This window comes from Piliocolobus tephrosceles, chromosome 8 (assembly GCF_002776525.5).
Source record: "Piliocolobus tephrosceles isolate RC106 chromosome 8, ASM277652v3, whole genome shotgun sequence".
NCBI lineage: Eukaryota > Metazoa > Chordata > Mammalia > Primates > Cercopithecidae > Piliocolobus > Piliocolobus tephrosceles.
Window position 1 is genome coordinate 119,502,688 of NC_045441.1, and position 115,544 is coordinate 119,618,231.

The 115,544-nt window shown below is 44.7% G+C and overlaps 3 protein-coding genes and 1 non-coding gene across 10 annotated transcripts; 3 read left to right on the forward strand and 1 right to left on the reverse strand.

Moving 5' to 3' along the window:
- Window positions 1-1,094: 1,094 nt before the first annotated feature.
- LOC111539871 lies at window positions 1,095-1,198 on the forward strand. Its single transcript, XR_002730821.1, has one exon. It is a non-coding gene; the product is annotated as a small nucleolar RNA U13 (small nucleolar RNA).
- Window positions 1,199-1,470: 272 nt separating this feature from the next.
- Window positions 1,471-25,909, forward strand: CPA5 (carboxypeptidase A5). Of its 3 annotated transcripts, XM_023207813.2 has the most exons (13): window positions 1,471-1,876; window positions 2,511-2,568; window positions 3,062-3,269; window positions 4,435-4,516; window positions 7,020-7,154; window positions 16,777-16,875; window positions 18,327-18,428; window positions 19,622-19,723; window positions 20,067-20,177; window positions 20,600-20,690; window positions 24,549-24,748; window positions 25,082-25,166; window positions 25,584-25,909. In XM_023207813.2, the coding sequence occupies exons 3-13, from the start codon at window positions 3,154-3,156 to the stop codon at window positions 25,769-25,771; spliced, it is 1,311 nt and encodes a 436-aa protein (XP_023063581.1). In that variant the 5' UTR covers window positions 1,471-1,876; window positions 2,511-2,568; window positions 3,062-3,153; the 3' UTR covers window positions 25,772-25,909. The 3 variants fall into 3 exon arrangements, with proteins under 3 accessions (XP_023063581.1, XP_023063582.1, XP_023063584.1); XM_023207814.2 differs by lacking the exon at window positions 2,511-2,568 and having other exon boundaries at window positions 1,490-1,876; XM_023207816.2 differs by lacking the exons at window positions 2,511-2,568; window positions 25,082-25,166 and having other exon boundaries at window positions 1,490-1,876; window positions 25,584-25,908.
- Window positions 25,910-38,073: 12,164 nt separating this feature from the next.
- CPA1 (carboxypeptidase A1) lies at window positions 38,074-45,718 on the forward strand. Its single transcript, XM_023207856.2, has 10 exons — window positions 38,074-38,159; window positions 38,669-38,750; window positions 39,210-39,443; window positions 39,700-39,801; window positions 40,980-41,081; window positions 41,273-41,383; window positions 42,121-42,211; window positions 42,730-42,929; window positions 43,432-43,516; window positions 45,434-45,718. The coding sequence occupies exons 1-10, from the start codon at window positions 38,095-38,097 to the stop codon at window positions 45,619-45,621; spliced, it is 1,260 nt and encodes a 419-aa protein (XP_023063624.1). The 5' UTR covers window positions 38,074-38,094; the 3' UTR covers window positions 45,622-45,718.
- An 8,594-nt stretch (window positions 45,719-54,312) lies between these two features.
- CEP41 (centrosomal protein 41) lies at window positions 54,313-102,890 on the reverse strand. Of its 5 annotated transcripts, none has more exons than XM_023207851.1 (12): window positions 102,614-102,737; window positions 85,867-85,930; window positions 84,578-84,691; window positions 74,889-74,936; window positions 70,059-70,120; window positions 68,989-69,058; window positions 62,636-62,780; window positions 60,681-60,832; window positions 59,916-59,983; window positions 58,436-58,550; window positions 57,770-57,985; window positions 54,313-56,810 (listed from the first exon to the last, which is right to left on the reverse strand). In XM_023207851.1, the coding sequence occupies exons 4-12, from the start codon at window positions 74,926-74,928 to the stop codon at window positions 56,662-56,664; spliced, it is 1,017 nt and encodes a 338-aa protein (XP_023063619.1). In that variant the 5' UTR covers window positions 74,929-74,936; window positions 84,578-84,691; window positions 85,867-85,930; window positions 102,614-102,737; the 3' UTR covers window positions 54,313-56,661. The 5 variants fall into 5 exon arrangements, with proteins under 5 accessions (XP_023063619.1, XP_023063620.1, XP_023063618.1 ...); XM_023207852.2 differs by having other exon boundaries at window positions 84,561-84,691; window positions 102,614-102,704; XM_023207850.2 differs by lacking the exon at window positions 84,578-84,691 and having other exon boundaries at window positions 102,614-102,822.
- Window positions 102,891-115,544: the final 12,654 nt, after the last annotated feature.

Consider the following 115,544-nt stretch of genomic DNA (forward strand, 5'->3'; position numbering starts at 1 on the left):
TCCCTTCCTCCCTCCCTGCCTCCCTGCCTTCCTTCCTTCTTTCTTTCTTCTCTTTCTTTTCTTTTTTCTTTTTTTTTTTGAGATAGGTTTTTGTTATGTCACCCAGGCTGGAGTATGGTTCACTGCAGCCTCAAAGTCCTGGGCTCAATCGATCTTGCTTGCTTCCCGAGTAGCTAGGACTACAGATGCATGCCTCACCATGCCCAGCTAATTTTATTTTATTTTTGCAGAGATAGGGTCTCCCTGACTTGCCCAGGCTGGTCTTGGACTCCTGGACTCAAGTGAACTCCTGGGTTCCTCCTACCTTGGCCTCCCAAAGGACTAGGATTACAGGGTGAGCTGCTACACCTGGCCAAGAATTTTCAAATAAGTAAAAACAGAAACCTTCACTAAAGGAAGGTTTGAAAAGATAGATTTGAAGCAGAGGGAAGATGATTTTAGATGCATGGTACATGCATCCAGTAGGAAAATCAAGAACACCAGCATTCTGAGAAGTTCTCTGAGGCAAAGCTTGCTTACCTCTTTGGTGTCTGTCTGGCTTTTCCTCCTTTTGGGGAATCTGTAGATTCTTTTATTTGTGCCAACCCAGCGATGGCTTTAAAAAAGTTGTTACTCAAAATATTTTATCCTGCATTTGAGTTCTTTCAGTTGGGCAGGATTGCTTAGGTATCTAACCTACCCACCTGCAGGAAATAAAAATCCTCCAATAAAATTTCTAATTTAGGGAAACTCTCCTTCAGTCTATATGGAGCCCATGTTACCCGTCCTCATGGTACAATGTGCCTTTCCCTTGTAGCACAAACACCAGCTACAGTTTTACACTTAATCTGGAGTGAGATGGGCTCCAATCACCAATTATCTGCATGCTATTTAAATTAATTGTCTACTTACCCCTTTAGATATGTAAGGGCCAGATATGTGTTGCTTTCTATTTTGCTTCCAGATTTTAGCAAGTGTCTGGAAAATAGTAGGTATTCAGTGGACATTTACTGAGTAAATGATTAGACGAGTAATTAATTATGAGTGAAAAGCCAACCTGAGGTATTAGGTCAAGCATAGCTATGTGTCTCTGCTTCAAATCCAGCCATAAGCTGATAATTGCAGTTCATAAGCATGATAATTGGGTGCTCACGCATGCGTGTGTGAGATGTATCACCCTCAAACCTTACTACGATGTCAGCACATTACCCGTCCAACATGAACTTAGAGGAAGCAAAATCAAAAACAAATCCAGCCATTGGAGATGGTGCTTTCAGTGTTGGCGAATTCCCAGAGAACTCTGCTGTCCAATGTGGTAGCCATTAGCCACATGTGGCTATTTAAATTTTATTTAAATTAATTAGAGTTAAATACAACTCCAAAATCAGTATTCAATCACACTAGCCACATTTCAAGTAGGCTATCCTACTGGGGGTTGTGGACATAGAACATTTCCATTATCACAGAAAGTTCTATTGGAAGCTGTGTCGTAGAATTCTCAAATATTCCTAACTGCTTCTCTCTCTCTCTCTCTTGCTCTTATTCTTTCTCTCTCACTCTCTCTCTCTTTTTCCACCCTTAAGCCAAGTACAAGGATAGTTGTCTCATTATTGGCTTAAAATGATGTTTTTGAACAAGAAGACGCTGGGTACTTTTGGTGACTAGCACTATCTCTGTTTATTTCCTTTTAACCTCCTGAGCTATTGTTTAGCAATACACCCTTTTATCTCCATTGCTACTGAAGCTGAATGTTACTTGGGTGGAAAGCATAACTGCTTTCTTTTCTACATCCTTAAACCCTTTGCTGATGTTACTGTTTGAGAGTCCCCAAAGCCAGGGTTCTGGGAGAGTCTGGCATGTCTGAACAGCTGAACTACAGAATAATGGAGTAGGGCAGGTTGATGGGGGAGCAGGGCGTTCTGTCGATAAAAGAGCTGCCTTCTCTGGACACATGGCCAGTTAATTGGCCATTCTGAGATGCTATGGATGGGGAGAGGGGGCTTCTGAGAATCGCCGGTGACAGTTAAGTGGCCTATTGTTGACGTCCTCTGCTGAAACGACTTGGTTGGATTCAGCCTCTGCCTTACCCCCACCCCCTGTGGATTTTCTGTTAGATTCATCATTTGCCATTCAGGCATCATCTTTCACTTTCTCCTTCCAAGATGACTGCTTTGTGTACTGGCCCCTGCTTTACTCCTGCTATTCCCAGACTATAAAGGGAACTGTGTGGGGCTTCAGCAGGACTGAGAAATTGACTCTGCTGTCTGTTGAGAACTATAATAATGACTGCGGTGACCTTCATGTCTAGCAGAAAACCCACTATCTGTGCTAGCACAATGATGACCACCTGAAGACAGAGAAAAGGGAATCTTGATTGAATTCCTTCTCATACAATATATAGTTATTTCCTTTGTTCTCCTCTCCATTCTCTTCTCTTCCCCTTCTCCCCATTGCCACTGGAGGACTGATCTCAAATGTGGCTGTGACTAAAAGTTAATGCCTTTGAAATAATAATACATTGCATTTTGCAGGCTTTACCAAGCCAGTTCACTCAAGTTGCCTCATCTATACCCCTCCAAACCCTGTGAGGTAGGGAGGGGAGATATGATTTACCCCATTTGATGGATGAGTAAACTGAGATTTAGAGATTAGGGCAGCTGCCCCAGATATTTTAAACGGGAAGTGAGCACCCAGTCTCTGTCTCCAAGCCCAGTGGTCTTTCAATGGCGTCCACACCCTTATGTGTAAGGAGGATATGGCCCAGGGAAAGCATGAGTGGGCTAGGGAGAGAAGAAGAGCAAAAGAGAGGATGCTATAGAGGAGGGAGGAAAGGAGGGTGTCCCAGGGCTGCTGGCTACTCTGGTCTTTCTCCAGAGCTGGAGGCTTTGATGCTCACAAGGGGCTGCCCTGGCAAACCTCCTGAGAGAAAAGAAAAGCTAAGGGCCTGTCTTCCTCCTTCTCTCTTCCCTCTCCCTTTCCCAGGATGTGCTGGGTTGGGGCAGGGCAGCCCTAGCTCTCCCAAGGCCTGGCATGTGGGAGCCACATGCTGGGTGCCCCAGACAGCCCAATGCTCATTCTCAAGGTGGACCTTCCAGCCTCTAGGTGCTGTGCTGTCCTGAAGTCCGGTCCATGGTGCCCAAGGAAAGCCCCTGAAGCTCACCAGGAGGAAGACGCATGCAGGGCACTCCCAGAGGAGGGACGCGCCCTGGGCCATCCCCCATGGACGGGCGGACACTCCTGGTCTTCAGCTTTATCCTGGCAGCAGCTTTGGGCCAAATGAATTTCACAGGGTGAGTGGCTGCTCCACAGCGGGAGGGAGGACTGGTTGGGAGGAGGGGACTGGATGTCCCAGCAGGAGGTGGCTGCCCCACTGGTGCCTGATCAAGGCGGAGAGTCAGGATGTGGGTTCCTGCCCTGAACCCACTTCCAGCTTCGCAGCCTCCCACTCTCATGCTCCGGGGCTGGCTCGTTGGTGGTCCTCCCCAAATCCAGAGTTCTTAATCCAGAGTCCAGGAGGAAGCCCCTGGGGCTCCAAGAACCCCCTGAAACCACATGCAACAGTTTTCCTATACAACAGGGCTTCTTCAGGGAGGAAGCATGCATAGCTTTCCTCTGATTCTCAAAGAAGTTGTAGCCCCCACAAGACTATGTACCTCTACCAAAAATGGATGTGGGTGTCGTCCTCCTTTGAATGACAGGAAGTTCTAGTATTACACACCAGGCCCTCTGTGGATGTACTTTGAGCCTCCCCAAGGTCCGCAGGTGGATGCCCCACCACGCTCCACAGTAGAGAAGGGGAGACACAGCAAGCGTAGAGAGGGAGTTCCTCACCCACGGTCTCAGAGCCAGCCTGTGAGGGCAGCAACCCCATCCCAGGCATCACACCCCAGAGCCCACACCACAGGCCTCTTGGTTACGCCACCTCCCACCCACCTCCATCGGGAAGGGAAGGAGCTCAGCTTCCTCCATGTCGGGTGGGGTGAGGTTATCTGATCTCACCTTCCGGCCATTGAGACAGACCATGGCCTTGGAGCCCCCACACGAAGAGCCCTTGGGGTCACCACTGGTCCCCCCAGCCCCTGTGTCTACTCCTTTCTCCCCTTCATTCCTTTCGTTTGACACACTGCCCCTGTCCCCATTCCTTTCCCTTCCTTCTTCCCCTGGCTTGACCTTCAGTCCAGCAGTAGCACTGACAGGCTTTATTTAGCCCCTGAGGTGGTCTGTCATTGGGGCTGGAGAGCTCACTGGCTCTAGGCTGAAGGACCATGTGCTTCTCAGAGCTGCCTGCAAGTCTTGGCTGCTCAGGGCTCCTTCAGCCTCCACTCGTGCGGTGCCTCCCGGCCTTCCCGCTCTGCCTTCAGCAGGGCCTCTGCTCCATTCTGCCCCTTCCAAGTGACACAGCCTTCCAGGGATCCTTCTCTGCAGCTTCCTCCACCCCTCCCTGTGTTTTTCTAGGGACCAGGTTCTTCGAGTCCTGGCCGAAGATGAGAAGCAGCTTTCACTTCTCAGGGATCTGGAGGGCCTGAAGCCCCAGAAGGTGAGGACTCCTCAGGCTTGAGGACACCCCCCACTCCCTCCGCGGTGGCTCACACCTTCAGCTCCTTGTCCTGCCCCCCTTTACCCCAAACCTGCCCTCCTGAGGTCCCTGCAAAGAGCACAGACCTGTGGGAAATCACATGTGGCTCCTCTTCAGGAAAACTCAGGAACACTTGCCCAGAAATTTGGGCTGCCTTTTTAGGCCGTGTCTCCTCTAGCTACCCACTCTCTCCTGGATAGGGAGCTGCTACACAACCCGTCAGGGCACTGATCTCCAAACGGCAGGAATTTCCTAAAGCCACACGGATGGCGGGGGGGAACACAGTGTCTCTGGGTGGGATGCCACGTCGCGTGGAGATTGGACACGTTGGCCTCCCAAGTGAAATAGCTTAGCTTGGCAAACCTGTATCTTATCTGAGTTTGTCCCTGTCAGCCTGAGCATCTTTTCTGAGAACACTTGTCCTCTGCAGGTTTTCACAATGGAAAACATTTCTGTTGACTTTGACTGTTACATAGAAGGGTTTTGTTAGGGCGCCACTGGAACCACCAGATATTTCTGGATGTGGTCAAAGCCCTTGCTCCTACTTGTCTGAGTGTCCCGTCGACTGGCACTCATGATGTTTTATGATCATTCTCTCCATTTTACTAATTGAAAAATAGGTGTCGCAAAAGGCTGATCTAGGGACCCAGATCCGGCCTCTCCTACTTCTGTGGAGATGGGAGCAATGACGCTTCCCTTTCCTGACCAGGGTTCTTGTCCGTGTTCGTGTCCCAAATGATGGGCGGCCTCATCTTGAGGACTCTTTAGGACTCTTTAGGTTCTCTGGATCCAGGCGAAATTGCAATGAGTGTAAGTCAGGTGTGGAGGTGACAGGGCTTGAAATTAGGGAAAGAACCTCAGTGCCTTGGGGATTTTGTTTGTCGCAGTCTTTCCGCTCAGCCTTAGGGTTTCATTATGGAACTGGGGCCCTTTTAAGTGTATGGCAGTCCCTCCTGATTGACAGTCAACCTAAAACATTACATGGAAAATTTCAGAAAGAAAAAACTCGTAAGTTTTAACTTGCAAACTGTTCTGAGTAGTGTGATGAAGTCTCGCACCTGCACGCTGTCCAGGCTCCTCTCCGTGAGTCACTTAGTGACCATTTCGGTCATCAGACCGATTGTCGCTGTGTCACAGTGTTTCTGTTCGTCTAACCCTTATTCGACTTAGTAAAGGCCCCAAAGTGTAAGGGTAGTGATGCTGGCATTTGTTCTAATTGCTCTATTTTATTATTAGTTACTGTTTTTAATCTCTAACTGTGCCTAATTTATAAGTTAGGGCCAGGTGCGGTGGCTCATGCCGGCAATCCCAGCACTTTGGGAGGCCAAGGTGGGCAGATCTTCTGAGGTCAGGAGTTCGAAACCAGCCTGGCCGACATGGCGAAACCCCCGTCTCTACTAAAAATAGAAAAATTAGCCAGGTGTGGTGGCACGCACCTATAGTCCCAGCTACTCAGGAGGCTGAGGTAGGAGAATGGCTTGAACCTGGGAGGCAGGCCGGGTGCGGTGGCTCAAGCCTGTAATCCCAGCACTTTGGGAGGCCGAGACGGGCGGATCACGAGGTCAGGAGCTCGAGACCATCCTGGCTAACACGGTGAAACCCCGTCTCTACTAAAAAATACAAAAAACTAGCCGGGCGAGGTGGCGGGCGCCTGTAGTCCCAGCTACTTGGGAGGCTGAGGCAGGAGAATGGCGTGAACCTGGGAGGCGGAGCTTGCAGTGAGCTGAGGCCCGGCCACTGCACTCCAGCCCGGGCGACAGAGCGAGACTCCGTCTAAAAAAAAAAAAAAAAAAGAACCTGGGAGGCAAAGGTTGCAGTGAGCTGAAATCATGCCATTGCACTCCAGCCTGGGCGAAACTACATCTCAAAAAAAAAAAAAAAAAAAAAAAAAAAAAAAATATATATATATATATATATATATATATATATGTAAGTTAAACTTTATTATAGGTCTGTCAAAAACATAGAGTGAATAAAATCTAGTATTTAATAGCACAACAGGGTGACTATAGTCAATAATAATTTAATTGTATATTTTAAAATAACTAAAAGAGTGTACTTGGAGTACTTGGATTGTCTGTAACACAAAGAATACATGCTTGAGTGACAGATACCTCATTTGCCCTGATGTGATCATTACATATTGTATACCTGTATCAAAATATCCCATATACCCCAGAAATATATACACCTAATATGTACCCACAAAAATTAAAAATTACAAAAAACCTGTATCCCAAGTCTGTATGTATAGGAAAGAGCATAGTCTATATAGGATTCAGTACTATCTGCTGTTTCAGGCATCCGCTGGGAGGTCTTGGGACATCACACCCCCGTCCCCATCTCCTACGTAGAAAAAAGGTCTCTACTGGCTGAGAGATTCTTTGGCTCTCTGGGGTCACCTACAGGATTGTGTGGAAGGACATGTAGTAATGCAGCTGTCTCTCTTTCCTTGGTGAACAAGGTGGACTTCTGGCGTGGCCCAGCCAGGCCCAGCCTCCCCGTGGATATGAGAGTTCCTTTCTCTCAACTGAAAGACATCAAAGCTTATCTGGAGTCCCATGGCCTTGCTTACAGCATCATGATAAAGGACATCCAGGTGAGGCCCTGCCCCAGCAAGGGCTCTGCCTTCTGCCTTCCTTTCTGGTTGGGGCCCAATATGGAGGAGATGTTCTCGGGGCTAAAAGTGGACATGTGGTTTCTGGGTCTCCATCGGTGTGTTTGTGAACATGCTGTGGAAGGCAGTGAGCCACACGCTTCTCAGAATCTGAAGCTAGGACAGAGTTCATGGGGGAAGCACTCACAGTGTGGGAGTGGAGAGGACGCCTGTGATGAGTCCTCCTGGGGAGGGATTTGCAGCAATAAACAGCAAAGGCACCGGGTGAAGGGAGACAGGAGGATGTAGCTGGGGTCTTCCCAGGGGCACTGTGGGAAGGTGCCTCTGGATAACTTCTTCCTTTGCTTATCTGACCACTCCCTCCTGTTCCCGCTGTGTCTCAGCCATCCAATGCCTGGGGGAACGGCTTTACTCCAGAGGATTGGGAAATGGTGAAAGCAGCAGAGAGATCACTGGTGTGGTTGCCTTCCCCTGACCTCCACCGCATGGCTCTCTGCACAGGGCATCTCCCCCAGGCAGGATTCTCCCAGAGGAACCACTTTGGGAGAGCAGAACCGCTCTTGGGTAGGACAAAGGTAGCCTTCATCCTGGACACTCCAGTCTCCCTGCTGCGTTTCCTGAGTCTTTTCTGAACATCATGAAATTCTGTTTCAATTGTTCTATTTGCCAGGATATCTTAAAGAGCCCCTGAAAGGTGCTGGCAGCACAGCCTCCTTCCTAGAGATCTCTGTGGGTACCACTGATTGGTTAAGCCTCCCTGGCTGCATCTTTCTGCAGCTGCTGCTGCTGGCCGTGTACCTGTGGAAGCGCATCCATAAGATTCATTCCCAACCTTGTTGTACGGTGCTAATCTCCCCTAAGGGCTCCGAGTGTGGGAACACAGAGCCTCCCGGAGCACACACACTTGACACTGTATGTCAGGGGATCAACGCATCAGGCAGCATTCCGTTCCCATGCGAGCGCAGGGCTGGGGCACTGTGGTCCTTTCAAAGACCTTTATCCCTCATCAGGCACATCTGTTTCCCACTCAACATGTGGGGGTGGGATATTTCTCTAATGAAATCCCCCACAAGCAAAAATGGGGAAACTCCCACAGACAAAAGAGGCTACCACATCAAAAGAAATAGAACTGAATTCTCATTTTTAGCCCAGGCCTCTATTTTGAAGTTTCCATTTCCCTGGTTCAGCCCCACCCTGGGAGCTCCACAGCATTTGGCAAACAGACACACAGAGGTCTCTAAAAACTTTCTGTTGATTTCTGCACATCAGGGACTGCCCCAGAGTCCCCTCTGAGCCTCCCCCACTGGCTTTAGCCCGTCCTCTCCCCACATCCGCAGCCCCGAGTCCCTCTAGGGCTTTGCCCTCCCTTTCAGGAAAATGCTCTGACCTCTTAGCCTTGATCCAGCCAGGCAGGATTTTCACCAACTCGCTCTTCCTGCAGGGATCAAGCACTTACTGCCATACTTGAGATCATATTTTGGCTGAGAGGGAGCTGGGGGTGGGGGTGGCTGGTGTGTTGATGTGTTGAGGGATTGATGATGGGGAGGGGTCCAGGAGGAGGGAAGCTGAGATTTGCTAACAGGACTGAAAGGGCTTTGCACCCCTCAGGTTGTTGGCGTCCAGTCTTGTATTTCAGATACAGAGGCACGGGCGTGATTTTCTCCCTGTCCTCTGGATCCCCTCAGCCAAGTACTTGGCAATGTCCCCTGCAGGGTGGGCCCTCGGTCGTTGTCTGCTGAATGACTTGCTCAGTTGGGGAGTTCAGGACAGGAACGACCTTATTCACATGTGGGTCTTTGTTTCTCTGGCCCCCTCCCCTCAGCCAAGGTTCAGCTCCACGCTCTGTATCCATCTTCCTACCCCAGCACCCACCATAGGACTTGCTGCTTCATTAGGGCTTGATACATGTCAGTGGAACTAATGGACATTCATTAGGAGGAGGAAAGGAAAGAGGAGTGGTCGTGTTTGGCGGCTAGGACCAGGCTGGAAAGCCTCGATGCTGGTTTTCACTTTGGCCAGAGGCAGGGGAGATTTTGGAATCTTTCCCTCCCTCTGCCCTGTGATCAGAGGGATGCTTGAGAAACGTGAGGCAGGGCCATTCATTCCACTCACAGACACAGAGAGCCCTACTGTGTGCTGCGCATTGGGCAAGGGCTGGAAACACAGAGATAAAAAACCTGGCCCTGTATCCAGGAGAGCCGGAGGGTCGCAGGGGCCAGGGATGGAGGGGAGTAAGCCGGTGGTTACAATGGAGTGGATGAGGGGCTGATGGAGTGAGGGCGGTTGCTATGGGAGCGCATACAAGAGGCACTGCACGCTGCGCTTCTGAGAAGGCGGTAATTACGGTGCGCTGAAGAGCAGGTAAGGGGGGCTGGCCAGGGGAAGGGGGGCCCCGCCCCGATTGGCGATGAAGCCAGACCCCATCGCAAAGAGTGCCCTCCACCATGTGACGAGGTCAGGATTTTATCCCGAAAACTAGGGAGGAGTCACCGGAGGTGCTTTGACATGATCAGATTTGCATTTCAGAAAAACCACCCTGACAGTGACAGTGTTGAGTTGGGGACAGGGCCAGGGAGAGACTGACAGGCAGGAGGGTGGTGAGGAAATTGCAGTGGGCCAGGCAAGAAATTATCTGATTCCTAGGGAGCTCTATTTGCATTTAATTTTTCTTCACCTCCTCGTTCTTTTCAGCCCTTTGGTTTTTTTTTTTCCCCCTAGGATGAGTCACCATGGAAAAGCTTCACTTGAGCAATCAGCTCTGTGGCTTTTAATGGCTTTTTTTCTGATTACAAAATTAATAAATATTCATGTTAGATAATTTGGAAAATAGTGGAAAGCACAAGGAGAAAACAAAAATCACCCATGCTCTGACCATCCAGAGCAGAATACAATTGGGTGTAAATATTGCTTTGCCAATTTCCCTCACCCTAGTGGATCACTCTCATCACTATGCAATTAGAGTTATTTCTCCCATTTACAAAAACCCTCTCTTGATCCCTTCCCTCTCCCCTCCAGCCATCACCCCATTTTTATGCTTCCCCATAGAGTGAAACTCCTGAAAATACTGACTCTCCCTGTCATCTCCATCCCTTTCCGCCAGCAGGCCGCCTGTCCCTCACTTCACCAAAGCTTCCCTCGACAAAGTCACACACAACTTCCAAATCCAACCCAGTGGCCAACTCTCAATGTTCCTCTTCCAACAGCACAACTGGTGGCTCTCTCCTTCCTGGAGTCTGTCTCTTCTCCTGGCATCCAGGACTTCTGTGTTCTGTCTCCAGCCAGCACCTCCTCTCCTGGATCCAACCGCCTACTCAGTGTTTCCACCTGGGGGTCCAATGGGCATCTCCAACTTTCCAGGTCCAGACCAAGTTCCCCTGGCCCTTCATCAGTGCCTCCACAGCCCTCTCTATCTCAGGAAATGGCAACACCATCCTTCCAGCCACTCAGACCAGAAGCTGGGAGACATTCTTGACCCCTTCCTCAAACCCCCATCAATAACAGATTTATCGCTGTCTTCAGGATGGATCTTAGCACATCCCCACCACCCCCTAGGGCCCATGCGCCATCTCGTCGCTCACCTGGGTTCTTCCATTCGCTTTCTAACTGCTCTCCCCACTTCCCCACCTTGACTCCTTATTACCTAGTCTCTAAACAGCAGCCAGAAGGGCCCTTTAAAACTATTGCAAATTCAAGCATGTTGTTCCTCTGCTTAAAATCCAACTAATTTGGAGTAAAAGCCAAAGCCCTTGCAATGGTCATAAGGCTTTCTTTTCGTTTTATTTTATTTATTTATTTTGAGACAAGATCTCGCTCTGTCATCCAGGCTGAAGTGCAGTGGCACAATCATGGCTCACTGTAGCCTCGAACTCCCAGGCTCACTCCATCCTCTTGCCTCAGGCTCCTAAGTAGCTGGGACTATAGGACCACATCACCACACCCAGCTCATTTTTCTATTTTTTGTAGAGATGGGGTCTGACTATGTTGCCCAAGCTGGTCTTGAACTCCTGGGCTCAGGCAACCTGCCAACTTCGACCTCCCAAAGTGCAGAAATTACAGGTGTGAGCCACCACACCAGACTGCTCATCTTGTTTTAAACTGTATCCTTCTTCTTCCCCAGTTCCCCAACTTCCTCTTTCCTTCCCATTTCACTCTTCTTGACATTTACCATTTTCTCATTGCCTATATAATCTAATTCTTTACTTCTTTAAATTATTATCTTGCTAGCTGAAGAGTACAGTTTTTATTTGTTTGTTTTGTTTTTGAGACAGAGTCTCACTCCATCACCCAGGCTGGAGTACAGTGGCATGATCTCGGCTCATGCCTCCGCCTCCCAGGCTCAAGCAACTCTCATGCCTCAGCTTTCTGAGTAGCTTGGCTTACAGGCACACACCACCACATCTGGCTAATTTTTGTATTATTATTATTATTATTATTATTATTTAAGTAGAGACAGGGTTTCACCATGTTGGCCAGGCTGTTCCCAAACTCCTGGCCTCAAGTGATCCACCTGCCTCAATCTCCCAAAGTGCTGGGACTACAGGCATGAACCACCAGAGTTTTTTTTTTTTTTTTTAGATGGGGTCTTGCTATGTTGCCCAGGGTAGAGTTCAGTGGCTGTTCACAGGGACAGTCATAGCTCACTGCAGCCTTGAATGCCTGGGCTCAAGAGATCCTCCTGCCTCAGCCTCCTGAATGGCTGGGACTGCAGGTGTGCACCACCATGCCTGGCTTGAACAGCAGAGTTTTAAAGGTGGAAATGCTGTTGGCTGGTCTGAGGGTGAGTGGCAGCTCCAGAGAGGAGAAGAAGACAACAGGGAAGATTGCAGGAGAAGCCAGGGAAGACAGGAGTAGTGATGGGCAAGACCCTGGGAGAGGCAGAGCCTGGCTGCATCATGGGGGTAGGGACAGAAGTGGACCCAGGCCCCTCTGTTGGGCCACATGAAAGGCAGGTGCTGACGGACTCACCCAGATGACCATTAATGGGGGCTTTCTGCCCTCCAAGTCCTACAGAAGCTATCCTACCTCTGCAGAACCCAGACTTCCTGGTCATGCCTTGTAATGCTCCCTCACAGAGCCCTGGAGTCATCCCAAAGTTATTATCATCCTCCTTATCATTATCACCCTCCTCCTCCTCATCATAGCTAACATTCACCAGCAGTTACTACATGCCTGGCAAAAGTCTAAGCATTTAGCATGTATTAGCCCTTCTAATCCTCATGAGAACATTGATGTGTGTGTGTGCGTGTGTGTGTGTGTGTATGTGTGTGTGTGTGTCTGTGTGTGAGATGGAGTCTTGCTCTGTCGCCCAGGCTGGGGTGCAGTGACTCAACCGCCGCTCACTGCAACCTCCGCCTCCTGGGTTCAAGCAATTCTCCTGCCTCAGTCTCCTGAGTAGCTGGAATTACAGGTGCCCACCACCACACCCGGCTAATTTTTGTATTTTTAGTAGAAGGAGGGTTTCGCCATGTTGGCCAAGCCGGTCTTGAACTCCTGGCCTCAAGTGATCCACCTGCTTCAGCCTCCCAAAGTGCTGGGATTACAAGTGTCAGCCACTGCACCTGGCCCTCATGAGAACATTTTAAAGTATATGCTAAAGTATGTGATAACACGACCTCCATTTCACAAAGGGGAAACTGAGGCACAGAGAAGTTAGTAATTTGATGGAGTTGGTGGCAGGACCGGGGTTTAACCTAGCTCCTGCACCCTCAGACTCCACTCTCAAGCCACCAGTCCCCTCAGCGGTCATCATTGTTGTCCATGTGGTGTTTTAACTTTGCCTTTTAGACAGGGAAGCCTTGTGGTTTGGCCTTGACCTCTGAGGGAGTCCATTCTGAAAACATCAGATCGGCAGCCTCCCCCCACGTCCAGTGCCACAGGACTGGATTTGCTACTGGCCACGTAGCTGCTGCTGCAGATGTTAGGCCTGGAAGAGAAGGCCAGGAACTGGGGAGGAGAGGCAGCGGCTGCTGTCCCAGAGCCCCCAGCCCACTCTATTTTCAGGAGCTGTGTCCATTTTGCATCTGTGGCTGGGGTTGGGCTGTGAGAGATCCTGCTCTCACAGGAACTGGGGCCCCACTGCCTCCTCCCCTGCCCAACCCGGGAGGGCTGTCCTTCCCTTAGGGCCCCCATCCTTCCTGACTCATCGTAAATTAATTCACACCGAGGTATTGCTTTCCCTGTCAGGTTATGGCTTCCAGGGAGGCAGATGGCTTTTACTTCTGAGTTGGTTGGTTTCTTTGTTTTGTTATTTTTTCCTGAGAAGTCTGACAGGGCTGTCATTAGGCATTCCTCAGCCTGTGGCCAGACCGCATTCTTCGGTCACCCATCCCCTTCCCTCAGTCCCAGGAATGGAGCAAACGCTGGTGCATTTTCCAGGCCAAGGCAGATTCCTGTTCCTGGAAGTGGGGCCAGCTGTGAGGCCTGAGAATTTCCAGTTTGAAAGAGGGTGTCACCTCCATTCACAAGGCTCTGAGGGTGTCTGGAAAGTTATTTGCAGTTTGGTGCTAACTTCCCATTTGCCTCCAAGCTCTTATGTGGAACAAAGGACAGTCTCCTGGGTCCTGTCTTCCTGTGGGTGTCCCAGGCTGTGTGGGGAGAAGTGGGTCCTCTAGTCCTTTTTTCCCGATTTCTCCTCCCTGTCCTCCACTTTCACCCCCACTTCAGGCTTCCACCAGATCCTTGGAAACCCTTTGCCTTGTCCTCAAGGCTGGCAGGCTGTTCTCTTCCTTGCAGCTGCTCGTCACAGCTGATGGCACCAGGCACACATTGGTCATGGTAGGCTGTTGTGATTTGGGTCGGCTTCCTGAGAAGACAAATTCCTTTTGTTAGAGCTTCCCAGAAGTGTTTGCGAAGGGCCAGAGACGCCCCGGGCTCCTCCGGCCATGTCTAACTTACCCAGCAATCCCGGCTTTGCCCCTGGCCAGCCAGTGCAGCTGGAAAATATCACAACAGTAATTGCCTTGCATGGAGTCGGTGCTCAAAAGTAAAGTGAGCCCCAAACATCAATTTCCAGTCCCATTTTGAAATCTATGAACCTGAGTGTTGTGAGCAAGCCGACTAGGCCTCGGGGATGAGTGAGTCATCAGGCATTGCCTCATCTGTGGCAGGTGGGGTGGTGAGGCTGCTCTTCCTGACGGGGTGGAAGACGCCACAGTAGCCATTAGGGCTCTTGGTTTTGCTATTACTTATTCATTGAAAAGTTCTGGGCTGAGGCGGGCGCATCACCTGAGGTTGGGAGTTCGAGACCAGCCCGATCAACATGGAGAAACCCCGTTTCTTTTTTTTTTTTTTTTTTTTTTGAGACGGAGTCTCGCTCTGTCGCCCAGGCTGGAGTGCAGTGGCCGGATCTCAGCTCACTACAAGCTCCGCCTCCCGGGTTTACGCCATTCTCCTGCCTCAGCCTCCCGAGTAGCTGGGACTACAGGCGCCCGCCACCTCGCCCGGCTAGTTTTTTGTATTTTTTAGTAGAGACGGGGTTTCACCGTGTTAGCCAGGATGGTCTCGATCTCCTGACCTCGTGATCCGCCCGTCTCGGCCTCCCAAAGTGCTGGGATTACAGGCTTGAGCCACCGCGCCCGGCTGAGAAACCCCGTTTCTACTAAAAATATAAAAAATTAGCCAGGCGTGGTGGTGCATGCCTGTAATCCCAGCTACTGGGGAGGCAGAGGCAGAAGAATCGCCTGAACCCGGGAGGCAGAGGTTGCGGTGAGCCGAGATCACACCACTGCACTCCAGCATTGTGAACATTTTGGTTTATATTTTTGGCATTTTAGTGTCTTAGGTTCTTGGGTTCTTCTCAGGGGTCCTTGATTTTTCATTATCGTAAAAAACTTTCAAATTGCAAAAATGGAGTTTTTAGCTGTTGTTAACATTTGCATGCTCTTTCTGTCCACACACATATCGACACACACAGACATAAACATATCTGTGTATGTGTGTGTTTTTGTGCATGCGTGTGTGTGTGTGTATGTGTGTGTGTGTGTGTGTGTGTGTGTGTTTAGAAATAGGGTGTTGCTCTGTTGTCCAGGCTGGAGTACAGTGGTACGATCATAACTCACTCTCTATCATAGCTCACTCTAGCCTCCAATTCCCAGGCTCAAGCAGTCCTCCTGCCTCAGCTTAAGTAGCTGGGACTATAGGAATGCGTCCCCAAGCCTGGCTAATTTTTTAATTTTAATTTTTTGTAGAGATGGGGTCTTGCTTTGTTGCCCAGGCTGGTCTCAAACTTCTGGGCTCCAGCAATCCTCCTGCCTTGGACTCCCAAAGTGCTGGGTTTACAGGTGTAAGCCACCATGCCCAACCTGCATATGTGTTATTACTGTTGGCCTTTAGTTTTGATAGTTGGTCTTAAGGAACCCCAGGGTATGGACTAAAATGCCTGGTTCTTGTCTCACCTCTGCCACTTGTTATCTTTGCCTTTACGTCCCTTTACCACTCCAATCTGCTTTAGCTCTAAAACACAAATAGCTCATTTCTGTTCTGTTATCAGGTCATCTAACCAGATCAAGTGAGACCATGAAGATGAAGCTTGGTTAACTGAGGCTCTAGCCCCCAAATAAGTCATCAGCAAGACTTAGTTGTGGCCCAGTGCTGCAAACAAAGGGCAATTTGGGTTAATGAAGATGCTTTCTCAGCATCTTCAGTGGCAGAGGACCTGAGTACCTCCCACACTGGACAGTCTGTGCTGAATCCTGGGGTGCCTTGGCTCCTGGATGCCATTATAAGGGCATGAGCTTGGGTGAAGGACACTAGCTCATCTCATTGTGACCCAAGCAGGGAAAAATGTCTCAAGATTTTTGAGACATTTGAAATGTAGGTGGTCTGAGCAGTGAGTGAGTGGTTAACCCAGCCAGGTATTATACTGCCCTCTGTATGGGCAGCTGGAAGTACCATGTAAGGCTTGAATGCTAACTCCACATTGATACCCAAGGACATTGCTTTTGACTCACCCAGACTTGTGTTTAGGAGGTAAGTGAAAGACCATTGGCACATTAATCATAATTATTTAGACTGACTTTGGTCATGCCTGGCTTTCTGAATGGCTTGCATACCAGTTGTCTAGGCTATTTCCTGGAAGTGGAGTTAATGTTGGGGGTCAGAGGAACCCTCTGCTTCCCCCAATGGGGTCAGTGCACATGGTTTGGCTTGGGTCCTGACTCAACAGAGTGCTTATTAAGTGCAAAAGCAATGTTGGCAGTAGATTGTGAGCACCCTTTTTCCCCCCAAAAACACCTTCAAATCCATTATTACATTTTATCCTATGAGGTGGTAAGGCAGATATTGCTTTCCCAATTTTCAAGCTGAGGAAACTAAGGCCACAGCAAGTTCCACAGCCAGTTAGTGGCAAAGGCAGACCTAGACCCTAGCTCTCTGGACTCCTTGCCCTGTGCTCATTTGGGAAATGGCAGCATGACTGCCAGCTTGCCAGGCAGAATAATTACCCAGCAATCTGGACCTTCCTTCTGTTGTGCAGTTCACACTCATGGTGGCTCATTCTCCTGTGTTGCTGCTGTCTTTATGCACAGCCAGCGGAGGCAGGGCTCAGAAGAGGCATAGGCAGCCCAGCTCTCCCCTTCTTTTCCAATATGTGTTCCCCATCACCCAGGTGCTGCTGAATGAGGAAAGAGAGGCCATGGCGAAATCCCGCCGGCTGGAGCGCAGCACCAGCAGCTTCAGTTACTCCTCATACCATACCCTGGAGGAGGTAGGTCTGGCCGGTCAAGCTCTGGGCTCTCTTGTATCTTTGGTCCCCTTAGGGTTTCCTGACTCATGCAGAAACTAGTGAAGGACTCCAGGGTTATGGGAAACTGTGACTGACACTTGGGGACTGTACAGCAGACATTAGGTCAAGGTCTCTTAGGCAGAGAGTCATATTCAAAGATGTCCAGAAGCCAGAATTCAGATAGAGGGGACAGTAGTTCAATTGTACAGCCCTAGGCAGGTACGGAGCAGAGTAATGGGTCTACTAGGCAGAACACTAAGTCAGGGACCCATTATGGGCCAGAATAGAGCAGATAGAAGCTACCTTCATCTTGACAGAGCAGGAGCGTCGCCATCTTGAACAAACACCACCATTCTAAGTTCCCTTTGATTAAAAAACTGCCTAATTCCAGTGCTTATAGTTAAAAAAAGGACAAAAATCATCCAGAAACCCCTCTCAGGTTGATTTCTCTAAAATAAACCTGTCCTTAACTGTGAAGCCACCTTTTGTGTTTCTTTCCTCTTTCTTTTACTCTTACACATATCCAATCCTCCAGTTAGGGACCTAGGGCTCTCAGCCTCTCCGTGACCAGTCCTGGTGTTCAGTGGTCCCTGCCATGGGTGCTGGAATATATAATATGAGGGGCAGGAAGCCAGGCACATTGGACAGTCATGTTTGTAGAATAAAAGAGAGGTGCCTTCACTTGGAGAAAGTTCATGATCACAGTTGCAGTCAGCCAGGGCAAGCAACTTGTTTATAAAGGAGAATGTACACAGAGGGTGCAGGGATGCCCATTCCAGAAAGGAACTCAAGGCACACTTCTCATATTGTGTGTCAAGGATATGACATTCTTGATATCATCCATCTATTATCATCATCACTTTTCCCACTTCACAAGTCATACAATAGAGAATCCACTTTCTTTCATATATTTGTTAATTTAATTACATGTATTGAAAGAACAAGAGAATGAAATAATACAGTCTGGCACTATTTATCGATGCCAAAGATAAATAAAACAAGAACCCTGCATTCAAGGGGCTTACAGTCTAAAAGGAGCAAGAAGATAAAAACATCACTACAAAGTCTGTGAGATCTATCAAATGGATTGAATGGGCCAAAGAATGGAGGCAAGAGAGAATTTCCAACCAGAGAGAGCCACGTGGGTCAAGCCTGGGGATTTGAGCAGGCTCAGCACACACTATTCTCCCAGGCAAAGGCATAGCTCTGCACAGAGCAAGGAGCCTGGGAATCCAGCAAGATCACAACTCAACTTCCTTTAGCTCTGAGGGAATGCTCTATTTTTGCAATTCTCTATCTGGTTCTTTTAGACCCTCTGAGGAGGTGGGAAACCATTGAAGAGAGTGGGAAAGGGCAGGGAGAACATTCAGAGAGTCCCCGGTGTTCATCCCACTTCCTGCTTAACTGCCAATCTTACACGTCTTTCCTTTTAGATATATAGCTGGATTGACAACTTTGTAACGGAGCATTCCGATATTGTCTCGAAAATTCAGATTGGCAACAGCTTTGAAAACCGCTCCATTCTTGTCCTGAAGGTAAAAGTCACAGCGTCAACCTGTAGACTCTACATTGAGGGCCTCTGGCATAAAATTGAGCTCATGTGGGGCAGTGGCTGGGCGGGAGTTTCGGGGAGAAGGACAATATGTCTACTCCTGTCCCCAGGTGACCCATAAGCTTTGGGGTTGTGGCATTCAGAGATCCACCCTTGTAGGTATGAAGAGGTGACAGTATAGTGACTTAGCCTGTCCTTGGTCAGGAAGTAGGTGGGAGGATGGCTAAGGAGCTGGGGCTGCAGAGTGGCAGTTGTCGCCCTGGACTTGGGGTGTAAGTGTGGGTGAGTTGGCGTTCTATCACCTCAGTTGCTTCATCCGTTCAATGGGAAGAGAGGTACACAGAGGGCCCATTTGCTAATGAGGTCATCTGGCTCAGACAGCCCTGCAGATATGCCTGAGTCTATAGAGAAGCCTCCCAGCCCTTCACAGGAGCCACCGGAACAGAAATCAAGCAAACTCAGCACCCTGCAGTTCCTTAGGTCATGAAGGAAGTAGGAGAGGTGAATGCAGAGCCCATCAGAAAGCAATTCTTAGTTTGAGCCCAAAAGGGCACCCAGGAGTGTAGACCCTGTGGGGCATTTAGCATCAGCTGTCAGGAAGGACAGGTGCTTGCTGCCGCTCTCAACAATGTTCTGGTGGGCTCTTCTGAACAGCCAAGTGGACCCACCTAACTTGGGATTTGACTTAACCTGTCCCTGCTTCCATTTCTCCAGGGGCCGTGGTCTTCTCTTTCTAATGCTGTCTGAAGCCTTGCTACTCAAAGCACGGCCCCTTCATGGCAGCATCAACATCACCTGGGAGCTTATTAGAAATGCCAAACCTCAGACCCTCCCCAGACCTACTAAGTCAGAATCTGCACTGGAATAAGATCCCCAGGAGACTCATGTGCCCATTAGAGTTTGAGAAACCCTGGTCTTAAGATACTTTCAATCCTGGGAAATTCTGTGCTTCTGGATGGATCACTTTGCTCCCCAAGGGCACCACCATATTTTCAAAGGCCCTCACAAATGTGCATTTTTGGGCACATGGACAGGTACCTGCACACACACCCTCTTACCTAGTGCGTAAAGCTGCCCCAGGCAGTGAGGATGCCTCGGGGGCCTCCTTCCAGGTAGCCCAGAGGCAGTAGCTGTCTGAGTTCAAACCTGTGTTTGGGGCCTGATTCTTTTTCTCAGTTCAGCACTGGTGGTTCTCGGCACCCAGCCATCTGGATTGACACTGGAATTCACTCCCGGGAGTGGATCACCCATGCCACCGGCATCTGGACTGCCAATAAGGTCAGCATGGACCTGTAGCCAAGGTGCACCCATGATGAGGGCTGCAACTAGGGGCAGGGACTTACTATTTAAGGGTGCCTCTAGTTGAACAATTACACTCAGGGTGCTGTCTCCCTCCCGCCCTTTGGGGTAGCCACGGTGTACTCTTACCTTTTGCAGCACAGAGCCCACATTGATCCCCTGCCTTCTAGTTGTTTAATATCCAAGCCTTTGGTTCTGCATAAAAGATATACTTAAGGGGTTCCATGCCACCCTTTCCTGCAGCCACTGGCTGTGCAAATGTCCTGCGCCACCTCCCAGGAGACCAGTGGGGCCTCCCATCCCTCTTCACTCTTTCTTGCAGATTGTCAGTGATTATGGCAAAGATGGTGTCCTGACAGATATACTGAAGGCCATGGACATCTTTATAGAGCTCGTCACAAACCCTGATGGGTTTGCTTTTACCCACAGCATGGTGAGGGCACCTGGGAAGGATGGAAGGAGGGGGTCAGCTCTAGGGGGATGGAGAAAAGGTCACTGTACTTTGGGAACCAGCCCCTTCAGAGCCTCTTTGCAGAGTCCTCACCAAGGGCAGGAAGGCTGCTCAGGTACTGCACCTGCAGCTTCTTGCCCTCTGATCTCTTTCTTGCTGCCCAGGGAAGGCCACTATTGGCAGCCTATGCCCAGCCTCTCCCCAGACCCTGACTTCAACTACATAGTATCTGAGCTGCATCCTTGGCCCAGCCCCATGCCAGCTCCATCCTATCCTGGCAATTCCTTCCCTTTGCTCCTCCCTGCCCCACCAGGGTCCCCTACCGCCATAGGCCAGGATATCAGAGGCTCCCATTCCTGGGAATGGGCCCAGTGAATGAGGTTACCTGACCTGGGCTTTCCCAGAACCGCTTATGGCGGAAGAACAAGTCCATCAGACCTGGAATCTTCTGCATTGGTGTGGATCTCAACAGGAATTGGAAGTCGGGCTTTGGAGGTATGGTAACCTGCTGTCCTGGGGCAGGGTTGGAGAAGAGGTGTTGGCCCGTGGCAGGTTCTCCCACTCAGTCAGATTATGTTGACGCAACTTGGGAGGCACAGGACAATGTAGTCAGCTGATATGCATGGGTCACAGCCAGGGACAGGCAAGCACATATCTCAGACTGGCCGTGGGTGTGGGAGAGGTTGTGTGTGTGTGTTGAATGTACACATGTGCCAAACCTTCATGGGAAACATTTAGGGGAGCCCCCAGCTCCTGAAACGAGGACTAACTACATGGGTCAAATCCTAAATACGACAGAGAAAGGCTTAAAGGAGGTACTAAGTAGCCTTGCTTGTTGTTCAAAATCCAGAGTTTACGGTGCTCCCAAAATATCCCTAGCCCTGCCCTGAAGGGAGCACAACACGAAGAAATGCCTCTGAACTCTTTCCCTGAGAGCTAGGACTGAAATCTGCCCTTTGGGGAGGCCAGGGCAATAGTTTCAAGTGTCCAATAGACCCATTTTTTTTTTTTGTTTTCTTTTTTTTGAGACAAGGTCTCACTCTGTCATCCAGGCTGGAGTGCAGTGGTGTGATCATGACTCACTGCAGCTTTGACCTCCTGGGCTCCGGAGATCCTCCCACCTCAGCCTCCCAAGTAGCCAAGACCACAGGTGTGCATCACCACACCCAGCTAATTTTTGTTTTTGGTTTTGTTTTGAGACAGAGTCTTGCTCCGTCACCCAGGTTGAAGTGCGGTGGCGTGATCTCAGCTCACTGCAACATCTGCCTCCTGGGTTCAAGTGATTCTCCTGTCTCAGCCTCCTGAGTAGCTGGGACTACAGGCGCCCACCACCACGCCCGGTTACTTTTTGTAGTTTTAATAGCGACAGAATTTCCCCAAATTGGTCAGGCTGGTCTCAAACGTCTGACCTCAGGTGATCCACCCGCCTCGGCCTCCCAAAGTGCTGGAATTACAGGCATGAGGCACCTCGTCCAGCCAATTTTTGTATTTTTAAAAAATTTTGTAGAGGTGAGGTTTTGCCATGTTCCCTCGGCTGATCTTGAACTCTTGGGCTCAAGGGAATCAGCCGCCTCGGTCTCCCGAAGTATTGGGATGACAGGCGTGAGCCACGGCGCCCGGCCTTGAGCGAATTCTTTTTCATCAAGGCTGGCTTGAGCCTGGTTTTTATTTTTGACCCATTACTTTATGACCCTGGTGCATACCTGCAGAGCTGTCTAATCCCAGTGAGGGGGAGGGGGTAGCTTTCTCCTGAGTTCCTTGGTGTTTTTCCCTGATTATCTCCCTTGCCATGCGAGGGGCACAGGGATTGGGAAATTGAGGCCTCCAGAAAGCTCAGAGACAGGTCCATGGACCCTGGAAATACAGCAATTTGATGGGCAGGACAATGTGATGGGTCCAGTTAAGACAGAGATTCCAGAACAGACACAGCCCTCAGCCCCCAGACGTGGCATCTGCACTTCACCGGAGTCAGGGTTTGGCTCCACAGGGGACGGTGTCATTGCTGTTGATAGTGAGACCTATAGGCTGGTGTTCAAACCAATGAGGTAGAACATTTAAATCTGGATGCCCATTGCTTTAAAAATCTGGCTTCTTGGAGTCTGTTCTCACTGAAAAATAAGGATGGCCCCAAAGCACTGAGAGTGAGGCCCCTAGCCCGGAGTGTGGGGGTTCCAACTGCTTGTGTAAGGGAACCAGACCATGCAAAATTAGGCATTTCCACCTCCAAACGAACAGACGCTTGCCTCAGCGGGGGCGTCCATGAGGCCCCTCAGCACTGACTGGAGTGAGTGCCCATGCACCCCAACATAGGCTGGCTAGTAGAAAGAGAAATTACCTCTTAAAGAAAATAACCGCTCTGGGTCTCGCCACAGGAAAAAAAAATTCCGTATACATGCAATGTACAAAACAATTATGGAAAAAAAGCCCAGAGGGGGCAAAAGGCTCCCATAATCCCACCACTCAAAGATCACTGTTTTTAATAATTTACCATGTCCTTCCAGAGACTTTCCCTTGCTACAAATTACATTTTTAGAGAAGGAAAAATAAATAGCTAATGAATCCATTAGCAGGTACTTGTGAAACAGGCAGACTCAGAGGACCTTGACTGTGAGCGTCAGAGATGCAGGCAGCTAATTCCCATTTGGCCAGGGGAAGATTAGTTTATTCTGCTTAGCTCAAACCAGAACTAATGGCCTGAAGTGTTTCTCCATATTTGGGCAAAGCCACCTGGTCGTTGGCAGGGGAACGGCTTTCTGTGCGTGGGCCGCAAAGGCAGACAAAGCCTTCATCATCCCCCGCTCTGCGCATCTGTTGCTGTTTGTCATTCATCAAGTGGAGCAGGTGCAGGAGCTCCCAGCAGACACAATAAACAAGGCCGCTGTTAGCTGGGCTGATTCCAGCCTGGGGGCTGCCTTTCACCCCCTAGGTCTGCTGGCACCTCCCCTTCTAACCAGGGTCCCCATCCCAGGTGAGGACCACCAAACCGAGAGGGGGTGCGCTCCTTGGGCTTCCCTGGGGCCAGCAAGAGTGTGTGTCTGGGTTGGTGACTCAGGCTGGACGATTTTGTTTATGGTTTTGTTATTGCCTTAATTGAATGGCTGTTTAACAAGTAATCTGTAGCCCAACCCTCCCACCTGTGCCTGGCCTCCTGTGCATTCTTGGGGAGGACCCGTGTGCTGCATTCCTAGAGCATCATCTGAAGTGGTCCATGGGCCAGCCCCCCGCCCCTGGAGTCAAGAGGAATGCTGTGGCCTCCTCAGGAGACTTCAGAAGTTGAGGCAATCCCTGATCTCTGGACGGTGGGAATCTTCCCACCATTCCAGGGAAGAGGAGAGAGAGGAGAAACTGGGATGACTCCTTCCAAGTGTGCCCTTAGCCTACAAAGTCTTGACTAGCTCAGTGCAGCCCAACCCTCCCCTCGGGAATAAGGGAAAAGCAGAGGAGGAGCGGAGGAGGAAGAGAGAGAGGGGGTGAGGGCAAAGAATCGGGGGGAGATGGGAACAAATGGAACTTGGGAAAAGAATAAAAGCCCTGCTCCTCTTTGTTCGCTCCCTCATCTTAAGTCCCCAAGAAGAATTTTCAAAGACTTCTTTGCACCTCTGGCTCCCAGAACAGCCTCAGGCAACTACGCGGAACTATTCTCCCACATTGATTTCCCATGTCCCCAGACCCCAAGTTCATGGCTCACCTGGAGCCGTGGCTGTGGCAAAGCTTGAGCTGACACTGAGTTTGAGCCCTCGACTGACGGCACACCCAGGAAGGATCAGCCTAAAGGTGTTGCTGCTCAGTAGGGGAAGCCAGGGTTGGGGCAGAGACTTACAGTTTCCTCTGGATGCAACTTCTGAGCCAGGCCCACCTTCCTAAAGGGACTACAGGACAAGCCGAGGGGGCTCCCTGCAGGGCTTCAGAACTGCGGGGTATGGTGTGGCTGCAGTCCTCTGACATTAGACTAGAGGATGCAGCAGTAACAAACATCCATCCCAATCTCAGTGGCTTAACACAACAAAAGTTTGTTTTTCATGCACACAAAGTCCAATATGAATAGGTGACTCTCCTTGGCAGCTTTCTTCTAGCAGTGAGAGAGGGATCCAGGAGGCTGTTTCTATCTAGAGTTTTGTTTTTGCTTCCAGCCACACAGACAGAAAAGAACATGGAGAAGTCACACTTGCTCTTAACAATCTCAACCCAGAAGTGCCATGTCATTTCTGTTCACCTTTTCATTGGTCAAAGTATGACCTCAGTCATACTGCAAAGGAGGCTGGGAAATGCAGGGGAACACATGGGTATTTTGTGAGTGCCATCTGTGTCGCACGTGGGGATTCAACTCTTTGGGTGGCTTTATTTTACTTCCAGGAAATGGTTCTAACAGCAACCCCTGCTCAGAGACTTATCACGGGCCCTCCCCTCAGTCGGAGCCAGAAGTGGCTGCCATAGTGAACTTCATCACAGCCCATGGCAACTTCAAGGCTCTGATCTCCATCCACAGCTACTCTCAGATGCTCATGTACCCTTACGGCCGATCGCTGGAGCCCGTTTCAAATCACAGGGAGTTGGTGAGACTGGCTGCTTAGGGCTTGGGGAGAAGAGACCCCTTCTCAGGAAAATCCATATCTGTCATACTCCCAGAGGGCTCAGATTGTTACTCGGAGTGCAAGGGTCTGGACTGATAGACCCCATGGTGCAGGGAAGGGGTAGGGGAGCTTGCTGTTCTCATGTGTGATCACGTTCAAAGCCGGAGATGCTGTGCTCCCTTCTCACAAGGGTCATATCCACCTTCAACTTCCAGGACTCCTAAATCCATGCTTCTCACCAGGTGGTGAGGGTGGGGGAGTGTGTGGGAGCCCTGGGGAGCCCCTGCCTTTCACCCTGCTGATGTCATCTTGCAGTACGATCTTGCCAAGGATGCGGTGGAGGCCTTGTATAAGGTGCACGGGATCGAGTACTTTTTTGGCAGCATCAGCACCACCCTCTGTGAGTGAGCCTCCCCTGGCCCTGCTTCAGACACCACATCCACCTGGGGTTGGCCGCAGGGCAGTGCCATGGATCTAGCTGGGCTGGCCCAAAGCTGCCTCCCAACTGGATAGAAGGGTTAACAGTGGTACCCAGGCAACTGTTTCTTGACAGCTTTTGTGCACAGCTCCCAGTGCCTGGCTTACTGCAAGGTTCCTAAGCCTGGTAGCCTGCAGGAGCTTTCTTTCTGCAGGAGTAGAGAATGGGTTAGGTGCATGGCTGTGATCCCGGTTGAGGCCTGGGCAGGAAGCCCGGTGTGGCCTGGGGTGGGTGGGGGTTTGGCTCCCAGGGCCCACTTTCCACTCAGGATGCCTCTGTACCTTGCAGCCACATCCCCTTCTTCCTTTTGGAGTCACATTTTGGACTTTTTGTTTCTAGACGTGGCCAGTGGGATCACCGTTGACTGGGCCTACGACAGTGGCATCAAGTATGCCTTCAGCTTTGAGCTCCGGGACACTGGGCGCTATGGCTTCCTGCTGCCTGCCACACAAATCATCCCCACGGCCCAGGAGACGTGGATGGCGCTCCGGACCATCATGGAGCACACCCTGAATCACCCTTACTAGCAGCACGACTGAGGGCAGGGCAGGAAGCTCCATCCTTCTCCCCAAGGTCTGCGGCTCCTCCTGAAACCCAAGTTATGCATCCCCATCCCCATGCCCTCATCCTGACCTCTTAGAAAATAAATACAAGTTTGAACAGGCTTCACTGCCTCTCATGTTGGCTACCACCCCTATGGGCTCAGCACTGACAAGGGGACGAGAGAGCTGCTTCTCATTCCCCGGGGGTGGGGCTTAAATGTAGGGGAAGCCTCTTTACTCTCCATGCTACCTTCAGGACAATAAGGGGGTAGAGGCTGTAGCTTTTCTCCTCTTGCAGTGTTTCCAGGGCCTGGAACAGAGAAGGCACACATTGTCCCAGCATATTTACATTTTAAGATGCCCCTGGAGGGCACAATGTTTGCTCTAAAGGAAAGCATTTCTGATGGGGGCATTTCTGCCACCTTGAGGGAAAGGTTGGCCCAGACAGGCCATCTCCGCCTCGGTTGGCTTCACTTCCCATGCAGGGAGGGGGCAGGAACACATTTTGGAAGTTACCACTCACCCCACAACCCAACACGAATGAGTCATTGGTTTATGACCTGCTCCCCCTGAGGTGTCCTCAAAGGCTCCCTTGGTCTTGGGAACACAGGCTCAGAGCTAGTCAGAGCCAGCACATCAAAGCACTGCATATCCAGGAAGAAGAGCTTCTCCTCATCCTCATCATCACCGACACCATCCTGGTTGTCATCCCTGAGCTGTGTTAAGTAGGCACTTCCCCTAAGAGAGTTAAAGGGGCACTCTTGTGAGATACTAAAGAGGCGCCTTCCCCCAGCCCCAGGCTTCCTTGTACCTTTTGCCTCTTCATTCCGCCTGCTGCTTTCTGGGAAATGATGGGACTGGCAGGCTGTACTGGACAGCAGGGATAGCGGGGCTGTTTGCTCTGCCCTCAGGAAGGCAGATAACCCCTAGAAACAGGAAGAGCCAAATGAGGTTGTGTAAATCTGAGGCAGAAACATTAGTCGTGAGAGCAAGACTTGCATTTGCAAGAGCCAGGCTCTGTGTGTGTTTGTGTGTGTGTGCGCGTGTGCGCGTGTGCATGTGTGTGCATGTGTGTACGTTCGTGTGTGTGTGTGTGTGTATGTGAAACTGGATGGCCACAAGCCAACCCCTAGAGGACACAGAGACACAGAAGAAAACAGAGTGAAACAAAAATATTTGTGTAGAAGGCATAAAAGTTATAATCACAGACTCCACTGTATAAAGGTGTAACTTGCTTTATTTATGTCTAGTGTATATTAACTTAGCCTCCCTTTCCATTCAGCCTGTGAAAGGAGATAGTGCTTGAGCCATTTGGTAGAAGAAGGGGATGGGAGATGATCAAAACCCCAAGTAAGGTTCATATCCAATATGGCATCTAAGCAGCAAATGACTAATGGCTGAAGAAGGAGACTAGACAGAGGATTAGAGGCAGCTATAGGGGCCGAGCACTTCTCAGTGGTGCAGCTGTGGAGAGCTCTGAGCAAAGAAACAAGGTTGGCAGGTGAGGAGGCCTAGGACAGAGGCCGGAAGGCCAAGCCGGGGCTGTGCAGCCAGTGGCCATGGTGGCACAGTGGGCACTAGCTGGGCATTGGCTGGGCATGCAGATGCCCAAGGCCAGCTGTGCCACATGGAAGCACTGAGGAAGTGAGGGTAATTAACCCCTGAACAACCCAGATCATCTTCAGGGGAACAACCAGCAGTGGAGGAGGAGAAAATCTTGATTTTGGCTGAAGTTTCCCACAGGAGACTTTTTTTTTTTTTTTTTTTTTTTTTAAAGCTGGGATTGGTCTGAGTGAGCTAGAATTTCCAACCCAAAGTTTTCTGCTGCTAGTGGAAATTCGAGGTCATGGGCTAAGTTAATATAAGCTAGAGGTAAACAAAGCAAGTTATACCTTTGCACAGTGGAGTCTGTGATTATAACTTTTATGTTCTCTACACAAATATTTTTATTTTTCTTTCATCCTCTTGGGGAGGGTATTCCTGGTATTAATATGGTATTAATAAGTTCATTTTTTTAGATAAGGAAAGCAAGGTTTGGAGATGTTTTAAAAGTCATACAAGGCCACGTGGAGAGAAAATTGTTGAGAAAGATTTGAACCTGGGTTTGTCGAACTCTAAAACCACTGTAACCATTTGTCCAAGCGCGGCCAGTGGTCCGTCTGCAGCAGAATCCAAGGAGACTTGTTTAACAGGAAGGGATTTGGTTCCGTCTCCAGACTGAATTAGAATATCTGGGGCTAGACACCCCAAATCTGCATTTTTACCAACTGCTCAAGGAGTTTTGAGGTATCTTCAAGTACCCACTGATCCCTGTTCCCCTGCCTCCCGGGAAGAATATATTCCAGTCTGCCCGGGAGGAGTTGGGCTTTGGGTTTCCCAGCTCTGCCATTGTGCACTGGGGCTGGAGGTGGCTGCCACAGAGGGAGGCCAGTCATTCTCTGGAGTACTTCCTGGGGGCTGCCTTGGCCCTAGCCTAAAGCAGTGTGGTCTGCAGACCACAGGCCTCACATCACCTTGGAGCTTAGTCCCAGCCCTACTAAATCCAAGTCTCTGAGGGGTGGGGCCTAGGAGATTCGAATGCCAAACTGGAGAAGAACTGGCCTGGGGCAGGAGGCCTGGACTCTGATGAGCTTCCCAGTAACAGCCAAAATAAACTCTTTTCTAGCACTTACAATGTGCCAGGCACAGTGCCAAGTGCATTAGGGGATTCAACACGTCGCCTCCTCACAGCTCTCAGAAGCAGGACTATTACTGTCCTTATTTTCAGACAAGGAACTGACTCAGGCTCAGAGAGGATAGTCGCTGAAAGGCACACAGGTCCTGAGTGGCAGGCCTGGGACTGACCTGCAGGCTGGTAGATGATCATCTGCCTTCAGGCCCTGAACCCGACTCAAGGCCAAGGCTCTGCAGGATCAGGGATGAGGAACTTGTTCTCACAGCCAGCTTGGCCAGATCTCTGAGCAGCCATCAAGCTCACAAAAGTTGAGGCTGAAACTGCTGTCCAGACGGAGGTCTTCTTCTTCTTTTTTTTTTTTTTTGAGACGGAGTTTTGCTCTTGCTGCCCAAGGCACGATCTTGGCTCACCGCAACCTCTGCCTGCCGGGTTCAAGTGATTCTCCTGCCTCAGCCTCCTGAGTAGCTGGGATTAAGGCATGTGCCACCATGCTAGGCTAATTTTGTATTTTTAGTAGAGACGGGGTTTCTCCGTGTTGGTCAGCCTGGTTTCGAACCCCCGACCTCAGGTGATCTGTCCCCCTCAGCCTCCCAAAGGCTGGGATTACAGGCGTGAGCCACTGCGCCCAGCCCCAGATGGAGGTCTTCTTAAAAAGCCCAAGGCGCTACCTGGTGGCCCTGTCTACCTCTCCTGCCTTGTGCCAGTTCTTGCCTCCCTGTTCACTAGCTCCAACCTCGCTGGCTCTTCTCAGTTCCCTCAACACCAGTGCTCTTGTCCAGTGGGCCCCACTGGTGGCTTTGTGTGTGCTGCTTTCCTGGAACATTCTTTCCTCCCTCTCTCCTCCTTCAATATCCTTTCCTCACAAATCCTAGGACCACCCACTGGAAGTAGAGCTTCTCCTATTATTCTCTTTTCCAATACTTCATTTATCTCTTTCAGAGCAATGCAGTGATAATAACTAACTAACTGACCTCTTAGTCTGCTGCTGTCTGTCACCCCCCTCGTGTGTGAGCTACATGAGGGCAGGGGCCGTATCTGTGCTGCTCACTGTCTCCGCACCTGTCAGCACTGGGCACACAGAAGATTCTCTATATTTGTTAAAGGACTGTTTCTCCTCAGCCTAGTCAAATTAGGACTAGGTTTCACTTTATGGGGCAGAAGTCCACCTTACTGTGGCTTAACCAGATAGGGGTTTTATTTCTGTCATATAACAAGTAGCCACGTGAGGTGGGCAGTCCAGGGCTGGACAGCGACTCCTGGGTGTACTGGGGACCCAGACCCTTCTGATCTCTTCTGCTTCGCCATTCTGCTCTATTTTGACCTCTACTTTCAAGATGGCTGCTCTACCTCCCTTGTGATGGAATTCCAGGCAGGAAGAGCAAGGGGCCAACAAGTGAGCCAGCAGAGGTGGCGGGTCCAGAGACTTTGCCTTACACTATATTTGTTGAAACTGTGTCATGTGGCCATGCCCAACTCCAAGGGAGGCTGGGAAATTGCTCTCTAGCTGGGCTGCCCCAAAGAAAACTGGAGTTCTGTGGGCAAGGAGGAAGGGAAGAACGGGTATTTGGAAGGAGCCAGCAGAATCTGCAGCAGCTTCTCTGAGGGGCAGGGAGGATCTGAAGAGGCCTCAGAATCTGTTTCCTGCTCTCGTTTATCAAGGACTTAATCCCAAAGCCATAGAATTTTCCAGATGTTTTAGCCCAACCCACTCATTTTTGCAGTTATGAAGACAGGGGCCTCTGGATCACAAGATTTGCACAAGGCCCCATGTGAATTTAACAGCTGGGAGAAGACTAAAGCCAGGGGGCTGCTCTAGTCCCAGCCCCACTGCGGCTTCCTTCCACCACAGATTGAGGGCCCACCCTCCTGGGTCTCCTCAGCCTTCAGCAAGCCCAGAGAGTTGATGGCGGGGGTTTAAGTTTATCAAATAAAAGCTCAAGATGTAGACATGCAAGTTGTAGGGCTGTTACAGAAGAGCCTTCTCCTTTTTATAAACCCTGAACATTCTCCCCCCATTTTCTGAAGTATATAATGCTAAACAGCAGCTCCGTTTTTCAACATACTGCTTGGTGGTGGTTTCTTTTTTTTTTTTTTTCCAACAAACTGCTCTTTTTAGGTATGTTTTTTCATCCTTTACACCAGCAAAATTTATGAGCATTTATTTAAAAGAAAAAAGCATTGGAAAAACTGAAGAGAGAAAGAGCAGTTCTACATATGGAAAGCTATAAAGAACCACAGCAAATGTGCTGCGGTTATTGCTTTCTTAAAAAAACAAACCAGGCAGGCAGTTTGGAATGTGAGGGGCCTGTGTGAGGCCAGGCTGGCCGGGAGGCCGCGGGGGCTGGGCCGGTGGCAGGGATCCAGGGAGTGCAGTGAGGGGCCCTTCACGCCCCATCCTCCTCCATGGCCCCTCTGACCGCTCCAGCGAGAAACAGGGCCAGACAGAAAAAGACTTTACTGAGAACATTTAATTTAATGTAAAAATGCTCCTTTAGGAAAACAAGAAGGCCCAGGCAGCCAGTTAGCACAGGCTGGGAGAGAATGCAGCGAACATGGGGCCTGTCAGAGCTTCCCAGACTGGTGGTGGGGACCACACCAGCATAGAGTCAACAGCAGGCAGAAGGAGGCCTGCGGGGCTCCAGGGCCAGAGGCTAGGACGGACAAGCCAAACCGGATTCGGGAAACGTGTTATCATTTCCAAGGACTGTCCTGAGTACGTGGGGTTGGAGAACCTTGAAGGCCAAACAAGCTGCCTGGATTTGTCCTTCCGGACACCTCCCCGCCCATTATTTATTGCTGTCACTTTGTTGACGTTCCAGAGCCAGGCCTGGCTGCTGCGGCTCCCAGACCCGGTCCCAGGCATGTTGGGACCCGGGCCGGCTGGGCTCTGTGGAATGTTCCCAGGCAACAGGTCCACTTCCTGGGTTGCAGCCGTGGGTCCTGCTGATACCCCTTCTGTAGCTGACTCCTCCTGCCCTGTCCTCCAGCATGGCCCGCCTGCGTGGGACAGGCCTGCCCCACATCTCAAACTTGGGGGGCAAAAAATGTCCTTCTGTGGAGGAGGCCCCTGAAGGAGGACTCCAGCCTGCTTGGTCGACTGAAGTTCTTCTTCCCTGAGCTTCTAGGATGTCCTTAGTGTGAGAATCCATTTCCTCTGGTCGTCCCTTGCCAGCCTCTTGCTCTGGGGCCTGCAGTTCACCTCTCGCTCTCTCCTAACCAGCTCTGCCAAGCTCTGCAGCTCTCCCTCCGCCTTCCTTCCCTGTCAGACCACCTCTCTCAATTCCCCAAAGCATGGCTAAGACCATGGGGTAACTGTTCCCACAACTTTACTTACGATATGGAAGGAACACACAATGTAGAAAATAAAACATGGAACCCGGACGCTGGATGTCTCTGGTGTTGGAGCTGATGGTTCATGTCCCACCACTGGTCACCCCAATAGGCCTTCACTCTCCTTGACCCTCAGCCAGCTCCCACGCTGCTGGGGGGGCCTGTGCCCCCTCCCACATTGCGGACGCCCTCCAGGTGCTCCTGACGCCTATCAGGCTCCCGGAACCCGAGATGCACCCCTGCCCAGTTCCTCTTAGTGGCAGATCTCCATTCTGAGACTGGGGCTCTGTTCTCAAAGTTCCCTAAAGACCCTGGACACTGGAGGGTTTCTCTCTTCAGGGGACCCTTCCATCAGAGAAAAATTCAGCCTCTACTTCCAGAGAAAAAATACTACTAGCCACTTTAAAGTTTGTTTGTTTGTTTTTCATTTTAAAGTTTTGACCGTCCTGCAGCTTCTAAGAAAACACACCAATAGGCTCTGCTGGACACTCAGTTAGAAAAGCAAAATTTAAGGAGGCCACTAACTGGACCGTTTCCTCTCAGCCTCCCACAATGCCCTCAAGCCCTGGTGACCTCCCACTACCAGAGCCTTAGCAGGATGCTAAGCACACTGCCCTGGACATGCATACCCCACTGCAAGCCCCAGGCCCTCCCTGGCTCAATCCTTACCTCCCTGCAAACCTGGCATCTTCTCTCCACCCTTATCAGACCTGCCACCATGGCTTGATTTGTTTTGGGGTAAAAAATTTAAGTGTGTCAGGTACAGTGGCTCATGACTATAATCCCAGCATCTTGGGAGGCTGAGATGGGAGGATTGCTTGAACCCGGGAGTTTGAGACCAGCCTGGGTAACATGGTGAGACCTCATCTCTAAAAAAAAAAAAAAAAAAAACTTAAAAAATTAGCAGGGCATGGTGGTGTGCACCTGTAGTCCCAGCTACCTGGGAGTCTGAGACAGGAGGATCCCTTGAACTTAAGAATTCCAGGCAGCAATGAGCTATGATCACACCACTGCACCCCAGCCTGGGAAACAGGGTAAGATCCCATCTCAAAAAAAGAAAGAAAAAGAAAAAAAGAGAGAATAAGAAAAAAAGAAAACCCAAATATCCTAGCATTGTAAAGTGTCACCACTGGAAGGGACCACGGAGATTATTCTGACCAACTCTCCCATTTAATAGATGAGGAAACCGAGGCCCAGGTACGTGAAGTGACCTGCCCAAAGTCCTATAATGAGTTTGCAGCAAACCACTTAGAAAGTATTCCTGTTTTATTTTACTCTCTTCTGAAGTTAGAGAATGTCTTTGTATCACCTGTGCACTGTTCCCAGTCACATGTAACAGGAAACCAACTTGAAAAAGCTTGAGGAAAAGAAGAAATTAATTCATTGGCCCATCCAGAGAACTGGGGTTGGGGTGGGATGTCTGAATCCACCTGAATCATGTGGCCTCAGAGTGGGCAAGGAGTGATCTCTAGGGGAAAATGGAGGTGCTGTTATTAGAAGGAAGAGGCTACCAGGCAGGGTGATGAGAGTGAGAGGTATGCACTGCAGTCCCTGGGCAGTTTCTCAGACTTCCTTTCCATCCGCACAACTGTGTCATGTCTAACCCTGAGCACACCTGCTGAAGGGAAGCAGCTGAAGTCTCATCTCGCTATTACATCTGGCTCTTCTGACAGTACCCATCATGTTTTCTACAGGGATCTTTCTCCACTGTTCCCTATTGATTCCTAACGTGGACAATGGGGACCCGTTCTCCTTTTGCTTCTTTGACAATCCATTTTCTAGGTTTCAGCTTGGGGGTTTCTGAGCATTGCCTTAGAGCCACTGTCTACCATGTTTGGGGATGTTCTGGCAGCAGGGCTGTCATGGATAGTTGTCCAGTTTGTGCACTGCTTAAAGTCATCCTGCTCAGAGAAAAAGGGACTACACCTGCCCAGACAAGGAGGGGTACTGATATGGGCTGGCTGTGTCCCCACCCAAATCTCTTCTTGAATTCCCATGTGTTGTGGGATAGACCCGGTGGGAGGTAATTGAATTATGGGGGCAGGTCTTTCCCATGCTGTTCTTCTGATAGTGAATAAGTCTCATGAGATCTGATGGTTTTTAAAAAGGGGAGTTTCCCTGCACAAACTCTCTCTCTTTGCCTGCTGCCATCCATGTAAGATGTGATTTGCTCCTCCTTGCCTTCCACCATGATCGTGAGGCTTCCCCAGCCATGTGGAACTGTAAGTCCAATCAAACCTCTTTCTTTTGCAAATTGCCCAGTCTCAGGTATATCTTTATCAGCAGTGTGAACATGGACCAAAAGAGGCACCTTTCTGCATTTTACATAAAGGCTCTGATAGGCTAGAATTGTTCCCCTTTTCTGAAAATACAAACACTTTAAAAGCTTAATAGGTGCATCAGTTAGAATGCTTTTTTCAACAATAGAAACTCCAACTAACAAAAAAGAAAACTACATTCTTTCATATATATAGACCCAAACATATATATAAACATGCATATATATAGTCTGAAGGTGAGGCAACAGACCTGACAGTATCCAGAGAAAGATGCCCTCTTTTTGGGAGTGGGGAAACCTTTTCTAGAAGCTTCTTCACAGGCCTCCTCTCATATCTCATTGGCAAAGCTGGGTCACGTGCCCACCTTTAAACCACTGACTTGCAAAAGTGAATGAGGTTTCTTCAATTGTCTTAGACTAGTCAGAATTTGTCCCTGAGCTGGCAATGGCAGTGTTCCTGGGGGCAGATGCTGATTCACAATCTGGTTTGTTTAGCCAGGAAGAAAAGGTGAGGGACGCTGTGGGCCACAGTCATCGAGGCTGCTGCAGGCCTCCCACTGTTTGCGTTCTGGCACTTGCCCATGACTCATTCTTGAATCTAGATCCCAGCCTGGTGGCTTCTTTCTCATGGCAATAGGTCCTGGTGCTCTATTTACCCAGCCTTCAGCCCGGTGGCCTCCATCTTTGCCCTTGCCTTGCTTGGACCAATGTGAAACCATCACATGGAGTGGGAAGGCAGAACCCTAGCCCTCTGACCTAAGTTACATTCTAGCAAATTGGCCTTTACCAAGAGGTACCTTTTGGACTTCCTGAGGTGGTCGGGAGGGGCCCGGAGCATCAGGCTTAGCTTGCACCTGAGACCCAAATTCCTCTGCCATGATGCTGTCCACTTTCTGCTGGTGCTGGCCCTGATGAACTTGTAGCATCAAATTCATCCTTTCCAGCCTCACAAAAAAATATATGACTCTTGGGCATCCTAAATTGCTGGCTGGAGGTACAAGAGGCTCCCTTGGTGAGTCTGCACCCTTTCCCCCAGGCCGCCCCCTTTTTCAGAGGTGTCATCTTTTCTGGAAGGAATTCACAAAAAGCCCAAGAACCAGCCAACATCCCCCAACATGTGTAATGTGAGCAAAAGAGATTGAAAATTATAGGACAGCTTCATATTTAGGAATATTGTTTTTATAATGCAAACTAAAGAAAGACTCTACAAAACCTTCCTTCCCCATGGGGAGCAGGGTAGAGAAACCCGAGGACCCTGTGGGGCACCAGAAGATGAGGAGTGGGGAAAACATGACTCCCAGCCTGGGGTAACTTAATTATTTTTTTAAATGTTTTAATTTCATTTTTAACTTTTTAGAGAGATGGGATCTCACTCTCTTGCCCAGGCTGGGGCAATCATGGCTAACTGCAGCCTTGGACTTCCAGGCTCAAGAGGTCCTCCCATCCCAGCTTCCTGAGTAGCTGGGACTACAGGCGCCACCATGCCTAGCTAAGGAAGTTTACTGTCTCAACGGAGAGACAAAAATAATATTCTAGGAGCAATGAAGAAGAAATCCATGTGAGTTTGTGTTCAAGCACTAAATAGTGTGATGAACACCTTTCCCCACCTGGCAAAATCCTGTCACTAAGACTGAAGTTAAGCCGGGCATGGTGGCCCAAGCCTGTAATCCCAACACCTTCGGAGGCCCAGGTGGGAGGGTTGTGTGAGCCCAGGAGTTCGAGACCAGCCTGAGCAACACAGCAAGACTCCATCTCTACAATAAACATTTTAAAATTAGCCAAGTGTGGCGGTGCACATGTACAGTCTCAGCGACTCGGGAGGCTGGGGTGGGGGGACCATTTGAGCCCAGGAGGTTGAGCCTACAGTGAGCCATGATGGTGCCACTGCTCTCCAGCCTGGGTGACAGAGCAAGAACTTGTCCTAAAAAAAAAAAAAGCCTAAGTCAAATTATGTCACCTTCGGCCGGGCGCGGTGGCTCAAGCCTGTAATCCCAGCACTTTGGGAGGCCGAGACGGGCGGATCACGAGGTCAGGAGATCGAGACCATCCTGGCTAACACGGTGAAACCCCGTCTCTACTAAAAAATACAAAAAAACTAGCCGGGCGAGGTGGCGGGCGCCTGTAGTCCCGGCTACTCGGGAGGCTGAGGCAGGAGAATGGTGTGAACCCGGGAGGCGGAGCTTGCAGTGAGCTGAGATCCGGCCACTGCACTCCAGCCTGGGCGACACAGCGAGACTCCGCCTCAAAATAAATAAATAAATAAATAAATAAATAAATAAAATTATGTCACCTTCTTGGTAAAGTCTTCCCTGGACTTTGTGCCATAGTGTGTGTCCTTTTAGCCCTCATGGTACTTTCATTACCACATCACAGAAAATGTGCTGTTTAGGTCTCTTGCAGGAAGGAGAGCAGTCCCCAAAAGTCCTTTGCACGTCTAATCCTGTATTGGTGACAGCTTCTTGGAGGACCTGTAGAGGACCAACAAGTTAGTTGGTTACTTCTGTCTTCCCAGCTAGACTGTGAGCTCCCTGAGGTCAGAGAACATCTGTATTGGGTGTTGTGTCCGTGTGGAGCACAGTACTTGGCCCAGAAGATAAGTATTGATTGAATAAATCGACAAAGGGGTGAGCATTTAGAGAAGGAGCAGACAGGTGAGCCAGGAAGCAGCCGGAGGAAGCTCCAGCGAGCACTGCAGCCCTGCCAGGGGCCGGTGGGGCCAGCAAGGCTGTACAGGGGAGAGCAGGAGCCTCCGCACAGGCTCCACATCTGTTAAAAGCGGGTTTAGGGCTTTCTTACCTTCCTAGAGTTAGGCTCGGGAGAGAGTTGTGGGTAAATATAAGGGGGTCACTCTGCCTTGGCATGTGAGGGTTGGCCAGCTAGGGGGTAGGGTAGGGAGGCAGTGGGAGTGGACAGAAACTAGAATGGGCACTATGGCTGTCACCAGTGCCCAAGGTCAGGGTGCTGACAGAGAGCAGAGCCTCGAGATGGTGCCAGGAAAGCCCTGGGGGCCCCGTGGATGAGGGTGGATTTGTGGGAGACGTCTCTGGGGTGAGATCAGCATCCAGAACCCAGTGAATTCCCCTGTGTGGGTTCCGGTTTCTCCTGGATACTGTGCAGTCCCGACAGGGGTCTGGGTGGCTCCCCCCGCCACATTTGCTATTCAGACGACATCTGGTTACTGTTCCTGTCAAGGGCAACCCTGACCTCAGGGCCCTGTAGCGGTGGGGGTGGAGGGAAATGCCGGCAACGGTTGGGCTCCTACCCTCCCTGCTGCTGTCCGGGCTGGACTCCCACAGGACCCTAAGGCCAGCAGGAGGGGGCTGGGAAGTCCCACAGAGGGGCATGTGCCCCGCACAGGGTCAGGGCAGCCTGGGCAAAGCTGGCGTGGTGAGAGGCCAAACAGACGCAAAAGGTTAGTCCACCCTGCTGGTTTCTCCAAGCCATCAGGGTCCGTGGGAGGAGGAGGTGTCAGGCACTCTGCAGGTGTCTGTGCCTCACACAGGTCTAATGGGCGAAAGCCTGGGCCTGCCCGAAGCCGCTGTGGGGACGAGAGGGCAGAGGCCTGGCTTGCTTGATCCCAGGAATGAAAGGCTGGTACTCAGGAGCATGGAACAAGGAGACGCCTAGAATGAGGCCCCAGTGGGAGCGACCACTTGGGAGTCCTGGCTCCTTCTCCACTGCCCAGTGGGCAAACAGAACCGCAGCTTTAGGGTGTGGGCAGGCAGAGTCCTGGCTGGGACTCCAGGGGGCCTCGAGCCCCCGCTGACCCTCAGGCCCCGCTGACCCCAGATGGTCGGGGGTGGAGCTCTGGCTTATCTCTCCAGCTGCGCAGTTCCCTGCCACTTTATCAGGGAGAGTGAGAGGGTGTCAGAGCTCAGAACTCCCACCCCAGCCTCCCCGTGGGACAGGACCCAGGTGCTGGGGGAGAACAGCCCTCGGGAGCAGCCAGGAGTCCTCAGTACTGGGAGGGTTTAAAAGCCGGGGGGCCGACTCGGCCTCAGTCTGACCTTCCCTCCCGGCGGCAGCATGCGGGGGTTGCTGGTGTTGAGTGTCCTGCTGGGGGCTGTCTTTGGCAAGGAGGAATTTGTGGGGTATGGATGTGGAGGGGAGAGGGTGCTCTCTGAGGGTGATGGGGAGGACTCAGCCTCCAACCAGTGGAGGAGACAGACAGACACATGGCAACACAGCCAGAGAGGATGGCCTGGCACCACCTGGGACAGCTGGCAGATGAGGAACCAGGGTTGGGAAGAGGTTGTGTCTCCCAAGACAGTCTCCTGAGCCCTGGAGAAATCTGAGCTCTGAGGAAGAGTTTTCAGGAGAGGAGAAAGGAGGAGGCCTGGCTGGCTTGGAACAGAGAAATAGTTCGAACTGGGATGGAGACAGTAACAGTGTCTAGAAGTTTCTAAAGATGGGGAGAGAAGGGGTGAGGGAGCCCAGGCCTCTCCTTGCTGAGACCCTCAGTGCTTTCCCCTGCCCAGCCCAGGGGACCAGGCCCAGTCCAGGGATTCTGGGCTGCTGCCTCCCTCCTGCACCTGGGGAGTGCTCGTGGCCAGGGCAGGTGCGGTCTTGGGTGCTCACTCCCCACTCCCGCTCTGCCCAGGCATCAGGTGCTCCGAATCTCTGCAGCGGATGAGGCCCAGGTGCAGAAGGTGAAGGAGCTGGAGGACCTGGAGCATCTGCAGGTCAGAAGAGGGGAAAAGGGCTCTTCGAGGCCCCAGGGTATCAGCTGGGGCCACCCCAGGTCCCCACCAGCCTCTGCGGCCAACTGTGCTTGAGCGCTCTCCACCCAACAAGGAGACATGGAATTGACCCTGTTAGGAAGCCACTTCAACCCCACAGCTCCAGAGTCTTGCTGCCCTTGAGCACCTAGGCAATGTGCCGGGCCCCTTTCCGGTTCCTCCCTCTGCCTTACTGTCTCAAAGGCCTCTCACTCTGCTCCTAGGCCATTTCCCTGACTACACTGGACTCTCCAGTCCCCAGGGTTTCCCCGTCTTTCTCTGCCCCTATTATCCCTGTCCCACCCCCAAATATATGAGAACTTCTGGCACCAACAGCTCCTCCCAGGCCAGCCCTGTCCCTGCCTGCTGTCCTGGCTGCTGCCCCCAGCCCGCTGTGACCGTGCCGGCTCTTGTCCTCCCCAGCTGGACTTCTGGAGGGGCCCTGCCCACCCTGGCTCCCCCATCGACGTCCGAGTGCCCTTCCCCAGCATCCAGGCGGTCAAGATCTTTCTGGAGTCCAATGGCATCAGCTATGACACCATGATTGAGGACGTGCAGTCGCTGCTGGACGAGGAGCAGGAGCAGATGTTCGCGTCCCGGTCCGGAGCGCGCTCCACCGACACCTTTAACTACGCCACCTACCACACCCTGGAGGAGGTGAGGGCGCCCCTAGCGGCCGCTCCCCGCAGCAACCAGCTCTTCATCATGGCTGGCAGGAACGGGGCAGGGCCAGGGCCAGGGCCAGGGCCAGCCTGGGTGTCCGCAGCACCTGCTCTGTTTCCGTGTGGCCTGTGTGGTCGTAGCTCCATTGCATTGCAGGGCTCACAGCAGTCTGAGATGGTGAAGCTGCTAAGGGAAGCATCTGGGTGCCCAGAAGCTATGAAGGCCAGTCGTCTCTTCTTTCCCACCTCAGATCTATGACTTCCTGGACCTACTGGTGGCGGAAAACCCACACCTTGTCAGCAAGATCCAGATTGGCAACACCTATGAAGGGCGTCCCATTTACGTGCTGAAGGTAACATCCACATGTGGGCATACACACAGGAGAATGGACCCACACGTGGCATCCGTGATGGGCGTGGGCTGTCATGAAGAAATGACGGTCCCAGGGAACATGCTGTTAGATGGACTCCCCATGCAGACATTTGGAAAGGCCTGAGTCTCCACCCTGGTCTTCGCGTGTGTACCCCTGCCCATACACAAACTCTTAGGTGATCCAGTGTTTCCATCAAGTGTCACATTGTGGAAGGTATTGTGGAGTCTGGGTAGTCCAGATAAAGTGTTTTCTTGAGACAGAGTCTCGCTGTGTCACCAGGCTGGAGTGCAGTGGTGTGATCTCAGCTCACTGCAAGCTCCGCCTCCTGGGTTCATGCGGTTCTCCTGCCTCAGCCTCCAGAGTAGCTGAGGCTACAAGCACACACCACCATGCCCGGATAATTTTTTTTTTTTTTTTTTTTTTTTGGCGACGGAGTCCCGCTCTGGCACCCAGGCTGGAGTACAGTGGCACAGTGGCACGATCTCTGCTCACTACAACCTCCTGGGTTCAAGCGATTCCCCTGCCTCAGCCTCCCAAGTAGCTGGGATTCCAGGTGCCTGCCACCATGTCTGGCTAATTTTTTGTATTTTTAGCAGAGACAGGGTTTCACAGTATTAGCCAGGATGGTCTCGATCTCCTGACCTTGTGATCCGCCTGCCTCAGCCTCCCAAAGTGCTGGGATTACAGGCATGAGCCACTGCCCCTGGCCGATAATTTTTATATTTTTAGTAGAGACAGGGTTTCGCCATGTTGCCCTGGCTGGTCTCAAACTCCTGGGCTCAAGTGATCCACCCGCCTCAGCCTCCCAAAGTGCTGAGATTTCAGCTGTGAGCCACCGCGCCCGACCCAGAGAAACTGTTTTATTTGTGATGTCCCCCAGAGAACTGTCTGAGCAGCAGAACAACGGAAGGGCCAGGGGCCTGGCCAAGTCATATTCACCCCAAGCTTGGGCGGAGGGCAGGAGGCCAGGCTCTGTGGGATCCCTGTCCAGCCCCCAGCCCCACACCCATCTGAGTGATGGCCCCACAAGCAGAGCCTTTACCTGAGATACACAGAGAGCAGGTGGTCTCTGGCCCGGATTGGGGCCTCCTTCAGGGCAGCGAGATGAGGCCCCAGCTGTGAAATTTCCTCTGATCACTCCGCTGCTTCCTCTCCAGTTCAGCACGGGGGGCAGTAAGCGTCCAGCCATCTGGATCGACGCAGGCATCCATTCCCGGGAGTGGGTCACCCAGGCCAGTGGGGTCTGGTTTGCAAAGAAGGTAAGGTCGGGGAGGTGAGAAGGGCTCTCACCTGGTGGGGCATTAGTGTCCAAGGCCCACAGAAGCCTGGGCCTCCCTTTGCCCATCCAGAAGCAGTGACCACAGAGGACCTGGGGGAAGGTATCCATTGCTGTGACTTGGCAGATGCCTGGCCCAGCCTATGCTGCCCCTCTGCCCCTCTAACCCCCCAGATCACTCAAGACTATGGGCAGGATGCAGCTTTCACCGCCATTCTCGACACCCTGGACATCTTCCTGGAGATCGTCACCAACCCTGATGGCTTTGCCTTCACCCACAGCCAGGTACTGGCCTTCTCCTGTCCTTGGGGGAAGCAGGATGGGCCTCTGGCTTCTAAGCCGCACAAGTAGCTCACACCTGATCTCAACCCCCAGAAGTCAAGGGAGGAGCAATCAGACCTGTGCTCTAGCCGAGGGTGTCTCAACTGTGGCATGATTGGCATTTGGGGTGAATGATTCTTTGTCATGGGGGCTGTCCTGTGCATCCAAGATGTTTCTAGCATCCTAACCTTATACCCATTCAATGCCAGTTGGAGCCCCCTCTCCAGTGGTGACAACCAAAATGTCTTCAGCTATTGCAAAATATCTCAGGGGAGGGTCAAGATTGTCCCCAGTGGAGGCTCACTGCCCCAGACCTTACTTCCTGGTCCTACTTCTGTTTTTATGGCAAATAAAACATCCGACTAATGACACAGGGCCACAATCTTGGCGGGGGACAGCTCACGGCTTCTTGGCCACATAGAACCCTCTGGCCAAATGCCATCCTATGGCCTTCCCCGCTCTCCTTCACCCGATGCCCCCTCTGCTGATCTTCCTCCCCGACAACCAGCTGGGAGTGGATCCCATCCCAAGCTGTGCCTGTAACTCAGCTCCCTATCAGAGCACTAGTGTTGAGGGCTTCCGCCTCCAGGGAACCCTCCCCCGAGTCCACTCTGCTCTCTGCAGCCTCTGAACCACCCCCACCCGCACTGTGACGAGCGCCACACGTGCCTCGGGGTGGCTGATCCTGTTTTCTTCCTCAGGATCGCATGTGGCGCAAGACTCGGTCCCTCACAGCAGACTCCCTCTGTGTTGGCGTGGACCCCAACAGGAACTGGGATGCTGGCTTTGGGTGTAAGGCCCAGAGTGTCTTGAGAACAAGGATGGGACGGCCTGGATGGCTCCTCACCACTGCTCTTGCTCCCACCTCTCTCCTGCCCCTGCAGTGAGGGGAGGTTGGGGGGTGGCAGCTCTGCCTCTGAGGGCTCTTGGGGATGGAGGCTGTGCTCTGAGAGTTGGTTGTTACTTGTCTGTAAAAGGCAAGTTCCTTGCAAATGGGCTAACGTCTGAAATCCTATCTAGGGGGCTTCTAGCTTAACCTGAAGTCCTCCCTCCTTGGCCACGTCTCTGTGAGAACTAGTCTCCACTGAGGAGCCCGTCTTCCCTTCCTGGGCGTGTCCATCAGCTCTGCCCAAACCAGGCTGGGAGGGCAGCACCCCCAGGTCATAGAAGGCCTCTGGGCTTTCCTGAATCCAGGGGTGGGAGTGAGCCCTTTTGTACCCACCTCACCCCCAACTCCATGCAAAGAACTGGATTCCAGAAGCCACAGAAACTGGAGGAGCCACACCACCATGCCCTCTGTCCCCCCACAGTGGCCGGAGCCAGCAGCAACCCCTGCTCGCAGACTTACCATGGCAAGTTTGCCAATTCTGAAGTGGAGGTCAAGTCCATCGTGGACTTTGTGAAGGACCATGGGAACATCAAGGCCTTCATCTCCCTCCACAGCTACTCCCAGCTCCTCCTGTATCCCTATGGCTACAAAACAGAACCAGCCCCTGACCAGGATGAGCTGGTAGGCACTGACCTCGGCATGGTCCCTCGTCCCCAAGGTGGCTTCGGACAGGCCTGGGCTTTCCCCAGTTAGACCTGCGTAAGGCACAGATACCTCCAGAGTGCCTGACACCTCTTCCTCCCGCAGACCCTGATGGCTTGGGAAGACCAGCAGGGTGGACTACCATTTTTTTCTGAGAAATCGAGGCACAGAGGTGATGGAGTCACTTCTGTCATGTGACAGAGCAAGGGGCAGGGCTAGACTTCGATCTTAGGCACCACATGTGGAGGTACATGTGACTGAAGGGCAGAGAAGGCCAGCTGGACACACTGAAGGGCCAGAAAACTGTGCTGACAGGCTCCCGGGCTGAGCTTGCAGGCTAAGCAGGCTCTGTGCTCCCTGCGAGAGGCCCACGTCTGCAGGGTGCTTCTCCTAGGCTCCCCTGCCAGCCCCCAGACTACCCTGGCCATGCTGTTCCAGGAACCTGGCCGTGACAGGTGGCCTTGCTTGGTGTTTTGTCCAGGATCAGCTTTCCAAGGCTGCTGTGGAAGTCCTGGCCTCTCTCTACGGAACCAACTTCAAGTATGGCAGCATCATCAAGGCAATTTGTAAGTGGCTATGTGGTCTCTCTTGGTGGGCCGGTGAGGAACATCTGCTGGCTCTTCCTGACCACAGGAGTATCCCTCATGGAAGGAAGTAGCCAAGGGCGCCCAGATCTGCCAACTGCTGGCGAGGGCTGTTCTGAGGGGTGGGCAGTCCTTTTCCGGACATGAACTCTGCTCCCTTTGATACTTTCAGACAAATGTGAATTCTTCTGACAGCTCTTGTCCTCTTATGTTGGGGCCAAGTCTAGTTTTTTGATTGGATGGGGTGGAAAGTCCTGCTGGGATCTGCAGATCACCAGGAAATTCAACTTAAAAAAACACTTCTCGGGGGCAGGGTGCGGTGGCTCACGCCTGTAATCCCAGCACTTTGGGAGGCCGAGGCGGGCGGATCATGAGGTCAGGAGATTGAGGCCATCCTGGCTAACACGGTGAAACCCCGTCTCTATTAAAACTACAAAAAATTAGCCAGGCGTGGTGGCGGGCACCTGTAGTCCCAGCTATTCAGGAGGTTGAGGCACAAGAATTGCTTGAACCCGGGAGGCGGAGGTTGCAGTGAGCTGAGAGCGCACCACTGCACTCCAGCCTGGGCAACAGAGCGAGACTCCATCTCAAAACAAAACAAAACACACCACCACCACCACCAACAAAAAAAACACTTCTCCTCCAGTGCCCCTCAGTTAGAGAATAGGCCTGATTTATTCCTCACTTATTTATTCATGCACTGCCCCTGAGAGGAGCATTACTGAATCAAAATGGAATTAACTCAACAAATGTTAATTGAACACCTACTATGCACCAGGCCCTGTTTCATGCACTTGGGATATAGCCATGAATGAAATAAGCAAAGATCAGGGAACTTTCTAGCCAGGGAGACTGACAATGAACATAAATAAGTAAATGATACAGTATGTGAGGTGACAAATGCTGGGGAGGAAAACGAAAACTAGACCAGGTGAGGTGAATCAGAAACACTGGGGTGGAGGTGGAGCAGGTGGGTTGAAGGGCAGGCCTCTTTGAGAGCGTGACATTTGGGCAAATATTGAAGGAAATGGGTGGAGGATATGGCAGCCAGGAGGCTACCCAGCTAGGAAGAGTCTTCCAGGCAGAGGAACATTCTAGAGCAAAGGCTCTACACTGTGATCTGGCCAGGGATGTTGCTGGAACAACAAGACTGGTGTGCCTGCCTCCAAGTACCTGAAGGTCGAAACTGGGTAGAGGGCTGACGGGGATGAGCTGCGTACACACCTCACACACTTCCTGCCGGAGTGCCTAGGTTTTGGTGGACAAGCAGGTCACAATCTTATCCAAGGTTGACCTCACTTTTGGACTCCAGGCCTTCTTTGGAAACTGATTCAACTCTGAGTCAAGGTTTTGCTTCATTCAACCTTGTCAAGTTAAATTCTGATATGCAGCCTACTGCTCTCTCCCGGGCCAATTCAAAAGTGGCTTCATTACCCGCTGTTAGTTTCCCGGGCAAAGTTTCCTCCTAAAAGAAAGACAAGTGGCTTTTGCTTTGACTCTGGCTCTTTGCACTTTCCCCCTTGCAGACCAGCGCCCCAGGGGAACAAATCCTGGTTACCCAAGCAGGGAACTCGGGTATATATAGGGGTTTCACCGAAGTGGTTGTTGGACAGAGGCTGTTTTCAGAGGGACTTATGCAACTGCAGAGACTTCCTTGCATCCCCCAGTGAATAGGGGAACCATTGCTGGTCTCCTCTTTGGACCTCTTGGCTTAGATTTTTTAGTGGGAGTTTCTTGGAAGTGAGGCTGCTTGGTCAACAGCAGACCTTAGTAGACACTGACTCCACTCAGCATTGCACAAGGCACAGAGCTTTGGACAGTGTTGGATCGTTAACCCAACCCATGTAAATGTTCCCAAAAGTGATTGACCCTTTCTCTCCTGTTTTACTCCTGCCCCAGATCAAGCCAGTGGAAGCAGTATTGACTGGACCTACAGCCAGGGCATCAAGTACTCCTTCACCTTTGAGCTCCGGGACACTGGGAACTACGGCTTCCTACTGCCGGCCTCCCAGATCATCCCCACGGCCCAGGAGACGTGGCTGGCGCTTCTGACCATCATGGAGCACACCCTGAATCACCCCTACTGAGCTGATCCTTTGACACCCTCCTTGTCCTCCTCTCTGGCCCCACCCAGGCAACCAAATAAAGTTTGAGTGTACCAAGAACAGAATCCTGGGGCTTGCATGTGGAATGCATGTGGCATGTCTGCCTCTTCAAGCTGGGGCAAAAGTGATTTAGTTCCTGCAGGCCTCACTGGAAATGTGTGGGTGGTTGGACTAGATGACCCCTACATTCCCCTGCATTCCAACGTCCTGTGAAGTCGTATCCAAGTGGCGTCTGTTTTAATTAGACCACCCTGAGTTCAGCTCACCAGTGGGATGATTTGTTCATACCTTAGTAGCAAGCAGCAGCCACAGCTGCTAACCAAATGCCTGGCACCCCACAGTGGCGTGGAATTCAGTGTGTACAAAGGTCTAGCTAGCTGTGTCCGTTCATCTATAAAAGCAACAACCTGGAAGATGAAATATAATAATCCAGGTGGCCACTGCTGTCCAAAATAGATGTTGCAGTCAAGTAAAACCGATTACTAAAGAGCAAAATATCATCTTCCATTCCTGAATCAAATTGGAAGAAAACAATTGGGTTAAATAAAATCATTAACTGAAGATAAAGAACCAATCCAAAGGCCAATGCCAAGACATTTTAAATTTTTAAATTTTTTTGGTAGAGACGGGGTTTTGCCATGTTGCCCAGGCTGGTCTTGAACTCCAGGGCTCAAGCAATCCTCCTACTTTGGCCTCCCAAAGTCCTGGGATTACAGATGTGAGTCATCGCATTTGGCCAGGGTATTTTATTAACTGTATAAATTAATTATATATTCTGAAGATTTTGCCTTTAGGGATAGAAGTCATCCACTTTTCATTTGCCACATCCTTCCCAGTGTCTTCGGTACGTAGTTCTGCTCCCTCATGTTTCCATCCACCCCACCCCTTCCCATTCGCTTGTTGAGCCCACGGCTCCCAGGATTTAGCTTCCCTTCTTCAGCTTGGTGATCCTGATGCGTGTGATATTACAATTAGCAGCTAGCACAACTACATAGGATATCCCAACTTGTTTCAAAGCAAGAATCTCCCTTTTGGGCAGGCCGCGGTGGCTCACGCCTGTAATCCCAGCACTTTGGGAGGCTGAGGTGGGCAGATCATGAGGTCAGGAGTTCAAGACCAGCCTGGCCAACATGGTGAAACCCTGTTTCTACTAAAAATACAAAAAATTAGCCGGGCATGGTGGGGTATACCTGGAATCCCAGCTACTCAGGAGACTGAGCAGGAGAATCCCTTGAATCCAGGAGGTAGAGGTTGCAGTGAGCTGAGATCGCGCCACTGTACTGAAGCCTGGGTGACAGAGGGAGACTCCATCTCAAAAAGAAAATTTAATTATATTTAAAAATAATAAATGCTTGTGAAATGGAGACATGAAAGTTGTCCATCTCATAAAAAAAAAAAGAAAGAAAGAAAAAAAAAAAGATTCTCCATATTGTTTCTTCCATATGGCTTCAGACGTGAATGTGGAGCAGGGGGTTCTCCCACAGACTGCCGGGAAAGTGAGTGGACTGGGGCTGGGGTGAGGGCGGCAGCTTCTCCCTCTAGCAGCCGGGTCAGGTTTCAAGAAGCACCCAGCTCTGTTGACTTGCATCTTTTCCACATAAAATGGTGGCATGAAGGTAAAAAATGCCTTTTTTTAAAAAAAGGAACATGGATGGAATTTTCATCTCGGACTTTTATTTAATACTGTTTTTGCTATCAACATTCTAAAAATAAAAAGAATGAGGGCTGGGCACAGTGACTCACAACTGTAATCCCAGCATTTTGGGAGGCTGAGGCAGGGAGATTGCTTGATCCCAGGAGTTTGAGACCAGCCTGGGCAACATAGCGAAACCCCCCCATCTCTACAAAAAATAAAAATTTAGCTGGGTGTGGTGGCATGCACCTATAGTCCCAGCCAGTTGGGAAGCTGAAGTGGGAAGAACCCTTGAGCCCAGAAGTTTGCAGTTGCACTGAGCCATGATGGCACCACTGTACTCCAACCTGGACAACAAAGTGAGACCCTGTCTCTAAAAAAAAAAAAGAATGAGGCTCTATGTATTTGTTACATTTTGTAATATTTGTTACATTGTTACATTATATTGTTTACATAAATTTATAAGCATGTAAGTTTACGAGACAAGGTAAAATGGTGTTTCACTCTTTACAGAAAGATGACCGAAAAGATTTGACAACACCTTCTTCAAGTTATCTTTTAGAAAATGCTTCCCTTCAATCTGTTTATCAAGAGATTATAACTCTCTTTTCAAAACCCATTTTAACTGCTTAGTTTGGGTGAGTAGGAAGCTGATCATCGTTTGTTTAATGAAGACTGATAAGAGAAGAAATTTTAAGTTAGCATGAAAATTTATCATTTTATAAAACTGGATCACTAGACTTTGATGATAGAATTGCTTAATTTGAAATAAACTGCCGGGTGCGGTGGCTCACGCCTGTAATCCCAGCACTTTGGGAGGCCGAGGCGGGTGGATCACAAGGTCAGGAGATAGAGACCACGGTGAAACCCCATCTCTACTAAAAATACAAAAAATTAGCCGGGCGCGGTGGCGGGCGCCTGTAGTCTCAGCTACTCAGGAGGCTGAGGCAGGAGAATGGCGTAAACCCGGGAGGCGGAGCTTGCAGTGAGCTGAGATCCGGCCACTGCACTCCAGCCTGGGCGACAGAGCCAGACTCCGTCTCAAAAAAAAAAAAAAAAGAAATAAACTGTGCTTCCTGACAGCAGGAACCACCTTGTTTGGCATTCAACCCCCAATAGTATTAACAGTACCTGACACATAGATGCCCAATAGATACCTGTTGAGTGAATGCTGTCTACTTTTATTAGTGAATTCATAAATGTTATGATCTGTATGTTGTAGGCTTGCTGAAAATACCCTGCACAAGTTATTTTGAATTCCCAGAGTTGAGCAAGTAAGTCTTAAGAAAGCTGAAGTCAAGGAATGAATGTAAATTGCACAAGGGCAAGGATTGCTTTGTTTTGTTCACCATTTAACCCCCACTGCTTGGCCAAGTGCACAGCACATAGTAATAGTATTGATATTAATATCAATAATAATAAATGCTTGGCCAGGTACAGTGGCTCACGCCTGTAATATCAATACTCTGGGAGGCTGAGGTGGGAGGATTGCTTGAGCTCAGGATTTCAAGACAGCCTGGACAACACAGCGAGACCCAGTCTCTATAAAAAAAACAATTTTAGGCTGGGTGTGGTGGCTCATGCCTGTAATCCCAGCACTTTGGGAGGCCGAGGTGGGCAGATCGCTTGAAGTCAGGAATTTGAGATTAGCCTGGCCAGTATGGCGAAACCCCGTCTCTACTAAAAATACAGAAATTAGCCGGGTGGTGGTGCACGCCTGTAATCCCAGCTGCTCGGGAGGCTGAGGCATGAGAATTGCTTGAAACCAGGAGGTGGAGGTTGCAGTGAGCCAAGATTGCTCCACTGCACTCCAGCAGGGGTGACAGAGGGAGACGCTGTCTAAATAAATAAATAAATAAATAAACTGAAATATATTAAAAAATAATAAATGCTTGTTAAATGAAGACATGAAAGGTTTTTTTTTTTTTTTGTACTTTCAAGTGTGGGAAGAGATTTACATTTTGTTTGTAGATACATATTTTTACAAATCTATGGGTGAAAACACTTAAAATTCCTAAGTAAAAACAAAGCTAAAAGAATTTTGGAAAAGACTGCAACTTAAAAATGAAGGTATTGATATGAAAATGTGTTAATACCCTAAAAGACAATTTTGGAAAATACTGCAACTTAAAAATAAAAGTATTGATATGAAAATAAGTATTAATAACTTTAAGGAGTTAAAATCATAAAAGGGGTTTAAAAAAAAAGACTAACATTTCAAAAGAAAAACAGGCAATTCCACTAAGAAGAAACACAAACAAATCAATACATGTATGAAAGATACTGATCTTCTAAGTGATTTCTTGTTAGTTAAGGAGAAATGAAGATATTTTTCTCTCATCAGATTGGCAGAGAATAAAAAGACTGACGACTCCCGCGTTAACATGCAGTGCTGGTGGCGTAGACATTGGCACCACCTTCCCGGAGGGCAAATTTGGCAATATAAATCAAAATAGTAAATGTATTGTGTCTTTGACCCAGAAAACCCACATGGAAGAATTTACTTTACAAAAATATTTGGATGGGTTCAAAAATATGTATGTACAAGATTGGAAAGGTAAAAAATAAAATGAACCTAGATAATTACCAGTCTTGATGCTGATCTGACACATCCACACACTGGAACAACATGAAACCATTAAGGGTTGTGTTGACATGGAAAAATGTTCACAACATACTAAGTGATAGAAACTGGCTATAAGATGGAAACGTTATAAAACAATTGTGGTGATGGTTGCACAATTCTGTAAACTTACTCAACGTCATTGAATTGTACACTTAAAATGGGTGAATTTAATGGTATGTGATTTATACAATACAGTTATTTTAAAAAAGAAGCTGGATACAAAATGTTGAGTCCAGATCCCATCTTGTTTAAAAGACACACACACACACACACACACACACACGCACACACACGCTTTCTCTCTCTCTCTCTTCCTGGAAGGAGATACCCCCAATAATAATTATGACTAACCTGGGTAGTGGTGGTGGTAGTTTTCCTTTTTATGCTTCTCAGCATTTCTTGCAATGAGCTTTTATGATCAGCTTTTATAATGGGCAGGGAGCGAAGGGAGCTATTTCAAACACAGTAGATAACCTGTGTGTAAAGTTACCTAACATCGGTTTATTATCAACATCAAACAGCTAACTGGCCATCTTAGTTTTTGCTCAGATTCTTTTAATTTGTCTAAACTCATTTTTTTCTGCTCTGGTATCATATTTCATCATCTTGCCCAGAACGCTGCTGTTTGTCTTATCTTGAGAAAAATGTACACTCCAAGATACAGCTGGAAGCAGCAGTGTTTCTACCAGAGGAAGAGATTACTCAGCTCATGCAGTTGGGGGCCATTCCCCATCCTACACCTTATTGTAGCTTGATGAAAATTCCCAAAAGCCCTTCCTGCTCACATTCAGTTCTTGTAGCAATCTTGGGAATTGATTATGCTAATGCCTATTCACCAGGGCCTTTGAAAGTCTTTTATTTTCAAATGAACTCATTTTACTTTTTCCTTAGACCATTACATATGGTTCTCTAATGGCCTGTGGGCCCAATATTGATGGTCCATGAGAATCCTTAGGGTAGTCTCTTGAATTAACACTCAGATATGCATGGCTAGCTTTCTGTCTTTGGCCTAAAGTTAAAATGGGAATGTCATTGAATACAATCCAGATATGACCTCACTGGTCCTTCATCCAGTGCAGGGTTATTCATCATCCTGGCAATTGTTTTGCAAGGGCGAGTGGGTCAAGGTGGAGTTGAAGATGCACAGGGACTCTTGCTTTAAGAACTACAGCAACATCATTCTGTGAACACACTAAGACCCAGATGCTACTCAGATGAAGCTGATATGACCAACTGTAACATCCAAATTGGCCAAATCAAGGAGAAGCCCTCAGAAAAGCACAGAGCATGCATCATCAAATCTAAAGAACTATCAAAGGTAATGAATTCTTCCCCAAAGCTTTCAGGATCTGCATTAATTTGGCAACTCTAACACTGAGCATCATCCAACAACCTCAGGGACTGGGATTGCCAAATGTTTATTGCCAAACTAAAAGGAGAAAATTGAAAGTCTTCTGCTTAACCACAGTAGTGGTATCAGCTACATTTTTAGAAGACGGCAGTAGAATAAGGGCTCTGCTGACAAGGACTGGAGCAAGGAGGTTTGCCTCTGCTTTCCCCGGGAACTCAGGCCTATGGCCATCCCCAATTCACGCAACTTATGTTTCAGCGGAAATCAGAAACATCACCACAAAGGAAAGAAAAGGTCAGGCACAAATCATATCAACATGGTTTACTGAATGAATGGCTCGGCCTATCAGGAAAACAACCTTTTTTCTCCTACAATATAATTAGAAGTTTGTAATTCTCATTCCTTAAGTGGTACTTCGTAAGGTGTCCATTAACAGACAAAATAAACCTCGGAAACCCTGGAGCACCTGTCTTCAAGACAGGACACCAGACACAGACAGTGGAAATGTGGAAATACGAATTCCCTGGAGCAGATATTTCAGTTCCTGAATTTCCATCACCTTTTGTGCAGGCAAGCGGAGGAAAGTTTTCAAAAGAATCGTGGGTGACTAGGAGGGAAAGGAAGCCAATAGCCAAGGGAAAGGTTCATTTTCACAGTAAATTAGAGGCATCACCAAGGGAGAAAACGGCTGTGCCCACCCAGAGTGAGAAGCACAGCGCGGAGTGGCTGAAAGAACACTCTCTGGAATCACAGTTCTCAGGCTGGCTCCTGGCTTTTCAACCTCCTAGCTCAGAGACTGAAGGCAAACCTGAATCACTTAATTTCTACTCGAACCTCAGTCTCCTCATCTGAAAATGGGGGTGCCTGACTCATCAGACTGTTGTGGAAATTAAATGAGTCAAAACATATAATAAAGAATCTAGGAGCAAAGTAAGCTCTCCACAAACATTGGCTAGTATTATTACTTTCTGGAAATCTTCAAGATTTGAAACAAAAGAGAAAAATAACCCACTCTTGGATGGGGGTGGTGTATGGCCTGTGCGTGCTGAATTCTGGAGGATACTTTAAGCCTGGCAGAGACAGGGTAATAACACCCCCAACAGCTCTCTAGGTACTTCCTGTAGAGGGAGATCTAAAAACCTCAGGGTTTTGAATGCCTCGTCTACAAAGGCAGGATACACAAGGGGGACAGAAGATAACGAGCTTTCTGGGTCTGCAGAATGACAGACTAGCACTGAGTGGCCCCCACAGTGGGCATCACATCCAGACTTCAATCTTGACAGGTTCATTTATTCATGAACACTTATTAAGGGCCACTGTCATAGGGTTGGTGATTTTCACCCTCTGGGAGCTTATAGTCAAAATAATTGCAACAGGAAGACATATTGATATCCTTTAAAAGATGCAGCCATCCGTCCACAGCATTTGAGAAGTGGCCTCTCTTCCCCTCACATTTTACCAGGTGCCTCAGGACGTTACACAGGTGAGAATTTGCTTCTGCACAGAACAAAGAGGATCAGCAACAGACAGGGGGGCCATCAGGGGATCACAATGTGACAGATACAGTTTCGAAAACACATAAAATCATGCACTGAATCCTGTTCTGCCTGAATTCAAGACCGACAAATTTCCATCATTACATTTTGTATGTTGTAACTGACCTGTGTATCCATTTAAAGATGTCGTAAGTATACTTTCAATAATTATTGTAAGTCTAGGAAAGTATTACTACCCAAATGTATTCTGAACATTTTGGAAGCACAATGTTATTTATTGCTTTTGCATGAAAAAATATTTGTTAGTGAAAAATTAATGGACCAGCATGCAAGTACTCAACATGCTCACATAATTAAACTGGTGAATTATAATTATATACATTTCTGGTGCTTCCTGGGGGGCCGGGGGGGGGGGGGAAGTATCGTGGGAGTTAAATCTTTGAAAGAATTGGGAAGAAAATAAACACACATTAAAGACACTGAGAACGTTTTGGAACTGGGAAAAGAAAGGTTCTTAATGATTATCTTCAGAGTAGAGCAAGAAGGTGGTCATGGATTTAAATCTAGGTGGACAGAAACTAATTATTTGCTCTAAAAAAGTCAGATAACATAAAAGACAGAATCTATAGCCAATAAACAACATGACAGAAACCAAAACCAACACAAGAAAAATTACCTGTGTATTTCTTCCTAGCCTAGGACTCTGATTTCACTTACATTCCACAAGGGAATTAGAGAAAACACGGTCTTTGTTTTGTTCTGTTTTCTTGGTCGAGTAGCCTAAAGTCTTAAGAATTTTTGTATAATTTAAATAGCACCACAGGAAAAATCCCCGAGCAACTAATGAATGTTATTTGTGCTCTTTTCATTCGGATTTATACCAAGCCCAATATGATTGTGCTGGTCCTGGCTAACCACTAAAGGTTTAAAAAAGAAAAAAAAAAAGATAAAATGAATGCAGGCCATTTAAATCATTCTACACTTTTCAAGAGATTGAGCCTGACATTATTACAGCCCAGGGTGTTCCTTTTGTTCTCAAATAAGTAATGTAGCTTTCTCTTTTCTCCCTCACTTTCTGCCTCTCTTTTTCTCTGTGCCCTCCCTTCTTCCTATTTCCTTGCTTCTTTCCTTCTTTTCTCCCTTCCTTAAATACAAACCCCTTTAAAGCATTTAAGGTATGATTTAAACTTTGGCAATCACTGTTGTTCAGGTGGCGCTGTAGCTGTACACGGATGAAGCACCTTCCGTCTCAGGGTTCACAAGCCCCAGACAAGGGCAGCTAGTCAACCCGAGACGCTGGCAGGAAGCCATGATCCAGTTGTTGAAGGTGGCTTCAATCCCAGCCTGAGCAGGAAAAGAAATCCAGGCTTTCTGACTGGAGAGCTGAGGCCCCCTGCCCTAATTGGACTGATTTCCTGAATCATTTATTAAAAAAAAAAAAAAAAAAAAATGCTTTTCTAGGAGATGCAGCAAAAATCACACCAGTCTCCTGTGGCTCCCCAAATCATCTCGACAGAAAAGAAGAGAGAAGTTGGCAGTTTTCAGCGTATTCATAGCAAACGACAAATTAGTAATTATGTACTTTAATCTTCAACATTCATAATTGCACAAAGCATCACTGGTCATTTAAATAATACATGTCAATTAATCTAATGAAGAAACTGGTAAAGTAGAATGTAAAAAGCAATACCTCGAGCACATAAAGAATGTTTGATATTAACATTTAACATGCAAAATGCAGAATTAGAACAGCTCTTTTCAGCATGGTTATTTAAAATCCTTACCAACAGGGCAAAGCAAGCACTATGGAGAAATACACACAAATATATTCAACCCGCCAGACCTCTCAGGTGAGTGCACACCAATTCTAATAGGTCTGGCTGACCTGGCTTTCCACATATACACAGTGGTTTCTAACACTCCAAAGTTGACGATGGGAATGCAGAACCGGAACATTCTGATGTTAATGGGGAGACCATTTACTTTCAAAATAGAATGCGGCAGGGAAGTCTCAACTCCTGACAAGTCACCTTTAAAATGGCATAACCAGAACTTTGTTACAGAGAAAAATATTTTTTCCTTAAAAATGTATATGTGGCAAAAATGGCTGAAAATCTTGTCCATGCTAGGGGAAAGTTGAGTGTGGAAAAATGTGCATTTTTCTATCTACGCTGTAAAGAAAATACAAAGCCAGAGCATTTTGGCATTAGCAAAGCCTGAACTAAGTTCTCAGGCAATAAATTTATGGGGAAACATGACAGACTCCTCATTAAAGCTATGTGTACGTTGGCTGAATTTTATACAAGATTCTTGAATCTTGTGGAAAATTGGGCACGGCTTGACATCTGAACAATGTTCCTGGTTTGTTTGATTTCTAAAGCATTGGAAAATGTTGCACTTTGGAAATCAAGTAGAGAAGAATAAACACACTCTAAAACAGAACTGGGTTGAATCTGAAAGTTATTTTTCCATATGTCTTTATGAGATATTTATTACGTTTATTTCTCATACAAACACAGCCCCCATGCTAGAAATACTGTGGTGCATTTCTTTTTTTTTTTTTTTTGTGGCGAGAAAATAGTACTGTTAAGGCAAATCTTACCCTGTAGCAGTTACCAGCAGGACAGGCAATTTTCAGCTGGCTTTTCAGAAGCTGGTTGCCATGACAAAGAGCACAATTTATTCCTCAGTCCCTTATCACAGCTACGATCACAGACCATAAAAATTAACATGGCTCTTTTCCATCTGATTTCAGAGTTTCTCATCCTTACCTGAGGCCTTTTGTTCCCCCAATTAAATGGAATGAATGTCAGTCATTTAGCAATTCAATTAATGCTGATTCAAAATTCCGGCCAAAACCAGAATCTATAATCACAACTTCCTAATCACAGTTCAGTCATGAGAATGAAAAGTAAGCAGGAAATTGCACTAATTACTCAATTAGACTAATACTGTATTTCTAAGCAAGGGCTTACGAGGCTGTCAGCCCTGAGAAAGGACTTCTGAGTTCTCTTCACCTTGCGTGTCCACAGTTGTCCAACCAAAGCTGGTATTTTCAAGTGGCCATAATTTCTATCCATCTAACACGGATGGACTGAAGTTGGGCAATGGGCATTAAAACTGATATACTGACCACAAGTGAGGGCCGCTTTGGTGGGCTTCAAGGGTGTGGTGGCCAGGGCTTTCCCATGAGAGGCCCTCCTCCCCCGTGTGAAGACACCCACATGCACACCTTTCTGGCTCCAGGAAAATATCTAATAAGGGGGAGCATTCAGTGAGTGTACAGCTACTCTCCTCATCTTCAATTTGAGTGATGCACACAGGCACTGGCTTCCATACTCAAAATAGGGCCTGCAGTATGCTGGGCAGAGAGCTTCTTGCTGAGTGAGTCCACTGGGGTGGGGCCTGCAGGCGGCTGGAACCTAAGGCTCATCTGCACCCCTGGAAACAGCTTCTCACACCAAGACTGCAAAGAGAAGCCTTCATGAAGTCAAGAACAGTGAACGAAAAGGCGGTCAGGAGGGGCACACGGGCAGATGTGACTGAAGTATTTACAAAACAATGAAGAGATACCCAACAAGCTGAACCTTATTTTAAAAAAAAAACAACAAAAAAACTAAAAACTTAGATCCTTTTTTCCTATACAGTTTCACAAGACTTAAATATGCTGTAAACAACAGGGAGGACACTAGAGCCTGTCACGCCTCTGGTTTTTGTGGTCACCTGTCAAAATTCTTCCCAAGGTGGCCTCCCGAGGGGAGAGGAACTGGAGATAGGGAGAGGGAAGAGGGCCTATCCCATACGTATGTCATGGTCTTTCCTTCTGCAGAAGTTTCTGGAAATGACCCAACTTGGGAAATGCTCAGGGGTTCCGAAAAGAGGAACAACATTTATTTGCCTAAGTGAGACAAAGTCTTTACTTCCAGGGTTTGCCTTGCAGGTGGCCACTGCTGAGGGAGCGGGGGTTTGAATGGCTGGCAGGGCCCCCACCAGGCAGATTCTGAGTGCTTCGGGCACCAGGTACCTTGGAGTCTCTTCCGGAGGAGTTAGCTTGGTTCAGTCGGCCTGAAGGGAGCAAGAAAGAAGGAAGATAGCTGCAAGAATGATTCCAGGGACAATCTGCCAAGTACAGTTTTAAGCTAATGAAGTCCTGTGCAGTACCTACTTTAGGCCAATGATGACCTACTCCTCATCCTTGAGATCAGCCTGAAGGTGGGGAGGGGGACAGAAATGAAGGGAAACCCAGATAGGTTTTTTCCCTTCCTCTCCATCATCCCCAACAAACCTAGTCTGTCCTCCACTACTTCCTTCGTAGAGAGGATGCAGCTGAGGAGCGATTAGGGGAAAGAAGAAGATGCAGTATGGTTAAACGAAGGTAGGAAGACAGACCCCGGAGGCTCTCAGAGTGGAGAAGCAAACGCAGCAGAAGGAATCAAAAACTTTCCAAGAAAGAATCTGAATGTCTGATGTTTAACTCCTCAGTTTTGCCTGAGATATACTTTTTGATGAAGTCTCTACATTTTTCCCTGGGCGCAGTGGCTCATGCTTGTAATCCTAGCGCTTTGGAAGGCTGAGGCGGGCGGATCACTTGTGGCCAGGAGTTCGAGACCAGCCTGGCCAACATGGTGAAACCCTGTCTCTACTAAAAATACAAAAAAAAGTTTCCCTGGCGTGGTGGTGGGCACCTGTAATCCCACCTACTCAGGAGGCTGAAGTGGGAGAATTGCTTGAACCAGGGAGACGGAGGTTGCAGCATTCCAGCCTGGGTGAAAGAGCAAGACTCTGTCTCAAAAAAAAAAAAAAAAAAAAAAAAAAAAAGGCTCTACGTTTTGATAAAGTCTCTCTTCAATGCATAATTCTTGCCACTATCTGGGGTCACCTCCACTGCCTCCCCTCCCCAGCACCTGTAACACACTTCCCTAGTATTGTAAGAATCTAAATATAAGAGATGAAGGTTTTCATATGATGAGGTGATATTCAAGGCTGCAAACCAAACATTATCTTTAAAGGTCAAAAGATCTTACTAGGATGATCTGCAGGCCCTTGCTCCTCTTCCAGATAATATTCTATCTTTTTTAAGTCTTCTGGGGTAAATCTCCATTTATTCTCAGCTGGTAGGGGTGGCACTTTGGGGCTGGATCGTTTCCGGGCAGAACCAGGAGGAAGGGCCTGCTGGCAAGACGCTGGCAGGGAACCAGTAATCAGTCCTTCCGGGAATTTCTGAGCTAAGACTTTTAGACCTAGGTTTGGAAAAGCATCAGAAGAAGCTGCATTAATATGGCAAGGCCAAGCCAAAACCTGGAAAGAAGCCCGCATGTCTTCTAATCTCTGGTCATCAAGTTGAGGCCAACACAAGGACATGAAATTTTTCTTAACTATTTCATCATTAAGCAAATTATACCAGAAAATATTTGTTGTTACATGGATTCTGAGAATTCCACAAGAAATCCTTTTGCTCAAGTCTTCCGCATTAGGGCTTTCTGACAGAGCCCTGAAGCAACATCAGGAATTAAAAACATGTGCTGATGAAGCTAAGGGAAGTTTCACATAACTCCTGACTCCTTTCAGCCAGCATGGCTTTTTCTCTTTCCAGAACACTGAATTCTGAGCACCAAGAGAGAAAAGGGGATGCAGGTGGGACTGAAGGATGATCAGCCTTTGAAGTCCCAAGCAGAGTATCACTTGCTCACCTCCGGAAAGCATGAAGAGGTTTTCAAATCCACGCTCGCACATGGTGGTGGCCGCCTGACTGGCCAGCCTTTCATCGTCGTCATACAGAATGATGATCTTGCCATGGGCATTTTTCTAAGAGTCAGATGAGTTAAGGTTCCAAGGCACTGGGTTGATGTCCCAAGACTACGAGAAACCCCCAAGGAATAAAAGGTCAGTCCACCTGTCTGAGTTCCTGGGAACGATGGACAAGCCCATTCTTACCATCACACCAGCAGGGACTGGATGGTTTCCAGTCATGGAAACCACACAAACTGGTATTCGTTTTTTCTGCAAACTGATGTTACCATGGTCTAACAGCACTAGTTACGGACTTTACATCCTTTAGCTCTCTTATCCTTACGACCCTGGAAAGTAAATATTGCAATCCCCATTTTACAGATGAATAAATAGAACAACTTCTATGCCTAATGTGTCCACTGAAGTCTATTTATGATAGTAAAAATGTGGGAGCCATCTAAAAAGTCCAAAATCAAGGAACAGTTTAGTAAATCATAGTAAATCTGAAGATATTACATAGCATCAAAAATATGGTTTACAGAAGGCTTGCATCAGCATGGGGAAATACGTCGGAATATGAACTGAAAAAAAGCAGGATACTAAATTACATATACAGTAAGGTTTCAACTTTGTTAAAAAAAAAAACAAACATGCAAAAGACAGTCTGGAACAAAATATACTAATAGTGTAACAGGAGCCACTGCTCAACTGTGTGATTATAAGAGATTTCAATTTTCCTTTTAATAATTTTTGGTATTTAAATTATTTTCGGCCAGGCATGGTGGCTCACGCCTGTAATCCCAGCACTTTGGGAGGCCAAGGCAGGTGGATCATGAGGTCAGGAGATCGAGACCATCCTGGCTAACATGGTGAAACCCTGTCTCTACTAAAAATACAAAAAAAAAAAATTAGCCAGGCGAGGTGGCGGGTGCCTGTAGTCCCAGCTACTCCGGAGGCTGAGGCAGGAGAATGGCGTGAACACGGGAGGCAGAGCTTGCAGTGAGCCGAGAGCGTGCCACTGCACTCCAGCCTGGGTGACAAAGTGAGACTCTGTCTCAAAAAAAAATAATAATAATTTTCTGCTTGTATAATTTTTATGAATGAAAAAATTAAAATTTTAAAAGAAAAAATTAAAATAGAAAAAAACCCTAAGTTCTGCTATGTAAAGTTTTCTGGGAGGAAAAAACTCTCTTAGGACTAACTCTCAATGGATCCTAACTCTTAACCTAGTGTTTTTTGGCCCAGGGCAAGACAGTTTCAAAGCGTCCGCCTTAAGAGTCAGGATTCTCGGCAATAGCTAGGAATCCAAATTCTAAAATATGCTCAGCCGAGTAACATCAAAGGTCCTTCACAGCATTCTTACCAGGAGCGTGGTGCACGGTAACTTTGATTCTTATAATCCTCATACCACCCAATTCCTTAAAATGCAACAAAGGATACATATTCAAGAATATCATTTGAATAAGGGTTCATTGTTCTAGACAGAGTTGCAATTGGGTAACTGTAAGCTGCAAAGAGAAGAAAAAGTTTAGGAAGTCTGTTGTTCTCTTAATACAACTTGGCCTCAATTCCCAGCTGGTTTAAAATCTAAGAGTTAAATACATCTTCAAAATTCATGAGCTGCTGGGCACGGGGGTGCACACCTGTAATCCCAGCACTTTGGGAGGCCAAGGTGGGTGGACCGCTTGAGTCCAGGAGTTTGAGACCAGCCCGGGCAGCATGGTGAGGCCTCATCTCTATAAAAAATACAAAAACATTAGCTGGGTGTTGTGGCATATGCCCGTAGTCCCAGGTACTCGAGAGGCTGAGGGTGGAGGATCACTTGAGCCCAGGAAGGCAAGGCTGCAGTGAGCCATGATTGTACCACTGCACTGCAGTCTTGGCCACAGAGCAAGATACTGACCAAAAAAAAAAAAAAAAAATCAACGAGCCATAAACCTAAACACTTCTGTGAAAGCAAAGAAAGAGGGCATTATGAACAAAGTATGAAGCTTCATTTCCCTCCTTCTGACTGCCACCTGTGAAAATCAGCAGCCTCTCAGAGTATTTTATGGTGGAGCCAATCCTGTAGGATTCCATAATGGATCCAGCTAACGTACGGTTTGCTTAACTGTCTACCATGAGCTGTGGTTCCAGCCTGCCTAGACTCAAGAGCAGGCCCTCTGTTCTTGAGAGTGAGGCACTTTAAAGCCTTCTCTCTCTTACCTCCAACAATGTGGCACTGCTGGTAAGAATCTCTATCACGCACATCTAGCAGCAGGAAGGGGCAGTCAGGATAAGGTTTGTCTTTGGTATTGGGCTCTGCTTTCTTCACTGGCCCTTTGTCTAGATCCAGTTCCCCAACACCACTGATGACACTGCAAGTGAAAAAGTAGGTCAGCAGAAACTAGTCAGAGGTTGGTGGCTTAAAGGTCAAACATGTTTCTTCAGAATAGTGAGACGAGTGCTCAATCTCTTTTCAAAGGGCGCTTCAAAGGGAAAGAAACATGGACGTGGTGTCTCAGTTCTGCCTCTGAATGCAGGATTCTGTGGACTTCCTCTTCTACTACACTGGACCCCACACAGGAGACCCACATGTCCACACTCACCTTCAGACAATGTGTGTCAGTGCATTACATGGCTGAGGGGTTAGGGACTGAAGGGTGCATGCTGCCTTTAGCCACAAGGGCAGCATCAGAGGGAGAAAGAAGGGAACAGTGAATCCAGTGGGGTGAAAGAGGAAAGAATATGGTTGGTAGGACAGGAAAAAGGAAAGGCATTTCTTTCTAGATATATTAAATAACAATATAATAATCTAGTAATTAAAGTAACAATAATGCTTTATACATTTCATATACGTAGTCAGTGACCTATCTGCTATGGTATTGAATGAATCTTAATACTTCCGTAGCGCTCTGTACTCAACTTCAGTTTTGTAGGTTACAACATTGAGGTTGACGAGGCTTTAGATTTGGTGGCATTCATAGAATGAGACAGAGGAAGAGCTGGGATTAAAATGAGCAAGCTAACCACTACCACTAACAGTTCTGAGTCTACGGTCAATCAATCACCAAAACTGGTCACCGTCTTAATATTATAGGGAAAATGTGGTAAAAACATGAATCAAAGGAATAAGAAGACTAAGTGTTATGAACAAAATGGCAAGCAGTGAAATATCCTTACTGGAATAAGAAGATGGTTACTTTCTTAGGAAATATCAAGACACATATGCTAAATCACAGCTTAGTATGTACCTTAGCTCCCTTCCCATAACAGCAAATCAAATTCTGCGTTTAAATCCAATAAACACTATACCTCTGTGCTATATAGTGCATATTTTGTTGAACCAAAGGAGAAGAACATCTGTTTGATAAGAAACTGCATCCTCAGTGGAAGTCCTGTTGGCCTATCTCTTCTTGAATGCAATTTTAGAGTCCTTTTGCAAAAGTTAACTATCATAATATGAAGCTAAAAGAATAATAATAATGGTGGAATGATGATAGCAATTCTTTCTCTGGTAGAACTAATTTCTCTACAACTATTTTATCCAGTCAAAGGGATGGATATCTGCTGAAAATCAGTACTGTCTTATAATCAACAGTTAATATTAGTGAGAAAGTACTACACGGACTAAAGTCCATGTAATCCATGGAATAAGGAGGCCCATGCCTTAGAAGAAGGAGCAGAAGAATAAAATAAAAAGAAGGAACAGCCACGTTCAGCTTTAGAATCAACACCAAGTACTGCTTTTTCCTTTGCATCTACTCAGTATCAGAGCACTACATGTGGCACTGTCACTTCCGGACCGGGTATTATAAGCTGCAGCAGTCAGAAAAGGGGGGAAAATCATACTCTCTGAATCAAAAGATAGTATTTGTAAAGTAATTCCTCATAACAAACTTACATGTAGGAGGGAGAAGAATGGAACTGAGAAATGAAAATTAAACTCTCCTATTAATATATTCTCCATTAACTCAGTAAGAATGCAGTGAAAAAGATTCAGGAGGTGGCATTTACATAAAGAGAAAGTAGAAGGCTGGGATTAAAATGTGAGACTTTACTCCTGCAAGTTCTGTTTCTAAGGCAAGAAAAAAAAAAAAAACAAACACAGATCCCTGAAATTGGCCTCTAGGTTAATATAAAGGCAAAACACAGTGAAAATATGAATCAGCTTCAAGTACCTCTGAAGGGTTGAGCGGCTGGAGTCCCCTGCTCCCACGTTGTTTATGAGCTGCTCAGGGCTCGGCGACTGCTCACCTGGATTTCCTTTCCCGTTAGTCCTGGCAGTGGTTTCGGCATCAGGGTCTGAAGCTGCAGAATCATTGTCTAATATTTACAAATGAAGAAATAATTAGATTGAGCCTCAGGATTTGTGTTTATTTATTAGACAGTTCCAAAGACATGAAGTCAAGAAAAGGAAATCTTATCATCATTATTAAATTGCTGTGGAAGTGCTAATGTACAAGTTCCCAAAGTGTGGTGGACCCCAGATATCCCCAAGGCCCTTCCAGGGATCTGCAAGGTAAAAGCTATTTTCATAAGATGTTACTTGTCTTTTTTACCGTGTTTATATTTGCACTGATGGTATAAAAGAAATGGTGGATAAAGCTGCTGGCACCTTAGTAAAAATCAGGGCTGTGGCACCAAACTTTTTTAGCAATCATTGTATTATTCACCATCACGCATGCATTCACAGTAAATAAGTATGGCAGTCACACTAAAAGACGGTCCCTGTTAAAGCAGTAACAGTTACTATTCTTATTAAATCTCACCTTGAAGTACACGCTTTTTTTAATGTTCTGTGTGATGAAGTGAGGAGTCCACATACAATTAAGTTTGCTACATGCCAAATTACCAGGGTTATCTCAAGGAAAAGCATTAGTGTGATTGCTGAGTTGCAGGCTGAACCAGTAACTTTTGCTATGCACACCATTTTTGCTTGGAAGAAAAACTGACAGAAAAACTATGGTTAGTTAGACTTGTGTATTTGGCAGACATTTTCTCAGAAGTGAACTAAATAAGCCTGTTATTTCAAGGAACACTACTGATGGCATTGTTGCCAATGATTGTATTTTGAGCAAAACTCAAAGTTTTAGAAACAGTGTTTGCCATCAGGAAGTATGGGGAGCTGCTTCCCCATGCTTACAGACCTTTTTGGTAAGATAGATCGTGAGAATAATATATGTGATTTTTTTGACAGTTGTATAATAAAATGTATTAACCTTTGGGAAGATCTTCGTAACTCGGTGAACCAATATTTTCTAAATGGCCAATGCATGATGTTATACAATCACGCACAGGTAAAAGATTCAAGATATAAGACAGTTACACTGAAAGTGCCTGATTTTAATCTAACAGTATGAAAGGTTCATTGATATGATTTCAGATTCTACATTATAGCTAATCCTTAAGAAACTAGCAGTTGTCAAATTTTATCTGAAAGGGCTATTAAAATACTTCTCCCTTTTCCACCTACAGGTTTGTGTGAGCTGAATTCTCCTCACACACTTTAACCCAAACAGCATATCACAACAGACACCGCAGAACCAGAGAGGAAAATTCGCGATCCTTTCATTAAACCAGACACTAAAGAGATTTACAAAATATGTAAAACAATGACATTCTCAGTAAAATTTTGTTTTGAAAATAATGCTATTTTTCATAAAAACATGTTATTTATGTTTGTAATGGGTTTAGTATTGTTATTTTTAAGTGAAATAATAAATACTGTTTCAGTTCCCAGTTTAAATTTTTAATACAATAAATATTAATAGACATAAAGCACATAAGCCAAAGCTCTTTGGGATCTTCAATAATTTTTAACAGAGTGGAGGAAGAGAACAAAATGTTTGAGAATTTGCTGTTCTAACCAATACAATGAGATTAAAAAATAATAATAATAACAGGCCGGGCGTGGTGGCTCATGCCTATAATCCCAGCACTTTGGGAGGCTGAGGGGGGTGGATCACTTGAGGTCAGGAGTTTGAGACCAGCCTGGCCAACATGGCGAAACCCGGTCTCTACTGAAAATACAAAAATTAGCCAGGTGTGGTGGCAGGCACTGTAATCCCAGCTACACAGGAGGCTGAGGCAGGAGAATCACTTGAACCTGGGAGGCGGAGATTGCACTGAGCTGAGATCGTGCCACTGCACTGCAGCCTGGGCAACAGAGCAGGACTCCATCTCAAAAAAATAAATAAATAAAAATAAAAACAACAAGTCTAATTATTAAAGAGGATATTAATTTTGCATATGATATGATAATATACCTAGAAATTTTAAGAGAATAATACAAGAATAAGTGCAATAAATATGTGGTTAGATAAAAGAAATGCTAAAATATTTGTTCTATACACCAATTAAAAAATGACAGGAAAAAAATCTCATATACAGTAACAACTGCAGTTATCAAACGTACTCTCCAGGAAATGAACCTAAACCAAATGTAAATAACCTATAAAAATGTATAAATCCTTTATAGGACTTATAAAAACGTTACTTAGAGGCCTTAAAGAAGACCTCAATGAAGAGAGTGACACACCCTGCATGTTCCTGATTGGGCAACTAAAACTAAAACACGAGTCCCTCCCAAAGTTAACTTTTGGCCTTAATACTAATCCCAAAGGGATTTTTTTTTAAACTGAAAAGGATTTAAAAAATAAGAAGAGCAAATACACACACACACACACATACACTCAGATCCTTTTTTCCTATTCCGTTTCACAAGACTGAATATATATTCTGGAAGCAATATATACCCATGGGTTTTTGATGTGTTGGTTTTTCATATATATGAGGAAATAGGAAAATATATGTATACACATACATAATTAGGGGCGATTTGGAGACCTGCCTTATCAAATAGTAACGTATGTTAAAAAGGTAAAATGATCAAAATAGTACAGCACTGCAACCAGAACAATGGAATATAATAGAGAACATGGAAAAGAATATAAACAAAAAGTCAATACATCCATATCATAAATCAGTGGGTAAAGGTAGAACTACTGAGGATATGGTGCTGGGAATATTTCTCAACTATCTGGAAAAATCTAATTCAAATAATCATCTCGTGTCATATATCAAAATACATACCAGATGGTTTAAATGCAAACAAACAAGCCAATAGAAGAAAACGTAGGTAAATAATTTACCAACATTGAATTTTATGACTCTAAAGCAATAAAAGAAAACAACAGTATGGGCTAATAGATTTGATCATGTAAAAATGCAACTTCATATATATCAAAAACCAACACAAAGAAAATTAAAAGATGAATAACAAATTAGGAGAAAGATCTGTAATACACATGAATTAAGAGGGTTAATATACTTATTTTATAGATTGAAAAAATTAACTAGCTCTGTAATATAATGTGAAAAGAGTAAAAATGCAAATAAGATCATGTGCACGAGGTAAAAATGCAAACAAGATTAAATTGTTAACATAGAAAGGAAGTCTTCTCCCCACTGAAGACATGCAGGCCCTCCTGCCTCCTTCCCCAAGGAAGTATCAGTGTATTAAACACTTTCACGTATTTATGTCTCATTCCAGAAATAAAACATTTACGTGTGCTTGCATATATTTTACTTCTTCCCCCTTTTACAAATCCAGGAGAATTCTATTCATATTATTTTATACTTTGGGTTTTTGTTTTATTGTTGTTTTATTTTTACTTAATATAGCCTGGAAATTGTTCCAACTAATCAAGATTTTTTCCTCATGCATTGTCAAGTTAGTATTGTTCTCCACTGTATAAAGATATCATAATTATTCAGAACTCTCACAAATCAGTAAGAAAAAGATGAACATCCTATTAGAAAGAAAGGAAAAAGAGCGTATAAACTCCTTAAAAGAAGAAATATGTATTTATGACCAGTAAACACACACATAGAGCATAATCTTACTATCAAATAAATAAAAATCTATTAGATACTATTTTTCATCTATTAAACTGGAGAATATTAACAGAAATGATAATTATTCAGCTTTGGCTGGGACAAGAAAAGACAGGTCTTCTCATTCATTCCTGGTGGGAATGCAAACAGGTAGAACCATGCCGGAGAGAATGTGGCAATCAGCACTGGGTGTCTAAAATGGTTCCACCCTTTGACCCTCTGCAGCAGTTTATCCTCAGGAAATAATCAGAATCATACAAACATTTACATATATACATTGTAGCATTATTTTATAAAGGTAAAAAATCAGAAAAAACTATAATGCCCAACAAGAGAATAATTAAATTATGGTATATCCAAAGGACAGACATTAGATGACAACACAATCTTTATAGTCATGCTTCTGAAGCCTATTTAGCGACATGGGAAAGTATGAATGAAAAAGGGATAATTGAAAACAGCACAATACAAAATTATACAAAGAATATAGATTTAATTGGGGTGAGGGGTTAGAGAGGGGAAAGCGGACCAAAACATACAGAGTGATTATTAGTTATTTAATTTGCTTCTTTATATACTTTTTATGGTTTCCTAACTTACTAGAAACACACTTTTAAGTTAGGAAAAAGCGATAAACATTATAAAAGGAGTTTTTTTTTTTTTTTTAATCCCTTCAAAGATAGCCAATATGTATATGTATACAGATACAATCTGTTCCCCAGGCACTCCTGAGTGAATTATTATCTGTGTAGAGCACTAGAAAAACACTAATATTACTCACACATTATGGTGTCCTACTTTACAAGAGCCTACTTTGCTGCGCAAATTTATCTCAGAAGAGAAAATTGCATGTGCCCATATGTTCTGGTGCTGCGATCTCAACAATGAATTGAAGGACCAAATCTAGGTGCTTATATAACCCAGTTAAAATTGGGAGTACTTCTATGAGGAGACTCAATTATCTCTGTTACAAAGAGCTCTTATTTCTCTGCTTTGTGAGAGGCATCTGTCAAAGATAAATTCCTGTTGTTTTCAGATTCTCTTTATCCTCCCTAACAAAAACCAGCCCGGGGAAATGACAGTTGAGTTGCACAAACCCAGTGTTTAGACTTCCTGAGAAACTTGTCTTGAAATCAGAAGTCAAATTCCTGACCTACATCAACCTTAACAAAACACATTCCTCTTCAATAAACAGCCACACGCTGATTGTTGGGTACTTCAGGATAAAATAAAGACCTTAACTCTGTGTATTCTTTTCATGAGAGTACAACTAGGAAGTTTTATTTTCAACTTGGTATTTAAGAAAGGAGATCTGGAGCCTACCTGTCTTTCTAGCCTTATCTCCTACCCAGTGCCTACTCGTCCCTTAGACCACAGCCAGATTGGATGACTCAATTCCCCAAACATGCCTGGTGTGCTGTCCTCTCCATGCCTTTCGCAGGCTGCTCCTCAGCCTGCAACAGCCTCATCTTTAACTTGTACCTGTTGAGATTCTACCCCACTTCAAGGTCCAGTTCCAGTGCCTTGAGGAAGCCTACCTTGGTCTTCTTCCTTTTTTTTCTTTCTTTGAGATGGAGTCTTGCTCTGTCACCCAGGCTGGAGTGCAGTGGTGTAGTCTCAGCTCACTGCAACCTCCGCCTCCTGGGTTCAAGTGATTCTCCTGCCTCAGCCTCCTGAGTAGCTGGGATTACAGGCGTGCACCACCACGCCCGGCTAATTTTTGTATTTTTTTTTTGGTAGAGACAGGGTTATACCATGTTGGTCAGGCTGGTCTCGAACTCCTGACCTCGTGATCTTCCCCCCTTGGCCTCCCAAAGTGCTGGGATTATGGGCGTGAGGCAAGTATGCCTGGCTGCCTACCTCGGTCTTCTAACTAGAAGTGTCTTTCCTTCCTTGGAACTCTCCCGCAATATCCTGCATCTTTCCTAAAGGCACTTTTCAGTCCCTTAAGGGTACAATGAAGGCAGCAAGAAGACACTGGATGCTACTGGAGACACTTAGATTTGTAACCCAGGTCCCTTCCTTACTAGCTGTATCACTTTGAGGAGGCAGCTTCACCTCTGCAGCTTGGGCCTCTCATCTGTAAAGTGTACCTTCCTTCCAGAGTTTTTAAGAAGGTTAAGTAAGAAAATTCATGTGAATTCACCTTGTAATATACAGCCAACAAACGATGGTTTCCTTCCATTCCTCCATTTCAAAATTCTTCCACCTTAGTAATTCTGTGGTACTGTTATCACTCAGCCCACCTAACACATATACATGTGTGCATGTGCACACATGTGACTGGCAATTTCATGTAAGCAGAGCTGTGCTTTGTTCATCTCTGTAGTCTCATAGCACTTAATGTGTAGGTACACAGAATGCTAAAAATATTCATTGAAAAAAGTAATTAATATTTTAAACACATCTAAACCATTTGAAACTGTAAGTGTTAGAGCCAGAAAACCAGATGGCTTTTTACAATAAGAATGAACAACTAAAGTATCAGGTAGCATTTCCCTGAGAGTAACAATCTAATTACAAATAGACACATCAAAGTCCCAGTCCCTGGGAACAGACAGCAAATGTGTACAGGGTGAGTGTTTCAGTCAAATGGTCCGCCTGTTATTTTCCCCACACCCTCAATTCTCATTACCTTCCAGCCTTTGAATCTCCTCAGCTGTCACTTCCAGTGTTTGATCAGAGAGGGAAGCAACTTGGATGATCTGATAGAAAAAAGAATGAAATGTGTGGATGTTTGTTTGTTTTTAAACAGAGGCAATTTTGTCTTTTACAAAAGACGAGGAAACAACAAACATCAAAGATCTCTTGTTTGAAGAAGCTGTCAGTGTCCTCAACTGAAGACTGAATCTCAGGCCTCCTTCCTTTTGTGTTGGTAATACACTGCAGATGATCATTTCAGAAGAAAAGCACACTTAGAACACTACATAAACTTAGAATGCTAACAGGATAGTTTAGGACAAGAAACACGAACAAGAGTTTAAAACCACATCTGTATATATCGTGATCCAAGCATTATACATTATTTCTTGAAAATGCAATACTGACCTAGCGTAACATAGAATGGGATCAGCAATTCTCCACACAATGAAGAAGTAAATGTAAATGTAATAACAGATACACTGATTACAGTGTCTTCTACTTCTATACAGTATTCATTTTTAAAGCACTTTTCACAACTTAGCTCATAAGACCCAGGATTCAACTTCAGTTCTGCCAGTAGAACTCTTGCTTGGGAGCTGGAGAGATGCCTTCTCCATAATTTTCAAATAAAAGAAGAAAGTGACTTGCCCAAAATAACAAAACAGCTTTGGTAGGATGATTTGGAAAAGATCAGTCCAAGAAAAGGGGAAATCACTTGGTTTCCAGAGAAAAATGCTGAAACAATCCAGGATCCAGAATTACAGATTCTAACTATGAAGTTAAATGTATAAGGAAAAAAAACCCTAAACCACAAGTTTAATGAATCAAAAGTAGGGCAAACATTTACTTTCCAGAATTCTTATCAAAGAAGAGAGAAAAATTTCTCACCATCCTCATGTGAACATACATACCACATACCAATTAATTTTCCCATAGTTGAACGACATACAAAGAACCAGAAACTCCTCGGCAAACATTCCCTAGAGTTGAATTTAGAAATACTCACATAAAGTGACACGAATTAGACAGTCTTTACTCCAGTGGGAAGATCATGAAACTTACCAGCTGGGCAAAAGTTGTAACTTTTAGTCTCTTGAAAAGCTCATCTTTTTTGTATCTATAATCTGAAAAACACGGTAAGACAAATATTTATTTAGATTTATTTTGCTTTTTTAGAGCTATTCTTTCTAGCTGTCAAGTTACGTAGTCTTTCAAGTTATTTATATGCTTTTAAATCTATTATCTCATTTGAGCCTCATGATATCCTCAAAATTAGGTGTGGCAGGTAGTAGTATCATCTGTTCAATTTGTTTCCCTTTGCTTTGTCATTAGGAAGCTTGAAGTTTAATTTACAAACTACCTTTGGTCTAGTGACTACTCCTTGCCTTTATTTTATTAGTCTACCATTTTCCTTTAACTAAGTTGTCTCCACTTTGACCACATTGTACTCCATGCACTTTTGTAAGCCGCCTCAAATCCTTTTCAGAGCAAAGCAGGGAAGACGTGTCTGTGTTTTACAAATGAGGACAGAGACTCAGAGAAGCTGAACAGCTGGTAAGACGTTCATGCCCCACTATTCTGACTCCAGCTTAAAAAGAGAGCAAAAATATTCCTGCCATTACACACTATGCTGGAGCCAAAGGACGACATTTCTACATGTGTGCTTGGCTGGACACACAGTTGTGATTGGTTCTGATCATCTCTCAGCTTCTCTCCAACTTCAATTTGATAAAAATTAACCTATTCAGTTTCAGACATGAAAAAATTCTGCAGTTCTGTTGTACAACAGTGTGAAAATACTTAATGCTACTGACCTGTACACTTAAAAACCATTATGATGTTAGGTGTTCTGTGTTTTTGTTTTTGTGGTTTACCACCATTTTATTTTATGTTATTTTATTTATTTATTTATTTATTTATTTTTATTTCTCTGTCACCCAGGCTGGAGTGCAGTGCCGTGATCTCGGCTCACTGCAACCTCTACCTCTCAGGTTCAAGGAATTCTCCTGCCTCAGCCTCCCCAGTAGCTGGGATTATAGGCGCCTGCCATCATGCCTGGCTAATTTTTGTATTTTTAGTAGAGATGGGGTTTCACCATGTTGGTCAGGCTGGTTCTGAACTCCTGGCCTCAAGTGATCCACCCACCTCAACCGCCCAAAGTCCTGGGATTACAGGCGTGAGCCACAGCACCTGGCCCCACCATTTAAAAAGATAAAATAAAATAAAACCAACTTAGGCCAAGTTTGGTGACTCACACCTGTAATCTCAACAATTTGGAAGGCTGAGGTGGGCGGATTACTTGAGTTCAGCAGTTTGAGACCAACCTGGCCAACATGGCAAAACCCCATCGCTACCAATAATACAAAAATTTGTTGGGTGTGGTGGCGCACACCTGTAATCTCAGCTACTTCGGAGGCTGAGGCATGAGAATCAATTGAACCTGGGAGGTGGAGATTGCAGTGAGCCAAGATTGCACTACCAAATTCCAGCCTGGGCGAGAGTGAAACTGTGTCTCAAAAATAAACAACAAACAAAAAAACAACTTAAAACATCAACATTTATTCAGTGCTGTCTTTACAGTTCTGAGCTGTAACTCAAATATAGGTACTTCCGTACTTGTGTTAATAATTCTTCCCGTCACATTAAACAATTGTTAAAAACGAAGCCAGTGGCCCTTTATGTTATCTGTTCCATAGATGTGTGTTAAAGGTTAGCGTCCTTAAACTGTTTTGAAGGCGACAGTCAAATTCTGAATGGTTTTCAGTGTTGAACTCTGCCCACCCTTATCCTTTCCTCCTCACCTAGGTTTTTATATTGGTACCCGTGACTCCTTAAATGCTGCTTCATTATTTCAGAATTATTCAAGGTTAGCTGGTTAATTGCTATGGCCTTCACAGCATAAATGTCTCATAAACCAAGACTCCTAGCAACAAAGGAAAGGATTAAAGGTATTTAAGATTATTTACCTGGTGTAACTAATCACTTCCATGAATTTTCCAAAAACCAGCACAGACCAGGTGGTTACTTTGGAGGATAATGCAATCTTGGTTTACCAAGCACCTTAAGACTCAGAGTCAGGAAATGATACTACTTTAAAAACTAGCCTTCTGTAAATATATCAAGGCTTTTTTAAAATAGGGAACTAAACTTCTCTGTTCTAAAATGTCTTAAAGAGAGCAATTTGGCTAATAACAGACCATTACTTCTAGAAAATGCTTAGAGATGCTGCTTCTGGATACAGCAAAGTAACAAACCTATAGGCAGTGGAACTTCTAAAACCTGCCGGGATGCAGACCCAAACAGGCCGAGCTGAGGCTTTACAAAGTACAACCGAATAACTACAGTGTTCCTTTTGATTGCCACCAACTTGCCCACCAAAAGTCACTTATGCAAATCAAAACAACAATAAATCAGCAAATGGAAACAGCTAACAGCTTTCAAGTAGTTTGCACTGTGACATTTATCCACTGATATTCTTCTGGTATGGTTACATGGTTTAAAATGCTTCTAAGCATAAAATGTATACTTTAAAATCCCCATTAACTAAACAGAGATTAATTTAAACAAACAAACAAAAAAAGACTGCTTTATTCTAAAGACTGGCATTTCTACTGTCTTCTGCACAAGCGCTAGAAGCCCCCTAAATATTTGAACCTGAACTCTACGTACCTGGTTCTGGTTTAGAAGGACAGCCGTCAGTAGGACTTTCTGACATGATTACTCAGAGATGAAAGATCAAACTAGATGTTTTACAGTAAGTTTAAATTTTTATAAAAAGGGTGATTTGGAAGGCTCTGTCAGTCTGTCCTTGCAAGAGCGAACAGAGCTTTAAGAATGGAGCTTCTGCTGTGTGTCTTCGCCCAAACTCTGTATTGAAGACAATCCTTGTTTCAGATATGTTATCAAGGTTTTCTTCTCCAGTAAGTCTAGGTTCTAAGTCTGTCTCTCTCGAGTTACTGGAAGGACAGAGACCTGACTATCTAGGATGTTTCACGCTGGGTCCAACTAGTGTCATCTAACCACCAGAAACCAAGAATGGGCTTTGTAAATTGTCAATAGACATAGAGTGTCTATTTTCCCCAGGTAGAGTTGAAAGCATATTCAGATTACAAAGGATTTCTGCATTTTCAGGGTTCTGTTGAAATGCGTTATTAGCAAAGGGAAGTTGGGCTCACAGTGGAAGACAAATCAAAGGAAGTAACAGAACAAGGTTTGTGGTTTCACAGAAAGAAATGGCATCTAAGGTAATCTGAGTAAAGTGATGGGTCTAGGGTATCATGAAACAAGGGAATATTCTCCTCCCTTTCAACCCCAAAGAATACTTACAACAGAAAATGGGGAAAGAGAAGGAAATATCTTCCAAAATGTAGATGCCAAACCAGAATCTAAAGCAATTCTGTCAGGGAATCAGCACAAAGTGTGTGAAATGGGGTAACAGGACTCTCCTGCCCTCCACTCCTAGGGAGGGAAAGTGAAGTGAGCATTTTCAAGGCTCTGTTCCAAGGGTATTTCTTCTGGGAGATCACCTCCACGTACAGTTTAGATATTAAAAGAAACCACACTGTACTTTGAGGAAATGTTCTAAGTGAGGTTCTGGCAACCCGGGCGGAATGGGACATTTTTATGGAACAAATTTCTAGTGAGGACATGTGAACTCACACTCAGCTGCAAATGGATGAAAGGTGACAGAGACGACAAACCCCAGAAGAAGCAGGACAGCTGGATTCTGCCTGCCTTGGATGAGTTAAGGATGGCAACAATGAAGTATAAGTGAGTAAATGTGATCTTTCTCCAGAGTTTAAAAGTATATATTTTATATAAATATTTAAAATACATATATTTATGTAATATAAAATGTTTAGGAAGAAGAGAGAAGGATACTGTGGCATTACATATTTTTAAGAAGTCTGTAGCATTAGCCCTTATAGCTGAACATGGCAAATGAAAACACAGCAGAAAGCGGTTCCTGAGGCCACATCTATTGGTTGGGGTTTCCCAATATTACAGCACTTCAAATGGAACTTTGATTTCAAATAAAAAGGTCTGCTGTGTAAGAAAAGAAAATGTTCTGATGTATTCTTGATGTGCAATTTTCTCTTACAAGAAGATGTACATTACCACAGCCAAGTCCTGAACTATGATCAATCAGAGTACCTCTTTACCACCATTAACTACATATCCCCTAGCACTGGGTTCTCTTATTCAAGATAAGAGGAAATCCATCTTAGAAAATAGATGTTTCTACTTCTTCCTTAAGTCTGGCCTTGAAGTGCACACTTTACATCAGTTTTGGATGCAGATTGAAAAATTATGATTTTACGCAAGGGCAATACACTCAATGACTGGTAACATATCTTTGCAGACTAGCTTTTTAAAAGGACATAGATGAAATATGATTTTTAATTAAAAGAAAACAGACTGCAATGAATTGATAATACGTAACACTAAGTTCTCACGTCCCTGTCTTCCATGAATACTCTCATTTATACACACAAGAATGTTCTGAAGGAAGATATTATTACCCCTATCTCAAATAGAGACAAAATAAGACAGAAAAGATGAAATATCTTGAAGAAGGGCATGAAGATTGCAGTACAATGACACTAGAAGCTTAACCCGAGCTCATTCCACCAGATCTGACTCCACAGGCCAACACCAATGTCTCCTATGGGATAGAAGTAGGGCAGAATTTAGGCCTACAGGCCACAATCTAAGGAGCAGCCCAGTACAGCACCCAGGATCTCCCACAGCCCTTGAGGCACCTGCTAGGCTTATCGGATCATCCATAGCTCTCTGTGCCTGTCAGCTGTATAACACAATTGTTAGTTAAGAATCAACTTATAGAACAACTATAGACTTCCATTTTCCCAAACCATTAAGAGTGTTACTTACTTTTCTTAATCTCTTCGAGCTTCTCAGTATATTTAGTCATACTGTTACCTAAAAAGAAAATAAGGGTTTTAGATATACTTTAAATGGAAGCAAATGAGCACCACTGTGGAAACAGAATGGAGGAAAAGTATCCCCTAAGCTTTCCTGTCCTGTTCTTAGGGATTCTGGACAGCAGCATACAGGCCACACACAGTAAAATCTTTTGGATAATACAGCATTATTAAAAGTTGCAGAGCCGGGCGAAATGTTTTGGTAGAGTGTGTTTAAGCTGGGATGCATACCCCCAAAACATTGAGAAGATCCAGGAGATACAGATGATCATTTTCTATCAATTTGTTTTTCAAGTCTAGGCTTTTCTCCTCCTTTTATATCCCCTGCCCCTGCTGATGATCTTTTTGTGGGGAAGATATATAGAAGAGGAGCAAAAAGGAGGCAGTGTTCTTTGAATGTCTAAAATGTGCCTTTGTGGTTACCCAAGCAACCCTCTCCTCTCGGCTTTGTCTTCACAGTTTCCTTCTCTTTCCTGAACTTGCTCTTCTACTATTCATGCTCACATTGCAGTCTGAACTAGACTACACAGTCTACACACTAGTATTCACCATAGATTTGATGTGCTGAGAAACAACAGCAGATTCTCACCACTGCAGAGAGCCCCCAGCCCTCATGTTTTACAGTATGTTTCTACAATACTAGGTACTGGCCAAGGTGGTTTGGAGGTTTTCAGACTTAAAAAACTCAGCCAGGAACCTTCTGGTTTCCAACTAAATTCTAGCTGTCACGCCAGGGGCTATTATTTTTTACTGGGTGTGCTTCGATTTGATTCAATTCAACGCAGCAAGCTCTTTCTGGTATGGCAAAAGGAAAACATTCAAAATAATTTCTCATTTCTAAAACTGTGCTCCTAGCTTTTTAAGCCCGGAGAGGATCTAGTCAGATGCAGCCCCAGTATCAGATAAAAGAAATGCTTTCAATTAATAGTAGCGTGAACTGACATTTTCAAGGACTATTCTGAACTTTTCTTCACATTTGGGTGAGAGGTAGAAAAAGAAAATCCTTGCTCTGAAACCCAAAATACATTTTCAAAAAAACAACTTATTTCTTTGGCTATTATTAAATCTTTACCATGAATTCACCATGGAATAAAAATCTACCATTGTTTTCTTTTTTCTTTTTCTTTTTTTTTTGGTCTTAAGACACACACTCTCTGTATCCAGGACCAGAAAGGAGGATTCAGAGTAGGCCTGGACCTGGAAGTTCCAAGAGAAATGAAGGCAGTCAGGGCTACTAGGAAGGCCTAAGCCTTCTCAAGAGGGACACTGACTACCTCTCAGAAGAGGCTCAAATCACCAAGATTAGAACCAAATACAGTCTTTCCCAGGTTCTTCAGACTGCAATTGACCTGAGATGTGACCAGATCTTCAGAGCAGAAGCCACGATTTCTTCTTGGACACACACATCTCTCCTGCCCACTGCAACTCTGAACTCAGGCGTGGACCTGCCTGGTCAATACAATGGGGGAAGAAGACGGCAAATCAATATCCTGTTCAGCTTCCCAAGTCTCGTTCTTAAAATATTTTACCCAGTAGCTTTAGGTTATATGTCCCTGAGTCATCCACAGTTGCCTGTTACTGACGTGGCAGGTAGTTTCTTTCGGCTAGGGAAGCTTTAGGCAATCTAGTCAGAAAATGAGGGACAAAAAGGATCACCTGATTTGTCTGATGGCACGGCAAGTTAGTAACTAAGCCAGGATTCTCATTTCCAACCTCCTGAAAAACACGTCTTTTCTTGTTGTGTTGTAAAAAAACACAATGAATCATGAGGTAAATTTGTAGGAAATGCTACTTCCTTAATAGTGAGAGGTGGGGATCATCTTGTGTTGTAAATTCCCTGAGGAATGGAAAACACTAGTAGCCAATCTTATTTATCCAGTCTTTATTATTGAAACACTGCATTTACAAACCACAGTGGTTTCTACTAACAAAGTGTCTACACTTCATTTCTCCATTAATTACAAACATTTCAGGGTAATTACACTTAACACTTTATCTTGTATCAGCTGACCCTCACCACAATGCAGGGAGGTAGGCCATCACGCCCACTATTTGTTTTCTTCCTAAAGGAGAAGGCTGAGAAACAAACGTTTTTTGCAGAATTATACAAATATTTGGTGAAATTCAGAACAAATCTGAGAGGACTACTGATGAGTTCTTTTCACTACAGACATTCATTCTATCCAAGAATGGGGAAAAAAGGAGAATGGAGGATTTCTTCCTTGTTTTAATTGGACAAATGAGATAGCAGGATGGCTGACACAAAAATACCCCTAAAAATGGTTTGAGAAATTATGAAAAGTAGCATTTTTATCCCACTTTGTAAACTGCTTATATCTTAACTACGTAGCCTATCTTACTGTATCTAATTGCATCTGAAAATCGTTTCTGACTACCTTTTAAAAAGATTGGAAATGAATCCATTTCATAATTCACTTATTTATAAACATGGCTTTGTTTCATACAAAAGGAGCCTAAAAGACTATCCAAGAACCAATTTTTTTTTTAATTGAAATTACACATTACTGCCAGATACATTTTCCCAGATAAGACTTTTTGATCAAAAAGAAAAAAAAAAGTCAGTGGCTCCCCATTGTGTCCTAACTAAAGCTGAAACTCCTTGCTGTAGCACTGGACACCAACTCACTACTTCTTAATGTTGCCTTAATTACTTAACTTGACAAACTCTTGGTCTTCCATTCTCTAATGTATCACCTTGCCACATACTCATAATAGCCCACCCAGCAGGAATTGACCTTTCCCTCCTCTGAGCTTCTACAGCACTCGGCTTATAACTCACAAGGCATTTATCACTGTATTGTCTTACCTACCTTACTAGACAGAAAGCCAAAGACTATTTATGGGCACGTACACACACACACACACACACACACACACACACACACACAACACGCATGCATGCACAATCTTTATCCCTTCCATTGGCTAGCATAAGAGACGCTCAAAAATATTTGCTGAATGATGGTCAGGTGCACTGGCTCATGCCTGTAATCCCAGCATGTTGGGAGGCGGAGGAGGCAGGATTGCTTGAGCCCAGGAGTTCCAGACCAGCCTGGGCAATATAGTGAGACCTTGTCTCTACAAAACACACACATACACACAAATTAGCCAGGCATGGTGGCTCATCCCTATAGTCCCAGCTACTTGAGAGGTTGAGGTAGGAATATCACCTGAGTCCTGGAAGGGGAGGTTGCAGTGAGCAAGAATGTGCCACTGCACTACAATGTGGGTGACAGAGTGAGACTCTATCTCAAAAAAAAAAAAAAAAAAAAAAAAAATGGCCAGGCGTGGTAGCTCACATCTGTAATCCCAGCACTTTGGGAGGCTGAGGTGGAAGGATTGCTCGAGGCCAGGAGTTCAAGACCACCCTGGCCAATAGTGAGAGCCCATCTGTATAAAAAATAAAGAAATAAAGAAATAAATAGGCTGGGCGTGGTGGCTCATGCCTGTAATCCCAGCACTTTAGGAGGCCAAGGTGGGAGGATCACGAGGTCAGGAGTTCGAGACCAGTCTGACCAATATTAAATAGTAAATTTATATTTACAAATTACTAATTTATAAATAATAAATTAAATAGTAAAACCCCATCTCTACTAAAAATATAAAAATTAGCCAGGCATGGTAGTGTGCACCTGTAGTCCCAGGTACTCAGGAGGCTGAGGCAGAAGAATCGCTTGAACCCGGGAGGCAGAGGTTGCAGTGAGCCGAGATCCCGCCACTGCACTCTAGCTTGGGCAACAGAGCGAGACTTCGTCTCAATAAATAAATAAATAAATAAAAAGGAAAAATATACATTTGCTGAATGAAATGAACGAAATATGCTATGGAGATCTACTATCTGAAAAATCCTTATAATGAGTTATTTTATAATGCAAATACTTCCCAATTTGGTCTGAGTTTCTGCACACCTGATTTTCTTTAAACTATGTACAACTTGACTTATACACAGCATATGTTATGTGCTACATATATGACTCATATTGCTTCACAACTTAAGCAACCTAGAAATGTGTAAGGTAGAATTTAGCTTCTACTTTGTTTACTTACAACTGAAGTTCTGATAAAAGACATATAACAAAACTTTACAATTAGACTCAAGAGGAAGAAACAAGCCAACTATATCAATAGTGCTACGCAAAGACAGAGTACAACTGATTAAATGAATGAGTCATTCATTAGATTTTTTCCATTGTTTTCCTATAATTTAATAACATTATTTATACAGAGCCAATAAGAAAAGCAAGTGATTTTGTGCAGCAGTAATCTAAAGTAGATGAGATTTATAAGGCACGAACTCAGTTGCTAAGAGACAACTCCATGGCTTTATTTTTCTTCAATATTTCCCTCCTCTATGGAGAAGTTCTCTTGGCTCGGAAGAGCAGAAAGCATGAAAAGAGGCACAGTGGTCCTTTGTTAACCTCAATAAGTGATATGTGTGTATAGTGCTTTCTGGTTTATAAAAGCCTTTCACATACATTTCTTCCTTTGACGGAAGGAACAGAATTAAACAACAAATAAAAATGAAGAGTACCTAGTCTATAATGAGTTTGATGCTTACAATCAAGGCTATTAGCAAATATTCAGGAAAAGTAAAGCCTAAAGAAGAAAAGAGGGAATGAATAGTTTGTCTAGAGATAATAAAAGGAAGGTGAATTTTTAAAAAGACAAAAATAAGGCTAGAAAAGACTGAGTGGAGAAAGCCTACAGAATTTCAGAAAGCTAAAGAAATTGGAAATTAGATTGAATATAGATAGAAATGAGTGAACAATGCAGCCAATGAAAGACTGTGGGGACTAATAAAGGGAGAGCCCTGTGGTTTGGAAAGTGTCCCTTAATCAGCCTGCAGTGCTGCAAAACAGAAACCCAGAGAGGGTGCTTGAGAATATACAAGAACCCTGCGGTGGTGACTGAACAAAACGCAGCCAGGGATTTCATCAGAAGCATAATCCATTCATGGCACAGTCTGGCAGTGCTGGGGAGCTGGTAAGACACACACAGGCACCTATGGAACAAAAGAAATATTTGAAGTTCAAAATAATTCTGAGATTTCTAGTCATGGCCGCACATCAGTGTTTGAGTTCATATGAGAAGCAGAGCCAGAGGCATAAAAACAAAAAAATAATCTTTACCCAGGAGGAAGTAGCAGTCTTTGAAGAACTCAGTAGAAGGTGATTTGGGTGAAGGCAGGAGATATCACGAAATTCTTGATTTCTTGTGATTACTCTGAGTTGCTTGCTGTTTGGTAAGAAAAGATGAAAGACCCATCTATTTAGCCTAAAAATGAGAAATGCTCACTCATTCCTGTGCCTATTTTCAATGCTCTGACTGCAGAGCTTAAAAACATACCACAGGTAGAAACTCCGTACTTTTACTTGGGCTATAAGGTCCCTTTTCTGTTTTCTTAACTCTTCATCCTTTTCACCTCATGACACACATACAATGATACAATGTGGATACAATGCTGGGTTTGGGTTGATCCAGGCCCTGTTGGCTACCCAAAGGGCTGTAGGGATCTGTATCTTGGCACGTAACACATAGGCTGCTGCACACCAGGTAGAAAACGTTTTCTGAATACACAGGGAGGTAAGTCACAAAAACGCACAGAAATATAAGCATTAAAATAAAAATCTCTCCCCTAAATTGACTTTAGAATAATTTCTAAATTTGAAACAAAAAAAAAAAAAATTGAACACTAGAATAAGATTTCTCTCCCACACTGACTTTAAAATACTGTGAGTTTTAAGCAATGAAACATACTTTGGCCCTTCCAAAAGCTTTACAAGACTAGTTTGGGAGACTTCTGCTTCCAGAAAGATGGGGTAAATGTACTTAGCTACTCCTCCAGCTAAGAAAAAGAAAACCCTCGACAACCCACAGAATGGGAGAAAATATTTGCAAATCATATTACTGACAAGACTCTAATATCCAGAATATGTAAAACAACTCTGTTTTATTTTTATTTTTTGGAGACGGAGTCTTGCTCTGTCACCCAGGCTGGAGTGCAGTGGCGCAATCTTGGCTCACTGCAACCTCTGTCTCCTGGGTTCAAGCAATTTTTCTGCCTCAGCTTCCTGAGGAGCTGGGACTACAGGTGCATGCTGCCACGCCTGCCTAATTTTTTTGTATTTTAGTAGAGACGGGGTTTCATCATGTTGCCCAGACTAGTCTTGAATTCCTGAGCTAAGGCAATCCACCTGCCTTGGCCTCCCAAAGTGCTGGGATTACAGGTGTGAGCCACTGTGCCTGGCCAAAAGAACTCTTATAACTCAACAAATAAGAAGAAAAATAATCCAATGTAAATATGGACAAATGATTTGAATAGACATTTCTCCATAGGAGATATACAAATGCCAAAAAGGACATAAAAAGGTGCTCAAACATTACTGGTCATTAGGAACATGCAAATCAAAGCCATAATAATATACCATTTAATGCCCACAAAGATGGTAATCAAAACGATGAACAATAACAAGCATTGGTGATGATGTGGAGAAAATAGAGCCCTCCTACATTGCTGCTAGGAATGTGAAGTGGTGTGGCTGCTGTGGAAAACAGTTTGGCAGTTCCTCAAAAAATTAGACACACAGTTACCATATGAAAAGCAATTCAAGTCCTAGGTATATGCCCAAGAGAATTAAAAACACATGTTCACACAAAAATTTGTACACTGATGTTCTTAGCAGCACTATGTCCAGTAAGTGTAAACAACCTAAATGTCCATCAACTGATGAGTGGGTAAACAAAATGTGGAACAGCTATACAACAGAAGATTATTTGATAATAAAAAGGAGTAAAGAACTGACACATGCTACAACATCGATGAATCTTGAAAACACTTCACTAAGTGAAAGAAGCCAGACATCAAAGGCTACATCCTGTACGACTGCATCTACATGAAATGTTCAGAATAGACAAATCCATAGATACAGAAAGCAGATTAGTGGTTACTCAACATAGTAAATATGTCAATTCTCCCCATGTTGATAAACAGGCTTAATGCAACTCCTATCAAAATCACAGCATTTGAAAAGTAAATGTAGATACGATTATTCTAAAATTTATATGGAAAGGCAGGGGAATTAAAATAGCTAAAATAACTGTATAAAGAAAAAGAAAGGCTGGGCACTGTAGAACACGCCTGTAATTTCAGCACTTTGGGAGGCCGAGGCAGGTGAATCACTTGAGGTCAGGCGTTCATGACCAGCCTGGCCAATATGGTAGAACCTCATCTCTACCAAAAAATACAAAAATATGAACTGGGCATGGTGGCGCCCGCCTGTGGTCCCAGCTACTTCGGAGGCTGAGGTGGGAGAATTGCTTGAGCCCGGGAAGTAGTGGTTACAGTGGGCCGAGATCACACCACTGCACTCCAGCCTGGGCTACAGAGTAAGACTCTGTCTCAAAAAAAAAAAAAAAAAAAGGAAGTGGGCATAGTCAGTCTAACCAATTTTAAGTATCCAATTTAATATACAGCTATAGTAATCAATACTATGGTATGGTATTGGCAGAAGGCAGACACATGCATCATGGGATCAGAATAGAGAACCCAGAAATAGACCCACATAAATATGCCCAACTGATTTTTGATAAAGGTGAACACAAAATTAAATGGAGAAAAGGTAACCTTTTTAACAAATGGCACCAGACCAACTGAATATCCATAAGCAAAAACTTAGTCTTGATGTGAGTCACATCTCTTATATAAAAATTACCTCAAAGTTTATCATGAACTTAAACATAAACTTTTAGAAAAAAAATGATAGAAAAAAAAAATCACTGGGATCGAGGCCAGGCAAAGACTTTTTAGACTAGACAACAAAATCATGATCCATAAAAGGAAAAGCTGATAAAATGGACCTCATCAAAATTAAAAACTTTTATTCTTCCAAAGACCCTGTTAGGAGGATGAAAAGACAAGTTATGAACTAGGAAAAAATATTTGCAAACCACATATCTGACAAAGGACTAGTAGCTAGAATGTATAAGGGGCTCTCAAAACGCAACAGTAAAAAAGCAACTAAACTAATTAGAACATAGGCAAAAGATATGAACAGGTATTTCACCAAAGAAGGTATACAGAAATCAAATAAGCACATGAAAAGATATTCACCATTACCACAGGAAAATGCAAATTAAAACTGCAATGGGCTGGGTGCGGTGGCTCACGCTTGTAATCCCAGCCAAGGCGGGTGGATCACTTGAGGCAGGAGTTTGAGACAAGCCTGGCCAACATGACGAAACCCTATCTCTACTAAAAATACAAAAATTAGCCAGGCATGGTGGTGAGCACCTGTAATTCCAGCTACTTGAAAGGCTAAGGCAGGAGAATTGCCTGAACCCGGGAGGCAGAGGTTGCAGTGAGCCAAGATCATGCCACTGCACTCCAGCCTGGGTGACGGGGTAAGATTCTGTCTCAAAAAACAAAACAATCACAGCTATCAGAACGGCCAAAATAAAAGCTGGTGACAACACCAAATGCTGACAAGGATGCGGAGAAAATGAATCATTTATCCATTGCTGGTGGGAATGTAAAATGGTGCGGTCACTTTAAAAAACAGCTTGGCTTTTTCTTAAAAAACTACATGGGCAAGTACATTCTGACCAGCAATTGTACTCCTGAGCACTTAACCCAGAGAAATGAAGATTTAGGTTCAAATAAAACTATGTGCATGAGTGTTTATAGCACTTTTACTTTAATAACCAAAAAGTAGAAACAATCCCGATGTCCTTCAACAAGTGAACAGGTTAATTAAACCTGGTACATTCATATCATGGAATACCAGCCATTAATAAAATGGAACAAATTACTGATACGTGCAACAACCTGGATGAATATCCAGAAAATTATGCTAAGTGAAAAATCCAATCCAAAAGGTTGCATACTGTATGATTCCACTTATACAGCATTTGTGAAATGACAAAATTATAGCAGTGTAGAACAGACTGGTGATTGCAGGGGCTAAGAAAGGGGTAGAAGTAGAAAGTGGATGTGGCTATAAAAGGGCAACATAAGGAATCCGTGTGGTGATGGAAATGTTCTGTATCTTGACTATATGTATCAAATGTCAATATCACAGTTGTGATAGTGCATTATAGTTTTGCAAAATGTTACCTCTATGGGAAACTGGGTAAAGTACACATGGAATCTTTCTGCATTATTGTCTACAAAATATATATGCATCTACAATTATGTTGAAATTAAAAGTTAACCAAAAAACCAGTTTAAAAATCTCAGGATATAAAAGGACATACGTATTTAATATATATTATAAAAAGCAGATATACTTTTATCTCAATATCAAAAAAATGAAATTAATCTTAGGCACCATTATTGAGTCAAATTCTGGTTATGAATTGAGAAATTAAAGAGGAAGAAGGGAGCTGTCCTTCACAAATCCCAGTTTAATTTCCAGGAGACAAAAAAAAAAACAACTATGAAGGCATAGACAAATCTATATATCTGAAATAAACCTCAGCTCTTAAAGTTTTAATTATAAGAAAGCATACAGATTCCAAAAGAAATTCCTTCCTTTATAGTAGTCTATAAAATAATATTTAGACTCCTCAGAAAAAATACAGCATTTTAAATCTAGGTGCTTACCTCACAGAATCACTTACTTCAGAAGGATGGATCACAGTTGCAATTAGGGGTTAGATGGGTAGAGATGAAAGAGTTGAGGGTTTTTGTGGCAGAAGAAACAAGGCTTGGGGGAAATACAGGAACAGTACGGCCTAAGAAACAGTACACCAGACTTGGCACCAGATCTCCAATATTGACTTCCTCATCCTGTATATAATCCTAGTTCTATCTCCTTTATTGAACTCCGAATAAATCACAAAATCCCCGTGCCACAATTTCCTCCTCTTCTAAGACAGAGATAATATTTTCACCTGCCCATCAAACAGGATATTTGCAAGGATAAATATCTGTACGGCATGGAAATGTCAGAATGAAGGGTACCAAGAAATAGCATCTGCAAATGAGGTGAATTTAAAACACTGACTTTAAGTCTATTTTATATGAAGAAACCAATGATTTTTTGAAGGAGACTGGAGAAACAAAATAAACAAAATGATTTAAACCAAGTCAACATCATCATTTACTTTTCTCAATTGTCTTGAGATTGCTGGTGGAAAATTCGGTATTGCTAAAGGCATACAGTACCCCAATCCACTAGCGAAACCATTTTAATCACGTGAATTTTCCACAACAGGCTTTAAAAGGTTGAAGAAAACAAAAACAACCAACCAAAACCCCACAAGACAGAAAATCCATTAGGGTCTGTGCAGCAGTCTATCACAACACTGAAAAATGGGAACAGCGTGGAAATAAGCAGTTCATTTTACCTGCACTGCAGCACTAATTAAATTCTGACTGGTATTTTGGTTACTCATTCAAGTCTGTCTGCCTCCACTTGGATCTAAACTCTTTAACTAAAAAAAAAAAACACAATTCATACTCATCTTTACATCTCTCATGGTCCATAACTTGGCATATGGTCAGCACTTTGCAAACACTGCATTGAACAAATATGCATGTGTCTAATCTATTACTGCCAGTTTAAAGGAATATACTTAAGGTATTCCAAAATAGAGGCTGACCTCCTGATATTTATTTAGCTAAAGCCCTGAAACTTATTGAACAATGGTTTTGATTTCTAGAATTTCATTTTCTCAGTTTACAATATTTCTTATGTGGTAAGGAATAATAAGCTAAATTATGTAAATATAAATTTTTACTGATACTCTGAAAAACATCTTTCAAGGATAAATCCTGAGCCAGAAAGACATCAGGCAAAATAGTTAGAAACTTTTAGCTGTGGTTTATACCAGATATGTAGTGTTGCTTTCTGTCAATAATTAGCTATTGGATTTTTTTAAATTCTAATTTTCTAATCTTTACTCACCAGTGTCCAGTCTTGATTTGACATGCTGGTATCTTGGGTTCTGTGGTATCCTTTTCATCAGATACTAAAAAACAAGGAAATTCACAATTAATTGGGTTAATGTAAGGATAAGGGTGGTAAAGTCAGGAGTCAGATACTCAAAAAATGGGGGAAAAAAAAGGTAAAATTTCTTAGAAATTAAAGATGGGGCCAGGCATGGTGGCTCACACCTGTAATCCCTGCACTTTGGGAGGCCAAGGTCGGCGGGTCACCTAAGGTCAGGAGTTTGAGGTCAGCCTGGCCAACACGGTGAAACCCCATCTCTACTAAAAATACAAAAATTAGCCAGGCATGGTGACGGGTGCCTGTAGTTCCAGCTACTCTGTAGGCTGAGGCAGGAGAATCGCTTGAACCCGGAAGGCAGAGGCTCCAATGAGGTAAGATTATGCCGTTGCACTCCAGCCTGGGTGACAGAGCCAGACTCCAACTCAAAAAAAAAAAAAAAAAAAAAGATGGAATGAGCTCCAGAGGTCCAATTATCTTTTCAACATAGGATTTTTTTCGACAGCATTTCCATAGCTGAATATATTTATCTTGTTTCTGTCAGAAAACTTCCATATTTCGTCAAACTTATCTCAGAGCACTACATGATAAGAAGAAAAAAAAAAAAGCTCCTAAAAAATTATTTCTTGGCCGGGGGCCGTGGCTCATGCCTGCAATCCCAACACTTTGGGAGGCTGAGGCAGGTGGATCACAAGGTCAGGAGATCGAGACCATTCTGGCCAACACGGTGAAACCCTATCTCTACTAAAAATACAAAAATTAGCCGGGCGTGGTGATGCGCACCTATAGTCCCAGCTACTTGGGAGGCTGAGGCAGAAGAATCACTTGAACCCGGGAGGCAGAGGTTGCGGTGAGTTGAGATCGCGCCACTGCACTCCATCCTGGGTGATAGAGCGAGGCTCTGTCTCAAAAAAATAAAAAAACATATTTCTTACATTGAGCCCAAATCAGTCTTTCTAATTTTCTTTCAGTCCACTGCTGCAACCCACTGTAAGTCATCTGCCTCTGTCTCAAGAAATCTGTTAAGATGACCAAAGGCAGTCATCCTGATCCTGTTTCATTTCACTTTCTTTATGATGGTTTCTAGGCCATTTTCTCTGGACACCCCTGAGATTTTATCCATCTCTCCCCTGCAGGGATCCAGCCCTAAGCACAGTGCTAAAGATGTGGGCAGGCCAGGCCCCAGGTGGGCAGGCCCTCGCTGCTCCCAAGTCTGTAGCTCCAGGGATGTCGACCATGGCATCTGCTCTCATGGCAGCTGAGGCCCACCTGGGGCTCAGTGCAAGTTTAGGTTTTAGCAAAAATGCATATGTCAGGTCTCCTTTGTGCTGCTCTCTGGTAGTTAACTCTTTGAATCCAAGCATAAGACATTAACCCACATTAAATTACAGTGGCGACTGTGAAAGCCATTAAGTGAGGAGAAGCTAATGAATAAAGGTATCATGAAATAGTGCTTTCTTGCTCAGGCCTTTTTCTGGCCTGCAGGTATGAAAGTCCTTTCCTCAATAACAGGTAGCTGTGGAATATGAAATTACCGCAATGCCTTTTCGGCTTTATCTTCTGCCACCCTTCCTCATGTTCCCATGTTGAAGTTGCTGGGAATGTCTCCTTAATGCAGCACACTCATTCAGGTTGCCAGTCTCTGCAGATGTCTGCCTAGAATGCCTTTTCTTCACTACTCCTTGGGCAAAATGTATTTCCTCTGTAAAGCTATCCAGTACAGAACTAGGCACTTTCTTCTCCCTGGCTCCCAGAATACTCACAGCCCGCTCCATTGTTTAAACCTCAATCTTCTTCCCTAGTCTAGGATTTCCCTGAAGGCAGGGGCAATGACTTACTCATATTTGCATTTGCTTAGGACCTAGTGCATGGTAAGTACATTTATTGATATTCAGTGAATAAGTGAATACCGAAAAAGAAGATTGTACTACAGCAACTATCTGGTTCCTTAGATGAGAACATCAGACTTACAAAAACTGCATCCTTTGCCTTTGAAAACAGTTAACCACAGCAATACTCTGTCGAGAGGATTGCAAAATAAACATTTACCTATAAAATAATGGTCCAAATGACCCACAAAGCATACAAACAAGATGGGATACTTTAGTGTCTTACAAAATATCTGTTGTCCAGAGTTTTAGATTTCAGGACCAGGGAGAATTTTTTAAAACTAGAGGCACCTACAGTTATCACCTTTTAATATTGCCAAGGACATAAAAAAACAAAACCAAAGCAAAAGCCTCACAACATCTGCTATTTTAACATCTAAAAGGTAAGGGAAAAGAAAGCCCAGAGTGAAAGGGTTAGTCCTTCAGTGTCATTAAAAACCATTCATGACATTGTGATTTTCACTTCGCCCCAGGCAAGTCACAGCTTTATCATCAACTCTTAGCATCTGTCCTCAGATTGTGTTTGGAACCATTGAGCTATTTTATCCTTAGAAAAAGGTTGGAAAGCTTTTTCTCCAAATGATCAGTAACTTGTCTATATGAGAAAGTAATTTGTCTATATGAGAAAATCAGTAACTTGTCTATATGAGAAAATAACACCAATTTCAATTTCTTCCCTAGAGGAAGACAGAGCAGATTCTTGAGCAAAAGATGGAAAACATCCAAAGACCGAAAAGTGGGACTTCAATACAAATTCTCCAGAGACAGACAATCTCATGGCAAAACGAAACAAACAAACAAAGAAAAAAAACAGGGAGTCAAGTAATGCTACTAATACTAGATTGTAGTTATGTAGTTATCTTAGGCTAAGGGATTTTTTTTCTGCACTCTGTACTTTTTTTTTTTTTTTATCATTTCTATACTCTATTTCCTGTTTTTACTTTTGTTTTGTTTTTCCCATTAGTTTCCTAGCAAAGTTTCTTTTAAAAATTCCAGGCTAGTCTCTGCTGAACCGAGGGGATTTGTCCATACCTAAGCCAAAATAGCTAAGAAGTGAGGGTGTCTCTGGGGACCAGGTGTGGTGGCAGCAGAATGATGAGGGGAGAGAGTGTGGACAGCTGCAGTGGCTGAGCCCTTCCCGCCCCCGGTTTTCCCTTACATAGACTAATGAGAAATCCATATGCTGCAGGAGAAAAAATGTAGTTTCTTTTCTGTGTTCCCACTGCAGTCCAATTTCTTGTTCCTGTCTTTCTAGTACCAACCGCAGTGTAAAACTATTTGTGCTCCACTGCAAGCCGAGCACCATAGATTTTTATGGGATGGACATACTTTTTTTTCTTTAAAACTCTTGCTTTGTGGGGTGACTGCTTCTTGACCTACTGACCAACTGGCTTTCTTTCAATTACATAAACAGGATGGAATGGTGGAAAGTGAAGAAGCTGAAAAAAGAAGCTGTTTTCAAGGAAGACTGTTCATTGAACAAAGACTTATTGAGCACCAACCATTCATTCAGTGGACATTTACTGAGTGCCTACTAGGGGCAAGCCTCTGTGCTGAGGACAGAGAGGTGAAAAACACAGTCTTTGCCATCCAGCTTTCACTGACTGCTGGGAAGACAGACAAGGGGATAAACAGACATGAGGCTGCATGAGGAACAAGGAAAGGGAAGGAAGGGGTGTGACAAAAGCACATCAGATTGGCATCTAATCCAGGTTAAAAGAGTCAAGAACTGTTTCTTGAAGGGTCACTTCTGAGCTGAATTCTGAGGGTTAAGGAGGTTAGTCAAGCTAAAGGAGTAGTGGGTGGGAGCTACGGGGTTTCTGGCGAGGGAAAAGCATGGCGAAAGAGAGGAGTCTCGAGGGAGTACCAACAGTTTTCAGTAATCTAACAGTAACTGGCCTGCCTGGAGCACAGCGGGAAATACGGGGACAAACGACGCTGGAGAGGCAGCAGGGGCAGATCACAAAAAGCCTCGCATACATGTTTAAAAAAACTTGGGTTTCATCCTATAGATCAGTGGATCTCGAACAGGTACCATTTTGCTCCTTGTACCCCCAGAAACATCTGTCAATGTCTAGAAGCATTTTTGGTTGTCCCAACTGGGTGGTAGGAGGTGCTACTGGCATCTTAGTGGGTAGAGGCCAGGGGTGCTGCTAAATACCCTACAATTACAGACAGCCCCACCACAAAGAATGAGCTCAAATGCCAATAGTGCCCAGGGTGGTGAAGATGATGAGGGCGTCACTGGAGAAGTTTGAAGGAGGAGTGACAAGATTATATTTCTGTTTTAGAAAGGTGACCCTGGGAGCAATATGGAGAATATGAGTCAAGAAAGGAGGCATGAAAATCAGTTGAAAGGCTGTTGTGCTAAGAGGATCTGTAGTCCTAAGGAAGTGGCAATAAAGATGAAGAGGAAGAGACCGTTTCAAGAAATCTTTAAAATGTTAAATCAATATAATTTAAAATTGACTCATGTAGTAACAGGACAGTGATACCATTCTCCAAAAAAGGGAGTTAAGGAGGAAGCACATATTAAAAACATAATATGGTCAGGTGGAGCATGTTGAGTATGAGATATCTGTGGCTTGTCCAAAATGGAACTATCGGCCGGGCACAGTGGCTCACACCTGTAATCCCATTAATTTGGGAGGCCGAGGTGGGAGGATCACTTGAGCCCAGGAGTTCAAGACCAGCCTGGGCAACACAGGAAGACTTTGCTTCCACAAAAAAAAATAAAAAATAAAAAATAAAAAATTAGCTGGGCATGGTGGCATGTGACTGTGGTCCCAGCTGCTCGGCAGGCTGGGGTAGGAAGATCCCTTGAGCCCAGGTCAAGGCTGCAGTGAGCCATGTTCCTGCCACTGCAATCCAGCCTGTGTGACAGAGCGACATTCTCGCTAAAAAAAACCCCAAAAAACAAAATGGAAGTATCTAGTTGTCTATTTGGGTCTAGAAATCAGGAGAGATACCTGGGCTAGAAAAAAACAAGATTTGGTAGTTGTCAGCATACAGGCAGCAGAGGAAGCCGTGGAAATGGACAAAATCATCCTGGGGAGAGTGCAGACTGAAAAACCCCAACATTTAAGGTCAGGTGGAGGAGAGGCACCTTGGATGAAACTCAGAAGAGGCCATACAAAAGTGGGTCATGAAAATTAAATCAGGAAGAAGGGAGTGGCCAACAGTGAACAATGCTGTCAAGTCAGAGAACAAGAGGTCAGTATGAACAAGTGAACAAGAATGCTGTTCAGGTAAGAGACCAAGAGAAAAGTGAATTTGAATGTAGCACACCAGGACATTGTTGATGGCCCTGGTGGAAGCAGCTATGGGAAACTGGTGGGGCAGATGCAAAAAACAGCAGGTCAAGCATATGAGAGGCGAAGGAGGAAAGAGGACAGTAGCTGGATGATCTTTTCTTTTTCCCTTAAGATTTTCCCTTAAGAGAGTTGCTAAGGAATAATCTCTGTTGTTGTTATTTTGTTTTGGAAAAAAAAAAGGAGAGACTTGAGGATGCATACAGGCTAATGGGCAAGATAAGAGAGTTTGAAAAAGGTATGGAGAAAGTGGGAGAGGATGAGGTCCACAGCCCAGACAGCAGGGTCAACTTTGGATCTATTTAAGATATAAGATAGGTAGGTGGTCAGAATGAAGCTCATCTGGAAGAGGCAGGACGTTGAGAAAGTTCATGTTTGTGGTATCATTACAGGGCTCTTTAAAAACAACCAAAAATGTCAAAGACTGTTTGAGGGTTTACATAAAAGAAAATGTCCTCCCTGTCTAACAACCACACCCCAGCTATTTCACTTCTACATGACTTTCAAGACCCAGGGCAAACTTATCTTCTGGGAAGATTCCTCTGAAGGCCTCAGTGAAATGGAAATCTCTTCCTTGACTGAATATTCCCAGTTCTTTGTACCATTCACACTTCTTACTTCCTGCACTTGGGACAGGGGCTCTATCTTGTAGAACTCTGTACCTACTACAAGACCCTCTGCTAATGAAACAGCAGTAAGTACCTGCCAAATGAAGACCTGAGCAACATATGTGGTGTGCATGCTGGTGCCACGTGAGCAGCACAGACATCAAGGGCTCTAGGGAGGAATGTCAAAGGAGATTGCTCATCCACTGGGGGTGATAAGAAAGACTTCATGGAAGAATGGACACTGGAGCTATGTTTTAAGGGTTGACCTTCTGTGGATAAAAAAGATGGGAAGGAGGAATGGCAAAAGTATTCCAAGTGGAGCAATTTTTAATAGCAAAGCCACTTTAAAAACAAGTTTAAAGAACAACAAATTGTTCTATTTGCTGGAGATGATTTAACAACAACAAGAAATATGGTAATGCTGCTAACATTTATTGAACACTCACTATATCATCAGGCACTAAGCATTTTACCTACATTATCTCATTCCCCACAACCACTGTACATCTTCACTCCAGCAAAGGTTCTTAATATGAGGTCCACTGATGGGATTTAGGAAGTCCATGAGTCTCATGACACTATGCAAACTTTTGTGTATGTGTATTTTTCTGGGGAAAGGGTCCTTGGTTTTAACCAAATTTTCAGAGGGGTATGTAGCCCCAAAAGAGTTAAGAATAATTGGTATATGGAACCCTGTGATATAAGACTGGACAGAGACAGATAGGCTGCACGTGGAGAAGCCTGAATGTAGGCTGAGTGGTCTGGACTAGGTCCTGAAGGCAATGGAAAGTGCCAAAAAAATCGAGCTGTGAGCTACACAATCTCATCAGTATTTTGGAAGATTATTAACATATGCAAAGTAAGACTGGACTTTGCGAACACACGGATGTTGGAGAAGAAGCGGTAAGAATGAGAAGTCAAAGATGGGATTTTTTGGAAGGAAAATATCGAAAAATGAATGAGCTTTTCACGACTTCCCATCTCTCTCAAATGGGACTCACAAAGTTGTTTGTATTTTAACTGCAACATATGTAATAATATTTACACTTAAAAGATTTTTTAAAATACCATTATACATTTTGTTCAGACTGTCTACTTACTTTCTATGGAGAGAAAGTCCATAAAATGAAGAGAATGGGTACCAGTTTTACTACAGCCACATGTAAGGAAATCTCACATTTAAAATAGGCCTTTTAGAGAACTTTTTAAAATGGGATGTTTAACCTGGTCTAATTACCCTGATCTCAAACACCAACCTTGACCCATGTCTCCATGTGCAGCAGCCCCTACTTTCTCAGCAGCTACCACCTGTAGCAGATTGTATTTTTCAAGATAGCCACAAAAAAATTTCCCATCCCACTTACACTATGACGTTACACCCCTCCCACTGAGGGAAGGGCTTCTGTTTCCTCTCCTGAATCTGGAGGGGCCTATGACTATGAGGGAAACAGTGTCAGATGACTTTTGAGGCTACATCATAAAAGGCAGTACAGCTTCCATCCACCTGGTTCTCTTGGGACACTTGGGGCCACACAGTCTGTGGTATTTTGTTATGGCAGCCCATAGAACTCAGCAGCTATGCTGTGAGGAAGGCCAAGCCACATAAAAAAGGCTATTCGTAGGTGATATGGCCAACAGCCCCAGCTCAGGTCGCAGAAAACAGATTGGATCAGTGGCCTAACATGTAAATGAAGCCTTCAGGATAACGCTAGCCCTAGCTCCTGTCTGTCTGCAAAACCACATGACAAATCCCAGTCTAGCTGAGCCAAGTCAACTTTCAGAATTACAAAAGCTAATAATAAATGACTATTACTGTTTTAAGCCACTAAACATGGGGTGATTCATTATAAACCAATATGTAATTGGAACATGACCCACCCTTATTCCCTTCTAGCCAAGCTCCTTGAAAGAAAGAAGTCTACACTGGGTATTTTGTACCTTACTCTTCCATCCATTGCAACATGGCTGCTGTCCCCACATTCTACTGAGGTTCCTATGGCACTAACCAACATCAGCGATCCCCTAGCTGCTAAATATAATGGACATTTAACAGTCCTTAACTTACTTTAGCTTTCTATGCCATATGACACTGTTACAGATCCTCATCTTCTTCAGTTTCCATTCCCTTGGTTTCAGTGACATCTTTCTCCCCTGATTCTCCATTAACAAATGGATCATTCCTCTGTCAGCCATTTAATTATTGTGTTCTCAGGATTCCAACTTCTCAATCTGTAAGTTCTCTGTGGACTAACACTTAGGCTTAATTCCATGTATATGTTTCTGATTTCCAAATACTGAACCTTAGCCTTGACTTCTCTTCTGCAGTTCAGACGTGTATTCATTTACTCGTTCAATAAGTATTTATGAAACAACTATTATATGCCAGCCAATGGAACAATGCAGATAAGGTCTCTATTTTATGGTCTTGTAAGTATGCCCAAAAAAATAAATAACATACAGATTATGACCTATGGGGTGGAGACAGCCGAATGAATGAATGCATCTAATGTCACTCCTTAAAGCTTCAATAAAACCTCATTAAAAAGATATTATTTTAGGGACATAAAGCCTCCAAAATAGAGTGGGAGAAGTGACAGCGATAGAGCACTAGAATTCTGAAATCTACAAAGTCAATCAACAAGTGAAAATGCCTTGATGGACTCAAGGTAGCTGAAGACTATGTATGGGGCGATAGGGAAGGCAAAGAACAAATTCTTAAAAGGCTGCAGCACTGACAGCCTTAGGCAGCTCCAGAAGTGGGGAGTAGAAGGAGTGGCTGAAACAAAAGCTGGTTAAAGGCCTAAGGGCCTTTGAGAAGCAGCTGGATCTCCAAATCCCTCTCTTTCTGTGCCACCCACTGGATGATTGCCTCTGCCCAGTCCTGGCAGATATCTATAGATTTATTCCCTGGAAAAGGTTTCTTGAGGGGGAGGTCTGCACAGCAGGAAAGCCAGAGATATCATTCCTGAAAATAGGGTTAATAGGTAAATAATGAATACCAACGTTGAGACTTAGTCTCTAGCTCTAATGCCTCCAGGAATTCAACTAGGCTTTTATCCTCAGGAGACTGGAGGGGTTCTCTGGGGAAAATGGCCAGCCTGAGAGGAAGGTACAGATTTGGGAGGAGGGTACCCCCAAATCATGGCCTAGAAAGATCATTCAATAATAAATCTTACCATCAGCAAGTGTCTCTCAAATATACAGAGATCTCAATCTTCTTTTAAAATCTCCTACTTGATTGAAACTTGTAATGTGGTCTTTGTAACAAATAAATAATAAAGTCTCCTACTTGAAAACATAAATTTACAACTGAGGAATAAAATAAGTCTGAGAACACTGCTATATTCTGAACTGTGTCCCTTCAAAATTTGTATGTTGAAGCCCAATGTGACTATTTGGAGATAGGGCCTTTGGAAGGCAACTAAAACAAAGTGAGCTCACACCCTAATCCAATAGTATTAACGTCCTTATAAAAGGAGACTCTAGAGGACTCCTTCCCTCCTCCTGCCACTGTGAAGACATAGTAAGAAGGTAGCCATCTGGGCATGAACTCGGGAGGCGGAGCTTGCAGTGAGCTGAGATCGTGCCACTGCACTCCAGCCTGGGCGACAGAGCGAGACTCCTCTCAAAAAAAAAAAAAGAAGGTAGCCATCTGCAAGCCAGGAAGAGTCCTCACCAGAAACTAAATCAGCTGGCACCCTGATCTTGGACTTCCAGCCTCCAGAACCATGAGAAATAAATTTCTGTTGTTGAAGCCACCCAGTCTGTGGTATTTTGTTATGGCAGCCTAAGTTGAGTAATACAACATCTCCAACAAAACAAAAATAGCAAGTTGGAAGAAACAGAGACCATGTAGGGGAAAAGAACATTTAAGAAAACTATCATTAAAGAAATTAAAATACATGTCCATACTGCTCTAAAATTGACTGCAGTGGCCTCATGCAGTGGCTCACATCTGTAATCCCAGCACTTTGGGAGGCTGAGACAGGCGGAACACTTGCGGCCAGGAGTTCAAGGCCAGCCTGGTGAACATAGCAAAACCCCGTTTCTACTAAAACTACAAAAAAATTAGCCAGGCGTGGTGGTGTGCACCTGTGATTCCAGCTACTCCGGAGGGTAAGGTACGAGAATCGTTTGAACCTGGGAGGCAAAGGTTGCAGTGAGCCGAGATTGCACTACTGCACTCCAGCCTGAGCAACAGAGCAAGGCTCTGTCTCAAAAAAAAAAAAAAATTGATTGCAGTGATGATTGCACAACTCTGTGAATACAGTAAAGCCACTGAACTGCACACTTGAAATGGGTGAGTTTATGCTATGTGAATTATATCTCAAAAAAGCTGTTGCAGAAAAAAAATGTAAAAAGTAAATACATTTTTAAAAAATTGTTTTTTGCTCTACAAAAGACCCTGTTACGAACATGAAAAGATAAGCTACAGACTGGGAGGAAATACGTGCAAAGCACATATCCAATAAAGGACTACTATCTCAAATATATAAATAGCTTTCAAAACTCAATAGTAAAACTATTCATTGTAACAGTGTTTGTAACTGCAAATAATCAAAAACAACTTAAATGATCACCATGGGGAAACTGATAGATAAAATGTGGTCTAGTCACATGCTAGATTACTATATAATAGTTAAAGTAATAAACTGGACATATTTATCAACATAGATGGATCTGAAGCATAATTTGCATGATAAAAGCAAATTGTATACAAATAGCATAACACTATTCTTGTAAAATTTTTAAGCTCACAAAATAATGTCTGTTTTACAAGAAAAATATGGCTGCTGAATTAGAAAGCTATACATTAAATATATGGGAGCAGATGTCTATAGTCCAAGGAGAAGAGTGGGAATAAAAGCAGTAAGAACCAAAATTGTCTATAACTGAAGTATACGGATAATCAAATCATATCAGTCCATTTGTACAACTGAGGTCTTAGAGAACTAGCAAAACAAAAACACAAATAAACAAAACTGTGACACAATCACACCAAATACTTAGGTAAGAGTTAAAAGGAAATCATTACATTGAGGTATATTTTTCTGACATGGAAAGATCTCCAGGATATATTGTTAAGTGAAAAAAAATCAAGTCAAAGAACTATATATAAAAATGTTATAACATTTATGTAAAACAAAACTACAAAATAAAACTCTTATATTTCTCTTCTTCCCTCAATCACCCACATGTTCAAATGTATAGAGACGGTTTTGGAAAAGATAACTATGAAAACATAATAAGTAGTGATATAAGAAAATGCCCTGAATTATTCATTAAAAGTATAGAATTAAAAATAAAGGCAAACAGAAACTCCAGGAAAAAACAAAAAGCAGTAAGAAAGGAAATATAATCCTACATTTCCTTGTTTTGCAATAATATTTACAGTCATCACCAACACAAAAGGAAACAAAAACTCAACAGTTAAGAAAAATAGAAAATAGTCAAAAGACACAAAGAGATATTTTACTGAAGAGGATATATGGATGACAGATAAGCACATGAAAAGATGTGCTTTGTATCCATTAGGGAAATGCAACTTAAAACCACAATGAGATGGCACTACACATCTATTATAACCATTAAAATAAAAAATATTGACAGTATTGAATGTTGCCCAGAGTATGCAAAAACTGAATCTCTCATACACCGTTGGCAGGAATGTAAAATGGTATAGCCTCTCTAGAAAAGTTTGGCAGTATCTAATAAAACTAAGTATATGTTTACCATACAACCCAGCAATTGTACTCCTGGGCGTTTATCCCAGATAAATGAAAATTAACATCCACACAAAGAGTTATACCCAAATGTTATCTTTATTTGTAATAGCCCAAAACTGATAACAACCAAAATGTCCTATACTAGTTGAATGGTTAAAAAAACTGCTGTACGGGCCAGGCATGGTAGCTCACGCCTGTACTCCCAGCACTTTGGGAGGCCAAGGCTGGTGGATCATGAGGTCAGGAGTTCAAGACCAGCCTGGTCAAGATGGGAAAATGCTATCTTTACTAAAAATACAAAAAATTGGCCAGGCGCAGTGGCAGGCACCTGTAATCCCAGCTACTCGGGAGGTTGAGTCAGGAGAACTGCTTGAACCCAGGCGCAGAGGTTGCAGTGAGCCAAGATGGTACCACTGCACTCCAGCCTAGGTGATAGAGTAAGACTCCGTCTCAAAAAACAAAACAAAACAAAACAAAAAAACTGCTGTACATTCATATCACAGAATACCTATCAGGAATCAGAAAGAATGAACTACTGCTACATGCAACAACTTGTATGCAACTCAAGGACATTATCTTGAGTGGAAAAAAAAAAAAGCCAATCTCAAAAGGTCACATACTGTATGATTCCATTTATGTAACATTGTCAAAATGATAAAATTATGGAGATGGTTACCCAGGGTTAAGACGATGAGAGGGAAGAAAGAAGAGTAGCTTGGAGATAAAATACAATAGTTCTTTATCTTGATTGCAAATCTACATATGTGCAAATCTTGATTAAATCTACACAAGTGATAAAATGGCCTAGAACTATACATACATTGTACAAATTTCAATTTTCTAGTTTGATATTGTATAGTACTCAAGTAAAATATAATCATCGGGGAAAAATGAGTGAAGGATACATAGGACCTCTTTGTACTATTTTTTTTTTTTGCAACTTTCTGTGAATCTATACTTGTTTAGAAACAAAATGTGTTTTAAAAGTACAACAGAGCAAAAAAACAGAGCTCTTAAAAATTAATAACATGGGCCAGGCATGATGGCTCACACCTGTAATCCCATCACTTTGGAAGGCCGAGGCAGGTGGATGGCTTGAGGTCAGGAGTTCAAGACCAGCCTGACCAATGTGGTAAAACCCCATCTCTACTAAAAACACACAAAAAAAATTAGCTGGGCATGGTGGCGGGTGCCTGTGATCCCAGCTACTTGGGAAGCTGAGGCAGGAGAATCGCTTGAACCTGGGAGGCGGAGGTTGTCGTGAGCCGAAATCGTGCCACTGCACTCCAGCCTGGGCAACAGAGTGAGACCTTCTCTCAAAAAAAAAAAAAAAAAAAAAAAAATTAAAAACATGATGGCAGAAATTAAAAACTAAAAAGGATTGGAAGATAAAAGTTAAATAAAGTTAAATCTCCCAAAGGGAGAAAAAAGACAAAGATGAGGGAAACAGGAGATGAAAGTTAGGAAAATCAGAGAACTAGTCATATAGGTTATCTATATGAATAGAGAACATCAGAATAATGAATTCAAGAAAAAGAGGATGGAGAAAATAGGAGAAAGTTAAGAAAATTTTACAGACTAAAAAGACATAAATTTCTGGTGCCTATTGATATGAGTGAAAATAGAAATATCTTTGTAAAGTCACACTGGGGACAAAAAAAAGGTTCCACAAGCTTCCTAAGAGGAATTAGTCATGAAGCAACAGAATGGCTTTGGACTTCACAACAACACAAGGCACTAGACCACTAAGCACTGTTTCCAAGATGCTGATGATGGCCAGTTGTGGTGGCTCACACCTGTAATCCTAGCACTTTGGGAGTCCAAGGTAGGATTGCTTGAGCCCAGGAGTTCAAGACCCTCTTGGGCAACACAGGGAGACCCCATCTCTACAAAAATTATTTAAAAATTAGCTGGGCACGATGACGCACACCTGTGGTCCCAGCTACTCAGGAAGTGGGAGGATTATTTGAGATTTGAGCCCAGGAGGTCAAGGATATAGTGAGCCACGTTTGCACCACTGCACTCCAGCCTGGGTGACAGAGCAAGACTCTGTCTCAAAAAAAAAAAAAAAAAGATGTTGATGATTTTCAACCAATAATTCTATACTCAGCCAAACTCACTGACAAATAAATGTTAAGGTAGAATAAGAATATTTTTAGACATGCCTAACATTTTAGACATAAATTTTAAAAACTATTTCTTGCAAATTCTTTCTTAAGAAAGTTGTGCTCTATTCAAACAAGAGAGGTAGCTGGGCATCTTTGTCTTGGGCACAAACAGAACCACACACAACATCCCTGCTCCTCTTTCCCCACACACCTAAAACTATTCCCCCTTTTCTTCCTCCCATGTTCTTGCTCTCATTCATGGTGCCAGCACCAATGAGTAGTCTAAGCTGAGACTTAAGTCACCCATCACACATCTCTCAAAGCTAATCAGGAAATATTGATGATTTTGCCCCCTAAATATTTATCCTCGATTCCATCCCTAGTTGAATGGCCTTAGTTTAGATCTCTATCAAAATAGTAGCGGTGGCTCATGCCTGTAATCCCAGCACTTTGGGAGGCCAAGGTGGCTGGGTGGCTTTCAGCTCAAAAGTTCGAGACCAGCCTGGGCAACATGGTAAAACCCCGTCTTTACAAAATACACAAAAATAAGCCGGGATTTGGTGGTGTGCACCACAGTCTCAGCTACTCGGGAAGCTGAGGCTGGATAATCGCCTGAGCCCAGGAGGTGGAGGTTGCAGTGAGCTGAGATCTCACCACTGCACTCCAGCCTGGGTGACAGAGTGAGACTCTGTCTCAAAAAAAAAAAAGAAAAAAGAAAAAAAAGTAACCACTTAACCAATCTCATTTCCAGTCCTGGAGCCTCCCCAAACCCATCTTCCACAATGTAGCTACGGCCATCTGCCTAAAATGCAAATCTGACCATGTCACTCCCTTAATAACTCAAAAAACTTCTCAAATTCTGACCAGCAAACAAGATAAATGTGTGGCAAACTGCCATTCTCCTCACCTATCTCTCCTACCCCCTTGAAAGACAATATTAACATTTTTAATTAATATTTTGATGGACAAATCATAACTGTATACATTTATGGGGTACAATTTGATGTTTTGGTATACACACACACGATGTGGAATGATTACATCAGACTAATTAACATATCCATCAACCTACTTATCATTTTTTTGCGGTGAGATATTTGAAATTTGCTCTCAATGAAATATACAATTTACTCTATTTTGAAATATACAATATAGTTGAACTTTGGACAACATGGGCTTGAACTGTGCAGATCTACTTATACCCAGATTTTCTTCTGCCTCTGTCACCCCTAAGGCAGCAAGACCAAGCCCTCCTTTTCCTTGCTCCTTAGTATGAAGACAATTAGGATGAAGATGTTTATGATGATACACTGCCACTTAATGAATAGTAAATATATTTTCTCTTCCTTATGATTTTCTTAATAATAATCTTTCCTCCACCTTACTTTAAGAATTCAGTATATAATACATACAACATACAAAATATGTCAATCAACTGTTTCTGTTATCAGTAAGCCTTCCAGTCAACAGTAGGCTATCAGTAAAGTTTTTTTTGCAGTGGGGAGGGGAGTAAAAAGTTATACATGGATTTTCTACTGGGAGTGTTGAGTCTGCTGTAATTATTATTAACTATAGTCAACATGCTGTGCCAGAGATCTCAAAAACTATTACTCCTGTTTAACTGTAACTTTATGCCCTTGGATCAACATCTTCCCATTTCTGCCTCCTTCCCCCCAACCCTCCAGGCTCTGGTAACCACCATTCTACTCTCTAATTCTATGAGCTGGACTTTTTAAGATGCCACATATAAGCGAGATCATGCAGCATTCAGACATTACTAATTGACCATGGCTCTCTTGCAGAACTTAGACTCAGCCTTACAACCTTCTCAACATAGTACCAGGCAGTCATCAAGAGATGAAACAGTTACAACTCCTATTTGGGATAAAGGCTAAGAACCTCAGCAAAACAGAGAAAGCTACAGGGGCCTGTTAGGAGTTCAGACACTCCTTACCTTCACTTGCGCTGTTCTACCTGGGATGCTGCTTCACCTGGCTAATGAATGGCCTTGCCACCCCTTTCATCTCCACAACCCTTCTCTCAGTCTCTCAGTTGAGTCCTACCTATTTTCTCATAACATCTTGCTCCTCGACCACACTGTACTCAAATTCTGTTCATAGTCTCCTTCACTAGATGCAATTTATTGATTTTTTTTTTTTTTTTTTTGAGACAGAGTCTTGCTCTTATCGCCCAGGCTGGAGTGCAATGGCACGATCTCGGCTCACTGGAACCTCCACTTCCTCGGTTCAAGCGATTCTCCTGCCTCAGCCCCTCGAGTAGCTGGGATTACAGGCGCCCCACCACCAAGCCCGGCTAATTTTTGTATTTTTAGTAGAGACAGGGTTTCGCGATGTTGGCCAGGCTGGTCTCGAACTTATGACTTCGTGATCCGCCCACCTCGGCCTCCCAAAGTGCTGTGATCCCAAAGGCTGGGCCACCGCGCCCGGCCCAGTAGACGCAATTTATTAAAAGATAGAGGCCTTGTCTTCTTTGTACATCTAGCACCTAATGCACGGTAGAAGTCCAATAACGTTTGCTAAAACTGCCACGAATGCAGCAGGGGACTAGGGGTGAAACAGACGAAGAAACTGAAGGGTCCTATGGAGAGAGGGGTAAGCCTAATGTCCTATTTTGCCCGTTTTCCAAACGTTTGGTCAGCTTACTCCTGCTCTTCCTGTATCCCCACAATCAGAGATGTGGCTGGCTTTCATCACGTGCCATTAGTGTGCAGCGGTTCCTTTGTCTTTTCTGTTTTGTAACTGTCACTCCGAGACTGTAAGCCATTTGAGGGCAAGGGCCGTGTCTTTGTGTACTTCGCTCCTCGCAGCCACAAGTACTGGCGTGCGTTCGCGGGGAGAGATCGCTCCTTACCACGGGGTCCTGAACACGGCCCCGCGGCCCCCAGTCGCTCCCCGTTCCGCCCCTGCACCCCGACCCCTCCTCACGCCGGCCCCTTCCCGCCTTCCGGGCGGCGGAAGTCGCTGGCTGCTCTTCCCTGCCCACATGGAGTCTTTTCCGGTGCGCCCGCCCCCTCCGGCTCTCCGGCCGGGACCTGGCCCTCACCTCAGGGTTCCCAATGTGCCTCCGGAGGGACATATTTGCTCCAACCGACCACGTTCGGGGTTCTAGTCTCACCGGTTGCCTCTAACCCTAGCTTCCTACCCCCACAACCTCGTTCAGCCGCCTCCCTATACCCCCTTCTCCGATTGGCCCGTCTTCCCCGGCCAGCCAATGGGGGCCCCGTTTACTCTCTCATCTTAGGGTCGCAGGAGGGCAAGACTCTGCTCAATGGTTGCCAAGGGCAACGCGGGACGCCGGCTAGCCAGGCCTTTTGTGCTCTGGGCCCCGGCTCGCCGGGCGGGAAGAGGGACTTGGGGGGAGGGGAAGGCTGGCGCCTGCGCAAAGCCGGGGGCGGGAACAGGGGCTCGAGAACGGGGACAAAATGCGAGTTTTAGCTGATGTGGAACCATTAATATGACACAAGACTCCCCATCCCCCACCTCCGTTTTATGGCCGTTTCAAGCAAACATCTGGGCTACTGATTCCACAATAGGGAATATGATATGGGCCAGGGTTGTTCAGCAGAAATGGGAGAGTATGGTTTATTATTTTCTGGTTAGGTTAATACGCAAATTATGCAAAATACGTGTGTAAATACAATAATTATCGGTGCTTTAAAAGCTTTTAGGCTAAAGAGCGACATCCTTAATTGCAAAGCACACGCGCCATTCTGTGGTTCATCGTTCATTTAACAAATACTTAATAAGCACCTTATGAGAAAAGCTGCAGTAGGTTTTGTGGAGGAGGGGAGGATGACTAGGACCCAATCTCGTCGTCATGGAAACCATTGTGACTCCTGCCACCAGCCACCACCTGTTCCCATTCCGGATCTGAAAACGAAGTCCTAGCACCTTTACAAAACAATTACACAGTTTGACTTCGCTTCTAAATGTCCCACCAAATCCATTAAAATTATTTCCTTTTACATGGAAGGAACAACACAGTAACCCTCTGTCCTTTGCTCTAACTTGTTTTTCCAGGAGTGGAGAAAGGTTACTCTGAGCAGTTCATACTCGCCAGTTCTCTGTTAGTGAATAATGGCACACTTCTGAGCTACTTCAGGGTCTGTGAGATGTCCCATTCAGCAGCATGGCCTCACATGCCCTTGTCCTCTTAGGCACTTCAGCAACCCAACCTTAGGGCTACACCTTGGATCATGTTGCCACTCAGTGTTGCTTGACCAGAATCTTGAATTCTGGCCACAGCTGCTTCTTGCACTTGAGTCACTCTTTCATGTTTACTAAGTTTTGTCTTAATTTTCATAGTGTTTGCCAGTTCTTTAACCCCTCTAAAATTCTCAGTCTCACTCCTCTACTAAGGAAGGGTTTGAAGGCTGCAAAAAACTTTGAAGGAGCCAGAGGGAAGTATGTTAATCTAGAAGCTTTTGCATAGCAAGCAGAAACTTCTAGGTTCATTACTATTTAGAATGTATGCTTACCTGGTGCACCTTGTGGGTAACCATCGAGATTACGGGTAGAATAACAGGGGAAAGGAGAGAGGGAGATGATGAGTGACTATACTCAGAGGTGGTGAGAAAGAGAGGAAAGGAGAGATTTAAAGACATTTGTAGGTAAAATCAATAGTATACATGAGAAGAGATAAGGGGTACGAGAAACAGAAATTCATCAAAGATGGCTATAGTTTCTCTAACTTGAGGAACTGAGTAGATGGGCGATAATGCATTAATCAAGTTAAAGAACAACAGTCAAAAAACCCAAACAGCAGAAAGTACAAGAAGGTCCACCAGTCCATTCAACTTTCATTCTTCAGTGTTTTGGCTCACTTCTTTGTATGGTTGTCTCTCTTTTGTTCCAGAGGGTATAGGAACATCTGGTTTACTTGCCTCACTAGTCATTGTGGTTGTCACATTTGGACTGCACAGGAAACATTATAGAGAGATTATAGAATCCGGCTGGTTCTTGAATCCAACTGACAGTGTGTCTGGGTGGGGTAATTTAAATACATGTTCCTTCCCCAACCCCTCAATTCTGATTCTGGTTTTGGTGGGGGGAGGTCCAAGGAGACTCTGCTTTAAAAGAGTCACCCCTTTCCTTCACATTTGGCTTCAATGGAATCCTTGGAAAGCTTAAAGCTATAAACCAAAATATTTTTAACATCATGAATTTCTCTTTAGGATTCCTTTTGGGTCCTGCTATGCCAAAACTGGATCAAAATGAACGCCAAGTGCTTACTTTGAAAAAACAGGCAAATAGTGGTTGCAGTGGCTCATGCCGGCAATCCCAGCACTTTGAGAGACCAAGGCGGGAGGATTACTTGAGGCCAGAAATTCAAGACCAGCCTGGGCAACAGAGTGAGACCCTGTCTCTATTTGTAAAAAATAGGCAAATGGTACAAAATGATAATTGATTAAAGAAAAACATCCAATAAACATATAAAAAACACAGAGCAAGATAGCTAGACCCCATTTTTCAACTATCAAATGTACAAAAGTTTTTTTCTTATTTTTTATTTAATGATAATGCTTAGTGCTGGCTAATGATTCATGAAACAACACGATCACATATCGTTAGTGTGAATATAAAGGAGCATGACAATTTTGAAGAATAATTTGAGAGTAGGTATTGAGAAGTCCTCACATCATAATATGCTAAGAATTCCTCCTAAGGAAATAATTGGACAAATGTACAGACATTACATCCATAGATGTTTACTGGAAGTGTATTTAAAATGATAAAAATTGGAACAATCTAATTGATCATCAATTTAAAAATGATTAAAATAAATGCTGGCATATCTATAAAAAGTAATCTTATGGAATCATTTAAAAGTATGTTTCAAGGCATAATTAAGGCAGTGGAGAACTGTTCCTGATACAGTAAATGAAAAGAGCAAGAAACAACTTTTTATTTAATATAATCCTGATTTGCATGGAGAAAAATAAAGGTATCTGCAGAGAAAAATTGAAAAAAAAAATCAAAAATATAAACCATCTTTGGATTATGGAATGCAGATATTTGTTTTATTCTTTATACTTCTGTGTATTTCACAAATTTTCTTCATTGACTGTGAATTAATTTTATAATTTAAAAATTACATTCTCACTCTAAGAAACAAAAAGCCTGATGTTGACTTCAGCCTGCGAACTGTCTATGGCTTTTGTGTGGGCTGATTTAGACTGAAACTGAGTTCTGAGTAATTCCTCTATCTGAAGTGCCGCAGTCCTCGGCAGTAAAAGACTCTCCAGGCACTTTAGTAAGAGTCTTGCAATCAAAGTCGTGATTGCTAAGAGGTTCAAGCTTTGTCTGTAAGAGAAGAAATTCTGATTCTTTTCTTTAAAAGTTCCTACTTCCACTGATTAATCTTATTTTTCTCAAAGTTAGAAGTGCTCTTGCGAACTTCCATTTGTTTGATGTCTTCTTTTTAACCCTCTATGTGTTCCAAAAAGCTTTTATTCTCTGCAGAGCTGGTGGAAGCTCTAGATAGCTAAGTGTGGTTGGTTTAGGGCTATTTTGTGTTTTAGGTGATCATTTCCCTTCCCCTGGAACTAAATGGGCATTTTGGTGTCCAGCAGGCTGGCCCTCTCCTGAACTTAAAGCCCTCTGGACCTTCTCCCATCCTGAATCCCTCTCCTCCAACCTCACAGTCCCCAAAGAACTCTCCTCTCCCACCCTCAGCTCTCAAGCCTGATTTCCTAACTGCAGCCAAACAGCCTCCCCTCAGACCTGTCTCATGATGTTACTTCTCTGATGTGGGCCTTGGCTGCTTCCCTTGGCTTCATTTACCCTCATTCCCTAAATGACGTGCACTTCCAGATGCTTCTGGAACAATTCTGCCTAATCCAGTCCAGGCCCGGGGTCCTTCCCCTGGTCTCCAGAAATGGAACTACACCTGAGGCAGTGAACCCACAGATCTGCAGGGCCTACTCTGCAATGAAGTCCCTGCAATTGTGGTAGCAATTTGATTTCATTCCACCTAGTAGCAGAATGTGTCCGAGAGAGGGACATACCAGCCTTTGAGTGGCGGCCTGGCCCTTGCCTGCCTCCAGCTTAGGCTAGAGTTGAAGTATTCGGCCTGAGCCCAAAGGGCTCAACCATTCCTATGACCCCTTGCAGAGGAATAATACCTACTTCCCAGAATTTCTTTGGGACTATCACAGGCTGTGTTACTTTCTGATGAAAGGAGGAAATTGGCATTCTGGTTGCTTACCTGGTGGGGCTGGCATTCTCGCCTATGCAGTTCTGGAGCCACCTCTGTGGGCCACATGGAACTCCTAGCTGCGGCAGAAGAGATGCATGATGGTCCTTCCAGCGAGATCTAAGACCTCCTTTGCCATCTGTGAGCAAACCCAGCGCATTTGGTCGTCACATGCCACGATCTGGTTTCTGGCACGGGATCTGCATAGAACAATGCTCTGTCACAGACTTACTTCCAAGGGGGCTCTTGAGCTGACCTGGGTCTCAGAACCGTCTGCCCCAAGGGGATGAAGGAGGAGTCAGTGTTGAGAGGTACCCGTCTCGCTCTGGCACAATGCACAACTGGCGAGCCTGTGCCCTATGAAAAGGCCAGTAAATGTGGATTAACTGTGTCAGATATTCACATTTCTCAAAATAATCTAGAAACCTAGGTTTTCATGTGAAACCTATGGGCCATTAACTTGTAATCCCTATGCTAGATGCTGCAAATGTAATTCCTGTCCTTCCTGGTTCTTAAGGAATCCACATCATAGCCATAGTAAAAACAAAACGAAAACCGCATTAGTGGAGTTCTGCTTTGATTTAGGATGTAAACAGTTGCAAGGGAACATCACTCCCATCCTAAAATAAGAAAAATGAATAGCCTACAAAAATCATAAGTTTCCTTTTTTTTTTTGAAACAGTCTCGCTCTGTCACCCAGGCTGGAGAGTGCAGTGGCGTGATCTGGACTTACTGCAATCTCTGCCTCCCAGGTTCAAGTGATCCTCCTGCCTCAGTCTCCCCAGTAGCTGGGATTATAGGTGCCCACCGCCATGCCTGGCTAATTTTTGTATTTTTAGTAGAGATTGGGTTTTGCCAAGTTGGCCAGGCTGGTCTCAAACTCCTGACCTCAGGTGATCCACCCGCCTCGACCTCCCAAAGTGCTGAGATTACAGGCCTGAGCCACTGCACCCGGCCAAAATCATAAGTTATCTTGTATTCTTCAGAGAGTTGAGGTCACAAAGCAACCACATAACCTAATTCCGAAAGTAACAAGCCCCACTGAGAATAGAAGAGATACGCAAACAGTTTCACATTTGGCAGAGCACTAGGGGAAAAGGTAACCATCATAGAAGTGGGGAAGAAGAAATCAGCTCAAATTTTCACTAATCCTAAAGGCTGAGTTTGGGCTAGCAGATCAGTTTAGAATAACTGGGAGCCTGTAACAGCTAATTTTATGTGTCAGCTTGACTAGGCCGTGGTACCCATGTATCTGATCCAACACTATTCTAGATATTTCTGTGAAGGTATTTTAAAAGACGAGATAACATTTACCTCAGTTGATTTTGAGTGGATTACCCTCTATCTGTGGGTGAGCCTTATGAAATCAGTAGAAGTCCTCAGGAGAAAAGAGACTGATCTCCTCCAAGGAAGAGGGAATTCTGCCAGCAGACCGCCTTTGAACCCTTCCCTGGGTCTCCAGCCTGCCAGACTACCTACCCTGCAGATTTTGGACTTGTCAGCCTCCATAATTGTGTGAGCCAATGAACCAGTTCTTTGAAATAAATCTTCCTCTTTCTGCATACACACACACACTCATACACATATACACACGCACGCACGCACTTACCCTATTGTTTCTGTTTCTCTGGAGAACCCTAATACAGAGCCCCGGACACAAGGGGAATGTATGTTTACTTGTTGCAATGTCTTCTCCAGCAGTGTCCACTGAGTGCTCGAAAGAAAAATGGGGGCAAGGTAGGAGACCAGAGAGAGAGTCCCCGTTAGTGGTGTACATTTGCAGAACATGACTTGCTGCTGCTTCTGAAGAGAGTCACAAACCACCACCCATATTCTATGACCCTTCTCTTATTAAAGGGCTTTAGGGGAGGGGCAGCAGACTCTCAGGATGACCAGGGGAGGGGTAGAAGATAAACATGTCTACATCTGGGAAAGGAAAAGAATTCATCCTTTGCGCTCTCATGATATCAGTAAATATCTAATGCTTCAGTGGGAGGGCAGAAGTAAAAGCTATTTGCTTCTAGGGTGGGGTTGGGAGGGTCAAAAAAACCTCTTGGGTCCAAGAACCTGATATAAAGTAGATAGACTACCCATGGGAGAGATACAGGTAAAAGTCTTCTGCCCAAGGCCCACCAAAGATACACGACAGAGTTTGGCTACCGTGGGGCAGGTGAGGGGAGGAGGATAGGAATTTGAGGAGGTCCCATCCTCCAAGCCCAGGTGCATAGGCCTTGCCTAAGACTAAGACTGGACTAGGAGAATCAAGAATCACCAACTGGCTGGGCAACAACCCTACTAACAAAGAGCAAGCAACAACAGTCTATTGCTGAAGGGGAGGCAATACTATGGAGAGAAATCCCCGCTCAACAGTACAGGTATGCAGGTACTGCTGAAAGCTGATGACAGAACAGGAATACTGAGAAAAACCCTCCATTCACCACACTAAGCTCAAGACAGTGGCACTTTCTGGTGCACTGAGGTTAGTGATAGCAAAAACATAACTCAAACCAGCTCAACTGCTAACTAGATTAACTCAACCCTCTACAATATTAACTTAACAAAAGAAAGAGCATGGCCATTTCCAGGTATAAATGTTTACCTCATCTCTCATGGCTTGTACACATGATGTCCAGCATTCAATAACAAATTATAGTACAAAAAAAGAAAATAAAAACAAGACACACACAGAGAGAGAGAGGAAAAAGAGAAGAGAGAGAGAGAAAGCTTATTGTCAAGAGATAAAACAATAAACAGGACCAGGCTCAACAGAACCAGGCTCAGCAATAAGGATACATAAGACAGGGATTTTAAAATAACTATCACTAATATATTAAAAGATCTAGCAGAATAGAAAATACATAGGAACATATGGGTAATTTGGAGAATAGATAGAAACTATAAAAAAAGAAAATGTGAGAAATAAAAAAACACAACATCAAAAATGAAGAATCCTTGTAATAGGATCATCAGCAGGCTGGACATAGCTGATGAAGAAATCAATGAACTTGAAGATAGTATGATAGAAATGATCACAAATGAAACACAAAGAGGAAAAAGTTGAGAAGGAAGGTACAGAACTCATCATTAAAAAACTGGAGAGCAATATGAAGGACAGGATAGAGAGACAATAGGGAAGAGGAAATGTTTAAATATTTAATGGCCAAGAATTTTCTAAAATTGATGAATGATAAAGAACTACAGATCCAAGAAACTCAACAGCATAAATACAATCAAACTGAACAAAATCAAAATAAAATTTATCTATACACTCATTATAGTCACAATGACAAAAACCCAAGATACAGAAAAAATCTCAATGGCAGCCAGAGAAAAAAAGTATTATATACAGAAGAACAAAGATAAAATTACAGCGAACTTCTTGACCATAGTTGTACAAAACAGAAAACAATGGAGGGACATTCTTAAGTGCAGAAAGAAGAAAAACAGTCAACCTTTAATTCTATACCCAAGGCAAATGTCTATTAAAAATGAGAATGAAATAAAAATTTTAAATAAAAATTGAGAGAATTCATTGTCAATAGACTTGTATTACACAAAATGTTAAAGGAAGTTCTTAGACTGGGCAACATGGTGAAACCCTATCTCTACAAAAAAATTACAAAAATTAATAAGGTAGGGTGGCATGCACCTGTAGTCTCAGCTACTTGGGAGGCTGAGAGGTGGGAGGATTGCTTGAGCCCCAGAGGTGTATGTTGCAGTGAGCCGAGATCGAGCCACTGCACTCCAGCCTCAGCAACAGAATGAGACCCTATCTCAAAAACAAAACAAAACAAAAAAAACAACAAAGGAAGTTCTTTGGCGGAAAGAGTATGATACTAGTGGAAATTTTGATATACATGAAGAAATGGCTTGGGCACAATGGCTCATGCCTGTAATTCCAGCAATCTGCGAGGCCAAGGCAGGCAGATCGCCTGAGGTCAGGAGTTCAAGACCAGCCTGGCCAACATGGTGAAAGCCCATCTCTACTAAAAATAAAATTTAGCCAGGCGTGGTGCTGCATGCCTGTAATCCCAGCTACTCTGGAGGCTGAGACAGGAGAATTGCTTGAATCTGGGGGATGGAGGTTGCAGTGAGCTGAGATTGTGCTACTGCACTCCAGCCTGGGTGACCAAGCAAGACTCCGTCCCAAAAAACAAAACAAAACAAAAAACAAAGAAATGAAGAGTAATGAAAATAATAAAAAGCAGTATAAATTTAAAAGACAATTAAGTTTTTATTCTCTTTAAAAGAACATTTACTAAGTAGAATAGTAACAATGTATTATGGGATTTATAGCACATAGAATTAAAATACATGACTACAATAACACAAAGGTTGGGAGAGGAATTGGCAGTGTACTGTTGGGACATTCTTAGGCTATACATGAAGTGGTATTTATTTCAAAGTAGACTCTAATAAGTTTAGTATACATATTATAAACCCTAGAGCAACCAGTTCTTAAAAAAGAGGCATAACTTGGCCGGGCAGGGTGGCTTATGCCTGTAATCCCTGCACTTTGGGAGGCAGAGGTGGGTGGATCACTTGAGGTCAGGAGCTCAAGACCAGCCTGGCCAACATGGTAAAACCCCGTCTCTACTAAAAATACAAAAAATTAGCCAGATGTGGTGGTGGGCCCCTATAGTCCCAGCTACTCGGGAGGCTGAGGCAGGAGAATCACTTGAACCCAGGAGGCGGAGGTTGCAGTAAGCTGAGGTCACGTCACTGAACTCCAGCCTGAGCAACAGAGCAAGACTCTGTCTTAAAAAAAAAGGCATAACGAATAAGCCAATAGTGGATTAAAAAGATTAATTTAAAAATACTGTTATTCTAAAGAAGGCAGAACCAAAATAAAAAAGAGTTTAAATGGGACAAATAGAAAATGAATAGCAAGACCCAACCATATCAATAACTAAAATAAATATAAATGGTCTAAACCAGGGGTAGATACAGTATGGCCCTCAGCTAAAATCTAGCCTGCTACCTGTTTGTACAAGAAAAGTTTTATTGGCCAACTGTGGTTGTGCCTGTAATCCCAGCATTTTGGGAGTTCAAGGCAGCCAAGAAGTTCGAGATCCTCCTGAGCAACATAGGGAGACCTTGTCTTTACAGAAGAAATTTTTAAATTAGGCAAGTGTGGTGGCGTATGCTTGTAGTGCCAACTACTTGGGAGGCTGAGATGGGAGTATCTGCTTGAGCCCAGGAGGTCAAGGCTGCAGTGAGCCGAGATCATGCCACTGTGCTCCAGCCTGGGTGACAGACTGAAACTGCATCTCAAAAGAAAGAAAGAAAGAAAGAAAACAAAAAGTTTTATTGGAACACAGTCACACTCATTAATTTGATGATGTCTATGGCTTCCTCTTTCACTACAGTGACAGAGTTAAGAAGTTAAAATAGAGACTGGAAAACTTGTAAGCCTAAAATATTTACTCTCTGTTCCTTTATAGAAAAAGTTTGTGGATCTCTGGTATAAATACCTCAATTAAAAGGCAAAAATTATCAGATTGGACAAAAAAGCAACTATATGCTATGTACAAGAAATATACTTTTAGGCCAGGTGCAGTCACTCACGCCTATAATCGCAGCACTTTGGTAGGCTGAGGCAGGAGGATCACTTGAGGCCAGAGGTTAGAGTCAGCCTAGGCAACATAGCAAGACCTTATGCCTACAAAAAATAAAACAAAATAAAGTAAGAAAGACACTTTCAAAATAAAATTACAGATTGGTTAAAAATAAATAGAAGAGGCCGGGCATGGTGGGTCATACCTGTAATCTCAGCACTTTGGGAAGTCAAGAAGGGAGGATTGCTTAAGACCAGGAGTTCAAACCACCCTAGGCAACAAAGTAAGACCTCATCTCTATGAAAATAAAAGTAAAAAAAGAAATAAAATCAGCTGGGTGTGGTGGTGCACACCCGTAGTTCTAGCTACTCCAGAGGCTGAAGTGGGAGAATCACTTGAGTGCAGGAGTTCAAAGCTCTAGTGAGGTATGATTGTGCCACTGCAGTCCAGCCTGGGCAATAGAGCAAGACCCTGTCTCTGGGAGGAAAAAAGTAAATAGGTGGAAAAACGCTTACCACCAAAAACACTAATGGAAAGAAAGCTGGACTGGGAAAAAGACAGTCTGTTCAACAAACAGTTCTGGGAAAACTAGATATCCACACGCAAAAGAATGAAGTTGGATGCTACCTTATACCATATATAAAAATTAACTCGTGGGTGGGCACAGTGGCTCACGCCTGTAATCCCAGCACTTTGGGAGGCCGAGGCAGGCAGATAACGAGGTCAGGAGTATGAGACCAGCCTGATCAACATGGTGAAACCCTGTCTCTACTAAAAATACAAAAAAATTAACCAAGCGTGGTGGCGCATGCCTGTAATCCCAGCTACTCAGAAGGCTGAGGCAGGATAATCTCTTGAACCTGGGAGGTAGAGGTTACAGTGAGCCTAGATCACACCATTGCACTCCAGCCTGGGCAACAGGGTGAGACTCCGTCTCAAAAAAAAATTAACTCAAAATGGATCAAAAACCTAAATGTAAGAACTAAAATAGAAAACATAAGGAGAAATCTTTACGACATTGAATTTTGCAATGAATTCTTAAATATGACATCAGAAACACAGGCAAGAAAGAAAAAAATAGATGAATGAGATGTAATAAAAATTTAAAATGCTTATGCTTTGAAGAACGCCATCAAGACAGTGGAAAGATAACCCATAGAATATGATAAAATATTTGCAAATCATTTATCTGAAAAGTGATTAATATCCAGAATATATAAAGAACTTCTAAAACTCAACAAGAACAAAACCCAAATAAGAAATCAGCACAGGACTTGAATAGACATGTCCCCACAGAAGATATAAATATGACCGATAAGCACATGAAAAGATATTCATCATAGTTATTCGAGAAATGCAAATGAGGCTGGGCACAGTGGCTCACACCTGTAATCCCAGCACTTTGGGAGGCCAAGCCGGGTGGATCACCTGAGGTCAGGAGTTCAAGACCAGCCTGGCCAACATGGCGAAACCCTGTCGCTACTAAAAATACACAAATTAGCCTGGAGTGGTGGGTGCCTGTAATCCCCGCTACTTGTGAGGCTGAGGCAGGAGAGTCACTTAAATCTGGGAGGCGGAAGTTGCAGTGAGCCTCCATTGCACCCCAGCCTGGGCGACAAGAGCAAGACTCCGTCTCAAAAAAAAAAAAAAAAGAAAAAAAGAAATGCAAATGAAAACCACCATGAAGTACCGCTTCATATCCAGTAGGATGGTTATTATTTAAAAGAAAAGAAAAGACAGAAAGAAAGGAAGAAAGAAAGAAAGAAAGAAAGAAAGAAAGAAAGAAAGAAAGAAAGAAAGAAAGAGAGAGAGAAAGAGAGAGAGAAAGAAAGAAAGAGAAAGAAAACCAGGGTTGGTTAGAATGTGGAGAAGGTGGAAGCCTTGTGCATTGCTGGTGGGAATATAAAATGGTGGGCTGCTATGGAAAACAGTTTGGTGGTTCCTCAGAAACTTAAATATAGAATTACTAGATGACCCAGCAATTTCACTTCTCAGTGGTATATACTCAAAATAATTGAAAACAGACTCAAACAGAAACTTGTGTACCAATGTTCATAGCAGCATTATTCACACTAGTTAAAGGTAGAACCAACCCAAGTGTCTATCAACTGATGAATGGATAAGCAAAATATAGTATATATGTATAATGAATATTATTCAGACATAAAAAGGAATGAAGCTCTGAAACATGCTATAACATGCATGAACCTTAAAAACATGTTACATGACATAAGCCAAACAGAAAAGGGAAAATGTGTGATTTTACTTAGGCAAGGTATCTAGAATAGGCAGTCATTCAAATATAGAAAGTAGAGTAGAAGTTACCAGAGGGGAGAGTGGGCAGTTATTGCTTTAAAGTTACAGAGTTTCAGTCAGGTGGGGTGGTTCATGTCTGTAATTCCAGCACTTTGGGAGGCTGAGGCGGGTGAATCACCTGAGGTCAGGAGTTTGAGACCAGCCTGGCAACATGGTGAAACGCTGTCTCTACTAAAAATACAAAAATTAGCCAGGCGGGGTGGTGGGTGCCTGTAATCCCAGCTACTTGGGAGGCTGACGTGAGAAAATCGCTTGAACCCGGGAGGCAGAGGTTGCAGTGAGACGAGATCGTGCCACTGCACTCCAGCCTGGGCGACAGAGCAAGACTCCCTCTCAAAAAACAAAAACTTAAAAACAACAACAACAACAAAGACAAAAAACAAAGTTACAGAGTTTCTGTTTTAAAGTTACAGAGTTAAAGTTTTGGAAATAGGTGGTTATGCAATATTATGAATGTACTTAATGCCACTGAATTGCAGATCTAAATGTTTAAAATGGTAAACTTCATGTTATGTACGTTTTACTACAATAAAAACAGACAGAACACAACCAAAGCTATACCGTCTATATTAATTGCAGAGTAGGCTTTAGAACCCTGCAGTGAACCTCCACAATGAGGCCTTTGAAATCCTGTCCTCTGCCAATCGTTTCCTCTCAGTCTCTCACCATACCAAGAATTCTTGCCATTCTAAGGACAGCTTTTCAAATGTGCTGTGTTGTCTCTGCCCCGAGTCTTTGTGCCTGCTTGTCCTTCTGTTTGATAAGTTCTCCCACTCTTCATCTGGTTACCTTCTACTGTGCTTCAGGATAAAGATGGAAATCACCTCCTTCTGGAAGGCTTCTTGGGCTACCACCAACCCTCATCCCAGACTTTGGGAAGGGCTCTTTTTAAATGCATCTGTGGG

Coding starts and splice junctions, on each gene's coding strand:
- CPA5 (XM_023207813.2), top strand. CDS start 3,154: ATGCAGGGCACTCCCAGAGGAGGGACGCGCCCTGGGCCATCCCCCATG. Junction 7,155..16,776: donor TCATGATAAAGGACATCCAG/GTGAGGCCCTGC, acceptor CCCATCACCCAG/GTGCTGCTGAATGAGGAAAG. Junction 25,167..25,583: donor CAGCATCAGCACCACCCTCT/GTGAGTGAGCCT, acceptor TTTTGTTTCTAG/ACGTGGCCAGTGGGATCACC.
- CPA1 (XM_023207856.2), top strand. CDS start 38,095: ATGCGGGGGTTGCTGGTGTTGAGTGTCCTGCTGGGGGCTGTCTTTGGC. Junction 41,082..41,272: donor GGGTCTGGTTTGCAAAGAAG/GTAAGGTCGGGG, acceptor CTAACCCCCCAG/ATCACTCAAGACTATGGGCA. Junction 42,930..43,431: donor CCCCTGACCAGGATGAGCTG/GTAGGCACTGAC, acceptor TGTTTTGTCCAG/GATCAGCTTTCCAAGGCTGC.
- CEP41 (XM_023207850.2), bottom strand. CDS start 102,646: ATGTCCCTCCGGAGGCACATTGGGAACCCTGAG. Junction 70,121..74,888: donor GCTCGAAGAGATTAAGAAAA/GTAAGTAACACT, acceptor CGTGTTTTTCAG/ATTATAGATACAAAAAAGAT. Junction 56,811..57,769: donor AGGGCCTGCAGATCATCCTA/GTAAGATCTTTT, acceptor TGCTCCCTTCAG/GCCGACTGAACCAAGCTAAC.